General features: G+C 43.1%; 5 protein-coding genes across 8 annotated transcripts; 3 read left to right on the forward strand and 2 right to left on the reverse strand.

Moving 5' to 3' along the window:
• Positions 1 to 2,795: 2,795 nt before the first annotated feature.
• LOC116785396 lies at positions 2,796 to 19,782 on the forward strand. 2 transcript variants are annotated; one of them, XM_032684825.1, is made up of 22 exons: positions 2,800 to 5,548; positions 5,770 to 5,935; positions 6,411 to 6,552; positions 7,331 to 7,410; positions 8,033 to 8,136; positions 8,525 to 8,594; positions 9,118 to 9,233; positions 9,470 to 9,518; positions 10,040 to 10,155; positions 11,581 to 11,635; positions 12,164 to 12,264; positions 12,501 to 12,549; positions 13,071 to 13,186; positions 13,514 to 13,568; positions 14,094 to 14,194; positions 14,613 to 14,661; positions 15,183 to 15,298; positions 15,624 to 15,678; positions 16,425 to 16,434; positions 17,826 to 18,132; positions 19,110 to 19,161; positions 19,491 to 19,782. In XM_032684825.1, exons 2-20 carry the CDS (start codon positions 5,927 to 5,929, stop codon positions 17,909 to 17,911), a joined length of 1,479 nt encoding a protein of 492 aa, XP_032540716.1. In that variant the 5' UTR covers positions 2,800 to 5,548; positions 5,770 to 5,926; the 3' UTR covers positions 17,912 to 18,132; positions 19,110 to 19,161; positions 19,491 to 19,782. The 2 variants fall into 2 exon arrangements, with proteins under 2 accessions (XP_032540717.1, XP_032540716.1); XM_032684826.1 differs by lacking the exons at positions 13,514 to 13,568; positions 14,094 to 14,194; positions 15,624 to 15,678; ... (2 more) ...; positions 19,110 to 19,161; positions 19,491 to 19,782 and having other exon boundaries at positions 2,796 to 5,548; positions 13,071 to 13,420; positions 14,514 to 14,661; positions 15,183 to 15,256.
• A 24,526-nt stretch (positions 19,783 to 44,308) lies between these two features.
• On the forward strand, positions 44,309 to 48,837 carry SPP1 (secreted phosphoprotein 1). The gene is made up of 7 exons (XM_032684829.1): positions 44,309 to 44,531; positions 45,800 to 45,866; positions 45,967 to 46,017; positions 46,888 to 46,992; positions 47,143 to 47,187; positions 47,455 to 47,709; positions 48,172 to 48,837. Exons 2-7 carry the CDS (start codon positions 45,813 to 45,815, stop codon positions 48,574 to 48,576), a joined length of 915 nt encoding a protein of 304 aa, XP_032540720.1. The 5' UTR covers positions 44,309 to 44,531; positions 45,800 to 45,812; the 3' UTR covers positions 48,577 to 48,837.
• A 510-nt stretch (positions 48,838 to 49,347) lies between these two features.
• Positions 49,348 to 75,527, forward strand: PKD2 (polycystin 2, transient receptor potential cation channel). The gene is made up of 15 exons (XM_032684830.1): positions 49,348 to 49,644; positions 56,548 to 56,661; positions 59,006 to 59,139; positions 59,496 to 59,746; positions 60,453 to 60,677; positions 61,208 to 61,436; positions 63,268 to 63,438; positions 64,564 to 64,745; positions 65,710 to 65,830; positions 68,248 to 68,346; positions 69,211 to 69,332; positions 69,931 to 70,048; positions 70,305 to 70,468; positions 71,265 to 71,412; positions 72,358 to 75,527. Exons 1-15 carry the CDS (start codon positions 49,446 to 49,448, stop codon positions 72,589 to 72,591), a joined length of 2,511 nt encoding a protein of 836 aa, XP_032540721.1. The 5' UTR covers positions 49,348 to 49,445; the 3' UTR covers positions 72,592 to 75,527.
• An 11,553-nt stretch (positions 75,528 to 87,080) lies between these two features.
• On the reverse strand, positions 87,081 to 102,968 carry ABCG2 (ATP binding cassette subfamily G member 2 (Junior blood group)). Of its 3 annotated transcripts, none has more exons than XM_032686879.1 (16): positions 102,834 to 102,968; positions 102,281 to 102,493; positions 100,884 to 100,943; positions 100,306 to 100,420; positions 99,025 to 99,177; positions 98,451 to 98,608; positions 97,937 to 98,088; positions 97,393 to 97,497; positions 95,709 to 95,956; positions 93,211 to 93,293; positions 92,116 to 92,205; positions 91,410 to 91,534; positions 90,112 to 90,266; positions 89,123 to 89,212; positions 88,317 to 88,414; positions 87,081 to 87,831 (listed from the first exon to the last, which is right to left on the reverse strand). In XM_032686879.1, the coding sequence occupies exons 2-16, from the start codon at positions 102,484 to 102,486 to the stop codon at positions 87,681 to 87,683; spliced, it is 1,989 nt and encodes a 662-aa protein (XP_032542770.1). In that variant the 5' UTR covers positions 102,487 to 102,493; positions 102,834 to 102,968; the 3' UTR covers positions 87,081 to 87,680. The 3 variants fall into 3 exon arrangements, with proteins under 3 accessions (XP_032542770.1, XP_032542768.1, XP_032542769.1); XM_032686877.1 differs by having other exon boundaries at positions 95,709 to 95,959; XM_032686878.1 differs by lacking the exon at positions 102,834 to 102,968 and adding an exon at positions 102,655 to 102,674 and having other exon boundaries at positions 95,709 to 95,959.
• An 11,788-nt stretch (positions 102,969 to 114,756) lies between these two features.
• LOC116785819 (placenta-specific gene 8 protein-like) lies at positions 114,757 to 116,301 on the reverse strand. Its single transcript, XM_032685851.1, has 3 exons — positions 116,157 to 116,301; positions 115,793 to 115,917; positions 114,757 to 114,864 (listed from the first exon to the last, which is right to left on the reverse strand). The coding sequence occupies exons 1-3, from the start codon at positions 116,260 to 116,262 to the stop codon at positions 114,757 to 114,759; spliced, it is 339 nt and encodes a 112-aa protein (XP_032541742.1). The 5' UTR covers positions 116,263 to 116,301.
• Positions 116,302 to 118,737: the final 2,436 nt, after the last annotated feature.

The following is a 118,737-nucleotide window of genomic DNA, read 5'->3' on the forward strand; positions in this document are numbered from 1 at the left end:
CTACAGCTCATGGTCTCCAGCAGAAAGGATCAAAAATTGCATGTGCCCACTCTGCTCCCACCAGGGCACCAGGCCCTGGTGCCCCCAGGGGAGCCAGCCCAGGTAGCCTGGTGGCAGGCTGCAGGGACATGGAGATCGAGGCAGTCTGTGGCAGGGGTTTGCCTGAAGCTTCCCAGGTTCAGGGCAGCATCCAGAAGACCTCCAAAGGCTCAGGGACCCTCTGTGCTGGCCCATCTGGCTCACAGGGCTGCTGATAAACTGGGCTGGGTGACTCACCCCCGGAATTGCCACAGTGCATCACACCCCTAGTCTGATGGGCTATGGCAATGTTCTGGGAAGCTCAGGCTCAGCAGGATTGCCTGGCATATGAAGAGGGTGGGTTTGGGGTCTTACCACTGGCAGGGCTGGAACTGGTGGGTTTGCAGCCCCATGGGGACCCCGGCGTAGTGCCCAGTCACCTCCATCATCAGTCCACACGATTAAGCAATATCCCTAAGCAAGGACTGGGCACCATCTAGTGGAATAAAAAGCCTATTGGTGGGAATGTTTTGTGCCTGTTGAATGATGCCCAGCTCTGCCTGATGGGCATTGCTGCTCTCTTGCCCCATTGCTTCCCTGAGCTCCCAGGGAGACCTGCCTGAATGGCATGGTCAAGCATAAAACAGGCTAGTTCAGGTATAAATGGCATACAGTTATAAACCAGCATTACCTCCTCGCACAGTTACTGTTAAAGCACCTGGAATTTCTGTGCCTGAATTTCTGGCTCTACACCCGGGGGCACACAGCATTTTGGCATGCTCACCCTGGACCCTCTCCTCACCACCACCAAGGTGCCTGGCTCTGCTCTTCCAAACTCACCTGCCAAATAGCACAAGTGGCCACTGAACAGAAAAAACTGTGAGTTTCCCAGGGAAAAGGTTTTCCTGGAGTATTGGATCAAAATGGAGAGTGAAGAGTGATAAGTACTTTCTGTGGGTACAGAGCAAAAAAGATATTGTCCCTAAAAATCCCAGCTACTCTTACAAATGCTAATTGTAGGGGTGTGGCCAGGTGAGTATGGGTGGTTGTTTATTCACTTAAATGTCATGCTTAGAGAAGAAACATCCATTATTGTGTGCTATCTCTGCTTTCTGGAGCCTAAAAGCCCTCACACATGAGGTGCTGAGGGTTTTCTTCAGCACCTGTGGCAGTGAAAACCCCTCAGATTTTGCAAAAGTGGATTTCTGTTAACGTTGGTTTTGCACGTGTGCCAGCACATGCAGCAGTACTAGAAAAAGCAGGTGCTGGATGAAAAAGGCATCAGGTCTCCCGTGAGTCAAGTGAGCCAGATGATCTGTGACCCCTGCTTGGGGATTGCCACAGCAGGCCAGCTGGGTAAGGCTCAGGTCGGGTCCTTTGCCCAAAGCACACACAGATGCACAGCTTTTCCAGTGATGTATCTCGAAGCAGCATCGTCATTGAGGAAACCTGCTGAACTCAGCCTCTGGGTATTAAACCCCTCGAGGAAGCCTTCTTACCTCTTCCAGGGTTGTGATCTCCTCCTGCCCAATTTCACTATCATGCTACTGCTTCAGACCAATGAAGTTGCAAAGAACTGCTAAAATGCTTCTTAAAAGAAGTCTAAAAAACAATTATGAGCTTTGAGGAACCATTTGAAGGGGTAAGCATCAGTCCAAATGGCATCTTTTACAGGTTTAGAATCTGGGTACTGCAAACAGGGTATTGGGCACCAACCTTTAGCACTGAGCTTAAAAAGGAGTTTTGAACTGTATGTTTTTAGGTACAGAGCTCGACACTGACTGTGCAGAGCAGGCCAAGTGGTGCCCATCACCAGTAACTCTGCTCGTGCACAGATACTTTCGTGGCTGTGCAGGGACAGCGGGGGCAGCCCGGAGAGACACAAGTCCCCCTTATAACACCATGTTTTTTCAGAAGAGGGCAAAAGCAGACTGCCTGGCAGAGCAGCTGAAAGCAGTACCTCTCAAAAGAAGAGGAACACGGCCATAGAAGAATAATGATTTTTCCCCTCACCTCCTGTAGTTACTCAGTGCCATCATCCTGTGCCAAGGAGCAGGGACTGAGATGGACTGAAATACCACTCAGACCTCAGCAAACCCCTCCTCCCAGTGCTCAGCCTTCCTGCTAAGCTGACAGCCAAACCTGGGCAACTGGAGGGGCCCTGAGCACATCCAGATTTTTGGAGGATGGAAGATGCTCCAAAGCCTCCATCCTTTGCCAAGAGAAGCACTTAGTGCCATTGAGAAGGGTGCAAATCAGTCCCAGCAATAAGAAACCTACCCGAGATTTTCTTCTGCAGAACAAGCCACTCACTACTGCCTCCCATCAAGGGCTTCAAAAATGTTTTTACTTAATTTAAACTGTCTCAATATGTATTTCTCTAATAGACCATCCACCAGCACTTCCCCGTGAAGAGACTGGGAAATGTATTCTGAGGTCACAACCATTGCTATAGTCAAGCAAAGGCACAATTTGACACATGAATTGCAATACAATTCTCAGTGGGACTAGTAAAAATTATTGTAAGTCAATATTATCATCTTTTTGTGGCTTCTTTTGGTAATCTTTGTCTATTTCCCTGCATCCTTATGGTGGATTTAGAAGGACTGCTATACAGGGTTGCTTTCCTGTGCTGAGCTGTGTGGGAAGCCAAGTGTCACACTCCCTCTCATCAATAACCCAGCAGCCCTCTTTCACTTGGGTCCCCCTGGCAGCAAAACCAACTTGCCCACGGGCAGGCCCTTGTGGGCAAACACAGCCGTGGTCATGGGGATGAAGGACCGAGCTAGTTGCTGGACCTCTGCTGCCTTGTGGAGTCCAGTTGTTTGTCCACCCACAGCTCAAAATCATTTCTGTTATTAGTGACTCAAAGAGTGAGAAGCAGTACCAACCCAGCTGGGGTGGCAAGTGGGTTTTCTCATGTCATTGTACATTTTCTTTTCATCAGTGATCACTCTGCAGCAGGCTATGTCTGTATATGACATCTTATACTACATTCACCCTTCTTAAATTATTTTATGACCCTTGCTCTGATCTCCAGGGTACCCCTGATTTGGGAGAGTACAGAGCTGAAAACCTCTGGCCAGTGAACCATGCATTTCTCACTTATGAGTTGCTTTCTCCTGACAAAAAATGGTGGCAAACCATAGCCATCAGTGAAAATCCCAATGCTGTTTTTCCGGGGTGATTAATATAGAAGCCAGCTCAATCTGGGTTTAGTTTACACTGTTGGCTATAATTAACCTTTTATTTTTGGAAGTTAATAGATGTAAACTTCTTCCTTCATGAAATGGAAAGGCAAGGGGTATTTCAGAGGTCTTACACCTTGCTTTAAAGCTGGTCCACATGGAAGGAGACAGAACAGGTATGTGGCCTTTTCATTTTTTGTGGGATGCACAGAGAAGGGACAAGAGATTTCCCTCCCTTCCACCACTGAGTGATGAGTATTTTCAATAGTGGCTTCAGTTAAAAAGTGTTGGGTCTTACAATAAACATTTTTTCAGCCCCCTGCTATGATCATTAGCAGCATTGAGGAACATCAAGCCTGATAGCCTTCAAATGTTCAACTTATTAAAAGCTACCCCTCCTTTTCCTCAGTGCTCTCTCCTCCCTTACCCCTAATAACACATTCCTGCTAAAAGCCATCCAGTCCCACCCTGAAATACAAGTGGTGCTGGTTCCACTCAGCCAACCTCAGCTGCACCTGGAGTGTGAGTGGACAGGGTCCCTGCCTTAATACATGGGATGTTTCATACTCCAGTAAATCCAGTTTAAACACTCTTGCTTTCCAAAAATCTTGGATCCAAAGGGCAGAGGCTTAGATAAAAAAAAAAATCCTAAAGGAGATTTAATGTTTGATATACAAATGTTAAGATGCTAGAGCAATTCCAAATATATATTTAATATATGAATAATTAAGTACCTCAAACCAGCAACAAATATGAGGAATGAAGGATGTGAATATGATGACTGAAATGAGTTTCCTTCAATTCCCAGACACAGGACTGAGAAAAATGGGGGAGTCATCCCCAACCATCCTTAAACTCTCAACATTTTGACCTAAAAGCAACAGTTGTAATAACAGAGAAATTTTTGTAAGAAATGAACCTCCTCACATAGAGCATGATCTGAAAATATCCTTATGCTATCTGCAGTGTTGGATAAATTGCCACCATCCTCCCCACACCCGAGAGTGCCCATGGGATTGGAAGCTGAGGAGCATCCCGCATCCAGCAGGGCTGAGACAGGGTTGCTGCCACTCTCAAGAGCTCCAGCCAACCCCTTTGAATGCAGGTCCAGTGGCAGACTGGCTAGAAGGAAAATGGAATTTTAATTTCACTTTTTTTCCTGTGTCACCTTTCATAGCAGAGCAGGGCCTTGGGGGAGGAGGTGCTGTCCCCAGAAGTAGAGCAAACCTCCTCCTAACCCTGTTGTGAAATGCTCAGCAGAGGAACAGTTGAACACCTGAAAACTTTGAAAACCTCAAGACTTTAGAGACTTGAAATAAGGATCTAAATTGTTAGATTTTCACCAGTTTGGGGGGGGGGGGAGGGAAGTTTGGTGTCATTTTAATTGCTTTTAATTAGGGTTAAATTTAAAACGAGTCTTTTCAACAACAGAGTAATAAACACGGAGGAAGAAGGTTAAGAAACGGTTTAATTTTCTCACGGGGGAGGGGAGGTTTTGGTGGGGTTTCTTTAGCCACCGAAAGGCTGCAGCGTTACTCGGGCCGCAGGCGGAGGGGGGTGGACGTGTCTCTCTGCTCTGCCCTCGTGAGGCCTCGCCCGGAGGCTGCGCCCGGCTCCGACCCGGCACAAGCAGGATGTGCCCGCCGGGGCGGCACGAAGGGGCAAGGAAACAGCGGGCACAAAGATGCTCAGAGGGCCGGAGCACCTCTCCTATGGAGCCAGGCTGGGAGAGCCGGGGATGTCCAGCCTGGAGAGGAACGGGCTCCGGGGGAGGCCTCACTGCGGCCCTCCAGTGGCTGAAGAGGCCTATAGCAAAGGCAGAGAGCGATTTCTTCACATGGGCAGTGAGTGAGACGAAAAGGGGGAACGGTTTTAAACCAGAAGAGGGAAGATTTAGATTAGATGTTAGGAAGAGCTGTGAGGGTGTCGAGACACTGGAACAGGCTGCCCAGAGAAGCTGTGGATGCCCCATCCCTGGAAGGCACTATTCCAGGCCAGGCTAGATGGGGCCCTGAGCACCCTGATCTAGTGGATGGTGTCCCTATCCTTGGTCGGGGAGTTACAACCAGATCATCTTTAAGGTCCCTTCCAAACCAAAGCATTCTGGGCCTCCACGAGGGTGCAAGGAGGACACCGGCTACCGGACCATGGAATGTTACCAAACGGTTGCCAAGTGGGCACCTGCACGGAGGGGTCAGGAGCCCAACACTCCATCGACAGTTGGCAGTTGGCGGATTCTCTGCTGGGAAGCAGCTGCAGAGCCTCTGTCTTCTCTGTCCCAGGTGGGAACAGAAGGCGATTTGCTGATAATTTTCAAGAAAAATTCTCAACTACCTGTACAGGTGAGTGTAGATGATCTCTGAAAATGTTTCTGATGATGTGGGGCTGTTCTGGGCTTCAGGTCCAGCTGCAGGTGTCTGGGACTCAAGTACCAGACGCGTAGATTTCCCCTCTAGCTTTGGGCAGAAACTTGTGACTCGTGAAAGGGAATCTTAGAGTATGTGTGGGTATTTAAGAGAACAGGCATTCCAGATAGGTAATCTCCTCTCTTCTTTTCTGATAGGTTTGGAAGAACATTGTTCTCTGATTCCTAGAAATCGGGACTTTGTAGACTGTTCTACCTAAGGAATATAAGGGATCGATTGCTCTAACTTCCCTGAAATTCCTTTTTCGGTGCTTGTCCCACTGACTTTTCCGGTGGTTTTAGATCACAAAACACCATGAGCACAGTAAGTACTTTACTACTCAATGCAAATCTGATTTCTGAAACATATTTTCTGGGGTACTTCTAGAAAGGATTTCAAGAGTTCTTAGCGAGTGCACGGGAAGATAAGCCTGTTAAAACTTAACGTAACTTCATGTTCTGGGATACTGAAGATTTTGAATCTTTCGGGGTGCTAGCAATAGCTCAGAAATGTTTACAGTGTGAGCAACAACCTGATAGAACTGTGAACTAGTCTTCTTATTTGCAAGCCACTGGGATAGGCTTTTTCCTGGTGAGGCAACTGGTAAGAGATCAGGGGTGATGTCTTTTCCTTGATGCAGTGGGCTCAGGTAGGAATGAACCAGAGCACCATTCGACGTGTATTCCAGCCTTTGTGGAGTTGTTTTCTGTATCCTCGTGTACTTTCACTGGTGTTGTAAAAATGAGGGCCCCGTTAATATTACTCCCACACAAAATGCTAAGGCTTTGTTCTCTCTTAGAATCGGCGAAAGCGCCGTGGAGGAGCCGTTAATTCCGGACAAGCTTCGAAACGAAGCAGGCTGCTGGCTTCTGGTGCAGGTGAAGCTTCAGCAGCAGAGCCAATAGACCTCGAAGAAAGTCCTGTGCTTTCTTTTGATCTTGGTAAGAACAGAAACTGCTTCTAGAGGTTTGGCATACAACTGAACATATGCTTTTGCCAGTTTCTAGGCCCTTTACTGGGAAGGAAGGGAAACATGGGAGTTTAGGAAGTGCCTAGTACGGCATCTCTAAACAACAAGCCTTCTCACAACCATTTGGGTTTGTTACTGAGCTGTGATACATTTTCCACTAAAATGAGAGAGATTCCATGCTCTCATTTGAAAGAGAATGAGAGAGAATTTCCACTAAAATGAGGGAGATGAACTGTGTAGCAAAGGTCCTCAAGTGCTGCTCAGACATCTGAATGAACTCCGATGAGCTGGGAGGTGCAACAGCTGCCACTACAGAGGGTGGCAAACTAAGTATGAAATCTCTGAAGCTGGAAGAAGATAAGGAAAAGCTAGCTGTGCCCCATCCCTCAGGGGAACATGTACAGCATGATGCTGTAAAATTAGGATACCCTCTATGATTCTGGTTTTGCTTTGGGTTTTGTTTTGGGGTTTTTTTCTGTCTGATAAACATTACCCTATGTTAGATGAATCATCTCTTGGTGTGTACCTCCCACAAGATATTGTTATCCAACAGAACTGTGTGAGGAGTTCAGCTGCTGCTCCTCTTGCGCTGCCACCTGTGAAAAAACAGGGCTGGTAATGGTCTCTGTGGACTGTTGAGGGCAAAGCTTGAGTAAAATTTTGGCCACATTCCTGAAGAGAAGAGACCCAAGGCACAATTGAATCTACCTCAGCCTGTTCCACAGTGACAGCTCATTTCTTTTTTTCAGCTGTTGACGAAATCATAGATCTCACAGACGAATCTGCTGAGCCTGAAGTCATTGATCTAACTGGTGATGATTCTGTTGTAGTAAGTAATGAATGGCACACTTCTGTCCATCTTGCAGTCAAATTAGTTTTCTCTTCTGCTCCTGGGCCTATCTTCTGGCATCTAGGTAGCCTGACCTCCAGGGTTGAAACACAGCTCTGATTTACCACTTTAGACAGAGTTACCAGTCAAATGCACCTGTGAACACATTAGCACCTCCAAGTATCCCTTGTAGTGAAAAAGTAACTTAAAAGAGCCTGTTGCTCCAGAACTTGGGCACAACATTTACCAGTCATTGGTAATGTATCAGAAGGAGATGCAATTTAAAAGTGAAGTTATTCTAGAGATACTCATCATACAGGCCAGTGATTTAAAGAATAAGAAAAGGAGAGGACAGGAAGACTTTGACTTCTCAAATATTAAGTGTTTACCAGCAACATCCATTTAAGGTACTCCTGGTCACTGAGGTGTTCATCTAACATGAAGTGTTTATGGCTATCACTAATGAATTTGCCTCTTTGGGGCAGAAAGAGGGAAAGAAACACCTCCAGCCTAAATCCAATTAGGGAACTGAAAGAGGGAAGCTACATGGGGAGCTACATGTGGTAGGGGAGAAGGGGCTAAATGTGGTCCCTAAGCTGCCTCCATTTCGACCCCATTGCAGCAGTGGGAGCAGAACCAGGAGCACCCACTTGTTTCCAGTGCAGCAGATAATTCAGTTGTGCTACTGGTGAATGATGATGAAGAGGAACCAAGAGATAATGATGGGTATGTGACAGATAAAGTAACTTTCTAAAGTCTAATTTCTGACATAGGGTAGAAAGAGGTTTTTGCCAAGGCTTTGAGTTCTGCTTGATTCTATGTGAAAACTTCAGACCTGGAATATAGTGGCCTGTCTATTTTTAAAAGCCCATCCAAAAAAACGATAAAATCCAGCAGAAACATCTTTTATCTCATTAAAGAATTAAGGAATGGATCTTACACTGTGGCTTGAGACACACTGAAATGCTTGAAGTACATAAAAGCTCTTGAAATGATTGTGTTGCTGGGCTGGGATGTAGCTAGATCAGAATAAGGGGATGTTTTAATTTCTGACACTTTATGTGTTGGTAACCCTCCATGCACAGTGAAATTAATGGCTGCATATTCTTTCAAGTTCTCTTCTCTCTAGCACACAGCCAGCAGTTACTGTAAGCTCTCCTATTTGGATAGAGGACAACTCACAGGTAAGGATGCACATGTGGTTATCCCTTCAGCTTTATGGGAGGGCAAAGAGGACAGAGGGGGATCTGCACAGCTCAGCTGGCTGATGTGGGGTGCTACAGGCAGCTGGCTTGAGCACAGACCTTGCTTTGCAGCTCCAACTAGCACCTCCCTCCAAGTCACTTCTCACTGGTGTACACACAGGGTGTACACACCCTTGCCAAGATGGCACTGGCAGATCTGTGGGTTCCTTATTATTCTGGCAGATACTGACTGATTGCACATACTCCAAGTCCTATTTGCCTGGTGCCAATGCAGCATCAAACTTGAATTCTTTACTCCAAGCCCTCTCGTGGCTTCCTTTCTTCAGCAGCTGTTCATGTAATACGAGTATTTACATATATCACCCTTGAGTTTGACTGTTTAGGGCAGAAAGAGGGAAAGAAACACCTCCAGCCTAAATCCAGTTACGGAACTGAAAGAGGGGAGCAGGGAGGAGAGGCTAAAAGTAGTTCCTAAGCTGCCTCCATTTCAACCCCATTGCAGCAGTGGGAGCAGAACCAGCAGCACCCAGCTGGAAACCCACTTGTTTCCAGTGCAGCAGATAATTCAATTGTGCTACTGACAAGTGATGATGAAGAGGAACCAAGAGATAATGATGGGTATGTGACAGATAAAGTAACTTTCTAAAAGTCCAATTTCTGACACAGGGTAGAAAGAGGTTTTTGCCAAGGCTTTGAGTTCTGCTTGATTCTGTGTAAAACTCCAGACCTGGGATGTAGTGGCCTGTCTGGAAGAGAACTAACTAAAAAAAAAAATATTTGTGTATCACTAACAACTGATGAGTGGTGCAATTAACAGCTGAATTTTTTTCTTGCTCTCTTCACTCTACCACAAGGCCCATTGCTACCCTTACAAATGTGCTGTACCAGGATTGCTTCCTAGGGGTAAGAATCCACATGTTGCCACCTTTTCATTTTCTGTGGGAGTGGGAATGGAGCAGGGGAGGAGCTGCGTAACTCAGCTGGCTGACACGGGATGCTAGAGGCAGCTGGCTTGAAGCACAGACCTTGCTTTGAAGTTACAAGTAGCACATCCCTACAAGTCACTTCTCAGGGGTGCCTGTAGAGGGGGATCCCTCACCAAGATGGCACTGGAAGATCTGTGGGTTCCCGAGAATTATAGCAGTAATGGACTGAATGCTGACATCTGAGTCCTATTTGCCTGGCGCCAACGCAGCAGCCAGGCTTGAATGCTTTACTCCAAGCCCTCTCATGGCTTCCTTTCTTCAGCAGCTGTTCATGTAATACAAGTATTTACAGATATCACCCTTGAGTTTGACTGTTTAGGGCAGAAAGAGGGATAGAAACACCTCCAGCCTAAATCCCATTAGGGAACTGAAAGAGGGGAGCAGGGAGGAGAGGCTAAAGGTAGTTCCTAAGCTGCCTCCATTTCGACCCCATTGCAGCAGTGGGAGCAGAACCAGCAGCACCCAGCTGGAAACCCACTTGTTTCCAGTGCAGCAGATAATTCAATTGTGCTACTGACAAGTGATGATGAAGAGGAACCAAGAGAGAATGATGGGTATGTGACAGATGAAGTGTCTTTCTACAGTCTGATTTCTGACATAGGGTTGAAAGAGGGTTTTGCCCACAAAATCTGCTGCAAAATCCAGCAGAAACCTTTCTTCTCTGTTCGTGAAGTCATTAACAAATGGATCTTACACTGTGGCTTGAGACACACTGAAATGCTTGAAGTAAATAAAAGTTCTTGGAATGATTGTGTTGCTGGGCTGGGATGTAGCTAGATCAGAATAAGGGATGTTTTAATTTCTGGCACTTTATGTGTTGGTAATCCTCCATGCACAGTGAAATTAATGGCTGTGTGTCCTTTCTGGTTCTGTTCTTCTAGCACATGGCCAGCAGGTACTGTAAGCTCTCCAGTTTGGATAGAGGACAACTCACAGGTAAGGATCCACATGTTGTCATCCTTTCAGCTTTATGGGAGGGCAAACAGGACAGAGGGGGATCTGCACAGCTCAGCTGGCTGATGTGGGGTGCTACAGGCAGCTGGCTTGAGCACAGACCTTGCTTTGGAGCTCCAACTAGCACCTCCCTCCAAGTCACTTCTCACTGGTATACACACAGGGAGGAACCCTTGCCAAGATGGCACTGGCAGATCTGTGGGTTCCTTATTATTCTAGCAGATACTGACTGATTGCACATACTCCAAGTCCTATTAGCCTGGTGCCAATGCAGCATCAAACTTGAATTCTTTACCCCAAACCCCCTATTGTGGTTTCCCTTCTTCAGCAGCTGTTCATCTAACATGAAGTGTTTATGGCTATCACTGCTGAATTTGCCTCTTTGGGGCAGGAAAAGGAAAATATTTGGCTGCAGCCTACATCCAATTAGGGATCTGAAAGAGGGGAGCAGGGAGGAGGGGCTTCAGATGGTTCCTAAACTGCCTTTGTTTCTACCTTGTTCCATCAGTGGGAGCAGAACCAGGAGCACCCACTTGTTTCCAGTGCAGCAGATAATTCAGTTGTGCCATTGGTGAATGATGATGAAGAGGAACCAAGAGATAATGATGAGTATGTGACAGATAAAGTAACTTTCTAAAAGTCTAATTTCTGACATAGGGTAGAAAGAGGTTTTTGCCAAGGCTTTGAGTTCTGCTTGATTCTGTGTTAAAACTTCAGACCTGGGATGTAGTGGCCTGTCTGGAACAGAACTAACTAAAAAAAAAAAAACAAAACCTCACTAAAACTCAGAAGAAATCTTTCTTCTCTCTTCATGAAGTCATTAACAAATGGATCTTAAACTATGGCTTGAGACACACTGAAATGCTTGAAGTACATAAAAGCTCTTGAAATGATTGTGTTGCTGGGCTGGGATGTAGCTAGATCAGAATAAGGGATGTTTTGATTTCTGACACTTTATATGTTGGTAACCCTCCATGCACAGTGAAATTAATGGCTGTGTGTTCTTTCTGGTTCTGTTCTTCTAGCACACGGCCAGCAGTTACTGTAAGCTCTCCAGTTTGGATAGAGGACAACTCACAGGTAAGGATGCACATGTTGTCATACTTTCGGGTATATGGGAAGGTAAACAGGACAGAGGGGGATCTGCACAGCTCAGCTGGCTGATGTGGGGTGCTACAGGCAGCTGGCTTGAGCACAGACCTTGCTTTGGAGCTCCAACTAGCACCTCCCTCCAAGTCACTTCTCACTGGTGTACACACAGGGTGTACACACCCTTGCCAAGATGGCACTGGCAGATCTGTGGGTTCCTTATTATTCTAGCAGATACTGACTGATTGCACATACTCCAAGTCCTATTAGCCTGGTGCCAATGCAGCATCAAACTTGAATTCTTTACCCCAAACCCCTATTGTGGTTTCCTTTCTTCAGCAGCTGTTCATCTAACATGAAGTGTTTATGGCTATCACTGCTGAATTTGCCTCTTTGGGGCAGAAAAAAGAAAATATTTGGCTGCAGCTTACATCCAATTAGGGATCTGAAAGAGGGGAGCAGGGAGGAGGGGCTTCAGATGGTTCCTAAACTGCCTTTGTTTCTACCTTGTTCCATCAGTGGGAGCAGAACCAGGAGTACCCACTTGTTTCCAGTGCAGCAGATAATTCAGTTGTGCCACTGGTGAATGATGATGAAGAGGAACCAAGAGATAATGATGGGTATGTGACAGATAAAGTAACTTTCTAAAAGTCCAATTTCTGACACAGGGTAGAAAGAGGTTTTTGCCAAGGCTTTGAGTTCTGCTTGATTCTGTGTGAAACTCCAGACCTGGGATGTAGTGGCCTGTCTGGAAGAGAACTAACAAAAAAAAAAAATATTTGTGTATCACTAACCCCTGATGAGTGGTGTAATTAACAGCTGAATTTTTTTCTTGCTCTCTTCACTCTACCACAAGGCCCACTGCTACCCTTACAAATGTGCTGTACCAGGATTGCTTCCTAGGGGTAAGAATCCACATGTTGCCACCTTTTCATTTTCTGTGGGAGTGGGAATGGAGCAGGGGAGGAGCTGCGTAACTCAGCTGGCTGACACGGGATGCTAGAGGCAGCTGGCTTGAAGCACAGACCTTGCTTTGAAGTTACAAGTAGCACATCCCTACAAGTCACTTCTCAGGGGTGCCTGTAGAGGGGGATCCCTCACCAAGATGGCACTGGAAGATCTGTGGGTTCCCGAGAATTATAGCAGTAATGGACTGAATGCTGACATCTGAGTCCTATTTGCCTGGCGCCAACGCAGCAGCCAGGCTTGAATGCTTTACTCCAAGCCCTCTCATGGCTTCCTTTCTTCAGCAGCTGTTCATGTAATACAAGTATTTACAGATATCACCCTTGAGTTTGACTGTTTAGGGCAGAAAGAGGGATAGAAACACCTCCAGCCTAAATCCAATTAGGGAACTGAAAGAGGGGAGCAGGGAGGAGAGGCTAAAGGTAGTTCCTAAGCTGCCTCCATTTCGACCCCATTGCAGCAGTGGGAGCAGAACCAGCAGCACCCAGCTGGAAACCCACTTGTTTCCAGTGCAGCAGATAATTCAATTGTGCTACTGACAAGTGATGATGAAGAGGAACCAAGAGAGAATGATGGGTATGTGACAGATGAAGTGTCTTTCTACAGTCTGATTTCTGACATAGGGTTGAAAGAGGGTTTTGCCCACAAAATCTGCTGCAAAATCCAGCAGAAACCTTTCTTCTCTGTTCGTGAAGTCATTAACAAATGGATCTTACACTGTGGCTTGAGACACACTGAAATGCTTGAAGTAAATAAAAGTTCTTGGAATGATTGTGTTGCTGGGCTGGGATGTAGCTAGATCAGAATAAGGGATGTTTTAATTTCTGGCACTTTATGTGTTGGTAATCCTCCATGCACAGTGAAATTAATGGCTGTGTGTCCTTTCTGGTTCTGTTCTTCTAGCACATGGCTAGTAGGTACTGTTAGCTCTCCAGTTTGGATAGATGAATACTCAGAGGTAAGGATCCACATGTGGTTATCCCTTCAGCTTTATGGGAGGGCAAACAGGACAGAGGGGGATCTGCACAGCTCAGCTGGCTGATGTGGGGTGCTACAGGCAGCTGGCTTGAGCACAGACCTTGCTTTGGAGCTCCAACTAGCACCTCCCTCCAAGTCACTTCTCACTGGTATACACACAGGGAGGAACCCTTGCCAAGATGGCACTGGCAGATCTGTGGGTTCCTTATTATTCTAGCAGATACTGACTGATTGCACATACTCCAAGTCCTATTAGCCTGGTGCCAATGCAGCATCAAACTTGAATTCTTTACCCCAAACCCCTATTGTGGTTTCCTTTCTTCAGCAGCTGTTCATCTAACATGAAGTGTTTATGGCTATCACTGCTGAATTTGCCTCTTTGGGGCAGGAAAAGGAAAATATTTGGCTGCAGCCTACATCCAATTAGGGATCTGAAAGAGGGGAGCAGGGAGGAGGGGCTTCAGATGGTTCCTAAACTGCCTTTGTTTCTACCTTGTTCCATCAGTGGGAGCAGAACCAGGAGTACCCACTTGTTTCCAGTGCAGCAGATAATTCAGTTGTGCCACTGGTGAATGATGATGAAGAGGAACCAAGAGATAATGATGAGTATGTGACAGATAAAGTAACTTTCTAAAAGTCCAGTTTCCGACACAGGGTAGAAAGAGGTTTTTGCCAAGGCTTTGAGTTCTGCTTGATTCTGTGTGAAACTCCAGACCTGGGATGTAGTGGCCTGTCTGGAAGAGAACTAAGTAAAAAAAAATAAAACTCCAGTAAACGTCGGAAAAAAATCTTTCTTCTCTGTTCATGAAGTCATTAACAAATGGATCTTACACTGTGACTTGAGGCACACTGAAATGCTTGAAGTACATAAAAGTTCGTGGAATGATTGTGTTGCTGGGCTGGGATGTAGCTAGACCACAATAAGGGATGTTTTGATTTCTGACAATTTGTGTATCACTAACAACTGATGAGTGGTGCAATTAACAGCTGAATTTTTTTCTTGCTCTCTTCACTCTACCACAAGGCCCACTGCTACCCTTACAAATGTGCTGTACCAGGATTGCTTCCTAGGGGTAAGAATCCACATGTTGCCACCTTTTCATTTTCTGTGGGAGTGGGAATGGAGCAGGGGAGGAGCTGCGTAACTCAGCTGGCTGACACGGGATGCTAGAGGCAGCTGGCTTGAAGCACAGACCTTGCTTTGAAGTTACAAGTAGCACATCCCTACAAGTCACTTCTCAGGGGTGCCTGTAGAGGGGGATCCCTCACCAAGATGGCACTGGAAGATCTGTGGGTTCCCGAGAATTATAGCAGTAATGGACTGAATGCTGACATCTGAGTCCTATTTGCCTGGCGCCAACGCAGCAGCCAGGCTTGAATGCTTTACTCCAAGCCCTCTCGTGGCTTCCTTTCTTCAGCAGCTGTTCATGTAATACAAGTATTTACAGATATCACCCTTGAGTTTGACTGTTTAGGGCAGAAAGAGGGAAAGAAACACCTCCAGCCTAAATCCCATTAGGGAACTGAAAGAGGGGAGCAGGGAGGAGAGGCTAAAGGTAGTTCCTAAGCTGCCTCCATTTCGACCCCATTGCAGCAGTGGGAGCAGAACCAGCAGCACCCAGCTGGAAACCCACTTGTTTCCAGTGCAGCAGATAATTCAATTGTGCTACTGACAAGTGATGATGAAGAGGAACCAAGAGAGAATGATGGGTATGTGACAGATGAAGTGTCTTTCTACAGTCTGATTTCTGACATAGGGTTGAAAGAGGGTTTTGCCCACAAAATCTGCTGCAAAATCCAGCAGAAACCTTTCTTCTCTGTTCGTGAAGTCATTAACAAATGGATCTTACACTGTGGCTTGAGACACACTGAAATGCTTGAAGTAAATAAAAGTTCTTAGAATGATTGTGTTGCTGGGCTGGGATGTAGCTAGATCAGAGAAGGGGATGTTTTAATTCTGACATTTATATGTTGGTAACCCTCCATGCACAGTGAAATTAATGGCTGTGTGTCCTTTCTGGTTCTGTTCTTCTAGCACATGGCCAGCAGTTACTGTAAGCTCTCCAGTTTGGATAGAGGACAACTCACAGGTAAGGATCCACATGTTGTCATCCTTTCAGCTTTATGGGAGGGCAAACAGGACAGAGGGGGATCTGCACAGCTCAGCTGGCTGATGTGGGGTGCTACAGGCAGCTGGCTTGAGCACAGACCTTGCTTTGGAGCTCCAACTAGCACCTCCCTCCAAGTCACTTCTCACTGGTATACACACAGGGAGGAACCCTTGCCAAGATGGCACTGGCAGATCTGTGGGTTCCTTATTATTCTAGCAGATACTGACTGATTGCACATACTCCAAGTCCTATTAGCCTGGTGCCAATGCAGCATCAAACTTGAATTCTTTACCCCAAACCCCCTATTGTGGTTTCCTTTCTTCAGCAGCTGTTCATCTAACATGAAGTGTTTATGGCTATCACTGCTGAATTTTCCTATTTGGTAGAGAAAGAGGGAAAGTTACACCTCTGGGTCAAATACAATTAGAGATCTGAAACAGAGGAGGTGGCAGAAGGGTGTTCAGATGTTTTTAAGCTGTCTCTGATTTTACCCCATTCCATCAGTGGGAGCAGAACTATCAGCACCCTCTTGCTTGTTTTCAGGGCAACAGCTAACTGACTATTACTTTGAATGTTCTTAACCAAAATAAGTCTATAACCTACCATTATTTGCCTGTTCTGTCATAACTGCTTCACTGAGCTGGTGTTAGTATAGAATACCAGGCATGCACACCAGATTCTAATTGTATTTTCTTTTCTCTCCCTTCCCATATGCCTTGGTGAAGCTTCTTGAAGGTGAGTTGACTTTTTCCAGTTGCAAATGGAATTGTCCTAAATGTAATCATTATTTTTTATTTGTCTTTTCCAACAATCTCTAGTACCAGGGATTGAAACTGCATTTAGCAGAAGGCAAAGGACAGTGCTAAAGCCTCTGGCCAATGTCTTAGAGAATGGATCCCATCTGTGTCTGCTAGCTTCTATCAGACACAGTGGAACACCCCTGCAACAGAAGTTGTAGCTGAATACTCTTGCAGGAGAGAACTTTAATTTGGTGACATTTTCTGTAATTTTAATTGATTAGTGCTTGATTATTGTTACATGGACACTGGAGTTGCAGAGATCATTGTTGCATGCGGTTTCTGAGAATTAAAAAGCGAACAGCAGGTCTTGATCCTTCAGATGTTACAGACTAGGCCACTAAAAATTGATCTCCTTTGAACTTGGGTGATAAAACTCCATTTTCAAGTTACCTTAACTGAGGAGGGAGATGATGGCAATTTCTAGGGAGACACTGCTTCAAGTCTTTTTATAATTTCCAAGGACTGTACTTAATAAGACTCGTTTGATAGAAAGTGCCTTTGGGTGGGGAGGTTTCATTTAACACAGACAAAAAGAGGGCAACAGTTTAGCACCATACAGCAACAAGGAAGCACAGCAGCTCCAGAATGTACAGTTTTAGATTTAAGCATTTCTTCCATCCCTTCTGAAACTTTCGGAACAAAGCACTCTGTGTTTTGCCAAGCCTTTTTCTTGTGTATGTGCTACGTCACCATGCTCCTTGGAAACTTCACTGCAGTCCTCTCTCCCCTATCACACAGCAATTGTTGCCATTCCTTACCACAGGATCACAGCAGACCGTATTAGTAAGAATAGTGTGAGGGACCTTCCCTTTACAGGGCAGATTTATTCACAGGTAGTGTATCTCAGTGGACACTGAGAATCTCTCAGGTCACGTTTTACCTGTTCGTAGGGTGATTATAGCAAATGTTTTGTTTCCGTAGCAGAATAGTCTCAATGTGTGGAAGGGTTCAGCCTTAATATTTAGGAAACTACTTTGTTTGAGATTGCTTGTAACCCAGCTGAATAGTGTCCATTTCAAATAGGAGCCATTACAAACTATTTATAATAACATGTTTGAAGGAAGTAAATACTATTTTGTCATGGTAGAGATAGTTAAGATTGTGTAATGTATTGTAGTATTTATATTTGTACAGTCATTGTAATATATAACCCTTTCCCCCCATTTTGAGTCTTGTGTGGTGTCTGGAAAACCCATCTCACACTGGGTTGAGATGAGGGAGGGGGGGCTTGGACTAGAGAACTGGATTTTGGGGATCTCGAACCATGACAGTTCCAGGGAAAAAGAGAGTACATGAAGATCTGACTTAGCAAAAATTAACTTACAGGGTATGAACAACAAAGAAGAACATCTTACGCCAAGAAGCCAGCAACTGTTGGACAAGCCCCGTACTGCCCAGTTATGATGATATGAAACAGCAGATGAGATGTGACTGACGTAAGAATCTGAAGTGACTGACGTAGAGTCTGAAGTGACTGACGTAGAATCTGAAGTGACTGACAGAGAGTCTGCAGTGACTGACGTAGAATCTGAAGTGATGACATAGAATCTGAAGTGATTGACGAAGAGTTTGCAGCGGCTGATGTAGAGCCTGAAGTACGGAGATCATTGGACGACGAAACTGTGAATTCAGAGTACGTACGCCTCATAACCTACCAAAGAGTGATTTTTGCTTCTTTGAAGCCTTCACTTTACTTATTTCCCTCTTTCAATGAGGATTGCATCCTGTGCTGCATGATGATGAAATGGTAATGTTTGCACTTTGGGAGAAAAAGGCAGCCCAAGGCAGATGAGCAACTTTCCATACAACCTTAAAGACGAGTTTGGGGGTATGGCAAGAAAGGGTGATTAGTCACAGGCTCTTGCTCATAATGTGTTGCATTTACTTTTCATGTTAGCCTCTAGTAGTGATCTTGGATATGGAAATATTTTCATTAGTGTGGATGGTTTGGCATCACAAGACTGGCAGGCAGCAGCCAGGCAAATTCTATGCAAGTGTTAATAAAGCTGGTATGCTTTGAACCTTTGAGATTACTGAAAGGCAACATAATAGAGAACTTAATACAAAAAAAGAATATTTTTTCCTTCAGTCTTAAGCTTCTCTGTTACAGAATGTGCCTTCCTGCTGGAAGAGCTCAGAGCTGCAGAACATTGACCAGAGGGTTCTTCCTGAGGCTGGAGCTTGCCAGAGCCATCTGCAGTGTTACTCTGTAGTGTCAGACCTCATTCCATTCTAGAATGAATACTTTCCAGAGGACAGCTTGATGCTTTGGTTGCAAAGCTGTTATTGATGACCTATTGGAGATAAATGCTTGCCATATATAGACCTTCCCAGTGCTAGAGATGCTGTTACTTCAAATCCTAGAGCAGGGTGGCTGACTTCATCTTTCTCCCAGTGAAAAACAAGACCACTGTTCCTTTAGGACAGGGAGATCTGAACTCTTCATTACATGCAAGCAAACCGAGAGAGTTAAAGACATGCAGGGTTCTTCAAAAGAAAATGCGTCGTGGCTACTCAGTGCAGTCAGATAGTTATGTGACATTTTATATATGAGTAACCCTCGATGCCCAGTGGTATAATGGCTGCTCTTTCTGGGTCTGTTCTCTATAGGGAATGGCAACCAGCGTAAGGTGGCCCGATTTGCATGGATTATTATTCACGGGTAAGGATCCACATGTTGTCATCCTTTCAGCTTTGTGGGAGGGGTAACGGGGCAGAGGGGGAGCTGTGCAATGTTTATTTGCTGACTATTGTGGGGTGCTATGGGCAGCTGGCTTGAAGCCCAGACCTTGTTGTGAAGTTCCACAAGTCACTTCTTGGTGGTGCATGTAGAGGGAGAAACCCTTGCCAAGATGGCCCTGGCAGATCTGGGGGTTCCTATTCTAGTAATGACTGATTCCAGATATTCCAAGTCCTATTCTTCTGGTGCCAGTAGAGCAGCAAACTCGAATCCTTGCCTCCCAACACATGTTGTGGTTTCCTTTCTTCCAGATTATACGAAGTGACCGACACGTTGTGTCAACCCAGTGTGGCCATCTCTTCTGCAGTCGGTGCATCGCTGTTGCCCTTGAGAATTCCAGAGCTTGTCCAGCCTGCAGAACAGAACTCCCTCCCAGAGACTATCACCCCATTTATTCTGAGTACTTCTGTTTCTCAGGACAGACTCAGATGGATTTTGGGGGATAGGTGGCAGAAAGATTTTTTCTTCATGTACATAGTTCTTGTTGTATACAGTTCCATTTTTCATGAGTTTAATTATAAATAAACTATTAATTTACTTAAATATAGTCAAGTTTGTCTGCTCGTCTATGTTGGACTCTGCTGGTAGACAGAGACTTCTTTTAACAGGTGGAAATAAAATTCTTGGTTTGATCAGTCAGAAGCACTCGTTCTTTTCATCACACTGTAGTTTTTGATTTTGGGGGAAAAATGCTAAAGGCATAAGCTTTGTAGTTCTTGGGGTAGTGTGTGTCGTATGGTAAAAGGAAACGGGCAGTGCTTGGGGTGTGAGGGCTTCTGTTTCTCAGGAAAGACTCAGCTGAATGTTTTGGTGAAAATGTCCTGATTTCAGTACTTTGAGGATTGAAAGAGCAGCAGATTGTGCACACATCCAAAGAAAAATATTTTCTTTGAGAATATAGCTGTGTAAACTGCTGTGTTCAACATTTAGCCTGCAAAATATGTCTTTACCTGTGAGGTAAAGACATAAAGCAACCGCTGGGGAGCGCATCACCACCATGATCACTACCATCACTATCATCATCACCATCACCATTTACCTTTCCCACTCTAAAACCCAATTGTCTGCAGAGGGAACAAGGAGCCAGCAGCAGCTCCTAGACCCTGGCTGCTGACGTGGTCTGGCAGCAGGTGTCCGTATCAGTGACAGGGAGATACACTGGACATCACCAGCCAGTGCTGATGGCATGTACCTGTCCAGATTTTAGGAGAAAGCATCCTGCTGAGCACACGAGTTGTTTCTCTAACTGCCTGCAGGCCTAAGCAAGACCTACACTTCCCAAGCTCTGGTTTCAGTGCTTGCAAACATCTCCATCTGCCAGCTGAAGGTGGTACTTCACAGCTCAGGGGCTGTTGCTGCTGAAACATCCTACCCTGCATGTGAGTCTTCCACAAGGGCTCGTCCTGCATTTCCCCTTGAAAAATTCAATTTCATCAGTGGAGTTTTCAGATCCCAGGGATGGAAACCTCAGGGAAAAATAAACTGTCACGGACTTCAGGTGCCATTACCTACCCAACCACCACTGGATGTGGCACACTAAGGGTTGACTTAAGGGCATTTGCAATCAGAATGCCAAATTCCTTGCTGCTTGGAGAGGAATAAAAAATAAAGACAGTTGCATGGTTACACTGACATTTCTGGTCTATGTGGATTGAAAATAAAGTTTGCTGCAAGTTGTCATATCTGAAAAGCACTGCTTCCTTCTGTAAAGGAACTTTTTAATAGGTATTTTAGGATAGGAATTCTTTAGTCCTCTATGCATTTTATGGATTTATAGGTTGCATATTTGGGAAGATGTACTTTTACTTCTTCCAACAAATCTCACACAAGTTTCAGTTCAAACCTCTGCTTTGATTTTTGTTTGCTTGTTTTACACCTGCTCCATCAGCAGCCAACGGGCCTTTGCCAAACCTGTTAAACCAAACGTAAAGCTGATATGAACAGGATTCCACCTACAGAGGGGGGGGCTGGCAACCAAGACAGAACACATCTCTAGGCTGAGAAATGCATATATTACCTTCTCAGTAACCATCCTGTTTTCACAAGACAGCAAAAAAATTTTTTTCTTTTCAAGTGAAAGTCCAGCCAACAGTCTAGAAAAAACCCCCAAACAAAAAGCAAACAAACAAACAACAACCCCTTCCCCAAACCAAACCCAAACCAAAAAAACCCCCAAAACCACACCCATGAGACAGCTGTGGTGGAAATACAGGTTAAGAGCTACTCCACAGAGCACTTTCCCCAGGGAAATGACATAAGGAAAAAGCCCCCCAAAGCCCCACCAAGAATCAGTGGGTTGGAGTCAAGACACCAAACTGCCTTAAGAAAGGAGAGCAAAAGCTGAGAGTATTATGGTTTAGGTTGGCATGTTATTGTCAATACAAATAGTTGTAACCTAGCTCATTTCACATCTGTGTTAGGAGGTAGCTGTGATAAAATGGATGATGCAACATTTTGTCAAGCCCAGTTGTTTTTGGGAAGATTATCTGCATGGCAGTAAATTTATAAATGTGATGTGGGACCTATATTCTCTCCTCAGCACCTTTTTGTCTCCAGGCTCATTTTAGGCAGGGAAAGCAGTTCCAGATTTCCAGCTAACCAGCCCAGGATTATCTCATGCCCAGTAGCCTTTTTATGCATATGAAGTGACTGGGGCTAATTTTCTTAGTTCTGTGTCGGATATTTTGTGTAGTTTCATAGTATTGCTTAACACAACAGACATAATCAAGAAAATTAACATGATTGAGAGCCCAGACCTGGTATGCTGTAGGCTCACCTGTCAGAGGTTTGGGGTCATCATTTTTAGATGCTGACAGGGACGTGTTTTTCCCACGCAAGTGCACAGAGATTGTCAAAGACCACTTCTATTAGCCGCCTCGAAAGAGAGGGAGGATTTGCTCCAGAAGTTTTCAGTATTTCTCTGGCACTTTGCTATGAAGTGCTGGAAATTGCAGGTCAGTTTAGCTAAACACAGACCAGTTTTGATTAATATGAGAGATGAATGCAAATGGCATGGGAGCAGCCCACTGACGGGGCAGTGATGCTCAGAGGTGGCGAGAGGCAGTTTTGGAGGGTGATGCAACAAGTTTGTCTGGCAAATATTTCTGGTAAGGCAGCTGCTGGCAAATAGTTTCTGATAAGCCAGAAACACCATACAGTGGTGAACAATCAAAAAATAAAAATTAAAGGGGAGAAGTTAACATTATCCCAATATTAGCCTCTAAAAAGATGACCAGCAGTTACAACTTCTCATGGTTTCCTGTGCAGCCCAAGGACGCAGCAACCCCACTGACTTTTTCAGCGTCAGGATTTCTCCTCCTTATACTTTGGGTTTAATTTAAGATCTGTGTAGAGATAGAAAACTGAGCATGTGGGCATCACACCTGACCCAGTCCTGCTCTGTCAAAACAGATTGTTGTCAGCAAAGCCACAAGGAGAAAGGCAGGGGTGTGTTTTCCAGATGCTGTAACCTGCTGCCCTGGAGCCACAGGTTAGAGGGCTTTGACCCCTTGCACAAACAGTGCAAATCAATGTTGGTGGGGTTTTGGGAAATGGTTATTAATGTTCATGCTGTTTCCCCTCTTAAAGAACACAGAATTGTTTTTAGAAAATTGAGGACTTTCACCTGCCTTGCATTGTGACTTGTGCCCTGCTGAAGTAGAATTAAACTCTCTCTTCTTCTGGAGGTCAGGGACGTTTACAGTTTATAGTTTTTGTGAAACTGTAAAAAGCTAGCAGAGGCTTCAGTATGCAACTCCAGGTACTAATATCAAGTTCCCCAGCCTTTAGAGAAAATTCTCCTCTTTGGACCGTTTATGCCACCACTTTCCTCCCCTTGGTAGTCTTCACAGTCCTGGGACCATTCCAGTTCAAAACTTGGAAGTGCTGCCAAGGAATTCAGGGGGTGCTGACCCTGTTTAAAGCAGTGCTGTGGCCTGTGGACCATGGAGTGCAGGGCAGCTGTGTGAAGTTGCAAAGTCCCTGGAAAGGTGTTTTCTTCTATAGTGACCACTGATGTCCCCCAGGAGAGATGATGGGGGTACCCTCTGGGAGGAAAAGCACAGCACAGGTTGTAGCAGCACGCTCTGTGTAAGTGGAAATACAGCAGCTCAAAATTTGTCTTACAAGTTTATCAGTGATGACCTCAGCAAAGAGAGTCACCTGATCATTGATAAGCTCAATTTAGGAAGGTCTGCTGGTTTTAGTGTTGAAGAGTGCTCAGACCAGCTTGACCAAACTATCTGACCCCACCACAAGGACATGCAAGACAGAGGCTCCCTAACTAAGACTGGGAGCAGCAAGGATGTGCAGGCCCTGATACAAAACTGAGAGTCAGAGTGTCAAGCAGAAGAAACTAATGAGTGGCTAACACCTTTGTCAGCAACAAAACATATTTTGCTGAGTAAGGTGACAACATATAATCTAAAAAAATTACATATGACTGACAGTCAATCACTTTATACTATAAAGCCCAGACTTTTTAACGGTAGGGTCTCCTAACAAACCCCTTCTCCGAATGTGTGTGGAGATTTCTCCCTTGAGTGGGAACGCCCCTCAAGGTTAGTCCTCGAGACTGAGCAAAAGAGATTTGCCCCTGGTCATTGCTATGAATGAGTAACACCAACCTCTACTTAGTAATTGTTTTGCTAGCTTTAATATAATTACTTCAATTGTTTTATTACAATTACTTCAATATTGCTTGAAAAATCGTGCGCTATACTAATAGTTATAGCTATCCATCCATATTGTGTGGTAAGTATTCTGACAAAACTCCTTTTTTCTATCGTTATCATTATTGTAACCCATTTCATAAATCACTCCTTTTATTTGTATAAATATATTTGGTTTGCCATCCTTAATCCTGCAGGACAAAGTTGTATAAAGGTAGATGTAAACCACTGAAAAGTCTAGGGCTAAGACTGGATCCAGGTGCATGTAGGCTCCTCTCTGAGAAGGAGTTTAGAAAGCAATGGGGTTCTTTCCCCACTTCGTAACTCAGTGGGAGGGCTTCTCTAATAGTACACTTTATCTAATAAACTTCGTCTGAAGCTCCCACTCTGCCTGTGACAGAGGTGCTGAAAACCCACCGTTGTCTCAGGTATCTCAGGGCCCACAGCAGCTGTGGTCAAGCCCTTGACACCTGCGTTTCACCTCTTGGAAGATGGGCTGGAGAAGCCTGCTTACTGCAGGTCCTGCACACATGGCTTGCTTTACACCTCCTCCCATCAGAAACTTGATCCAGGGACAATTTCTGGGCATGAAAGTACACGTTTAAGGAGGGATGGCAGTCGGACTTGGCTTGCTTTGTAAATAAACACCGGGGGTGTGTAATGCGATAGCACGTATACTTGGCTCCAGCTGGGCTGTTTCTCTATAGTGTGTTGTTTTGGTGTTCTGGACCAGAAATCTGTAGGTTTGTTTTTGTACCAGTGACTCAACCACTAAACTGCTTAACCTTCTCCACAGTCAGTGTCTCGGAAAGCCAAACACAAGCAATTCAGACTGCATGAAAACATGAGCTGCAGACTGGCCTGAAAGCCAAAAGAAAACTATAATTTACTGGAAGGGAAGGTCCTCTTTAAATTTACAGAAAAGAGCATATATAGAAATCTAACAAAAGCATGTAATGATTGTCTGGCAGGGACCAGGGAATGCTGCTGCAAGAAGTGGTGATGTGGATCAGCCATCAGATGTTAAACACAGTTTGTCTTGGTCAGGTCATAATCCCACGTCCTTGATGAGGAGCATCTCTTCTTACTACTAAACTGCAGAGATGCAGCGAGAAAAGCAAAGCTCAACTCGAATTGAAATTGAACAGAAATGTCAAAAACTGCAAGAAAGGGTTCTACAGATACATAAACAACAGGAAGAGAAAGAAGGAAAATATTGGCCCACTCTTAAAAAGGAGAGGTGAATTAGTCACCAGCAATGCTGAAAAGACAGAGATTCTCAACACCTCCATCTTTACCAGAACTGCTGGGCTCCAGGCCTCAGGAACAACAAACCAGGTTGATGCAGACACAGACACATCAGTGTCAGTGGAGGAAGAGTTGTTGTGTGCCCTATTAAGGAGCTTGACCCCTACAGATCGATATTCACCTGAGAGTGTTAAGAGAACTGGATGACGATGTTGAGAGGCAGCTCTCCTTGTTATGGAGATCAGGGGACATCCCAGAAGGCTGGAAGAAGGCTAATGTCACCTCATCTACAAAATGGAGTGACATTCTTTGGGTGTCCTGCTCAGGGCCAGGAGTTGGACTCAATGATCCTGATGGGTTCCTTCCAACTCAGCATATTCTATGATTCTTAGAGGAGGATCCAGGAAGTTATAGGCTCATCAGTTGTACTTCACTCCCTGTGAAAGTTATGGAATGAATCCTTCTGGGAGTTATCACAAATAAAATGAAGCACATAATTGGTAAAAGCTAGCACTAATTCACCAGGGGCAATTCGTGCTTGACAAACCTGATCTCCTTTTATAGTAAAGGAACCAGCTCAGTCAATGTGGGGGAAGTGGTGGGCATTGTCTACCTGGATTTCTCCAGAGCATTCGATACCATTTCCCACAGCCTCCTCCTGGAGAAACGGATGAGTTACACTCTAGACAAGTGGACTGTGCAGGGGGTGAGGAAGTGACTGAGAGGCAGCACCCAGAGGGTGGTGGCAAATAGCTCCTTTTCAAACTGGTAGCCTGTCACAAGGTGCTTCCCCAAGAGCTGTGCAAAAATGAGGTGATGCTCCAGAACAGGCAGGGGAGCAGGATGGGGGAGTGCTGGCATGTGTGCAAAACACTTTGGGAGAAATGGACAAAATAGTTTCAGTTGGCAGGTATTTCAGTGGAGTCCTGATGACAGCGTACACTGCACATGTGGGGACACCATTAGGTAAGCTATGAAAATTCAGAGCACTGCACGAGCACCAAGATTTGTGCCATAAATGGCAGTTAAGTTTGCACTTTTTTATGCAGATCACACCAAGGTTTAAGGCAGGGCTTGCAAGCTGATTTCCTGAGGATAACATATTAATTAAGTGATCAGGCTCATGAAAGCAGAGTTGATGCAGGATATAGACACTGGCAAACCTGCCCCAGCAGGGACCATTGCCACAGACTTGTGCAGAAGGCTGTATAGTGCTGGCAGGGACAAGGAGGCTCAGGGCCACGCTCTTTCCCTCTGCTTAAGCTTTGCCTCTGACTAACCAGCTCTGCCTTAAAGAAGAGTATTCCTCTTTCATATTTTGCTTTCTCTCACCCTTTTCCAGCTCAGTTTCCTCAGCTACCTGTGCTTCAAGCCTTCTCCTCTGCCAGCCTTCTGGCTTTTCTGCTCTATTGGCATTTTTCCCCTTAGTCCTTTTTTTTCCACTGCTGTTTCTCCTGCCTTGCCTTTCCCGCTATGTATTTCCACTCCGGTGTTTCATTTTTTCCTGATCTGCCCTCTATCAGTGCTCACCTCCTCTGCTCCAAGCTGAGTAAATTGGTGCTAACTCCTTGCTCTCACTGCCCAAAATTCCCACCCAAATGAGGTCAAGGGATTCCTTAATGAAATTCCTTGTATATCAGTTTTGTGGAATAGTCTCCTATTCAGTGTATCTGGTTCTTTTATGCTTCCAAACTTCATTTTCTTCTTTTTGAAATGAACCAAACCAGAAGTGAAAGGAAGATGTTGCCAGGAAGGCTGTGGGGAAACATCAAGAGACCCAGTGCTGCCATGACCTGACAGATCTCCTCAGTCTCATTTGCTACCTGGAAAAATCTTTGTCTTTATTCCTGTGTATTATTAATTCATCTGAATCACGGTCATTAACGCAAAGGAATGGTTGTGAAATGGTCCCCTGTCAAAAGTGAATAAATGTTATACTGGTGATAAGAAAGTTGGATGTTGAAGATCTGTAGGTTAGTTTGCACAGGTCCTGTCTCCACTTAGCAGGAGGAACCTCGTAGTGCAGCTAGGGAGGGACAGGTTCCCTGGGTTTCCTATGCACAAAGGTTAAGGTATTCTGGATGTAAATCACTAACAGATAGGTATGTCAGCCTCCAAGCTAATTGCCTGAAGCAAGGTTGCTTGAGGTGAGTCACAGTCAGATGATGATTTTGTCCCCTGGTTCGGACCCAGTGACTGCTGCTGCCTCCCAGCTCTCCTGGGCTTCCTTTGGTCACTGGAAAGCAGCTCTGACACATGTCCAGGGGCAAAATGGGACTTTCTGTGCAAGAACTGGGGAACAGCTGCTGCTCTCAGCACTTCCCAGCAATGAGTAAGTGCTCCTGGAAATGAATGAGTGCCAGGAAATTCTTGCCTTTCTCCTTGGGAAAAAGTGATCTCTGACCGCCCTGGGTGCCCTCTCCCTGAGTCATCAACTGGGGCTATGGGGGGTACTAAGTGTGTTTAAGGTGAGATGCTATGATACACAAGGTCTAACATGTTCTTACCCTCTCCCAGCAGCAGAGGATGTCTCCACTCTCTGTTGCCACCCTGCACACCCTCTCTCTGTATGCTTCCTCCTGCATCCATATTGTCCTGCCTGCCCTGACCAGTGTGTCCTACAAAAGGGGCTTTGTGGACGTGTGTGCGCTCAAGGGAGGTAGTTAAGTTTTAGTTTCCTGTTCGCTGAGCCAGGAGTAAGATTTTAACAGGGACTGTGCTATACCAGAACTGTTTTGCTGTTGCTTAACTAGTGCTACCTGGCTCTGGGCCACTTAAAACAAAAAGCCAGACCCCAGAAAAGAGCAGAGCATCGCTATAGTCACTGGAAAAACACAACTGGGCCTTTTCTCCATGCAACTCAAACAGTGCCCAGGCCTGAGGATGCAGAGCTATAGAAACCTCCCCCGAGTTGGTAGGTGGAGGTGTTTGTTGGGGTGTGGGCTTGTGTTTCTCCACATGGGGATGTGGAGGGGAATTGGGGGGGCATCTGTGTCATCCGGCAGAGTTTTGTGGTGAGGGAAAAGATTTCACCCTCTCTGCACTGGCTGCTGCATCCACTTCCAGGATGACAAAATCAGGGCACTGATGCCCCAGGGACTGAGGTCTGTGGCCAGACACTGTCCTGGGTCGTGCTCTCTGGGCAGCCTGCTCTGGCACACCTAATGGAAGCGGAAGGTACCAGCTGGGTTTGGCAGCAGCAAGCTGTGCACCACACTTACTCCCTGAAAATCCTGTTTGTTTAAAGGCATGAATGCAGTCTGGGAGTTCATGACTAACTAGGAAAATGAGATTAAGTTAACAAGGTATGCATTAGGACACCAGTGAGATCAAATCTCTGGATTTTTAATGACAGCAATAAAATACTTCAGCCTCATGGTACAAAAGCCTTAGCAGTAGCTGATGTTAGACTTGGTTTCTCTCTTGTTCAAAGACCATGCTGTCAGGGATGAAGTGACTAGTACACAGCTTCATGTCAGGGCCTTATCCAGGACACTGTATTGGGGAAAGGAAGGGGACTCCTTCCTAGGGATGGTGGACTCAGGAGACAGAGGAGTGCAGGGTTCTGTCATGGACTTACTCTATCAGGCTGCTTTCAAAACAGCTGTTCTGCTTCTCAGGGTTTGCAAAAGATTTCCAGTAGCCATGAGGAACATGGAAAAGGTTTTTAAGGGCTCAGAGATGTAAGGGGTCTAAGGGCACAGGTCAAAAGCTAACCTCTTCAAGGGTAGATAAAGCCCTGAGATGTAATCAGCTCAGTGTGGGACAGGTGACAGCCCAAGTACCTAGAGCAGCTACTGTGATGTGCCTTCTGGACATGTGAAACAGCTGGCAAAAAAAGAGGTATTTTGCTTGTTTTCCTTCTCTTTGATGCTCCACTGTTGCTAACCAATCCCTTGGTGTGACTTGTATCAGAGGGGCAATGATGATGTTGTTTCTTACTCTTTCTACACATAGAGTCTGTATTTCCAGAGCCTGCCACAGGCTCTGACCCTTTGTAAGGGCCAGTGACCTGTCAGCATGCCAGGCATGAGGGGAAGGTTTTGTTAAGGTATGTAGCATGGCTCACTCCATTTACCTTCCCTTCTTGCAGAAATCATAAAGGAATTAGTTTGCAGTGTATGCAGCAAAGTGCTGGTAGAATTCAATTCAGTTCATTCACAAGTACTTACTGATAGCTACTTGTGTTCTTCTAACACTTGGATACTCAGTGTTTGTGTCCTTGAGAGAGACTTTTGCTTGGGGTTGTTCTTGCCTTGTAATAGTGAGCTGTCATTAAAGATCCCCAGGAAGGCAAAGCTTGTACTGGAGAGATGTTCTCCAGTGACTGGTGTGAGCATCTTCCACTTTTTTTGAAGAGTAGAGCACTGCTCAGCCCGGAGCCTGCTCTCATTATGGTGAGAAACAGTGAACTTTAATACCCTTTGCTGCAGGGATTGATGCTGATGTGAAAGACAGAACATGATTCATAAATCACCAGGCTGGCATTGGAAAGCTGCTGGAAAATCCCAGCTTAACAGCTGTACCTGTTACCGAAACAAAGCAGTCTGTCACAGCTTTGAGTTTGTGTTTGAAACACAAAGGGGCAATTTGGACCTCAGCTCCTTCTGACAGCCACACTGATTCTCCAAAGCCTGCAGATGTAACAGGTGTTTGGTCTGAGAGATGTGTACCTTCAACAGGCTTCAAGCAAACAGAGCCCATGGATGGGGGTCCACGAGGCACATGCACGCAGTGGTTGGCTTAAACCACCTCCCTGTGAGCTGGTTGGCTCAGTGATTGGCCTGACAAATTCTCTGTGCCTTTCCCCGATTGTTTTTCCTTAGGAAACCCCTTTTTCTACATCCTGACTGGTCATGGGGAGAAGCACTCCTGATTGTGACCCCACAGCAATCCCAGTAATCACTGTCAGTACCAGGTCAATGCTAAATCCATGCTATGCCAAGCACCCTCATCCTCCTTGAACCTGCTTGCCTGCATTATCCACTTGCCCAGACAAGGACCACCTAGGCCACCACGACCCTGGGTGTTAATGGATTCATCCTCTGCTGTCAGCACCCTGCTTGAGCCAGTGCAAAATGCAGCAGGACCTGGAAGCCTTGCCAAGTACTGGGGCTGGCTTAGGATTTGGTGCCTCATGCGTGAGGCTAAGGAAGTGACTTACAGGCTTGTGATTAGATTTTCCTTGCAGGTTTGTGCTGGCAGACAAGAGTGAAATGTGTCTGGTGCCTCAGGCTGTGCACAGCTCACTGGCACTTGCCCAGTCACCGGTGGCCAGAATATGAGGGGGTAAGAGGGCATCTGCGTACAGCAGCAGCCCCCTGATGGTGTTTCAGGACTGTAGGGCTGTGCATTGGCTGTAACAGTCTCAGCATCTCTGTCCCTGACATCTGCTCCTGATGCAAGGCTAGACCTGTCACAGGCTTCACAAACAGAGCAAGAAGAGTAATCCAGTACTAAATGCTTGCTGCAAGTGTCAAGTCTCTGGGAAAATCCTTGCTGAGCCATAGCTGTCAATGTTGTGTTGTTACAGAGTAAGTCACCAGACTGAATGGGCTAAGACATTGTGAAGGGGACACCTTTCAGATACCTGAAAGGTATCTGATTTTGTCAAGTGGCCTTGAAATCAAAATATTTAATCTTATTTCCAACTTCCCTTCTTAATAAACACCTTCCTGGGATACCTTCTGACAGGTATCTAGATATCTTCTGATACCTAGAAAATTAATTTTAAAAATAAATGCTATGTACATATACTACTTGTATGGGTGCTGCTATAGCCTTCTAACTCAGAATTATAGAATGGTTTGGGTTGGAAGAAACTTTAAAGATCATCTAGTTCAAACCTTCTGCTATAGGCAACGACACTGATCACCAGACCAGGTTGCTCAAAGCCCCATCCAATTCGACCTTGAATGCTTCCAGGGATGGGGTTTCCACAATTTCTCTGGGCAACCTGTGCCAGTGCCTCACCACCCTCACAGTAAAGAATTTCTTCCTAATATCCAATCTAAATCTGCCCTCTTTCAGTATAAAGCCATTCCCTCTTTTCCTCACAGTCTCCCTGTCCCTGTCTCCACTCTCTGTAGGCTTCCTTTTTGTGTTTTAGTTTGCCTAGGAGCACCCTGTTCATCCATGCAGACCACTTGGCATCTTTGCCTGACTACTTCTTTCTTGGGATGCATCACTCCTGAGCTTAGAGGAGGTCATTCTTGAATATTAACCAGCTTTCTTGGGCCCCTCTTCCCTCCAGGGCTATATCCCATGGTATTCTACCTAGCAGATCCCCAAAGAGGCCGAAGATTGCTCTCTTAAAGTCCAGGGTAGTGAGTTTGCTGTGCACTCTCCTCATTGCCCTAAAGATTTGGAACTCCCCCTGCCTCATGGTCACTGTAACCAAGGCTGCCCTTGAGCTTCACATTCTCCACCAGCCCCTTCTTGTTGGTGAGAACAAGATCCAGCATAGCACTTCTTCTCGTTAGCTCCTCTATCACTTGGAGAAGGAAGTTATCAATGCATTCTAAGAACTTCCTGGATTGCTTGTCTGTCTCTGACAGATATGGGGGGTTGTTGAAGTCCCTCATAATGACCAGGGCTTGTTAATGTGAGGTAGGTCTTATAGGGACTTCATCCACTTTGTCTTCCTGGTCAAGCAGCCTGTTGCAGACCCCCATTATGTCACCTGTTTCTGCTCTCCCTTTAATCCTGACCCATAAGCTCTTGGTCAGCTCATCCATCCCCAGGAAGAGCTCCATGCACTCCAGCTGATCACTGATGTAGAGGGGAACACCTCCTTCCCATCTCCCCTGCCTGTCCTTCCTAAAAAGCCTGTATTCTTCCTTCCAATACTCCACTCACAGGAGCAGTCCCACCAAGCCTCTGCAATGCCAATAATATCATAGTCCTGTTGGCATGTACATCTCTAACTCCTCTTGTTTATTCCTCCTATTATATGTCTTGACTGTTGGGAGGAGCACCATTTTATGCCCCTAGGTTGCTTTGCCACCTCCCTGGCAGTGACAGTCTGGCTGCTGCTCGTCACATTTCTCACCAAGATATGCAGGTCTGCCTGGAACCCCTGGGCCCTGACAGCACAGAGGGACAGCCAGACAGACTCTGCAGAGATAGGAGAGGGCACAGCAATGCACTGCTATGTCCAAGTGCGAGGGGAGAGCAGACCTCAGGCAAACGGGTATTGCTCCCATGTGGCTCCTGCCAGACCAGCCTTGGTTCTCTTCACTACACAGGATGTGAGAAGTTTGCTTGTGTGATATTGTTGCCTGATTTTGCCCGGTGATTTATTCAGCCATGTCGCTTGTGCTGCAGTGTCTGGTCATATGGATGGAGGCCAGAGTATTTACTTGCATATTCCTGCAGTGAATAAAGAAGATAAGGTAGAAAGTGGCTGATGTTTTTCAAGGTTTCTAGCTCAGAAAGACTTATAGTAATGACTGTTTGAGCCCAGATACCAACAAGTTCATAAAGTGAATGCCTACTTACACTAGTGAGGCTTTTCACTGACAGAATGTAGTTTCTCATTTATGTTTAATGGTTGACCTTGTCTGGAGAGCAGGGGAAAGCAAACCATTTGTTATTTCAGTCCTCTGTTTCCATCTTGGATTATATGTTTTGCGTGTGAGGACATGTTGCAGGGAATTACCCATCTGTGTAAAGTGACCTCCAGCCAGGAGGTGCCTCACCAGTGCTTTCCTAGGCTGCAGCCCTACAGCCACATTGTGCCACACTCCATTTCTCTCAACAGCTCCTGGGGCTCAGCAGGTTTCAGTGCTTTGCCACCCAAAGAGCAATTGTGAATACACAGCGAAATGTGAAAAAGGCCCCATGTTTGGTCAAGTTCTTAGGAAGTTAGGAAATGCTTTTGCAGCAGAAAGTTTGAGTGATTTCTTTGACTTTTAAAGAATATTCCACATCTGTATGAGTTCTGTATGAGAAAGTATATAGCATCATAGAATGGTTTGGGTTGGAAGGGACCTTAAAGATCATCTAGTTCCAACCCCCTGCCATGGATAGGGATACATTCTGCTAGACCAGGTTGCTCAGGGCCCCATCCAACCTGGCCTTGAACACTTCCAGGGATGCGGCATTCATAACTTCTCTGGGCAACATGTGCAAGAGCCTCACCAACTCACAGTAAAGAATTTCTCCCTAATATCCAATCTAAACCTGCCCTCTGTCAGTTTAAAACCATTCCCCCTTGTCCTATCACTACTACATTTCGTAAACAATTCCTCTCCAGATTTCTTGTAGGCTCCCTTTGCGTAATGGAAGGCAGCAGGTTTGTCAGAATAGAGGATTTTTAAGGTAAGTTTTAATATAATTTGAGATTAGCCCAGGCTTTGCCATGTCACACAGGACTGACACAAAGCAAGTGCATGTTCTGGCATATGTTCAGCCTTTGGAAAACTGCATTTAGAGACTGGGGGAAACAAGTTGCTTTCGGTGAGCTAACCGTCATTATAGGTTATGGCAGCCCTTCCCAGACCACTGGCTTAAACAGGAAGGGAGGGAGACGTCTGCCCTGCCTTCAGTTTGACAAACCAACCTCGTCACAGTATTTTGCTGCACAAACCATCGCCCAAAATAACTCCATGCTCGTGTGTCAGTTTGTATTTGCCATTATAATTACATTTCACAGAAGAAACATTTTTCTTGTGCTTTCCTAGAACGGCTGCAGGGAGATCGGTATGTTGAAATAAAAACCCAAACAAATAAACCAATAGCTGTTTTCATTGGAAAGCCTAATTTCCGTCCTGCTGCTTATTAAAGTAGGGCCTATGTTGAGGACGAGATTTTCTGGAGAGTAAGAGCTGAACAACCTGCACAAAGAATTGTACTGAGAAAGAAAAATGGACAGATGTTGTCACTAGTCACTTCCAGAACTACTTTCTAGCTTTTTTAATGCCTGTGTGTTTTCTAATCCATTTTTCCATCAGTGGTTCAGCTACTTTGACCATCTTTCAGAGTTGATCACTGGGAGGAAAAATCTTATTTCCAGAAAGCCAGGAGGTGTGCACAGAGCCTAACTGAGCTGGGGAAACTCCTGTTTCCCTAGAAGTTACAGATAGGTTTGCCATACAATAAAGCAGACTTTTTGGCCAGCAAAGTCTGAAACTGAAGCAGGGTGACAAGCCAGCGCTCTGGAGAGGCTTTCCTAGCTGGGAGCATAAGGGTGCTGGAAAAACCTCACCAGCGCTGCCATCAGGGTTATCTCAGTTAAAATCAGAATCTGAGTTGTAAATACCAGTACTGGAAGGGCTGGAATAGAACTGATAATTGTGAGCTAGGCTGCTATGTTTATACATGGCTGAATTGTATAAATACCCAGAATAATCTCTTGCCCATAAAAAACAATGAGAAAGCCAAAGCCTGTGCATACTTTAATTTTTAGAGTTACAAATGGGTGGTGTAGCTAGTGTCCATCAATGTGACTTTATGGAAAATAGCTTTAATACAGAATAACCCCAGTTCAGGAGGAATAATGGTATTTGGCCAAATGCAAGCTGATAAGCTCAGTAGTATCTGAAGTTTGTCCTCCAGCCTGATTTGTGCAGTGGGACAGAGTAAAAGATGGTCCGTTTTAGCTTTAAAAATCCACAAATCCTCACTTGTCTGGTGTGTATCATCTGTACACTGAGGTGATTGACTCTTCTAGTCTGTCTGTATTACAAGTTCAGGCCTGGTAGAGTTGTTAGTTTTCCAGGAAAGATCTCCTGGGTATCGACCTGGTCCCCCTGGATAGCCCAAGCAGCTGTTCCAACATGTAAGGAGGGAGCACAGAGGCTTGCTTTCGCCCCTGTTAATTGCTAAGCAGGGATGGAATAAGGAAGAAAAGCAACCCGAGCAGACAGGCTAATTGTCAGCAGGCCATATGGTGGTGAAAGGGCAGAAGCCCTGCTGTTTTAAGCTTCAACTTGCAGCATCTGTGTAGCCCACGTAAATAAAAAAAAGCTGCCCTCTTTCCCAGGCCCCAATGTGCAGTCTTGTGTATGTGCACACATAGCTGTTTTCTACTGAAATCTATGGAGAGGACTTCCTGTTAAAGAAAGATATTTAAAACCTACCAGGGAATGCAATTACTTCGCCAGGTTAATTTATTTTCTTTACTATTTTGCTTCTGTATTTTTCCTTGATTTCCATGGCAATAATGATGGGAAAACAATGTGTTAGAAGAAATGCTAGCATAATTGGAGTTCAGAGTGAGTTTTTAGTATCTCTTAGGCATCTGTGCCTTGTCTCATTTGTGAGCAGTATCAAGCCAGGAGATGATAAAGAAAATGAGCAAATTATTATTGCATCAACACTTAGAGTTGCCTCCTTTTTAAAAAAATATTTCCAATAGTCTTTACCCAATAACTGGACCTGATAAGTGTATAATCGCTAAGAGAAAGCTTGGGTCCATACAGTAGCTTTGCAAGATCAGAGCTATAATGAATGTTAACTTTGCTGAAAATTATTATAGTCACATGCTATAACATCAGTGTGGTAAGTGCAGGTACGGTAGACATGAATATAAATGAAAGGCTTCTTAAAAAAATTCTTTCTATGATAGTTGACATTTCTTATTATTTTGATGGTACTGGTTTTTTACTTATAATTGGAAAATCTACATTACTTCTATCATCTTAAGACCTCCTGACAAGCCAGTGAGCATGCCTTGTAACTTGCCTGTAAAGCAGCAGTGTTATATCCCAGCAATGACGCTCCTTGCACTGCCCAAAAGAGAGCCATGGTTAACACTCAGCACACCTCCTGTCGCTCTTGCCCTGAGACTTGGTCCTGTACTTCCTCTTGTAGAAATCTGTGTCAAATGGGACTGAAGCTGTGTCACACTGCTTGCTGTCATGACAGCAGCTTCCTAGAAAATAGGTAGATGAATGAATCAGCTTATCTGAAAGACTGGAAGATATACATAAAAATGCCCAGTGCATCAGCCTGGCTTCTTTGCCTGGAGCAGAGGTGAAAAAGACACCAATGACTGTGGATATTTATTGAAATTAAGCCCTCCTCTTTCTGTTCTGACATAATCCTGAAACAGGGGACTAGGACTAATCTCACTAGGACTTGCCGTGGTCCAGCACTCTCTTTTGCTGTTAATTTTTAAGGGGGTTTTGTGTTACTTCCATCAGACTCAGAACTCCAGAATTTAATTTGATCCTGAAAGTGGAATTTACAATATTAAGTGTAGGCACATATGTATGTCAATATACATGTGCATCTGTATGTGTGTGTATCGCTGTGACTGAGCCAAAGTAAATGCAGAAAGCCTGCTCTGATCAGATTTTCAGCCCGGGATGGAACTACGCCTTAAATGTTCAGTCAGTAGAATTCAAGCCACCCTGTGCATGGAAGCAAACACTGCAGTGTCTCACTGTACCAAAGCCTGTCCTGGGGCAAGTTAGCTTCTTTTTGCAAAAGGTAAATATAGAAGATCCCATTCTGCAGAAGTGATTTATTGATGCAGCTTTCCTGGCTGAATGCTGACCTGCAGCCAGCTCTGGTTTTCATTTTAGCCACTGCACTAATCCTTTTCCCTGGTTTAGCACACCCAAGGAGCCTGGATAATGTAGCTATGTCAATATACAACTATAAGGGTAGAGCAGAAGTAGGACGTGTCAAGGATGGGAATATCCTGCAGGGCTCAGGTAAACTGATTCCTGTGGGATGTGACTGCGTCAGTGCCAATGAAGGTACAAGTGCCAGAGTTCCTACAGTGCTTTCTTCAGGGACTGGGTGCCATGATAAATGCTTTTCAGCCCTGCTGAGGGCACAGAGTTATCTGTTGACAACCTGCCTCCTTAGATCTGCATTTTCCAACCTGGCTCAGCCCACAGGTCTCTGCCCTGTTACTGCCCTTGCTGCCTGAGGTGAGACCAACACAGCTCCAACACACACTCAAGCTTCCTCATTTTGTGTAATCAATTGCTTAGATGAGATCTAGTCTGTGTTTCAACATCAGCTATTTTGGGTATAGCAGATCAAGTTTCTCCATACAGAACGGATGTTGCTTCCCAAAATTGCTTGTCATCCTCTGTATTCACATTTTCCATGGGTGAGGAGAAGTCATTTGACTTCTTTGTGATAAACAAGACTCAGTGAGCAAAACAGCAGTGCTGGCTTGTTATTTATTGGCTGGTAACGTTCTTGCTAATGCAAAGAGCCCTCATCCTGCATATGCTCAAGACTTAGTTGCCCTGTCAGCTGCCCCTTCTTACGGTTTGCTTTAGAGCCTGCTGATTAACCCAGTTTCTCAGGCTTTCCTTTCCTGTAGTTAATGTATAGCTGCAGTTTGCTTCCTGCTTTGCATCCATATGCCAACCACAGGTTGCCATTTTTCTGCCAAATTTATAGCTACACGCTCAACCAATAATCTGTCTAGATAGCCAGTATGAATTATGTGCAAAATGTTATTTCCTAAATCTGGATGTGATTATCTCTCAACTGTGTATTTCCAAAAGGGCAGCTCCCTTCCAAAGAGAGCTGGTAAGCAAAGGAGGGATAGCAGGGACTTGCCAAAGTGTTTATGCTGCTGTGCTCCTGTACCTAGCAGGCTGTCTGTCCTCCTGGCTGCCCAAGCTCAGCGTGCTTCTGTGCAGTTCCCTTTTATCACAGGCTGCTGGGCTGCTGGTCCTCGGTGCTGAGCAGGGTCAGAGACTGGCTGGTCCAGAACATCACAAATTGGGGGATTAAGGGTACCTGTCCTGCATACATGAGCTGACAATTCAGCAGATAACACACTGGTACTGTCCAAAATGAAATATTTTTGCATGCCAGTCCTGCTAAAAGGGAGGCCGAGAAAGAAAAGAAAACCGACTGAACATGGAGGGGGAGATACCTTTCTAATGAAAAAAAACCTTTTTACTTTTTCTCAGACACTTGTATTATGCATCATGTAATTATTCAGTATATCAATTTACCCTATTTACTTTAAAAATTTATACATTTAAGCAAACATCCCCTTTGACTTGCTGATGGTAATACCTGTCAGGTGTGAGTTAAACTACTTCCCATTTCATAAATAAACTCTTCAAGTTTAAAAAATTTTAATATGCAAAACACAAGGAGAATTTCTGGGTCTGACTGATGTTCCATTGGCACATTTGTTGCTTGTTGTACAAGAGGTGTCTACCCCAATGCTAATTAAATGAAGTACACTGACATGCAGGAGATGTCCTGGCTTTCCAAGCCAGAGCCAAAATGATTATTGCTGCAATGAAGCATAGTTCCTGCAGAGCTCCTGCTTGGATAGGCTTAGAGGGAAAACAGCCTCATCACCTCCAAGCCTGAGCAAGCTGTGAGGAATTTGTCCATGACTCAGTCGAGAGAGCAGAGGCCTTGACCCTAGCCTGTTGATTTTTGGTTTCCCCACAAAATCAAATCAGCTTCTTGGCCAAACTATTTCCTCCCCAAGTCCAGTCCCTAACTCTTTAATTTCCCTTCATCAGGCCCACAGATGGGTTTTTCCTCCCACTCTACCAGCAGGGACTCTACACCCTGGTGCACAGTGCCTGGGACATGTTTGCTTTCACACTGACTCAGTTCTGCATCCGTCTCACCTCAGACCACAATGGCTTTAGACTGAGAGTTAAGAAAACTGCTCACAACAAAACCTGAAGCCACGTGAAATCTGAAAGGTTTCTGGTACATAGCCAAGCCTGTGTCTGTGGTCAGGTTTGTTGACAGGTCACAACCCATGCTAGCAGTCCTGCACTGCTTGTACAGCCTACGCTTCACCTTCCCAAGACTTTCTGGAGGTAGAAAAGTCAGGGCAGGCTGCAGAAAAGATGCTTTGTATACAGATAACCACAGATATGCAGGGAGGAATCCTGTGTTGCGTAATGCCCGGCACCTCTCCAAATTATCTGTTTTGCACTGGCCTCTTCCAGGAGACACTCAGAAAGTGTGTCTTGCGAAAGGTTTGTCTCTGGGATTGGTAACAACCTTTCCTGGACTCTCTGCTCCTTGTGCTGTGATCCTTGTGTGGCTGTTTGTGGAAACATGACATGGGCTTAACATGGTATATGTGGAATGCAAAATCAAGGCTGCTGTGTAACAAGGATTCCCAGGACACGATTAGGACTCTGTCATGCTCATCTCAGTTATACACAGAAGTAGTGTACAGGTGACTGCAGAGGAGCTGGCCCATCATCTTCCCTGTCTGACTCTTCTCTGTCATGCTGTAATCTGTTCTGTTTCTTGCAGTGAAGGGGTGACTCTGTGCTTTACCAGAAGAGCTTAGTGAAGATACGAGCAGAGGGGTGTGCAAAATCATTCCTGTGGTGCCCTGCCAAAAGTCCCTGCACTAGGGAGAACAGGCATCTTGTGATTTTCCACCAGTTTCACAATGCAGAGCAAGAAGATGCTGTTCTTTCCATACCCATTCTGCATATTCAGATGTTTCCATTAGTGTCCTTTGTCAGCGTGAGGAGAAAATTTTGCAGTAGGATAGGAAACAGAAAACTGAGTAGAGGGAAGAGGGAAACAATTTGTCACAGTTTTTGCAAAGCTTGTCTAAAAAGCAATCTTTTGTAAAGCTGTTTCCTACCATCAAATTACGGTCAGCACTAACACTGGGAGCCTTGAGCTGGTAAACTTTCCTACAAGCATATAGAGGATTTAGGCACATACACCTTGCATGCTTTCCTTCATCCTGGAGCGTTATCTCTGCAGCAGTGTTCAGCTTCAGAGACAACAGATTGAGCTCAGCTCCCATTGAGATGGGAAAATCTCATCCCCCTGTTCTCAAAAAATTGCTTTTCTAGGGTTATATACATTAAAAAATGGCACAGTTATGAAAACATGATGTACACCATATATTCTTTCTCTAGTTTTGTTTCTAATAGTAGTTCAGACTATTACTGTGTTTATTATTTTCCAGTTGAAACAAATGTTATTCTTTTTCTGTCAATTCAGAGCTGCAGCACAGCCACAAACCCAGCACTGAAATATCTGGTGTTTTGCTCTTCACACTGGTCACTCTGATGACCTGAAAGTAACCTAATGTTTTTGTGCTGGTTTAATTCCTGCTGCTACACTGACTTCTGTATTAAAACACATGAATTTCAACAGGAAAGAAAAAAGATCTCAGAAAATTGTGTTTTCTATTGGCTGTAACAGTCAAGGGAGGAAACTTTAGTAGGACCCATTCTAGCAAGTTACAGACAGCTGAACTGTATTTATGCTGTAGCAGGAGCAGCCACTTGCCTCTGTGAAAGCTGGGATCTGACTGGGGATGTTCAGCCTCCAGGATTTGTGGGCCACAGCTGTATGGCAGTTTCTCAAATATTACTTTTTTTTCCACTTTCCAAAGCTGTTACTAGAACAGCATTTGAAAATGTGAGCAGGTAGCAACTAGTCTCAGAAATCAGAGACAAGTGAGTGGGCTCTCTTTACGGAGAGGGAGTTAAGGACAGACCAAAAGACTGTGCTGTGTGTCAGACACCAGCACTTTCTAACATGCTGTCAGCTTATAGTGGAGTTGTTTCCCAGAAAGCCTCTGTTCTGTCCTAATAAATGACCTACTGCAGCTCTAGCTCAGTGTCATGCCTAGTTCTGCAACTCCTCCAGGAACCGCTAGAGTTGGCTCTGGGAAACTGAGGTACTATAAATCCTTTTATTGCTCTAAGTGGTGCAAAGCAAAAGATACACAGTTGTGCTGCAAACCATGTGTTACTGAGGTGTCCTGCTCACACACGTAAGGAGCAAATCGCTGTTGCAATTTCTTTATCAAACAGATCTGACACCCATATATATCCCTTCTGCACACCAAGTACTCTCCTAGGCCTGGACACAAAGACTGTGGTGGTCTGTGTAGTCTATTTAAGAGGCAGAAGGGGTTTTTTTGAGGTCTATCAACTGCTGAATGTAAGTTTTTCACCACTTTTTAAGCCTTTATTGGGACAATGTAAGGGCTTTGGGGGATATATTATATTGGCTGACACGCTGAGTTTCCAAGGAGAATTTTATGGTAGCAATGCAAGAAAGTTTTAGTTTTCATCTGTCTTTCACAGAAACCCATGTTTACTATGTCTGCTTTTCTTTGGGATATTCTAGTTGTAAAACAGTACTTGATAACATTCTTAATGCTACCGAAGAAATTAACCTCTCTCTCTCAGTCTTAGTCTTTGCCATCTAGATGCTGCTGCTCTGGTCTACCTCTAGACATGTTTTTTGATAAACAAAACTAAACAAAAGCCAGCTACGCTGAAAGACTGAGCATTACAGGTCACTGCAGGCAGGCTGGAATTTCCCACGCCAGCCAGAGATATCTCTGGGCATCGCGCTGATGTCTTGGCTCAGGATCTTAGGTAGGTGTTGGAGGTTGCAGAGGGAGGCACTGATACTGCTTCTGGACAACATGAAAGAGCAGCCTAACCACATGTTTCCAACACTGCCCAAGATGGAAGAATTTGTGGTCAAAAGCTTTGTTTGGCAGGATAGACAAGTAGAAAATGTCACCTACATGGAACAAATCACAGCCTGTCACAGTCATGCTCCACACAGACCCTGACAGCTCTTGAAAGCTGAAATCATGTGCCCTCCCACCTGTACAAATTCAAGCAAGTTGCTTCTGCTGTGCCACCAGCAGCCAAGCATTCCCTCTAGAATTAGGCATTTCAATGTGGGAAGTGAAAATGGTGAAAGTTCCCCGCTTTTTCCTTATCTCTGACAGGATATGAAGCATTACCCCCTACCAAGGTAAAGGATTTCTCAGCTAGACAAAATGATTTACAGGACGAAAAACCACACAATGACGGGCATGAAACAAGTGCTAAATTTACTACAGCTCTGTACTGGCTAACCTTGCATAAATGAAGACATTTAGTAATAACTGTCGCTTCACATCCTGCTTCTGGATTACTGCAAAACATCAATGTTGTTCCTTACTTCTTACAAAATCAACCATATAGCTTTGGCAGCATATTCAAAAACAGTCATCTCTCAGCACACTGGAAATATCATTTGTTTGCCAGAAACTGCTCCCTGGGGGTCACATAGTGTCTCTGCTGGGAGTCAAGTGTTCCAGGTACTTGCAAAACATTTGCCTTGAAAAGCCACAGTGACAACTGACTTGTACAGAAAGGTCTTTAACAAACTGCAAGAAGACTGTGTTTCTAATGGCTCCATCAGCACCACTGATAACTGCTGCTGAACTTGATGGAATAGGTTGTTTACATGTCTTGACATAATATAAAGTCTGATAGACAGTAATATGCCATTCTGCAGATTGCAAGAGCTGGTTTTGGCCAGAAAACAGCTCTAGAGGATCTTTCAGCATATGTTGTTTTTCAGTTCTGCATCTCTTGATGAATGGTTTGTAGGGAAAGTAGGTTTTTAAGGCTTAAAATTTGATCCGGGGTGTGGACAGGAGAGCAGGACCCAGCACACCCAGTTCCACATTCATCTGTGTGAGCCACCAAGCTTCACTCTGTCTCAGTTTCTTGCTCTGTCCGATGGAAGTAGTTTATTACTGATGGACTGGTGTTTGGGATCAAAGGTATTCGGCTGCCTAAGGGCCTGAATTGGGGTTCCTTGGAGACAACAACAGTGCCTTTCTAAAGCTGTACTAGTAACTAAGTAATAGTATCAGCTACTACATTATGCTCAACCCAAAACTTCCAAAGAGCACCCACTCACAGCTTGAGTCTTGTATCTGCATTCAAGAGCTTCAATAAACTAACTGGCTTCCAGGAGCACTGAGCTCCAGCTATGATGGAGGATGGTAAAGCTGGCTAAATCTGCAAAAGATCATGCTGCTGAAATCCCAGTTACTGAAGGCTTCTTTTGGTTGAAAAGTCTTTCCTGAGTTAGTATATAATAATGGTCACATAGCTCCAAAAACAAAAGCCAGGATAGTCCTCATTCACATGGATCCTTACATGCAGAACTACTAATGATATACCATATACTATCTTTTTATCCCATTCTCCTTCTAGGATATTAGAAGGTTCTATTAAGTAAACTAAGTTGAACTTCCAGCTGTTGCTGACCTCAGCTCAAAAATATAATTAGCTAGGTCTGTGTGATCATGTGATGGGCAGGTGCTGTGCTAACTTGGGTATGTTTCTCACGATGTTTCTAAACATGCCACGGTGTTAATAAGCACAGGATAACTGGTAACATGGGCTGGTACAACAAGGTGTCTGTTGTCTGCTTGACTAAGGACACAGCAAACATTAGCTGGGTATCAGAGACGAGGAGAAAGATAACTGCTTTGAAACAGTTATAAATATTCTGCCTTCTGAAAGGGCTGTTTGGGATGTTTCCCTGTGTTTGAATGACACCTCATTGCCATTTTAAGGAAACACCAAATGGAAGAGGGTCTCAGAGCCTTACAGCACATCCCAGCTGATGCAGAGTCTGCCCAAGGCTATGGCTGTCCAAGTGAGGCAATGCCAGAATACATGTCACCCATCAGCAGGGCCAATGCCCTGCTCCATAGCAGACATGGAATTTCATACCATGATGAAATCAATCCCTTGATTTCCAATGCTAATCATGGCACTTCTCAAACTGGAGCTATAGCTGCTTTCCCCCTCCTTTTTTTTTTTTTTTTTTTTTTTAGGTTGACCAAACCGTCTAAGAAAGGAGCAAGAAGGGACACAAAGGAACAGAAGTGAGAATTTCTCAAAATCAAATCTTTTATAATTAGACTATCACTGGCTCTTCTATATCTTTACAAACAAGTTTCTGGATGTAGAATGCCTATTGAGACAACTAATATTATTAACTTTTTTTTACCCAGGTCAGACCAAAAAACACAAAAGGCAATATTCTGCCCCATATTTGCAATTCCCATTGCACCATGTATGCCCTGGAGAGCAAATCTACAACTTTGTGAAAGCATTAACACCTTTTTGGTTAATTTTATGTTCAGATTTCTTTCTTCCTGCTCACATTACATATTCCTACTCCCTACAGAGCAGGGCACAAAAGGTTTCTGGGAAACTGGGCTCTGCCTTTTAACAAAAGGAGGACAGATGTGCCCCGAAGCCCTCCTACACGATACCAACTGCTGTGCATTCAACAGACCTGCTGGTTAATGATCTTGCCCATAAGTAATGTTTTAACCATAGAGTAGTTTTTGTTTGCTTCAAAAGCCACAAAGCCAAAGAGGAAGTGTAGGAGAATGTGGGCAGGACGGTGGCCAGGAGCCTCATGACCTCATCTTTTTCCGCCACATGGGGATTGGTGGCTGTGCTTGGGACAGGGTTTAAATTCCTGAAGGTCAGAGATGTCAGGCAGTCAGGGGACAAGGGGAGAAAGCCAGAGCTTCTGGGAGCCAACTGACTTGAGCTGCTGCTGGGATCACTAGGAGTGCTCTTGCTGCAGCTGACTCCTCCATCATCAGAGAAGGTAATTTTTTTGCTTTTTCTACCTGACATGTGCTAATCTGTCTGCAGCTTTAGTCAAGCTGCAATGTCAACATTGAGCAGGAGATCTTTGAAAATTGCTTCACTGGGCAGGGACATTTGATGTTTCTCTGTGGAAAAAGGTGGGTTTTTATAGGAGCAAGGTTGCTTTAGCAATGCAAGGTATTATACATAATGACAATTTTAAACCTGCGTGCTTATAGATGTCAGGAGGAGGTTACTGAAAACTCTGCCACTGAATCATGTGCTGGAAACTCAAAGCTGGTGCTTGAACACAAAAAGCTTTCTCCCTCATGTAACCACTGCCTGGCAGTGTCCTTGTTTTTTCTGGCAGGCTCACAGTTTGTGCTGCACTATCCTGAATGGATGGGACACTCATCCTTCTCTGTGTAACTTGAAATTGCAATACCTCTAGTAGAGTGTCCTGTCTCAGGGCCAGCCTTACTAATGCATTTTAAATATGTCCTAAGTAGCCTTTTTTTCCTGCTATGATTTACCAAAGTTTTAAATGACTCTTGTTCATCAGTGAATTGGTTTAATTTCTCAGGGATGTTCTGTATCCTGGGAACTGGCCTGTAAGCACCAAAATTTACTGTAGCTCAGCACTCTCCTAATTTCAGCAGGAATTAGTCATTTATTAAATTGTTAAAACTGCAATGTAAGCACATATTTCACGTTATGTCTTGTTGGAAACACAGGTTATTTTGTTCAGACTTCTGGAGGGGGAAATAAAGGTCTATCAATAAAAGCAGTTTATGTTCATAGAAACTGACTTTACTCAGAAACTCAAGTTAATAACCCTGAAAACTAGTTTTAAAATAACTGACAAGAGAATCCAAGCTGAGTTGGCTTTATGCTGTCTCTTCTGAAAAAAAATACGTTAAATGAATGAAGATAAACCAAAGCTGATATTTGTAACACTTTGTCTATCACAAAGCTTTTCCTTTGTCTGTGCAAGTCATTAGGTGACAGGATTCAGTTCACCTTCTCAATGTGAAAAGGTGAGTGCACTCTCACCACTGCTCAGCTCTTCTCAGAGCCTCTTAAAAATTATTGTAGCTTTTGAGTAGCTAAGTCATGACAAACCAGCTGGGTGTGCGGTGGTGATGAAGGACAAAAGAAAAAAATTAGTAAGGATCCATAGCAGGGAGCTGTTCTCAGCACAGTGAAGTACACTGGGAAAAAGGAAAAGCCTATGGCATTTTTGTAGCACTTTGCCTTGTTGACTCACTGTTCCAAAATATTTTCTAGGTAAAACATCACAATGAAGGTGGCAGTTCTGTGTTTATGCCTTATCAGCATCACTGCTGCATGGCCAGTGAGTAAATCATAAATGTGGATCACCAATCACTTGTATTATTTTCTTTGCACCTTAGTGACAAATACTGATAAATGCCTTTTTCTTTTCTCCCTTCAAGGTGAGTAAATCCAAGCAGCATGCCATTTCTGCCAGCTCCGAAGAAAAATATGTAAGCTCCTTTTGTCTTTCTATTAATTATCTTTAATAAATACTTTTTGATTATTTTTTTTTGTTTCCTCTAATACATATTTCCTGGTACTTGTTTTATGATTGTAGATGCTTGCAGGGCATGTCCTCACCTGGCTGTTAGGAGCCAGTTTCATGGACTTTTTCCTGTGTCTGGTGTCCTGGTTGAGGACTTTCATTAGTTCTATCTCTGGACCAGCACTGCAAACCTTTTGTCTTAACGAAAAATGTGTTAGTTGTCAGTTAAAAAGAGAAAGGACTATAGCATGGCACAACTACTACAGCCCACATTTGTTAGTGTGGATCAGATGACAATATTTGGTGTTGGAAGAGCGCTTTAATCCAATTCCCATGATTTTTTGGAGTGATGTAAGTGAACTGTTTAATTTTGTATACAGCTATTTGATTTATACTCCGCTGCCAGCTGCTACCCATGTAAAATCAATTCTGTGCTCTGAGAATCAGCTACTGCTCTTAGTTTAGAGCCTTCATGATGAGGGAGACAAATTACCCTTGGGAAAAGGACCGAGAATTAGCAGAAACAATGATTGTTAGATATAACTCCAAATTCCACTCAACAAAAACAAGCTGGAGAAACTGACCTGAAATTCCTCAGGCTCTGCCAATGGGAGAGGCACATCTTCTGTATTGTATTGTTTGGCTATAATGTTCATCATGGCTTGTTTCTCAGTCCTCTTCCTACTGCAGTGAATAGCTGAGGGCACATCCTGTGCAAAAGGAGTACGTATTGCAGATGCCACCTCTGCCTGAAAACAGAGGTTGTGATGCAGGTAGCTTTGCCTAATCCTTTGTGGATTAACCTCCATCTCCCCCCCTTTATTGTCTCTCAAAGGACCCCAGAGGCCATCAATTGCACAGATATCACCACGACCGTGTGAATTCTCAGTCTTGGGAGAGTCAGCAGCACCCACAGACTGACCTGGCATCACCTCAGCAGGTATGGGCAGCTAGCTGGAAGAGAAAGAGAGTATCTTTCCATGACAAGATGTACAAGTTAGGATTAAGTGCTTAAAGAATAGTCAACATGCTGATCAGCTTTACTGTACATACTTTTTCAAACTAATAGGGAGTTTTATGTTGCTTTCAGACCCTTTACTCTTCAGAAGAAAGCGTGGATGTCCCAGTGGAACCGGTAAGTGTTCTGAATGACACAATGTCAGTCAAGTGCTGCAGGGCAGCCAGTGTGTAGCAACAATCGTTTTCCTCATTCAAGTGCAGTTCTTGCAGTGGCATCTCTCCCTAAAGAGCATCTCCTCCTTAGGCAGGGTGAGGTGAATTCAAAGAAATGCCTGCACATAGCTCCCCACCGCTGCATAAGCCCTGGGCTAGCAGGACAGATACTAGTCTGCACATCTCACATCTGTGTTCATTTGCCTGATGCATAATAAACGTTTTCCAGCACTTTCCTGATGTGTCAAGCAAAAGCCACGAAGATGTGAATGACAACGACGATGATGATAATGATTCCAATGACACGGATGAATCCGATGAGGTTGTCACGGGTTTCCCCACAGACATTCCAGTAACTGTACCATTCCCCCCATTCCCTTTCACCCGGGGAGACAACGCCGGCAGAGGCGACAGCGTGGCCTACAGGATGAGGGCAAAGGCCGCGCTGGTGAAGTCTATCAAACTCCGCAAAGCTGCAAAAAAGGTAAACGGCACTGAGCAGTGGTTTTTGGTTCCATGTTTTTGGAAATGGGTAGTGAACCTGAAGAGGGACATGTCTTTTTATGGGAGTCAGCTTTGAGAAGAATCGGTGAGGGGAAAGTAGGCATGAGCGAAGGAATCTATTTTCCCTTGTCTGGATACCCCAAATCAGGGGGTGTTGATGGTGCCAAGGCAAGAGTGTAGCCTGCTGCTGCAAGATATGCACTACTACTACTGCAATCATGTACTCACGCACATGAAATCTGAGGACAGGATCAAACGTTAGTTTCTCATAATGTGAAGGGTTCATGTGACTCCATAAAAGTCAGTGTTTCCAGGCAGAGATGTATCATGCAAGCTTTGAGTGTCCCCTCAGCCTAAGCAGCTTTAGTGCAGTAGGGCAGCACTTGTTGATAGATAAATTTCCCAGGAGTAACAGTGGCTCTTGTTTTGCTCTCTAACACAGGTCATATATGATGCCACTGTGGAAGATGAGAGCGACCTGGATGCAGACAGCCAGCAAACAGGGTTCTCCCGGGAGGATTCTGCTTCCCGCCGCTCCCTGGAGAAGCATGCCATCAGTGTGGAATGGTCTGACAAGAGCCACGGGCAGGACAGCAGCGAGCTGGACAGCAATCAGCCTGACCGGAGCATGGAAAACGACAGCCGGCAGAAATTCGACAGCCATGAGGCAGAAGGCGATGACAGCAAGTCTGCTGTCAGAGGGGACAGCCTCCCGAGTGTGGAAAGCAAGGAAAGCCAGGTCCGCGTTTCAGCTGAGGTCTCTGAAGATAACAGCAACCAAAAACTCGAGAGTGCTGAGGATTCTCAAGACCGCCACAGCATAGAAAATAACGAAGTCACCCTTTAAAAAGGGAGGCAAAAGTAACGTTCCCCTTCTTTTTCAATCCCTGGCTAATGGCAGCGGGGTGTAGCTTCATTTCAGGTCACCGTTCGCTAATGTAGTTCACGTGGTGACTTCTCGGGTTCGGGGCGGTCCATGACCCGGTGGCCTCCCCGGGCCACTAGCAGAGGCTGCGGGACGCACGGGGCGAGGGTCGCGCCGCTCTCTGCGCTGCCGGGCGGTGTCTTGCTCTGTAACGGGACTTAAATAAAACCACAAAACCCTGTACCTGCGGGCTGCGTTACTGTTTGATGGATCGGGGCCGGGCGTGGGTAGCTTTAATACCTCTCCTTAAAACGATGTGAAACCGCTGCTCCCACCAAATTTAAGGAGTAAAACCGCTTCGTGGGGCCTCCTCCCGTTCTCACCGAGGGTGAGCGGCGACCGAGACTCACCCCCGGCCAGCCCCTGCCCCACTCCGCACGGGCGGTCCGGGTCTGCCCGCCGCACGGCTCGCCTGGGCGCTTCCAGCCTTGGAGAGGGGAGGGAAGGGTGGGAGGAGTGCAGGAGGAGGAGGAGGGCGGGAAGGAGGTCCCGGCCGCCGCTCCCGCCGGGAGCCAGGGCGACTACATCTCCCTCCGTACTCCGGGCTTTCCGCCGGAGGGCGGGGAAGGGGCGGCAGCGGCGGGCCGATGGCGGGCGGCGGCGGCGGCGGTTGCCGGCGCGGGCGGGAGCAGCTGGAGCTGGAGCGGCTGGGCGAGGCGGCGCGGGCCGGCTCCTGCCCGCCGTCGCCGCCGCTCTCCGCCTGCTCGCGGCAGGCCTGGAGCCGGGACAACCCGGGCTTCGAGCCCGAGGAGGACGGGGCGGCGGCGGCGGCGGCGGGACCGGTGCTGGAGATGGACGTGGAGTGGGGCAGCCGCGCGGCCGGCGCCGCGTCGTCGCTGGGCAGCGGTGCCGGGGGCGGCGGGCGGCGGGCGCGGCGCGGCCCCGCGGGGCGCGGCGGGGCCGAGGGGCCGGGCCGCCTCCCGGGGCCGCCCGACGGCGCCGCGCCCCGGAGAGTGGCCTGGGCCAAGCGCCTGGCACGGAGGCTGCGAGGTGAGGAAGAGCAGCTGCCCCAGCCCCGCACCCCTGCGCCCTGACCCCCGCTCCCGGCCCCGCGCGGCGCCTGTGCCGCTTCCTGCCGGCTGGCGCTCGGAGGAGCGCTTAGGAGTTGTTTGCAGTCCCTTTTGCCTGTTGTCCACCCACCCCTTTACTCCCTGCCCTCTTTTCCCTCTGTCCGTGTTCTTTTCCCATCGGTCCTTATGCCTCTCTCTTAGTGCACATCCATGTTCTGATCCCCTTCCCGGTTATGCCCCCCAGCACACGCAAATGCACCCGCCCCTCTCTCCTTTCTTTACCCTGTCGTGTTTAGACCTCTCTGCGTGCCAGCTCTTCCTCCTGGCTGCTTTTTGTGAAAGACATTTCCTCACAGGAGAGGTTTAGGTTGGATGTAAGGAGGAATCCCGATTAGACATTGGAATGGGCTGCCCAGGGAGGGATTGGAGTCACCGTCCCTGGAGGTGTTTAAAAAAAGACTGGACGTGGCACTTAGTGCTGTGGTCTGGTTGACATGGTGGTGTTAAGTGATAGGTTGGATTTGATGGTCTCAGAGGTCTTTTCCAACCTAGTTGATTCTGTGATAGTTTCTGGATGTATGTGGCTTTCTGACCCAACGCCAGGTCTTGGGAGAGTTGGAGCAGAATGCTCGTCATCCTCTCTTTTTCAGCTTCCCTTGTCCTATAGAAGAGGTGTTTAGGATGGAATAGGATGCTTGGCATGGGTTTGTTGGGAGGGTGTTTGATTGACTTTTGCTTTTCACAGTGCCTCGAAACTGCCCTCAATAGTCCAGAGCTGCCTGTTGATGCACAGCTGGGACCAGGGACATAGCTTGAAGTAAAACCAGGCGCACATTGAATGAGCATTTGAGGTGTTGTTCTAAGCTTACTGCATTAACTCTGCACTGAGCTGGCCTTGTACAGGGTTGATTTGACATAGCAGAGAAAATGGTGGATGGGGAGTTCTTTGGATTCAAGGTTGTGGGAACACATTGAAAACCCCCCCTTCCTTTTCAGAGAAGCTTAAAATGTCAGCATCAAACTGAGAACTTTAAACATAGGATTTGTTTAAGTGCCAGACAAGATCTTTATAGTTACAAAGCTGCAGGAAAAGTAAACCCTATTTAGAAAATAGTTCTTTCTTCTAAAATGTGGACTTTCTGAAGTGGTAAATAGTATTGTTACTGGCTGGCACAGCATCAGCAGATCTATCAAAACAAACTTGATTTTAAGCAAAGATTTGTAAATTAGGCTACTGTATATCCTATATGCCTTCTCTTTGATTTTTGTGTGCATTCAAAGATCATTTGCTATAATGATTTCTTTGGCTTCAGCTGTACTGCACCAAAACAAATCCCTCTTGAACATTGCAGTATCTTAGATGCAAGTTAGACTTGCAGAGATTATGGAATAGAGCATGTTTTCAGTAGATTTTACTTGGACAATATTCAATGACTCAAGTTACTTCATAATAAGAGATCAGAATGACTGGGAAAAATACCATTAGTGATTGCATTATGTGTGAACTGGCACCACTGCATTTTGGAGCCTTCAGTGGTGTGTTTCCTTTAGTCTGTCACTGAGATATGTAATTGCCTGGGAAAGGAACTGCTTCACATGGAGAAAGTAAAGTCTTCTTATAAAAATTCTTATCTAAGTAGACTATTCACATGCTCCCTTCATATTGGTTTTTGCCAAGAAGGAACCTGCTGTTTATGTCTTTAACTTTGGTGAAAACCAGCAGTGTTTGTACATGAGGTGAGTGAGACTGAGTTAGTAATGACCTGGCATGAGTTGCTACTGTTGGTTCTCTGTCATGATTTGTGCAGTAATACTCAAAACAGATTACACACACTGGGACTGAGTTTGGTGCTGATTTCTGAGCCCTTTTGAACCTGAAGGCAGAGCTTAATAACATGTCACTTGTGTAAAGTTAGAGTATTTGCAGATGGAAAGAAAGTCTATCAGACAGACAGACTCACTGCAATGAGCTACTGTTCGAAGGCTTGGTGAAATGATTTGTTAAATCATCTGTTTATCTGCATCTACAGCTTAGGGTTGTTTATGAGTGGAGGAAGAATGTTTATTTTTAGTATGTTGTGTTTAGCAGTTGGGGTTTGTTTGTTTGTTTGTTTTTAAGCATATATATATATATTCATCTTGTTCAACTGAGCAAACAGCAGAGCCAAGAACTGACTATTGGTGAAGCTATGTGCTGTGCTGGGCAGAATGAGTGCAGCTGAGCCTTCAGTGGCATCGGCATCAAGCAGATGTTGGCAGAGATGTTCTTGCCCTGCTCTGATAGATGGATCCTCTGCCTCCTGCCTAAAAGCAATATATCTCTGGCTAGAATGACCAGTTTGGAAGCTGATGTGTGTTTGTAGCTTGAACTTCTAATTTCTGCCTCCAGGCTAAGAGGTGAGGACCACTTTTGGCATGGTAGTATTGTGCATCCTTTTGACTGGCAATCTCTTCTCCATTGGGCATTGGCCAGTTAATCAGGTGTATGTTGTGTGGGGAATGGTTGCAAAGTTACACATTCTTGCAGTGCAAGAAGCCATTATCTCTAATGGCCATGGATCAGCTGCCTCTTGCAGTTTGAGACAGTCATTGTACGCTGGTGGTATTCTATTTTTAGCTGTAAAATGAAAAAATTTGGACTCCTGTTGTAGGAGTGTTTGAAGTGTATTTATAACAGAGTGGTTATTATCCACAGTTTCTTTTGATTTCAGACCTGGCTCTGTAGGCAAGTGTAGCTAAAGTTACTGTAGAAGACAGATGCATTTCTGGCTCTTTCATGAGAATGTTGCTATAAATTCATGGGCACAGTAAATGTCTGAGTGTGACTTTGGTGCTGCGAAGGCACTGTAGGGTGCCATACTTGCCTGTGGCATAGGTAGCACCTTCTCTGAAAATGTGGTCACTGTGCTACGCAGTGAAAGGGCTGATTTCAAGCCTGACATTATTATAGGACACTGGAAGGATGACTGAGGTTTTAGTATGGGAAAGAGCACTCCATAGTTCTTTTGACATTCCATGGATAACCATGAGGATCTTTGAAGACTGGATAATGGTATACTCAGTTTTATTTCAAGATGGCTAGAGGAAAGTAGCATAGATTTATTTAATGAAATTCCATCTCACTAGGCAGAACTCAACAAGAGGGATTAATCCTTTGGATATCACAAGTAATAGTACTACCATGGCTAAACAAGTTGTCACTCTTTACTGAAGGATATTCAGTGACAGGTTACACTTTACTTGCTGTCAATAAGAAAAATGCAGAGAGGATTTAAGATAATGGGATTTTGGTAATTGCAACTGTTGGGAAAACTGTAGCAGGAGTCACTAAGTGAATAGAAAGTCAGCGATTTCAGACTACCAGTATTTTAGGTTCTTCTCTGTGGATTCTTTTCAGATTTTAACAAGAGTCTCTGTGAAGTGACTTTAGTCCTTCTAGTTTTGCAGATCTCTTCAGCAGACATCCCAGATGCTGAGAGGAGAGGAGGGGCTGACTATATAGCTCTATTAAGGAGAAAGTTATCAAAAGTTTTGATGGGTAAAAACAAGGTCTGTTTCCAGAGCCAGGCTGGAAAGGTAATCTAGCCTCCCCTGCAGAGCTGTACTTGATTACCCAGAGCTGCCATGTCTTAATGTGTGTCAATACTGGCTATGTTGGGCGTTTCTTGAAAGGTTTTCTTAGTTCTCATTCAATGAAGGTATCAAATATCTGTCCCAGTCACTCATGGATTGTTACTTTCCTGAAGAATGCATCATGACATGTTTACTGCAGGCTCTGTATCTTACTAGGGAGTGTGAGCTAAGGATTGTGAGACTGTGTTTTGTTGTTGTTTTCAGACAAAGCATCTTTGTCTGAGGGTGACTTTCCTTCCCTTCCCTCAGTCTCATTCTTTCCTCAGAATTTCTGGGCAGTCAGGTTAGTTAGTGACATGTATCTTGGCTTGAGCTCCTTCAGAACTTAGGACTGTTACATAAATCTGAATTACTTTATATGCTTCTGTACCTTATAAACTTGGCTTTATGATTATAAAGGCATATGTGTTTATGTAAGTACATATGCATTATATATATTACATGTGTGCATTATATATATTACATATATGTATGCATGTGTATATAAAACATTATATATGTGCGTAAACAGAAAAATTTCAATTTCCTGTGTAACAAACTAGACTTCTTACTGTAAGATGAAATTTCATCTATTTTATTATCATTACTTTTTGGCAACTCTTCAGAGTTTATATACTCTTCAGGTAAACCATTTGAGATACAGAATGAGAGATTGTTAGTTGCAGATTTGTTTGATAAATGAATTACATCGATTCTGTCAAAAAGTTGATAAACTGTAAATTTATATAAGGAAACAAAATGTTCTTGGTGCTTGCAGCAGATTGTCAACTTAAATCCAGCACTGCTTACCTCCACTATTTTTGATGCATCTAAATCAGTATTCTCATAAGGCAAAAAGGAGAATAATATATATGTTGTAAAAATGTAACAGCTAATGAAAGCTTCAAGCTGGCTGATGGGCAAATTCAGAGTTCATTTAACACAAAGATCATCATATGATCTCTGGTGTGGTTTGGTTGGGTTTTTTTCTTCACATGTAACTTTCTGTCAGTCTTTGCTGACTTGACTACTAACAGTAGTCTAATATGACAGAGTTTGAGTTTGCAAGCTTTCTGCTTCTGCTCACCACATTTCTTATTGGTGAGTAATGTACTGACAGCCAGGACTTGGCTTTCTCGCCAGTTTAGCTCACTGGCTGTTCCAGCCTTTTCCTTCTCTCATCCGTAATGTTTTCCTGCCTCTATTATGAGGGTTGCTAGTGCAACGTAGTCCTGTGTTAGAGGCCGAGTTTGTGGAGTTCTTTATTATTAGTAACTCTGTAAGTGTTCCTGGATTTGTGTTTGTGTTTTCAAGAATGACCTAATGGGGAGGATTTGGCATTCTGTGTAGTAAAGTTGCAGTCTTTATATGTAACTTTTCAAACTTGGCTTTAAAGAACAGCTTTGAAAAAGCTCTCTTATTTTGGGGCTCACACTAGTGAAGGTTATAAGTTACTAATTAAGGAATGTGAACAGAGATTAATTCTAAGACTGTTAGTGCTCGCTGTGCCTATGCAAGAGAATTTTACTTGTTTACCTCACAACATAAAAGTGTGGTAGCTGAAAGGCTTCTTTCTTTTTTTCTTTTTTTCGTTTAGAAACACCTAACTTTTTTTTTTGAATAAACCTCATATTTGCAGGTCGAGGGAAGAGCTTCTTATTCCCATCTCTTTGTTAGCAAACAAAGGTCTGCCGCAGGCAGATTAGCCCTTTGTCTTGGTTTTACAGCAGTGGTTGCAGATCGACTGAACTCTTGCTTCATTGACAGCTTTATAATGTGTTTTGGCTATCCCTTGTTGCTGTTCCATTTGACTTCAAATTACTGTGGTATGTTTGATGGATTCAAGATTTTTTCCTAGGGAGTTTGAGGTTACTTCATTTCCATCTACTGAGAAGTAAGGGGTGTTTTGAAAGGTTGACTGTTTAAAGCACCTGAAAAGGATGGAAGTTTAGTGTGGTTCTGTAAGAGTGAATTTTTATACGCTTTCTCTCTCACCATAAATTAAAGTCAAATTGCCTTGCTTTATTTAGGCTTCAATGAAGAGAAGTTCCCTGAAGGTAGCAGTTCTGATCTGAGCATCAACAGCTGTTTCCACCTTTTTTTTTCTGTTCTGTATTAGGCATAGGAAATAAGTATAGTGGTTACTGTGTTTTTGTTTTAAGATGGTTGTTTCTTTTAGGGACTCCATTTAAAAGTTCCTTTTACTTTTCAGTTACCCTTTAGGAAGGAACCTATCAATAGCTTCTCTTACAGTGTCTACTTGAGAATGTCAAGTATGATATGAAGTGAGTGGCAGGCGGAAACAGTTCAGCTAACACTGTTGCTCAATTTGACAGCTTAGATGGGAGTTGCTCATTTAGGCAGCTTCTAGTGTTTAAATGATAACTCTTTGTTGTGCAGGGAAAGAAACTGTGTAGAAATGCTCACCAAGATCCTTGCTGTGTCTCTGTTGAACATGCCTTGCCTATCTGAGAGAGGAAGGTTATGATTTGGGTGTTTTTAAAAATATGTTTGATTCATGTATCCTCCTTTCACGTGGAAAGTTAGTTAAGACTACTCATAAAGGTTTGATAATGAGCATGCATTTTCACAGAATCACAGAATATGCTGAGTTGGAAGGGACCCACAAGGATCATTGAGTCCAACTCCTGGCCCTGCCCAGGACCATCCCCAAGAGTCACATCATGTGCCTGAGAGTATCATCCAAATGCTTCTTGAGTTCTGTCAGGCTTGGTGCTGTGATGACTGCCCGGGATCCAACAGTGCTTTTCATGTAAAAAAAACCCCAAACAACCAAAACCAAACCAAACAAAAAACTAAACAAAACCCCCAAAACAAACAAACACAAACCGCAAAACCAAAACAAAACAAAAAAAAAGAAAACGAAGAAACCCCACACCCAAAACACTACACTTCCATTTCTTGAAGGATGGCTATATCTGTGTGTGTCTTTATATCCTTGTATCCATTTTCATGCCATGTGGTCCTAAGTGAGAGCACTTCTGGCAAATCTTCTGCAGATTCTGTTAGAGTTCTGCTGAGCTGTTCCTAAATTATTGTGGTATCTCATGAATAGCTAATACTGACTGCCTCAGGCCCCATTCGGTCTATGAAAGAAATTGTTCTTACTTAAACTTACATCAGTTTAAAATCCATAGAAGAACCTGTAGTAGACGTGACAAAGGTTAAGCTTTCAAAAGCACTTATTATGTCGCTTGTGTGTCAAATATCAGACGTCTGGGCACATCATTATATATGTTTTCCTTTTAAGGTCTGTGGGGGACAAGGCTCATGGAAGAAAGCAACACCAGCAGAGAGCGATATCTGAAAAGTGTTTTACGGGAGTTGATTACTTACATGATTTTCCTTGTGGTCTTGTGTGTCTGTAAGTACCATTCAGCACTAATGCATCCAGTTCTGTACTGTCTCCTTGCTGTCTGTGATTCCGGAATGAAGGTTGTTTGATGTAGGAGGAGAATTAATGAGCAGATGTCAAGGCAGATATTTGGAATCAAGTATTTCTGTGCATGGGTTGTTGCTTGAAATTGAAAACACTACAACTTTCTGTGCCTTAACAAGTTTGGAATCTTTAAGAAGGATGATAATATTCTTTGGTTTTAGAGAGCATTTTTTTATTGTAGTACCATATTGCAGTGTAATGCTATGCATTTTGAAGTCACTGAATGGAACTGATAAATATGAAGAGGAGAACGTAGTCATCTAGGGCAAATCATTAGATTAAATCACCAAGTTTCAAATTCATCACCAAGCTTATGTTCAGATCATTCTAAGAATAACATTTCTTTCTAAGTAGCTGGAAAGGCAGAGATAATGCTGGCAACTTAGAAATATCTGATAATCTGTATTTGCGTGATATTGGATGTTTCAGTACTCGGGTGTATATGGATCACAGCTGGAGACTTCTGTGATTTAAGTGTGTCATTTGTTTTGTTGTCTTGATACCATATGAAGTATCATAACATTCTAGAACACAGAACAGAGTAAAATTCAATCTACAATGCAAGAAAGAACCCAGTATAGAGTTATGAAATAGATGTTTTATTCGGTTGCTAGGGAGAACAACAGCAAAGTCTGTATGCGTTGAGTTAGTGCGTCTTTGGAAAGCTGATATGTTTCAGTTCTCCAGGTTTTAGTGTGGGCAGTTCTGCTCTAAATGGGTGAGATGTCAGTGACAGTTAGGTTGTTTATGATCAGTTGTAATACAAGAAGGTGATGAGGGAATCTTGGAGCAGAAAAGCAGATGCAAAACTACAATGGCAGACTGACTCTGAGAGCAGGTCTGCCCTACTTGAATGTAGTAGAAGTACTGAAAGCCTCAAACTTTATACCATTGACAAAACTGTTTTGGTGTTGTACTGCAAACCTGTTTATATACTAAATATCATGGGTTTTCTTCCTCCATTAGTCCATTAAGAATGCTTAGTGCAGGTTTATGAAGTAATGTAAGACTGCTTGAGGCTGACATGCTGTGCCACCAAGAGAGGTGTAGCGTTAAAATGAAATTGGTTTCAGTGGGAGAAGTTTGACTTATAACAGGCTTTTAACAGTTTGTTTTGCTACAGGAAAAGATTTTTTGGAAACAGAATAAAGGAAAAATGTAGTGTGTTAAATATCTAGAGATATTGCTAACTCATTAGTATTTTTTAAGTGCTATCCTTTTTATTTTACACATAAGCAATAACTATAGGACAGTCTGGTCTGTCTGGTCTGTGGCTTGGCATGCTCTAGGAGAGAGCTTTCCAGTGCAGGCTAAATTCTGTGGGTATTTCTTGTTCCCTTGTGTTTTTGAGAGTACATATTTAGAGAGAATCCAGGTATTGCACAGTCATGTGATAGATTCCATGTGCCACAGCAGAACTCCATTAAAAATAGTTCTTATTCTGTGGTTGCTAAAGAAAACATTTGCTAAAGAAAACATTTTATAAAATTGTCAATACTGACGGCGATTATTCATTTTAGGCCTAATCTTTCAGACTCCTCTGAATTTTAGCCTTAAAATGGTTATAAGTATTTATAGGCAGTAACCATATCCACACCAGAGACTATTCTCTCAAGCCATCTTGGCTTTGTACATCATTTTATAATTTATACTCTGTGGTCCTCATCCAAATGCTTGGCCCAGTGGGAGGAAAAGAAGTAACACGCGGTCATTTATTTCCTGTGCGGAGTTTCTCTTAAAAGGACTGCACATCTGGGGTGGAGGTTCACTACCTAACCATAAGCTGCCAGTGTCATTCCCAGGGCCCTGCAATATCCTGATTGACTGTCATTAGCTGCTCAGCCAGGGCATAGTTCTCCTGAGGGCTTTGTGCCATCCACACCGGTTCTCTGTGCATGCCTTGGATAGCACAAGTCACCTAAAAAGGTAGTAGCTGCTTCTCTTCAGGCTGCTGAATCATGTCTATGTTTTTCTTGAGGTTAGCTTTTGTAGAAGTATTAACAATAGAATGAGGTGTGGGAAGGAGAAGAGAGTATTTTAAACTGATCAATCATTCTATCTTCCCTGCTTTTTGTATTTCAGTAACAGTTGACAGATGGTGCTTGATGTGGATTTTGTTTTGGTTTGAAGCTCATGAATTCCAGTACAAAATATGTACAAATACAGTCTGATGTATTCAAAGCAGAACAAAATACCTTTTTTTGTTCTTTTTCTTTTCTTCTCTTTCTCTCATTCCTTTATCTCTCACTTCTTACCGAATCTTTTGCAGTGACTTATGGGACAGTGAGTTCCAGTATGTACTATTATACAAGGGTTATGTCGCAGCTCTTCCTGGAAACACCTGTATCAAAAACAGAGAGAACTGATTTCAAAACTTTGTCCACCATGGATGACTTCTGGAAGGTAATCTAAACCCGAGTTTTTATCTCTCTCTTGTTGTGGTTTGCTTGTCCTGTCATGGCCTCTAAATTTAACTGCAGGATCTTATTTTCTAACATGGTAGGGTTTGTGCAAGAAGATCTATGTGCACAATGTCAAGGCTGTGGAACAAATTAGGCCTTTGATATGTAAAAGTTTAGAACCCAGGTCATGCTGGTGGGGCAGGGTGGGGCAAGGTGGTGGAATGTCTTTGGAGGACAGGTAAACTAAGGCCTTCTGTCAGTAAAGTTATCAACTGCAATTCTAACACCTCCATGGAATGAAGACCTATAAAAACAATGCTGACAATGTGCCAAATAAAATTCTGTCGTCCTCCACAGTTCACAGAAGGCCCTTTGCTTGATGGTCTTTACTGGGAGATGTGGTACAACAACAAAACCATGGCAGAAAACAAAAGCTTCATTTATTATGAGAACCTGCTCCTTGGGGTGCCTCGCATTCGTCAGCTGAAAGTCAGAAATGGTTCGTGCTCAATACCTGAAGATTTAAAGGATGAAATCAAAGACTGCTATGATGTCTATTCTGTAGCTAATGAGGATACTGCTCCTTTTGGACTTCGAAATGGAACCGCGTACGTAGTATTCCTGTAGACACAGACTTTATTCCTTATTTCCTGACCTGGCTTATGCTGAATTACACACTAAGTCACTTGGCAGAGGCAACTTTGCATTTGCTTTTGTATGTTCTGTCTGTAATGCCAGGTAAATACAGAGCAACTGCCAGTTCTGCTCTTGGAGAAACCTTCCAGATTTGGAGAGGACTGTGCTCCTGATCCCACTGAGTTCAGGAGCTGTCCCTGTGCCATCAGTAGCTGCTGTGCATGGGAGACATGCTGCATTCTGAGCGCAGCACTGCAGACCTCACCTGTTCTGGTATCACAGATTGTGTTGCTGCAGTGGGTTTCAGCAAGTTGTCTTCCCTGGCTAAAAACAGGAATAACACTGCCCCTCTTGGAGGATGATTTGTGAGTTGAACTGTAAAAGGTTTTGGAGGTGGAATGTAACTATGTAAATGCAAGTTTCTTTGTTTCCCTGAGGACAGGGTGGGTTTCGTAATTAATATACTTGTGACACATCTTTTTATCTTAATTTTATTGTATTTGTCAAAAGAACTTTTCTTTCTCCGGGGTACATCAAAACTTTTAACTAGCACCTCTTAAAACAGCTTTAAGTAACTGATGCAGGGTTTTTGGTCAGGTTTTGTTGGTTTCTATTTTGTTAATTTTAAGTTGAAGGTGGGAAGACCAACGTGTTCTGCTTCACTTACTTTTGAACTAGTTGGACATATACCAATGAGAAGGATTTGAATGGGAGCAGCCACTGGGGCTTGATTGCCACATACAGCGGGGCTGGTTATTACCAAGACCTCTCGAGGACCAGAGAAGTGACAGCTCTGCAGATTGCTAGCCTTAAGAAGAACCTGTGGCTGGACAGAGGGACCAGAGCAGCTTTCATTGATTTCTCCGTGTACAATGCAAACATCAACCTGTTCTGCGTCGTCAGGTATGAACAGAACCACAGCAGCATAGACTTGGAGTTTTCTTGTGATTGCTTTGTTTTAGGATGTGGGTGAGCATATGTTTTGTATAAAGGAGGCAGACGACTGCATTGACGTGCCTCCCTGTCACAGAAGTGAGACTCCACGTGGTGTCTGCACTCACTATCTGGAGGCAGTCCTGACTTTCCTGATGCCACTGCGGTTTGGGTGCAGTTTGCAGGCGACTTCTCTAGTGAGTTGGCTTAGTCAAGTAAATACATGGGTATACTGCATCAGTCTTTAGACACCATGAAACAGATAGAAATGAAAACAAATCTCTCTGTTTTCTCACTGTTCCTAAAAAGCTTTGGGTTTTACTCAAAATTGAGCATGGTCATGTTTACACCTTTTGCGTGGTGTCTTTTCTGAATCATATGTGATCTTGTTTCCATTATTTAAATAGTTATATAAATAAAACCAAGTATCTTTTAGTAGCGCTTTTCATCAACTCTGTGTATATTTAAGTATTTTCTTCTTTGCCTTTCTTTAAATACAGGTTGTTGGTGGAGTTTCCAGCAACTGGAGGCCTTGTTACGTCTTGGCAGTTTCAGCCAGTGAGGCTGATTCATTACATCTCCACTTTTGATTTTTTCCTGGCAGCCTGTGAAATGGCATTTTGTCTTTTTGTTCTTTATTATATGGTGGAAGAGATCTTAGAAATTCACATTCACAGACTGCGCTACTTCAGAAGTCTTTGGAATTGCCTTGATATCCTTATCATTGTGGTAAGTGACCTTTATAATAAGGCTGAACTTGCTTTCTAAAATGCACTTTTTGGAAGACACTGGTGACTCGGTATTCCTATTGTGGCTTTAAGGGATAGGACCGTCTTTAGGAATGACACTTACAGACTATTAGGCTGCTCAGTCTGAATAAGATTTTTTTAGTCTGTGTTGTAATGTTGGTGTGTTTTGCAAATTCAGTTGTTCTGTCTTCAGTGGTTTCAACCTTTGCGTCCTGGTGCAAAGTTAGAGTGTTTGTCCATTGTGCTTTTCAGGATTTGTCTGTAGAGGCATAGCCATTATCAGAGGTAACAAACTTGCCCTCTGTTCTATGTATCTGATACAGACTAATGCACTGGCTTTCAAGTAAGAAAATCATCCACTTTTAAGTAGTGATTTGCATTTTGAGGAATGGGACTGGGATTTGAATGTGTTTTTGCAAAGAACCACAAAGAGATTTGTTGTGGTGTTAAATACTCACCAGCTAATACCAAGTTTGAAGAAGTGTCTCAAACTTGTAGAGTGCTAGCAGCTGTCAGGGCTGCTTTCTTGGTTAAGTGGACGGTGTTGTACATCAGTAATTCTTGGTGTAGCAGAAAATCTGAGTTTTGGATTTAAAGCTACATAATATAATTCTCTCTGGACTCATGTCAAGCTGTTCTTATCAAAAGTATACAAAGCCAGAAGTGCTGAAATAGTTCCAGTCCCACACTCATTTTGTATCTTCAGGCTTGGATAAATCAAAGGTTTCAAGTCTTGAATTTAGTATCTGTAATCCAGAGAAATCATACTTGCATCACAGTGCTTTTTAAATTTCGGAGGATGTTTACATGAAGTGTGTGCTGTTTGTTATACTTAATGGTGGGAACAGGAATAAGAGCTTGGCTGTTACAGTCAGTGAAGAGTGTTCAGGTGTGAGTGTAAAATTCATTCACACAAAGGGTCAAAATTCTACGTTTATACCTTGCCTGAGGGGCATTAAAAATTTTAGAATTATGTACCCATGACACTGCTTACATGGTGAAGTGTTCACTTACACTATTGAACGGCACATTTGCAGAGGTCAAAGCAAGAACCTTGCCTGTACGGTGGAACTGCAGCTTCTCTGCTCTAGCTTGTTCTGGGCAATACTGGGCAGTCTGTACTCTGGAGAAACTGTAGTGCCTTTTTGGCTACTTCTGTCTTTCTGCTCTTTACTCTTGTCGCTTTTGTGGTTTTGAATTGTCGTATTTCCTTCCTTATATTTTTCTTCTCTGTGACAGCTTCACTTTTCTGAGACTGCCAGGTGTCACTCTCATCTTGTCCTTCAACTCTGGCAAGGAAATGACTTCCAAATCTTCTGACTCCCAGACTACTTATCTGTAGTCCAGGACTATAATGATTTTCTTGTGAAATGCATTTCCTGATATGTCCAGAAATTGTAGTTTGGATCCCATGTCAAACAGCAGCTACTGGGCTGGTAAATTACTCCTGAGTGAAACCTGGCCCCTCCAGCTACCTGGCTCTAAGCACTAGTGGGATTGGTGATCAGAGGGGTTGACCCTGAAGGACTCTGAGAAGTTTATATAAGTGATTTTTTTGTTTTGTGTTCCCTAGGCTCTGTGCAATCTCTTTTCTGTTTGAAACTTTATAGTCAGGACACCTTGAAAACAGTATTGTTTGCTTTTACTCAAAGCTCACTTTATGGTATAAATGTGCTATAAATAACATAAAGTTATGTATAAATAATATGAAGTTCCTCATATCCTAATATTTTCTGACGTATGTGGCTAAAACAAGTTGGTTTGAACTCCTAATCACCTTTTGTAAATTTGTACATTTCTTTTGCACTCAGCTCTCTGTGGTAGCTGTAGGAATTAGCATTTACAGGACATCAACTGTTGATATGCTCCTGAAGAAGCTGCTGGAAGATCAGAACTCATTCCCCAATTTTGAACCTTTGGCATATTGGCAAATGCAGTTCAACAACATTACTGCAGTCACCGTGTTTTTTGTCTGGATTAAGGTAACTCTAACACACACATCCTTATTCTAATGTTAGAATGTGAGCAGTATTATGAGTTTCTCATGATACATTATTTGAGTTTTAGTTGTGTTTCTCCCAAAATTGGTCATGCAAGAAAGTCAGAACACAGGGGTAACTTCTTGCAGATGAAAAGCAAGGTTGTAATTTGCCACAGGTTTAGTCAGCTCTTGTTAAAATCTGGAAGATATAGTCAGTGCTAGTGTTTTGTCAGCAAGCACAGGAAATGTTTTTATTATTCGTCGATTGCTAAGTCGGTAATTCTTACTGGGTACTGCCTTATCCTAGCCTGGTTAAACCATGCCCGTATTATTTATTCCAAACTTCTGAATCATTAGAAGAGTTGGTAAAGCTAATCCAATTAATTTGAAAACTTGATATATATATTGCTTTAGTTAAAAGTAACTTCTCCTTTCCAGTGGTGCTTCTTTTCTTGCCTATACTCATTTTCTGCCCTCTATATGTATAAAGTTGCAGAGGAACGTTTAGTTAATAAACTAACAGGAGAAATGTGAGATAAATAATAAGTGAATTTCAACTCCGATGCTTAGATTCATCAAGCAAGTTAGCTAATCTCTTACTGTTTCATAAGAAAAAGTTACATCTAATTTTTGCATCATGGTTAAGAAATAAAGTGGGTCATTATAAGACGTAGTGGTAAACTGCAGAGTAACAGAATAATGCAGTTTGGAGGGGATCTTGGGAAGTCTCTACTTCAGCCACCTGCTTGGAGCAAATCAAAGCTGTGAGATCTGCTTTTGTTGTATTTTACTACTTCATATCTAGCCATCTTCATTGAAGATAAAGATGGATAAACAGGCTTTTGTAAATGTTTTGGTAATGCTGTTCTGAAGCCAGGGTGCCAAATAGAGAAATGAAAAAAAACCCCACACCCAAACAAGAAGTCTGCCTTCTCAAACAATTTTCCACAGGTTTCAAGCCTCAGTGTTTTTAGGAAGTGATGTATTTCTAAATGTAAATTAACTGACTTTGTCTCCAAGCATATCCAATAAGACATCTGGTGTAAAAGGCAGGAGAGCAATTGTGTTGAGAAATTGTCTTCCTTGTCTTCACAGGTTTTTCTTGTGTTTTTTTTTGTTTTAACAGCTTTTCAAATTTGTTAACTTCAACAGAACGATGAGTCAGTTATCCACTACCATGTCTCGCTGTGTCAAAGATGTCATTGGCTTTGCTATTATGTTTTTCATTATTTTCTTAGCGTATGCTCAGTTGGCCTATCTTGTCTTTGGCACTCAAATTGATGACTTCAGCACTTTCCAGGATTGCATGTAAGTACCGGTGTAAAAAATGCAAAGAATTTCCCAGTACATTGGTAAATGGATCTGCTCACCTTATCTAAGTAGATAGCTGCAGACATATCACTGTTGATGTAGCCCAGTAGCAAATGCATTTTTTTATGATTTTTAGCTCAGAAAACGTTTTTGCTGTGAGATTAAAAATATGCTGTCAGATAATAGTCAGATCAGTGAGCTAAAAATTGCAGATTTTCATTGGTGGAAATGACATGGTTTTTACAGCAATTGGTCACATTCCCAGAGAAAGCAGTGACTCCGTGTTCAGCAGTTACATGCTTACAGAAATGTTGGGTGCATAATAAGGCTGTGCTCCTGAATAGTGTTTGTAGTTGGTTGACTCAAATGGAGTCTGTCTTAGCTAACCAGAACATTTGTCAGCATCTGCTGGAATGTAGGAGAGTGACAGGACTTAACATAAGGTTGTTAATAATTTTTTCCTTTATTGATTTTCTACAACATAACCTGATTGTAGCTGAGGCAATTAACAGGTTGTTCAGTAACCAATTCCCCCTGCCCCCTAATAGAGAAGTGGAGGAACTTAAGCTGGTTCTGCTGTAAAATGCCAAGCCTCTTCCAGCCTTGGCACTGTCCAGACAGCTTTAGAGGGAGAAGGTTGGGGCTGCAATGGGGAGATGGTAGTGGGTCTTAAGGCTCCATAATGGTAATCATTGGTTTGCTCTGCTTCCTGTTGCCCCCAAGCAACTGAAAAGCAGAGGTAACCACGTTGGTTTTGTTCTGTGTGGCATCTGACCATGAGTTTGGTTGTACCTAGAGATGGACTTGAGAACTGGTTATTGCAGTGCCTGGTAAAGTACTAGAGTAGTGCAGGCCTCTCTGCAGCCCATCAGTCAGACTGTTAGAAAAAAATAGTTTGAGTATCCTTTCATAACTCCAAAAATGTTTTCTTCAACTCCTGGATGTGTTTTGTTTTTTTAAGATTTACTCAGTTCCGCATCATTTTGGGAGACTTCAACTTCACAGAGGTTGAAGAAGCTAATCGAATTTTGGGACCAATTTATTTCACTACATTTGTGTTCTTTATGTTCTTCATTCTTTTGGTATGTACACTTTGTTTATGCTGGGTGGGCAGGTGGCTATTTTTGTGTTGCTTTTTCTTTGATTCCCACTGCTACTTGTGCCTTTTTCTGATAATGATGAGTGTGTGGCCCATGTAGGGACCTGAATTTTACATGGCTGGTTACACACTCTTTCATTTTTTGCTTCATTTAAAATAGATTTGCATTGTATGTTTGTTGTCATTCCCATGTAGTGCTCCATGCTGTGAGTTTTGTTTTGTTTTTTTTTTTAATTATTATTATGAAGAATTTTATTTCTAAAATCTGAATAGTGCCTGGTTGGCATACGCAGCAAACCTGTATCTTTTGTTGAAAAGTACCTGTAGTAGCTGTACAGGCTCTTGGTTCATAAATGTGTGACTGGCTGTGTTTACAGCAGCCTGGTTCACAGATTTTCTGCTAGAAGAGCCTAGTTCATCAGCAGTGCAGCAGGTTTCAGAAATCCAGGTTTGCCTCTCTTCTATCTTCTTTTACTTCTCAAGGGCAGAGTAGCCCCTGTCTTTCTCCCTTTCCCAATGCAGATTACCTGTACACTTTTCAAAGAGCATTATAAGAAGCTCAGCTTACCTGAGGGGCAGCATGTAGGCATTACTGACAAATCAGTGAGTGTATTGTTAGTGACTACTCATCTTTTGTATACTCTGTTAATACTAGTATTGAATCCATATTACAGTTTTACTGATAATTTACATAACAAAATGGAGGGAAGAGACCTCTCTCTTAGAAACCTAGGATACCAATAAATTAATTTTTTTATGTCAATACAACTGGAGAGCTCTGGTATCTTTTACCTGGATGTACTTTTCAGTTAGTTTGGTACTAACAACATATAGTAATTTTATTTCTTATGATAGGACCAGATGGAAGCCGTTATCTGAGCAAGCAGGAAGCTTCAGATCATTCCCCAAACTGTGTGTGTTTTGGTGATTTGATAAAGCGTCAAGTATTAGAGCAGAATTTTACTAACCTTACATCAGTCCTGTATAATCATAACTTTCAGAGTTATTTAATGACCCTTGGACTTAATGAAGCATTCTATTATTATTATTATTATTATTTGAGATGAGGAATGGCATTCAGGTTTAATTTGTGGGAAAAGACTTCATCCTGGATGTTTGCTACTAAGGAAGCAGAGAATTGTAAGTGTTCAGTGAGACGGACCAGTAGCCAGTAGAAAAATAACATGGGTCTCTCTGGCCAAAGAAGCAAATGAGGCAGGTTTTGTGTTTACTTTTTAGTGCCTCACAGATTCCAGAGGAACAGCGTCTTAAGTGTCCAGCAAGGGAAAGAAATATTTTTTTCTAAGAGGCAGCAGAACTGTGAAGTCACAGCAGGTTATCCAAAATACTGTCTATAATTTGTGTGCTTATTAATATCTGTACAGCCTCTCGTTTGGCTTGGAGCGATATGTTATTGTCAGCCCCTGGAGACCAGTCTGAGACACTGAGTTAGGGAAGATGGATAGAAAGTGTCGATTCTTAATGTTGGGCAGCTGAAAGCAAAATAGTCAGTAGTCAAGTTACCTCTTACTTCTCTGGTGTTGGGCAAGAATGCATGAAGAATACAGCACTGGAAGGTTGTTCTAAAGCGTGTTTTTTCAGTCCATGAGGAAACAGAGGTTTAACACAGCCTTTCTGTATGAGAGTGGCACATTGAACATACCAGTAAATTTAATAGTTCTTCTTGAACATGAATGTACAACTTGCAGCTCAGTGATGTTTACTCCATGTCCATTAGGAACCTTTCAGTAATGACAGCATGGCTCAAGTCAGTTATATGCTTGCTACAGGGGTAGTGAGGCCAGTATTTTCTCTTTTCTCTGAACGAGCAACCAAGCTCTTTTCAGAGTTGATGCCATACATGCCATGTGTCATGTCTGATTTTAAGCTTTTCGGTTTTTATCTTTAGTGTGAAATGCAAACAGAGCTGTAACTAGAAAAGAACCTTTTGTTTGTGCTGTTTATTACAGGATGAGTAGTTAACTTGATTCCTCGGGCATTTTTGTTGCCAGCTGTGTTGCCTTTATTGATTCATAGTTGTTACCCGTGTAAGTTTGGCCTTGCCAAGTAAAGGGCCAAACATACATATAACATTAAACAGGCTTGGTTTATTGCCTTTGCTGTGTGTAGGTGTGAAGCCTCTCTGGAAATTAATTCTTCAGTTATATTAATAACTGTCTTGATTAAAAGTTCTTGTACTTCAGCACACGTTGTATTTCGATGTCAGGCTCTTGATGTTAGTGCTTTTTAAACAGCCTACCATTTTCTCCTGGACTTTTAAAAAAAAAATCATATATAGGTCTGCACATGTATAAAAAAATGATATATAAGTCATAGGAGCAGTAGGGCTCAGACTTGTTGAAATTTCAAATTGGGCTTTTTGATTTCTCTTGTGAACAGAACATGTTTTTGGCCATTATCAATGATACATACTCTGAAGTCAAGTCGGACATGGCACAACAGAAGGCAGAAATGGAACTGTCTGACCTTATCAGAAAGGTAAAAGTAATGTTTTGTTTGTTTGATGTCTTATTCCTCACATCTGAACTTATTTCATAAAACGCTACATAAACTGTACAAAGTAAAACTGGCAGCAGCTGATGAAAATACACATCTTTTAAAATAAATGAATCTGAGCTGAGTGTAAATTAACTGAATAAAAACTTCCCATCACAGTGTATTTTAGTCATCTGAGACTTTGCTTAGAATGATCAGCCTACTGAATATGACATAGGATTTTTCTGTCTAGACACATACATAAATATTGAACCGATGAAGTTAAACTGATATTTGGTACGATCACAGAATTGAGATTTACTCCATTTCAGGCAATAAGATGAAGCAAATCTTGACTAATGTGCTGGGAGCTCCCAGAAGCAGCTGTCAGTAAGGTTGTTAAATATAAAGTTGTAAGCCTGACCTAAATCCTAGTTGAGGAAAAACATGTGCACATGTTCTAATAACAGAGCAGTGAAAAGTGCTACTGGTTTTGGATGAGGATTCTTTTAAAAGTCATTCTTAAAACTGAAGAATGAGAGATAAGCAAAATGACTGCAGCAGGTTGTACCTTCCAGCGTTGTTTAAAACTGTCAGTAGCTGCCAAAGGTATCTTTGTGGGACAAAATACTCCATTCCTACTCAGTAATTGAATTGCAAATTGAATGATGAAAGCCTTAGCTCTGACTGCAAAGGTATTTAAATGCTGAAATAAAAGATGGATAAATTGGAGGAAGAGACAAATTCTTGCAGGACTTTTGGAACACACTGAGTGATAGTATAGCTGATTTTTGTAATCAAAAAAATTATTAGAAATCAAATCTTAACATTTCATGACAAACACTAAAATTTCACTTTCTCTTTTAGGGCTACAACAAAGCCATGATCAAACTTAAACTGAAGAAGACTACTGTTGATGACATTTCAGAAAGTCTGAGACAAGGTGGAGGAAAACTAAATTTTGATGAACTCCGGCAAGATTTAAAAGGGTAAGGGAGTTCTTACTGCTTGTCTTGAGTAGTATTCCCAGAGATATGTGATCTTAAGATTTTGATGTTATTTTTCTTCAGCTTCTGTGGTGTGGCAAGACTACACTAATAAAGACATATGGCCCCTGCAGTCTGCACTGTCACTGGTGTTGCTGCATTGGGGCAGCATCCCACATTAGAGAAAGGATTTGGAGCTCTAGGGCCCAACCTCTTTGAATTTCTGTGTTGTGGGGGAAAAGGTTCTGAGGAAGCAGAGATTTAAGACCTTTGAGGAAATAGTAATGTTTCTGTCAGACCACTGAAGAAGTTTGTGAACAGGCAGGAGTCCAGGGAAAGGTAACAAATCAAGGAGGTATGGAAGGGATACTTGGGAAGAAGCAGGGTGCAGTATAGGGGAGATTAGTGCTATAAACTAATGAAAGGTGAGAAACGAAGGGTTTTTTTATCCGTGTTGTGAATTTGTAGGCAATGCTGGGATCAGTCATGTCTTTGTCTTGGAGATGAAAGTCTGTCTGAAATGAACTGTTTTCTAATACTAAAGATTCTTTCAGCATCTGAAAAATGGAAAGTAAGGGAACTGCTTTTACTGCCTTTTCAGGAAGGGGCACACAGATGCAGAGATTGAAGCAATATTTACCAAATATGACCAGGATGGGGACCAGGAATTGACAGAGCATGAACATCAGCAGATGAGAGATGACCTGGAAAAAGAGAGGGTGAGCTCAGCATTAGGACTGCTGTGCCACCAGCACTGTCTGCCAGTCTGCTCCTCGTGCTGGTTTGCTGCCTCAGAAGAATCCTCTTGTTACCCTTCACATTTTCTGTCATCCCTGGCTGTCTGAGCAGCACTGTGAAAAGGCACAGGGGAGCTGATGGAGGGCAACAGGTCTTTGACCTTGTCACCACCATCCCCCATGTACAGGTGAAAGTTTTTACATCTTCTCTCTCTCTCTGGCATGTGTTTTCACAAAGGAGGATTTGGACCTGGATAGGAGCTCTCTGCCACGTCCTCTGAGCAGCCGCAGCTTCCCCCGGAGCTTGGATGACTCCGAGGAGGATGAGGATGAAGACAGTGGACACAGCTCCAGGAGAAGGGGCAGCAGCTCTAGTGGGGTCTCCTATGAGGAATTCCAAGTGTAAGTTTATCCTTCTGAGGGTGACAAATCTGCATGGTGGATTTTGGGTTTTGGTTTTTTTTCCTTGTGGGTTTTCTCCTTTCCGATATATAGTATTCTTTCCTGTAACTCTGAGTATTAAATTATTAATAAAAACAAGTGTTATGTTTTTATGGTGCAGAAGTTGCACCTTTTAGTAGCTTTCAAATAATATCTGAACTGGAAGTGCTTTAGAGAGCCTCGTGGGAATTGGTCAGAAAATGAAAAATTAGAATAAACAAATTAAAAAAAAACCCAAACAGCAAAACCCCCATGTCCTTAAAACCTGATCATTGAAAAGACAGATAAAATGGTCATGTCACAATAATGCCAGAAGACTTTTCTGGTTTTTTAAGTAGTAAAAACTCGAGGTTTTTCTAGGTTCAGTGAGAACTTCAGCTGTTGTTTCTAATAAGATTAAATTACTTGTGACCGTGTATTTCGTCTGAAATGATAGATCTCCATATGAATTAATTATAATGATACTAGATGAGTAAAGAACTATGTAACTGGAATGAAAAAATTTTTATGATGATGCCCTAAAAGCAATGAAAACAGAAAGATGTACTTTTTTTTTCCATGTGCTTTTACCCCTGTTCTGTCTTCATGCTCTAGTTTACGTTGTGCCTCCTGGACAGTAGGACTCATTTGTGGGAAGTCAGATGGGCTCTTGAATAAAAACGGTGTCTCATCCTTATCTGCTCTGTGTGTTGACATGCTAGAACGATGCTGACTGGGAAATGTCAGAGTCACTGAAGCTCCCACTTGTTGCCCTCAGACTCATGAGGCGGGTCGATCGCATGGAGCATTCCATCGGCAGCATTGTTTCCAAAATCGATGCGGTGATTGTGAAGCTCGAGGCAATGGAGAGAGCCAAGATAAAGAGGAGGGATGTGTTGGGAAGACTGTTAGATGGAGTGACAGAGGTAAGGAACCCACTCTCTCCAGTCTGGTCACAACCTGCATGGCTTCCTTGCTGTTAGCACTTCTTCCTAATGCTTGGCTGGGGAGGGAGGATTGAAGGACTGTTGGAAAAGGTGAGGTGGGGGATTTGGCAGTGGCCAAGTGATTCCACTTGTGTGTTAGGAAAACATGAAATTTAAAACATTAAATTTTGAGGGCATGATCCAAGGTTCAGTTATGACAACCTGTCTTATAGCAGGCCTGTGTCACCATTTAAACCCATGATATTCAGTAGTTGCTGAAGTTCATCCCTTAGTGTCTGTTAGCATTAATACAATTTTATGAACTGTTGGAGTCTTGGGGATCCAGCCCAACAGGCCCTGCCTGTTCTTATTCTCCCATGTTGCTTCTGGGATTGTGTGTGGCAGGGGGAAGCAGCTCATTTCTGCCGCCAGGGTTACCTGACTTCTATTGCTTCCTCTTTCACCTTCTTTTTCTTGGGGGCCTTTTGGAAGTGGACAGTGGGAAAAACGTGTTATTTCTGTGGATGCTAAAATCTGTCGGCTTCCTGATGGGAGCAAGAACACACAGAATAGGGCTGTCAGGAAGTGGGTGTTATCAGGAGGACTGTCTTGGTGGGTTATGTAGGTCAGACTTGCAATTGCCCTGTCACAGATATAGTGATCCTGGGTGTTACTCGTTCTTGAGGTGGGGCTTCTTCATGGGTGTGCTCTTCTCAGTATATTTTACATTTCTGGAGATGGATTTAAATACAAAAAGTGTAATACAAATTGTGCTTTCCTAAGCGAAGGTATTACATCACTGGAAATAAAACGATTTACTATGGTAGCTGTGTTTCTCCAGTGGCCTGTGGAAGTACTTGAGTGGTGTAAGAATTTCCTATTGGATTTTGCTTAGACTGCAGTTTGGAAGCTGCGCTTCCAGCTTGTGTCTTTTAATGTGTTTAGGATGAAAGACTGGGCCGTGACAATGACATCCACAGGGAACAAATGGAGCGACTTGTGCGAGAGGAGCTGGAGCGCTGGGAGTCGGATGATACTGCATCCCAAATGAGCCATCGATTGGGAACACCACTTGGACTGAATGGCCAGCCTCGTTCGAGGAACTCTCGGCCATCTTCTTCCCAGTCAGATGGTATTGATGGGGGAGGAGGAAATGGGGGGAACAACATCCACATGTAGGATTAACTTCGTCGGTGATTGCAAATGTTTCAGGTCAGTATTCAGCCAGCAAATACACTACACTGTTTCCCAGCATGAGGTGATCATTCCGATCAGACCACTAAGGACAAGTTTCACTGGTGGGCAAAAGTAAATATTCTCTTCATAAGTCATTTTCAGACCTATGTAAGCCATGTGTCATGTTTGGGTTACCGGCAGTGAGACTGTCAGCCATGGAAACAAAAACGCAGGAAACAGAATGGATATCAGGTGTGACAAAATCTACTGGGACAGAAATTTGATTCCATACATGTATTATGGGGAGTACTTTCATGAGGGCTGCAAGCATCAGACAAAATAACGTTCTGTGGGCAGCACTCTAAAATGAAAGGCTATGAGTCTTCTGCTTTCCCTTGGAAAATATGATTTTTCAATTATTTTAAAAGCAAATTTTAAAAGAAGATGGCATCAGTTTATTTTCTGATTCCTTATAACAGCTGACAGTTTTCAAAGAGAGAAAACAGCAATTTTTTTTTTTTTTATTTGAGTTGCTATCTGATTTTGAGAGTATTCTTGATGTACCAGCATTTTACCTAACATTTTCCTGTTTCTGAGAAGTACTACATTTCTTTAAGAAGAAGAAAGTGCACTTAGTTTGTACAAGTGTAAATTACGTAATTCTGTAGTAGAAACTGAATGCATTGTAATTAGCATTTCAGAAGTAATATTTGAGAGCTGCCTCTTCACACCCAACTAACATAATAATTTTCAGCTGTGTTGCAAAGTGTCCATTTTTTAATGCCATGTTTTCATGATTTAAGTGTTCCTGGGATAAATATTGCAGAGGTTCTAGGGCAAATATGGCTACTTTGCAGAAAATATATTATTTACAAGCACACAAAATTCAAAAACACTAATTTTTCTGTGGGTGTGGGAAGGGGGCAGAGAAGTTGCTAACAGCTGGGAAAATCTGATCTTGTGCCATGTGAAGTTCTAATAACATCTCAACTCTGCAATCTGTATTTAGATTTAACGGAAGCGCTTGTAAAATTATTAGGTACATTTCTACATATGCTTTTCTGCTGAGGTGCAACACGATTCCTTTGGGAAAGATGCTTGTAGTATAATCACGGATTTTTAGTATTTCATTTCCTCTGTTTCTTGTGTCATAGAAGCTTTGTTTTTGAAATTGAAATTATGTTGGTTTCCTATAGAGAGCTTTATAGAAATATAGAAAGCAGTGTTTGGAGTTTTGCCTAGCAACATGTTTCCATACATCGAATGCTGGTTTAGGAGGGAGGTTGTCAGTGGTGCTTTTTTCCTGAAGATGGCAGTTGTCTTGTGTTTAAAGACTTAGAGTTGGTGAGAAGGATAATGGGAAGCTACACAATCAATTGCATCTTAGCTATTAGTAGGGTATATAGGGGAAAAAATGCCTATTTAACAAAGTATAAGTAGCACATATTATGCTACCTTGGTGCCTTTTGTTTCAAAAAGCAGTTGTTGCCCGGGTTTAGCTCCTCATTCTTGTGGGAGCACTGCTTAGGCAAAGCTTACATGATCCATATATTCTGCACTGGCTGGATGTGCAGTGACTCAGACTGCCTTTCTTCTAACCAGAGAATTTGCTAAAACTGAATAGACTTCATGCCTTTCCCTTTTTTGAGTTTATGAGAAACCATATGCACAGAAACATAATTAATGGAAGGCGAACAGGAGGAAATTCAGTGTGGATTGGAATTTCATAGTAGCCTTTTGTAGAGAACAGAATTATGTGGGAAAACAGGTTGTGATTATTGTGAAGTGTTTTTTTTTCTTTCTGTGGGTTATTTTGTCTTGTACTAGGAAGAAATTCATACTGTTCCACAAGAGTTCCCATCAGTTTGCCAAAACAGCACAGTGGGTAGGGCATATGTGTGGAACGAAGACACTCGGACTAAGCTCTGTCTTCCCTTGATTGATCAAATCTTTGGACCATAGAAACCTTTCTGAGAAAACTTTTCAGTGTTGAAGTGGCATTTCTGACTTCAAACAAACAAACCAAAAAGAAGCACTAGCTGTACGCATGGCCACCTGGTGTGCAAGGAAAATACCAAAGCAATTTAAACATACGGAGGCTTATCTTTATATACATATCCAAAATGTGTAGTGTATTGGTATGTGATGTGATTTGCAGCTTAAACTTTGAGGCACACTGACCAATTGCATGTGTGTAATATGTAATTGGTGTTGGGTTTCTAGGGTCAAGGGTCTAAATGCTATGATAGTATTTAAAAATCAATGACTCTGGCCAAATGCCTCAACTTGAATTGTCCAGCAATCAGCTGGGATCTTATTAGGGGTACCCTGTGTTGAGGTTTGTGTCTGTGGCCTGTCAGTCATGTGGCATGCAGAGGTTTATGGCAGCAGGGACTGAGGAGTGTGCAGAAGTGATCCAGTGGTTATTTTTTGGTGAGGCAGGGCCTTCCTGGGGGAAAAGAAAGCGCACTTAGACCCGTCAGTATGGTTTTGCATGGGCTTCCTGTAAAAATGTATCTTTCAAAATGTAAATTCATCTTTTATTTGTACTATATGTTTTATTATGAAAATGTCTGCATTCATAGCTTTATTTGTTGAGGTGTATTTCTGTAACGTGTCGTTACTTAATAACAAACTTCATCTTGAAGTGCAATAAGTTCTCATGGGGTACCCCTGTGTGTTGACAGTGGGCCTTGCAGTAAGTGCATTGCCACTTGAAAAGTGTTACAAATATTTTTTAATACATCTTTCAGTTTTAGATTATAATATCATTTGTTAGTTATTAGAGCAGTAAGATTTTTGCATAGTAATATACAGTGTTTGATCTTATTAGGAAGCTGTTAATTATGCAATTCTTCTACAATGAGCAAAAATGGATTGATCTGTAAAACTGAGCACTTTACTTCCTAATAAACACTTTATATTCTCTATAAACCAAACATTGTGCCCTTCACTTGGTTTGTTTATAATGGGACATGAGGAATCCTACATTTTATTTGTATTACTTTTATCTCATACCTTTATTGTCAGATTACCTAATAATGTAAAAAGGGAGTACAGGGTGATGATGGACAAGAGAATGGGGCTGATCCTGCTGTTTCATTGCCCAAACAGTACTTTTTTTTTTTAATGCTTCATTTCACATTTGTGTTTCTGCAAATGCACAGCTGTTTTCTGCTATTTCAGGTAGCAGCTCTGACTGCTGGTAACCGTCTCTTCATTACTTCACAGTAACTGTGTAAGCTAACTCTTTTTTTTCTCTATTCCCCTTTATTTTTCCCCTTGTTTCAGGGAATTCTGCAGTATCTGGAGGGTTTGAATAGTGCTTGGTAAATCCAAGGTCACATGCCCATAGTTCTCTCTGGACTGCTGTCCTGCCAGCTTTAAAATATACTGTATTAATGAAAACTGGATGCTTTATGTAAATCAGTCTCAATCTTTAATGAAATACATACTGTATTTAGTCAGTCATACAGCCTTTAGTCAGTGCACTGTAAAAGTCACAGTTTGTGTGTGGTAAGTGGTGTGAGAAATAGTCTCCAGATAAAATAATTTTTCCAAATTAGAATTTATTATATAGTAGAAGCAAGCAGCACTGGGTGGACAGACGGAATCTGGTTCCTAAATCTGCCACCCCGATATGGGATATGAGGTCAGTACTTACTTCAGACATCTTATACATATTCATTACATACATGCATATACATTTTACATCACTACTCCAGGTATTCAACATATGTTTTCTTTTACAGCCAAGACTAATTTGTTATCTCTACAACAAGTTATAAATCCATACATTTCTCGACAAAGAGGCCCCAGCATTCTGTTGATTGATTTAGTTCGGATATAACTCATGTCCAGGGTAATAGGGAGGGTGAAATTAAGTTTTACAATCTGTTTGTTTCTCTTCTTTCCTGAGGTTACACTAACCCATTTGTTTCCCATTTGTCTTTTTTATCAACATGAATTATCATCTGTGTTTATCACAGTGGGAACCTTTTTTTTATTGAATACTGTGTGTATGCTACAGCGTCGGTGACTTCTTAAGATTTCTTCAGGAAGTACAGTTTGAGATGCTTGTTTGGAATAAGAGCAACATAATTCTTCCATGTCCCACAAGCATCACTTGGATGCCTTGTATAGTTACTCTTCTCCCGTAAATCTAAATAAGAAAAAACACCCGAGGAAAAGGGGAAAAAATTAACATTATGATAAAGGTGTGCAAAACAATTGTCGCATGCATAAGAAGGACTTCCAGGTTTTAAGTGCTGATCATGCAAAATAGGTGCAGAAAAGTGGAGAGACAGCTTAATGGTTCAGGTGGCAGACTGACATTCAAAAGAGTTGTCTGTCTTTTATAAAAATGTGGTACCTCACACTGATGCCTTAACACACACACAGCTAGTTCCAGCTTGTTTCAAAGGAGTGTTACAAACATGCTGCATAGGTGTCAGTAATGCTAAAACAGCAGTGGGATCACAAGCACGTTTTATTTGGATTCGAGATTCTGGCAGCTCTTCTGCTTTGCTTGTACTCCACAGAATACTCATGGAGACTGAAAATCCCAGGAGGCAAAAAACAGGCCTGATTGAAGGAAGCAAACTTATGCCTTCTGTAACAGTCCTGAACTGGGAAATGTGTGGAAGCAGGTTTACTGCAGCCAGATGTTCAGGTATTTTGAGGAGGCCTACCAGCAGTGGGATGCTAGGAGGAGAGCACATTTTTTGAGATCTGGGGAGTGTACTGAGTTTGCGTGGCCAACAAAATGTTATTAGTAATAGATGCAATATATTGCCGAAGGACTGATCATGACAATTTGCATCAGCCATAGTTTTACTGGTGGCATTTTGACAGAAATTTAGTTCAGTAAATTCCTTCATTTGCAAAGTCTTGAAAGGAGTTAAAGATTAGCAGATACTCACGGGGGTCAAAATGGTCATTAAAAATCTATTCATACAAATCTATTCATATGAAACTCCTACAAAGCTAGAATTTGTTTAACTCCTGTTCAGATTTTGAGACTTCTACTTTCAAAAAAAAAACTCCTTCCAGTGAGAAGAATTAGGCTTTATTTGCAGGGAAGTCATATTTAAGGTACTTTCAAAATACACTGAACAGTGCTCTGACTGCCAGAAATGCCTGTGTGTGCTGCACAGGCTGCTGCTTTCCGCTATTACATGGAGAGTGGTGTGATGTAAAATCCGAAAAAATGCTCAAAAGAAAAGAATGCTCCTTTCAGGCTAAACAGTTCATTCCAAAGTCCAAAGTAAGCACACTTCTGTTCTGTTAGCAGCTTTTCCTGCAGCCGAGGAGGATGTTGTAAGATGCTAAGCCAGGTAAATGACAACAGAAGAAACTCTTTAGCAAGAATTCCTGTCCCAATATGACCCATTGCATCATAGTAATGCATATCAAGGACCAAGATGGATTTACTGAGGCATGGCTCTAGAAACTCGAACACAGATAATTTGCCTAAAATTTGTGGTATCTCTCCCTGGTTTTCTAAACAGGCATTTTCTCTTTCAGAAAAATGATTGCTTTGTCACTGTGACCCCCAGAAAGCAGGGAAGGAATCCTTGCATGAGTCTTGCATTTCTCCTGGTAGGAAATTTCCATTTCTCTCAGTGTTCCTGTGATGCTAGAACTGTGTAATAAAGGCCAGCTCTGTTTCCTGGCTTAGTCATTTGAAACAGTTAAGTGAGGAAACAGATTTAACAAGGGTTTTAACTGTCTTAACTGGCTGTTATTTCATTCCCAGCAAGCAAAAGGAGGGAGATGTGGGCTGGGAAAGGAAAAGCATTTATGTTACATTCAGGAGACTTCTTTTTTTATTATTTTTTTTGTGGTGCAGAGAGGTGAATATAAGCTTGGTCTGACAGAGGAGAACTCATTAAAAAAAGGGAGGGAAATATTTGGATTGAAGGAAGTTGTTTTTATCTGTAAGAACCATAATCAGACAGATTATTTAGCAAATAGAAGTGTGTCAAATGGAAGACCCAGGGTAGCAACTACAGGAGTCTTTGTTGGCACTGCTGTTATTTACATTATCAGATTGTACTCTCTCCTCCTGAGCTCTACCTTTTGTGTAAAAGCTAAACACAAAGTGAGCTATTGCACTTTACTGAATGTTTGTGAAAATAGCCTTTTTCAAAAATAAATGGTGTTCTCTCTTGGAAGATTATTTGTGTAAAGTGTGCAGAAAACCTGGCATTATTAGGCTGTAGCAAGGAATACTGAAATTTTTCATCCTGGAAATAAAAAATTGAATACTTGTGATGTTTATCAGCATCCCAGAAAAAAAATTTGTGAACAGAAAATACGTGACTATAAATCCATAGCAGGGATTGTTTGGAGAGATTTGACTCACCTTGAACTGATGCTAGTGTTTGTCCAGAAACAATTTTTGTCACATTACTTGCAGTGCCTGTCATCCAGAGCAGCATATTACATCCTAAGCACTTGACTCTGTGCCCACTGGGTCAATGGAAAAGTAATCAGAAGGCAGGTGGCTATTTCGTAATACTGGAGAGTGAGGGAGTAATTGCAGTGTTGTGTTTTTTGAAGAAACAGAATGCCTAAAATACTGGCAAGGCACTTTCTTGAGAATGAAATGGTGTGCTTAGACAGCATGACTCAAAACCTTAGGGCAGCAAAGATTTTTTCTCTTGAAATATGGAGGAAATACATGAAAATGGAGAAGTGTTGTTTACTTAAAGCTGCCCTTGAACCTATCCATCAGCTTCCACATATAAAGAAACTGTTGTTTTGAGCTCTAACTATTTAGTCCCTGTGAAAACAAGAGATAGACATACATTATTTAAATTTTTTTGTGATGCTGCTATTCTGCTTTCTTTCTTTCTTCTCTTTATTATTTTTATTGGCTGTTAACTTCAAGTGTCCACCTGACATAAACTCTTTGTTGCTTTTATGTTTTGGGTTTTTTTAAATCTTTCCTCTGTGCTGAAACAATCTCCTAAATTGCAAATCTTTTTATTGATTTATTCTCTGGCCTAGTAGGATGCTGCTCTACAAGTACATTTCTCAATGCCTCCTGGAAAGCCTAAATTCAACAAATCTCTTTCCTCACAGGTAGTGAGTATATGGCCTACAAGGTTCTTACTGTATCTCCACAGCACAGAAGTCAAGAAAGACGATGACATTTCTTGTGCAGCCCAGAGCATCCAGCCAGTGTAGCGGCTTCATCAGCAAAACATGTAAGTCCAGGGCAAGAACTATTGAGTCATCCAGGCACTTGTTAAATCTTTGCTTGAAGCAACAATTTATGAAGCCCAGGGACGCTATGAAAAATAGGTCACCATTCCTGAGTCAGTGTAACTTATGGACCTTTTAGACGTGTCATTCGAAAAGTCATTAGCCTTTATCATGTAGTTGTCCAACCACATGTAAATGTGTGACAGAATCAGTGAAATAACTCGCTAACATCTGTTTTGAAAATAAGGCAGCAATTTGAAAAATGAAATTTACTTTCTATACTGTCTAGCCTTCCGCTTCCTTCAACAAAAGGAATTCAAGTTGCCCCATCAGCAGGCTTGCTAACCTGTTTCAAATTCCACTGAAATAATTCCTTATTCCAGAAGAATTGCTCCAACAGTTAATATTATTGATGATTAAATATTTTTAGCTACAGAGAAGAAGCAAAACCAGTAAAAATTGGATACCATTGATTTCAGTTTTGTCAGTAGCCTTCTGCATATTAAAAGCTCTCAATTAATACAGATTCCTCCTAGGCCTGCCACCAGCATTTAGGTTACTTTTTACTTTTTTCCTCTTCTTAATAAATAAACATAGAGCTTTTTCAGGTTTTTCTAAACTATGGCATTCAGAACCTGTGTAAGTTTTAAATAGTCTTCCTAGGACTTCAGTTGGATAATGTACTAGCTGTATGTAGCCAGTTTGGTATCTGTTCTTGCTTGTTATGTAGGAATAACATTAGGTGCTTGCTGCTAACAAATTTTATGACTATGTGGTTGCAACAGCTGATCAAACAGATGAAAAAGTTGTAATTTAGGCAATGAACAAAGAGCAAGTCAGAAATGTGTACCTCAGATAACACACACAGGTATTTGGGAGAAAAATACTTCCCTCTATACCCCTGGATTGCTGAGGAGGAACAAGGGTTATTAAAAACATAAACGCCCTGTTATTTAGCAATGCTGTGCTATTAATTACAGCAAATGGAGCATTCATTACAGAGAACAAGCAATTACTTTCAGTTACTGGCACTGAAAATATAAAAACCTTAGTTTCAGTACTGAAAGCAATAAAAGATTATTGTAATCATAAAGCTTCCTTCAAACTAATTGATTCAAATGAGTTTTAATAACTCTTTAGGAAGTAACAACCTTCAGCTTGTGATTTATTTTAATTATTTTAAAGTAGTTCAGATGGAGGATGTAAAAGAAAAATTGAATGGCTTGACATAAAACCTAAATATAAGTCTTTTAAACTTTCTGGGAGTCCAGATTAAATCACTTGATGTTAAATTGTAAGCAAACTGAAACAGGAATTTTCATACATGAAAACACATTTTCATTTGAGTTAGTGATATAATCAGAATCATTAAATTCTGTACATCACACTTTTTAAACGCTAAATGCAAATGACAAAAGTCTTAGGAAAACAATGGTATCAGGCAGTTCTGTCATCTTTAAGCCTGAGCATTGAATGAATCTTAACACTATAAACTACTTGATCCATGGTACCTTATTGCTAAGATCCTGCCGAAAAGAGCAAATGTCAGGGATAATTTGGCTCCTAAGCCAATTGCAGTGGAAAGCAGGGATCATTTCAAGACCAATTTGGAGCAGATTAATGAAAAAAAGTCTTAATGGGCCGTGTACCACTAAAAGAATGCTGGTCAAATCCATCCCTAATGAGGGTGGGGAGATAGAAAAGATTGTGAGAAACAAGTCAGGACCATTAACCTTGGGGTATTAAGGAGATCCTTGAGAGCCTAATTCTTGTCACAAGGTCAAGCTTTTACAAAGCAATTATTAAGGATCTCCATAGTATCAACATACAGACACACACACATATATCAAAGCCTTTTAACCTTAGGGATTCTGAATTTATTTCCCTTCTCCTAATCACTTTTCCTCCCCCCTGCTTTCCTTGTTTGTAGAGGTACATGTTGGTGTTCCTATAGAGCTGATGTGCCTAGTGGCTTGTGCAAGCAATCTGATTGTACTTGTCAGTCCCAAACAAAAGGGGAGAAACAGATATATAATAGAATCATAGTCCCTTGGGTTAGAAGGGTCTTCAAAATATCATCTAGTTCCAACCCCCTTGCTGTAGGCAGGGACATCTCTCACCTGAATATGTAAAGTAGAATTCTGGATATAAAGAGAAAAGTAAAATCTTCATTTCAAGCCTATGCTGTGACAGACAAGTCCCACATCACTACTACTGTAATTTCTGCTCTTGCAACTGAGGTACAGAATTGTACAAATCTCATTGTGGAGTTGCAGAGCTCAGATTACAGATTGACTGCACTGTGCTGCTGTCAGTTCATTAGTGTGTGGGCATTCTCATTAAAATCACTGGGAGCAAATGAGCTAAGCAGTGATGCACTTGGGAGTAGCAGAGCTTGTCCTCTCATTGAGCTGCATAGGAACTCTTCCTGGGCAGTCACTCTGGGATTTGCTCTGGTCTCATGGGTCACTTCCATGAAAATTAAATCATAGTGACAGTATGTTAACTTCTCTGCAGAGTGAAAAACAGAACTAGGTATTGGACAGTGCAAGAAGAAATATTTGCTTTAGGTAAGTACATTCTTATAGATGGCCAACTGCTGAAATGAGTAGAAGTTTAGGAGTTTCATGGTAAATATTACCTGTGCAGTACTGTGTGAAAATCTGTTCAAAAAGTGAGTGGTTTAGCTTAATTTGATTGTTTCCTTTCTCAGAAATCACTGCTTTGTACTAAAATCTATTTTATTGTCAGATTGGAACACAGTCTATTATAACTCTTTAAAAATGTTGAAATGTTAAGGACCAGCTACAACTGTCTGGGCTGTAGAGTTCTACAGTTTTAAATCTGCGAGGATGTTGGTTTTTGTCTCCAAAGGCAGCTTCTCTAATGTACTTTCATTTCTTTGTAGTACCATGACCTGGAGTATTCTTTCTGTTGATTTCTTTGGAATAACCCCATTGCTGTTATCTTCTCACTGTTTCCTTCTGCTTAAAAAGGACAAATGTGTAAGTAAATTAAAGGTACAAAACACTTTCTGCCAATTTTTGTGCTCTGAAGCTCTCATTTGCCCCAGCAGCACTATATCTTACCAACAAAGCAATACCATAATTAGCGATTAGATCAACGTGAATCCTGAAGTCATGTATACCAAAATGTTAAGTTTAGAACAAATGTGAGCTGCCCAAAAGCTTAGATCATTTTGTTTACTTATAAGCAACATCCCAGCTCTGAATGTTCTGGAAAGATAAAATCTGAATTGAAATCAAAGATCAATCAAATCTGTAAATACAAACACAGCTAAAAAAGTTGAAGTTTTATAATCAGAATTTTACCAGCAAGAATGATGGCTCATTGTCAGAAGTACATGTTTCAGCATCCAACCACAGATTCTAGATAATAACATAAATTCACTAGAAAACAGTCACAGTGGAAGATTGTACTCCTGAAAGCTCTGTTCTCTTTCTTGATTCACTTTTCTGGAGCCTTCTGCACAAAGGAAACCATCAAAGGAGAAATTCATACCAGGGCAATTACATGAGACAGAGGCTTAAATGAGACAGGAATAAGGAATTCATAAAGCCACGTTACCTTCTCAGTGGTTTGTGATTGTTGAAACTGTCAAGGAAGCTGCATGGATAAGAAATGCTTTTGACATCATCACTGATGATGTTGGACATAGTTGGTAGAATGAACACTGTGATTCAGCTTTCAGAAATTCATCAAAGGACTCCCTATGTTCAGGATGCACAGAAGTTTCCCCGAGCTCTTTAGGAGGATAAAATACAGTATTATGTTGCAGTCTTAGCAGCTCTGACCAAACAGCCAAGCCTTATTGTACCTGCAAGTACTCATCAATGCAAGCTGTGAAAGAGTGAATATCTGCTTCAGTTTAATGATTCAAATCTTGAATTAGTCATCCTGTTTTAATATACTAAAATGTTGGGCAGTATTTGCAGTGGATTACTGGAATGGCAAGGGGAAGACTTTTTTAAAATTTTAAACAAAAATATTAAAGTTTGAAAGAGAATACTAATACAGAGTGTCAAAAAATTCAAATCTCAAATGCAAATTTTTTTCCTGTTTTCATGAGAAAGATAGCAGAAGCTACATCCTGGAAGGCTTTTAAATGCTTTCAAACATAAAGGAGAGGTGAAATCTTAAAAAATAATTCTGTAGCTGGTCTCATCTGTTTATGTACAACCCCTGCCTGCTGTGGCAGCTTGTTTACTGTTGTCTGTGTAAATCTCATACAGATTTTTAGATGTATCCTGTAAATTTACAGTAAAACTAAGCTAGCCTCAGAAATTTTTAACAAAATATTCTTATCATTCTGTTGGAAGTAAGACTGCCATCTTGCAAATAATATATGGTTGCTTATTCTGAAGCTGTGAATCTTTGCTTTACAGGAACCACTATGTCACGTGCATTTTTCAGTGCCACAGCAGTTGAGTCTTCAGTAATAATATCCAGAAAAAAGTCAGGATTGTTATATATTCATTTTGTTAACTTGAATGTCTGCCCATTCTGATATACCTAAAATGCAAATCTGTCAAGACCTAATAAAAAGCCTGAATACTTGTCATGGTTTGAGATACCCCAAAATCTAATTCTCTGGCTCCATTCCCCCTCTCACATCTCAACCTAATGTGAGATGGGTTTTTCTAGACAAAACACAACTAGATTCAGAATGGGGGAAAGGGAATATATTTTTTGATGTGGGAGGGGGAATGGAGCCAGAGAATTAGATTTTGGGGTATCTCAAACCATGACAATACTGCATAACTATGATTTCATTCATATTTGATTCTATTTGTTAGTTATATGCATAGAAGTACATAAGGTCAGGCTTATAGTTCAGCCATATCAATGTAAAAGTAGAGAATCTGTCTGTTAGTATAGTTTAAGGTGACCGTTTCCTGATAATCTAGGAAGAAGAATAGATTTTTATTTTCAGCAGCAACTTAAGTTATTTTACCAAAGTATAAATTTACAGCAAACTATTTTGTCATGCAAGAGTTGGGTACAGATATTTTAAAATTTAACAGGGTCATAACCTATTTTCTGAAAACTGAGTACACTCAAATAACCAAATTCAGAAATATTAATGATCAAGCAAGTTTTTTTCTTCAGTGTTTTAGGGATCTTTGTAATATTGAGAATCTCATATGTGATTCTATTTGTACATTGTGTTCTTAAATTGACATGCATCTTTTCCCTAAAATTCAGGTCTATGTCAACACCCTTCTGTACAAAAATCCCCTTCTAAGGTAACCTGGAAATTGAAAATTTAACTTAGAGTGTGCTATTGTGTCTGTGAATCTGTAATTTTATCTTCATTGCACTATTTCATCTTTCCAGTTCGTTTCCTGGATGCTTATGCAGAGTTGTGACAAAGCTGAATAAAAAAAGGTCTGAAACATGTTTTTTAAAATACCTACTTGATATTTATTAAAATATCAACTTTTTTTGGCAATAGCAAATGCTACTCCTCAACTTTGTAGCAGATGTTACGGAAATTAGCAGTAGCTTCTGCAGAAACCCTGAGTCTGACTACAAAAAACAGACTGTGAGATTCTGAGTTCCCAGCTTCAGTTGGAGCAAGGACTCCACTGCAAGGATGTATCTCTGTCAAGAGGGTAAAATTCCTTTATATTTGCAATGCTGTTCTACAGCTGTCTGTTTCCTCCCATGCAGTTCAACTGTAAGTGATTGATTAAAATGTTATTTCCACAAGCCCCGTGTCACTTGTTTCAAAACTCACATAGGAATATTCTGGAACACAGCTACAGGTTATAAGTGTATGAACCTTAATTCTACAGCACTCATTGCAAGGGTTGCAAAGGGAAGCTGGAGAACAATGTAGGTTCTTTCCTATTCTCCTTCACCCTCACTTCTCTGCCTCATGTCATTGTCCTAGGTCTGCACCACTGCTTCCAAACCAAGTACTTCTGCCAGGAGAGCACACCCTCCTTCTGCTTCTTTGATTCTGTCACTCTACCTTGGATAATTTTTGTAACAGACGTAGAAATGTAACCATCCTCGAAGGCATCATGTAAGAGAAGGCAGAGAGGCCTGGCAGAGAGACCTAGACAAGTTAAGAGGGCTGGGCAATCACCAACTATGGAAAATTTAACAAAGACAAGTGCCAGATTCTGTACTGGGGAATGAGAAGCTGGAGAGCAGCGCTGCGGAAGGAGACCTGGGTGGCCTGGTCAAAGCCAAGTTGGACATCAGTCAGCAGTGCCCTGGCAGCCAGGAGAGCCAGCCATGTCGTGGGGGGCATCAGGCAAAGCATCGCCAGCCAGTCGAGGGAGGGGATTGTCCTGATCTGCTCTGCACTGGGGCGGTTTCAAGCCCTGTGTCCTTTGAGTCCTTTCAATGTGGAGCTTGAGTCCTGTGTGCAATTTTGGGAGCCACAATGTAAGAAGGATATAAACCTATTAGAGAGTGTCCAAAGGAGGAACACGAAGATGGTGAAGAGTCTAAAGGGGAAGCCACACAAGGGGTGGCTGAGGGCACTTGGTCTGTTCAGCCTGGAGAAGGGGAGCCTGAGGGGAGACATCATTGTGGTCTACACCTGCCGCACAAGGGGAAGTGGAGGAGCAGGAACTGCTCTCTTCTCTCTGCTGACCAGTGACAGGACCTGAGGGAACAGCATGAGTCTGTGTCAGGGGAGGTTCAGGTTGGATATTAGAAAATGTTTCTTCACCCAGAGGGTGGCTGGGCACTGGAACAGGCTCCCTAAGGAAATGTGTTTGAACCACAGTGTCAGGCCCCTGGTGTGATTCTCAGGGATGGTCCTGTGCAAGGCCAGGAGTTGGACTCAATAATTCTTGTTGAGTCCCTTCCAACTCGGTATATTGTATGACTGTAAGTCTCTTAGAGCAATAAGGTTCTGTAAGTTTGTTTTGTATGACCTGCACAAACCAGGGCAAAGATTACCAGTAACAGCTCAAGAAAGAGCTATAAAGTTGTCTTTATCCATTTTAACACATTTACTATGCATAACTCTGTATATAAAGTCCTCCAAATAAAGGAGATGAGCTAGCACTGCTGCACATGGCCAGGGAAAAGCTGGCCTGCCAGGAAAGGATTGCTGCAATCTGTGGACCTCTAAAAATGCGGTATCATCCTGTTCAGTCATGTACTTGAAATTGGTCACTATAAAAAAGACTAAGAGCTCATGATAGCAGCAATAACGGGACAGTGAAGATGACTTGCAGTTACACGGAAGAAATGCAAATTTCAGGACAAGGACTATGTGAACTGGCAGAGTAAGCAATTCACAGTCACCTTTATTTAAAAAAACAGTGCTTCTACCACTCCAGTGTGGTAAGAAAGACTTCATAGCATCAATCAAGTACACTCCAAAACAGTAATGATTCCCAAATGGAAAAGGGTATGAGATGTGCACGGGGTTGGAGAGGATTTTGTTGCTGTCTCACATAGACTGGGAGCACATAAGCAATTGAGACTGCACTGGTGTCCCGATAAGCATCACTTTGCACTGGATTTCTTGCCAGTGAAGGTAGGTGCTAATTAAAGTAAGCAACCTTTTTTTTTTTCAGGTTAAGCCACTAAATGTTAATTTTAGTGTTTAACAAGTTCACAGCTAGAAGATGCAGAAAGACTGAATAGTCTCTTGAGGAAATCAATAGTTAATTTTTTTATGGCAGGGAGGACTGAGTCTTGCTAGATATTTCAGCAAAGTACATTAATAGTAAGTATTTAATATAACATACAAGGATGGCATTCACATTATTGACTTGTGTCATCATAAAAGTACAAAGGAAGGCCTCTTAAAAAAAATAATCGAGTCAGTTGCACAGTCAGTTTCATCAAACTCCTGAAGAGTGGAAATTGCATCTTTTCTTCTGGTTTTAAGAGAACTTCTTCATGAAGTGCAGTTTCAGGTACGCGATGGTGAAGAATATTAGTGACATGCAGGCAAGTGCCAGGTGGTTCTGCCACAGGCCCCAGGTACTTGCATCGATGCCTTGACTTTTCAGGTAGTCTTCTCCAGTACATGACCTGCAGATAAACACACATGCATTTATAAACTTTGTCAGTTTGAAGTACCTAGGAAGATCCCTAGAAGCTGCAGCATGATTTCATGTGTATAGCAGGTCAGGCAAACACCAGCTCTGTTACTGTTTTATTTTCTATTTGTAAATTTGTTTGTCTTGTAGCTCCAGTTTCCTATAGGAAGCTGCAATGGATTTTGTGAGGTTGTAAAATTGTAGTGTGCGTGAATGTCTTTCAGTAAATGCAGTTTGAAGAAAAGGGAAGAAGCATGATGTCAGATATTTCTAGTCTTATAAATACTAAATATGACAACAGGCAGAATGCATGTTCTATGCAAGCAGAATGCAAAAACCCAGTCAAAACTTCATTTTCTCTCAAAAACTCACAGATTCTGCTGGTCATCAGTGTGTATCTCTGATAGTCAGACTAATATTTTAGGACTTCTGAAGTTACTCATGGTGGGATTTGTTTCAATGAATCAAAATACTTACATCTGGCCGATTTGTGGATAGCTATTGTTGCTGCTTAAAACTGTGGTGTTAATGCTGCCGCAGAAGTTCAGACCCTTCAATTCATTGATTTCTAAAGCCTTTTAAAATAAAGGAAACAATGACAGCAGAAATCAGTAGGCAAAGGAATGATACATTATCAAGATGAGATATAATGCAATTAAAATTTATTCTAAAAATGTGATGGTATCACTACTATGTTGGCCAAATTTCTATTTTTTAAGGTGAGCAGCACGGTTCTTTTAAGAAAGGAATGTATGCAGCCCAGACCCTGCTAAGCATGCACAACAGCAGGCTTTACCACCTCCCCCAGGCTAGACTATTTCTGCAGGGGCATAGTAAAGCCCAAATTTCTCTGCAAAACATCACCCTAGCTATATTCTCAGAAATTAGGAAAAAAGCTTTAGCTTGACAAGTTTTTGTCAAGATGGAAAAGAGAGAGTGATGGAAAAGAGAAGAATTTAATTTCTTTTTTTATAGTGATAACATTGTTCTTTACTTTGTATCGTTTTTGTCCAGCTGCATTGCACTGGGTGTAGTTGTTCAGTTGCTCCCTCATATGAGGTGTTTCTAGATTACAGAACCGAGCTCTTCTAGACAGCAGTGGGCGCTGGTTGATGAGAAGCTTTTCTTGTTTCAAGATCCTGCACTACATTCCGAGGTTGCTGTACTTAATTAGTTTCCTTTTGCTCATTGGACCATGAAGTTTGAAGTTTTCTTTATCACGAAAGATACTCCTTTCTATCAAACCTTTTCCAAGTCTGCACACAGGAAAATACAACACTTACTGTCATTCCATATCGAGGGATGCTGAAGTATTTGAGCCAGGAGAGCCAGGGCAGGACACTTGTGACATTGACCAGCAACCCAGAGAAAAGCTAGAGACAAGAATTACAAAAAAGCCACAACAACAAAAAAAAGCAAATTACAAATTACATGCTGTTATCATGTGTTCTTCTCTAGCTCTTGACTCTGCTTCTTCAGATATAAATGAGTGGGAAAGCCTTTCTAAAGAAAAAAAAAATGTTCCAGTGGAAGAACAAGGGAGAGGGAAGGAATCAGTTGTGTTACCCAGCTTTGAGCCATAGCCCCAGGTCCTTCTCCCGAAATAGATTAACAGGGAATGCTTTTACCCTGTGCATTAAAACCCTCTGCTTCCTGGCAGGGGGTCCCACATGGGCTTGCATGAACTGTCTGCTGCCCCTCAGGTGTGCACCGGTTTTTGCCTCTGTGCCCTGAGTCTGAGGCAATGTGAATGTTGTCTGTGAGTTCGGGGCTGCCTCATTGTTTATGGTGCCTGTCTCCCAGCTGGAGCTGTTTGTGTGTTGTCTGGTGGGCTCTGCAGCTGAGAAGCACAGCTGGAGTAGTGGTCTCAGAGAGCAGGAGGCTGCAGGTCATGTTCTCAGCCAGACACACTTGTCTTTCGCAAAGCTAAGGGCGAAAGAAAAAAATGTAGCTATAGGTGGCTTTTCTCCTTTCAAGGCAGTTTGCTGGTTGCCAGAGCCACACCGAAGAGGGCAGAGGAGCCACTCTCCCACCCCCTCACACCCAAACCCCCAGCCCCCCCCCCCCATTCTTGTTTGTTCAAAGGATGAATCAGAATATTCAACCCCACAGCATCAGAATACTCAAATCAGACAAATCAGGATATGCAACATGCTCGACCCCAACAGTCTTTTTGCAGAATTCAGCTGAACTCTGTGCTAGTAGGATTTCTACATTTCAGCATTTCTAGGATTTCAGGATTCAGTCTAGAAAACTGAATAATGCTACTCACAATCATAAAAACAAATGTGATAGTCATGAGTAGGTTTGCTACAGCGACCACGCTCTGTCCTGCTGCAATGGCTAGTGCCATAGAAGTGGCTGTGTAGGACACCATCATAAGGGTAAACATCATTGTAAAGAAGGCTTCTACTGTTGGTTTCAAACCTTAAAGATCAGAACAAGAAGGGTTTCAGTATGATCCTGCCAAAAGCTGTACCATAAGCTGAACACTATCCTGAATTCCATAGTGTGTACTACCTACAGACTACACTTTGTCTGACAGCGTGGGCTACATCACCAAGACCCGAGACTGCCGTGGTGCTTGTGACAGCCCATGTGTATGCCCTGACAGTGGAGGACAGGAGGAATAACTAGTAACACTAGAGATGGCAGAATGGGTAGGAGTTAAAAGTATTGTACTCCCCACATCCAAAGTGATGGCTTCACTGTGGCTTCAAGTTGTCTATCGAAGGAGAAATTTCTAGTGCAATTCCATGAGCAGCAGTTGTACAGCATTTCACTGGTTTCCAGCAGAGAGCTCTCCTAAAGGACCTAGTAGACTTATGGTGACTGTGGATTTGATAGCAAGATCTATCTCACTCCAGTTTCACAGTCCTAGAGCCTCTTGGTGATGCAGCCTTTTTTCCTATTCCTTGGGGAAAAAATCTCAGACCAAAGCACACTGTGATTATTTTTAAGTCTTGCTTGTACTTTCAGGCTTTTGGGACATCCCAAAAGGATGTCATCATCTGAAACCTTACTCTAGGAAAATGGTCTGCTGTGGACATATTTTGAGGAAAACATTCAATGTGTTCTACAGTTGTAAAAGCTGGTGCCAGCAACTTTCAAAGTCTGCTCACTAACCAGAAGGCATCTCACCAAAAATAACAATTTGACACTAATTCACACAATATTAAGATCTTAAACTAAAAATTTTTCTTTTAGATGCTCTTGCAGGGATTGGAAAAGTATCTTGTAATAGTCATCAGACGTTTAAGATGGCCATAGATGAAAAGGAATAGAACAAACCTATGCAATAATGGTCACGTCATGCTTCCTTCTAGGGACAGGGGACATGAGATGTCACAGATTCTGTGTTGAATGCTTAAGTCTTTTAAAGTGTTTCTTTTCTGTAGAAAACCACATGGTGTGCTAAAAGCAACTGGCAGTAACCACTGCCATGCCAATGTAGTGCTTTACCCTACATAAATATGTATGTGTACATACACATCTATAAAACACATGTTCCACGTTGATTTACTGAGGGGGGTTGGGAGTTGCAGCGTGACTGTAGGAGACCATACTTGCCTAACATGAAGTAAACTATACAGGTGAAGATGATGCTTGGTAGAGTCCTTATGGGTATTAAATCAGCCATTAGCTTTGCGATGAAATACGCAGATATTCTGTAGTACCCACTGATATATTCATGTCTGGAACACAGAGATGTGTACAACATATGACAAATGTAAATCACTAAAAATCAGTATGGTTATTTAGACAAATGAATTCTAGCTCAAACTGGAAAAAAATCTTTCACAATTAGGTTGTAATGCAAATGTCCAGTAAGCCAGACACTGAACGTGGATACTTGAGCATATGGTTTTTAGTAAATATATATTGTGCTATCAAAACAAAAAGGGTAAAGTTTAAATAATTTTCATTTTTTATACAGTGTAATATGCATAGCTTTAAAGAATCCAGTTCAATAGTATTTACTGCCCTCACTAGCAAGTCACAAACTTATTAATCAATACCAAAATTGAATATTCAGGGAGTTTTTTTTTCCTACTCTGTCAGTAATTTTAAACTCAGCTATTTGTGATCACAGCTACTGTTTGGGGGATTTCCAGACAACTCACAGGATAAAAGAGCACATTTGCAATGAGCACTATCAGTGAAATAATTTGAAAACTCTCCACTTGGTGTACATAAATGACAATTAGCCACAGTAGGGCAGACAAACTTGCTTTATAACAGTAGTACCTGATAACCTTTTGTGTGCTTTACTTACAGAAATATCTTTTTTTCCTCAACGAAGAGTTCAACAGCTGAGATGCTGCTGAAACACTGGTTGGTGGTCAGAAAGAACATTGCACCCACTCTACAAAAAGCAAAACAGCAAGCTATTATTAAAAATGTGATGTAAATGTAGTGTTTCCACTCCTGTGCACGTAAATCCAACTGTAGCGCCTGAAGTTTAGCAGTCTGTGACCTCTCATCCCAAATTCCACAGGAGAAAGCTTGGCTACAAGTCTGAGTCTGTAACAAGCCTGAATTACAATGGTACAGTTAGTATTTGCTTTTGGCATGCAAGAATAGTAAGTTCTTTGATGCAGTTTTTTTATATAATTTCCTGACACATTAAAAGTTCTCAGATTGTGAGACATTTGTCTGATGGCAAACTATGAGGAACTGAGGAAGCAACACGAGAAATAGTTTTCACTTTTTCCACTGAAATTTAAGGCACTTCATACCCAATTTGAAACTGGGCCATTTTTAGGTAAATGCCATGTATGTAGTGTTTCAGGACTAACAGCCTAGAAGTTTCATAGTTGCAAAATCATGTGTCAGGTCATGTATATACAGCTGTCAAAATGATACATAGACCAGAATAATTTGAAAATCTAGCTTTAGGTGCACCTTCTGACTTACTGCTGGTAAATTCAAGTGTGTGTATATAGAAACAGACACAAGATTAAAGCTTTCGTTTCCTAGGTTTATGTAGCCAAGTCTGCATATTTTAATCTTTATTCTTTTCATCTTGGAAAAATCTTTGTAGAAAATAAGTTGAAGTGCCGCCATGCTGAATTAAACCTTTTTAATATGATGTCTGCTCTTCAGCATTTCTAGCAGCCTGACTGGCACTAAAAAGTGTCATCCTACAGAAGCATCATCACTCATTTCATTTAGACTGCTTGTCCAGCTTCCAGCATGGCAGGGCAGAGCTGCATCCCCCTCTCAGTTCTGCAGGGACCAAGGAACATCCTCACTTCGGAGTCACTAACACAGGCTTGGCCTTACTTACTGATTTGAAGGGAAGCATTTGCTTTAAAGAGGTAGAGCTTTAAATCAAATTTTTGAACATCCATTACTCAAACTGACTAACCTGTTCTGTAGTCCAGTGGAGTCCTCTGTAAGTCCAAAGAAAATGGCACCTACAACCAGTCCCAGAAAAGCTGTAACACACACCTAAATGGAAAAAAAAAGAGAAGAAGAGGAAAAGTATCCTTCTCATTGCTTCAAAACTTCAGTAGTTTTTTTTTAAATATGTAGCAGGTGAGTGCGGATTGACAAGAAGTATTTTCAGAAAGGACAAAAGCTGCCCAAGCTGGGAAGGGGGTCGATGGGGTGTTAGCAACCTGCAGCTCTGCAGTACTGTGAGTCTCGAGCCATTACATCCCCCGAGAGGTGTCTGAGACACAGCAACTCCCCAGTGCCACCTGCTCGTGGCAGTGGCCAGCTGCTGCTGCCTCATGTGGTCAAGGCAGTGGGACAGTGAGACAGGAGGGACAGTATGGAAGCTTTAGCTGCTGCTCACTCTGCCATGGTGATACTGGCAGGAGGCACAATCCTGCAGTGATATCATGGCTTTTCTGTGACCTCCTGTGGGGCCAGATCTTGAGGATCTGCTCCACGAATGCTGGGAGGATGCTAATACTAGCAATGGGAGGAGGAGGAGGATAGCAGAGGCTTGGTGGAGCAGGTTAGAAAGAGGGATCCCCAGCATCACATGGACCTCACCCAAACTCCTTTCCCCAAGCACTGTTTCAGCCATTCTTAGATGGTGTGATTAAATTAATTAAGTTGATTGCAACATTTCTCCTCTTTTGTTACTGATAATCTCCACCATTCATTCTCCTTTGGACAGAAAGTGACTCCCCATCTGCTGTCAGTGACAAGGGTCACTTCAGTTCCAGGGTTGACCAGTGCACTGCTTCTGTGGGGATTTCTCTGCAGCCATCTCAAGGCTACTTTGAGCTGGGCAATCAGTCTTTCCTGACTGCCAGGCTGAGGATGACATTTTATTTTCATGCCCCACAACGTCTAATTGCTGGGCTCTATCACACATCTTATTCTTGAGACTTTTTTTAACAAGATACTACGATTGGGCTGTAGATGTGCTGATATTTGCAGTCTGTAACACAATTTAAATAGCAAAGATAAGACTTGGCTCAGGGATGAAGACTGAAGTGTGTGCATCACACTTTTAAAACGCTAAACGCAAATGACAAAAATCACAGGAAAACTGATGGTATCAGGCAGTTCTGTCATCTTTAAGCCCAAGCAATGCATGAGTCTTAACACCATAAACCCCTTGATCCATGGTACCCGATCACTAAGATCCTGCCGAAAGGAGCAAATGTCAGGGATAATTCAGGTCCTAAGCCAATTGCAGTGGAAAGCAGGGATCATTTCAAGACTAATTTGGAGCAGATTAATGAAAAAAAGGCTTAACAGGCCGTGTACCACTAAAAGAATGCTGGTCAAATCCACCCCTAATGAGGGTGGGGAGATAGAAAAGATTGTGAGAAACAAGTCAGGACCATTAACCTTGGGGTATTAAGGAGATCCTTGAGAGCCTAATTCTTGTCACAAGGTCAAGCTTTTACAAAGCAATTATTAAGGATCTCTATAGTATCAACATACAGATACACACACATATATCAAAGCCTTTTAACCTTGGGGATTCTGGACTCATTTCCCCTCCACACTGGCCATTTTTTCCACTCATTATAAAAGTCATGATGAAAATAATTTATACCCCTGGATCCAGACCAATTTTTCTGTTCTCTCCTCTAGAATTGCTGAGAATTGTGAGTTTTGCTGCTGCTGTGACTGCAGTTTGGCCCATGAATTACAGGATTCCTGAGGATTAGTCATTCTGCAGCCAGACATTCTTTATTTCTGAAGGCAATGTACAGCTTTGAAGAAGTCAACACTTTTGGTGTTGATTCTCCTGAAAAAGCAGCACTAACAGGGCCAGTCATGTAGAACATGCTTATCTTTCATGGTGGGTGTTAGACCACATTGTGGGTCCTCATCACATCTTATCCAGAAGACATCACTGCCAATATGGACAGCCAAATGACCAAACAGCACGCACATTACAAGACTGTGAAAATATTTTTGCGCTTGAGCCAACTGCCAGCACTTCATTTTGTACTGAAGGTTAATTAGGTACGCTAGTGTAGTCTGTTAACTTTTCCTGGCAGGAGAGAAGATTGGAGGCCAAACCCCACAGTGCCAAGCCTGGACAATTAGAGTCAAGTTTGAAGAATATTCATGAGCAAATACAAGAAACTACTTGGGACATAATGTGCTCCTGGCCAGGAGCAGCAGAATACCCTACTAGAAAAGATCTTGCCTCCTAAAGTCTTTCAGTAGTCCAAAATTAATTACTGAACAGTCCTGCATGCTTCTCATTTGGGAGCATTGAGGACACCTTCTAGGGAATCAGATTCCCAGACCTTGAACACACTTTCTTCAGATGCTTTCTACAGTCAAAATATCAAGAGGCAAAACTATCCCAGTGACTCATCTAATAATACAGGAGTCAAATAAATTCAACATATACCACAAAACAACAGATACAAATAGCGTTACCTGAGCTATGGAAGCTTGAGGGTTTCGTATCATATTTTTAAACGTGCGCCTGGACACCCATTTCAGCTGATGAAGGAAGGAATTGGCATATGTGATTTGTCGGAAAACTGATTTGGTTTTCTTTTTATTTCCCAAAGAAATATTCTCTAATTGTGCTTTTGTTTCTTGGTAGTAGGTAGAGCTGGAGTATTTTTCTGCGAAGTGCTCAGCCAAGGTTTTATCATATTCAGTGCGTTCTTCAGTGCTCTCTGCTGAAAAGATTAAAAAAAAACATGACCGTGCCTGTAAGGGATGGGAAGGTTGTTTAGGAGTTAGGCCAGGGAAGTTTTGTTGGGATGGGAGAGTTACTAATGAACCAGAAGAATTAATATGCACATGTAGTTTCAGTGATTCATTGCCCTCATAGCATGCAGTTCAAAAGAGTTTGTGTAAGACCAAACCTCTGTGCTTGTCTGTGCAACCTGACCACAGGCAGCAGCTTCACAGCAGACTCACTAGGAAAACCCTTGTCTGCTCATGAAGCTTCAGCATGACAGCAATATAGCTTTTAATCAAAAAATGACTTTAACACCCGCTTCTCACCCCTCAAGGTTTCTGTAAATGTTTCACAGATCTGATGAGATAACCCTAGACTTTCCAGACTTTTAAATCCAGGTAATCCTGAATGTGTCTACTTTAGTCATGAAGAAATTTCAGCTGGACCTCCATTTTTTCTCAACTATAGTCCAATATGCTTTTTCCAACAACATCTATTACCAGGTATAATATTTTTCAGATCCTGAAAAATGCATTTTGTAAAACAGTTGCTTTTTTGGTAAAGATATAGTGAAACTGTGTGTTTGAGTACATAGTATATTCACAACTTCATGTCCCTTTTCAGTCCTGGGAAAAGAGAGTATGCTATTAATGAGTGGCAGCAGAAAAGGATGAAAAAGCATGCTACTGAACATAGGCAAGATCTGATTTTTCAGTTTGGGGATAATTTCTGCCTTACCACAACTTCAGGGAAGCATCAAGTGAACGCTGGTCCCCTATCTCTACGCCCTCTTCCCACCTGGCTCAGAGGAAGGAAAACAGTAATTTCCTAACAGATTAACCATTCCATTGGGTAAAAAATACAAGTCATAATTGCATCAAATTATGTCCCTAACTGGTTTATCATCTCTGCTTCTGGAGGACTTCAGTTGGTTTGCCTTGAAGATGAAAGCTCTTTCTCTGTGTTGAGAGTTACCGAAATAGTTTCTTATACTCCCAGACATTAAAATTTCAATACAGGAAAATATTCTTGCACCTTTAACATCTCATTATTTGAATGTGACACAAAAGCATGCAGGTCAGTTTATGGATAGCAGTGACAAATTACTAAATACCTATTTATGAGAGGCAAACTATTCTTGCATAGGCAGGAATGTTTTAAATAGTAGAGCTGCATGTGACTTTGGTACTTATTGTAGGTTGTGCTAATTATTTTCCACACATAAACAAAAAGGATTTAGGAATTGAGTGTTTGTGGGGTTTTTTCCTTTAAAGCAACATGGATCAGCAGTGCATGACACTTATGCATACAAACAGCCATACCCTGTACAACAAAGCTATTGGTTGGTTGACACCTGTGAACGTTGTGTTGGACACCTCCTGGCAAAATACATGTTGTGATAATTTGACTCAGCTCTGCATTTCATACCTGTGTTAATCTCATCAATCTTGTTCATTGCCACAGCGGTGGAGTCTCCATTGATGACGTCCAGGAAAAAGTCAGCGGGGTTGTTGTACGGCTCGCACTGGTACCCTGTGGGACAGCAGTACAAGCCCTGAGTGATGGTTGTGTGACTGGACAAAGGTTGTCAAGAACACGGCTACATGTTGTGCCCACTGAGCAGCATGTACCATGGGCAGGGCAGGATTCAAAAGGTCTGTGCTTTCCCAAGGGATGAATGGCACTGCCAGGCAGCTCCATCAGTGAAAGCAAGGTGACAGCTGGCAATGTGCCTTCCCAGCCCTAGCGTGGGCTTTGTCTAGTTAAGATGCACCCAGGAACAGTTCATTAGAGGTCAGCCCTATCATCCAAACCTACATGTGGGTTAAGAGGAGAAACTCCCAGAGAAATGCTTAGCCTATTAAAACCCTGGGCTTGCTAATACATGCTGTGGCCAACTCTGACCCACAGCTACTGGCATTTTATTCAAGTTAGCATACACTAAGGGTGTTGCTGCAAAAGTTGTGCTCACCAAGGGACTGGAAGTACCCAATGGCATGCTGGGCTGGCCCATGGTACAGCACTCTCCCTGCAGCCAGCAGCGTCAAGTTGTCAAATAGTCGGAATATGGAGTACCGAGGCTGGTGGATGGAGAAGATTATTGTTTTTCCTTGTTTTGACATCCTGAATGTGAAGAACAACACAGGTGTTAGCTTCATAAGTCAATTCAGCCTTTAGATAAAAGAATTCAAAAGTTCAGTTAAGCCTTGGTGAAGTTTGATTAACCTGTCATGCCAGAGAGGGGAGGAAGAAGGAAAAAAAAAAGAGAAAGAAAATATTCAAATCATATTCATAGTCTCCATATGAGAAAAGAATTCTCACTTTGGAGAGAGAGAATTCACACAGACTTTTTCCTACCCCCTTTGCAGTCTTGGCTCGCTGCTAAACAATTACATGTCTGATTTCCCTATTTCCTCATTCTAACTGTAATTTAAGTAAAATACGACTCAAGTGTAGCAGAGAGGAGTGTTGAAAAAGGCCATCACCTTTTCAGTAGCAGTAGAACAGCATTAGCAGTGCTGGCATCAAGTCCAGTAGTTGGCTCATCCAAAAACAAGATGGCAGGATCCGTGATGAGCTCCATCCCAATATTGGTCCTTTTCCGCTCTCCTCCGGACACCCCACGAGTGAACTGGGTGCCAACCTGCCACAAAACAAGAAACTTGTCTCATTTGGCCTGATGACAAATCCTTGAGTGAACAGCATTCTACCCACACAGCACTATTTGGGAAGAGTTGTAAGAAATTTTGGCCCTACTCTCTGGAACAGATGTAAATGTTATCTCACACGTAGGTTATTTATTAATGTTAGTACTACTTGAGGTGTTCTCTTTTTCTCCAAACACAGACTACCTTTCCCTTTCCCTGCAATGTAGTAGCACAGGGCAGCATCAGTGCAGTCTGTACAGATCCCCATAGAGAAATGTTATTAATTATTGTATTACTGAAAGAGACTGTTGAAATTAGCCTTTTTTTAATCTGCCATGTTGAGCCATTTGGCTCATTAAATAAATCACTTAATATTTACTCATGATTTAAGCACCATATTTACATGCCTTACCTTGGAATCTGCCACTTTGCTCAAACCCAGTTCCTTGATAATCTGATTCACTCGTTCTTTTTTTTCCTGTTCCTTCACTGACTTTGGCAAGCGAAGTGCTGCTGAGAACGTCAGATTTTCTCTTACAGTCAGGGTTCCCATCACCACATCATCCTTCATTAAAAAAAAAAAAAAAAGATACTCAGTGGTTGCTTAGAAATTTCTATTTGTTCCTCCAAGAACTGCATTTATCTATGTTTTGTGCTGTTCTTGCATGCACAGGGACAGTAGCAATGGCCAGAGCATGTGATAAGGTGCATCTTCAATGCCTGTCATAGCAGTGTTGATTCCATGCACATAATTTTATTTGACTCAATTCATAAAGCAACACAATATAGGAACATCCTTCATCATGCATGATACCAAAATCCATAAATAGCAAAGCAACTAAAAACTATCCTTTTTGTCTTCTTACCTTATGCAGTTCTTTGGAGGTGTTGAGGGAGAGAGTGAAGGGCTGAAGGGACCTAAGGAGCAGCTACATCACAGTGTGTTTGTTAAGGCAGCCCCAGCCCACTACAGGTGAGAGCAGGGAGAAAAGAAGGAAGAAAAACACAGGTTGTGTCCATGTGGGTGAAGGTGAAGGGTGAAGGTGTTCCATACTTGTTTCAGCAAAGGAGGAAGGAGGGTAGGTTTTTTAGATATTATCTGCTTGTCTCTTGCAAAGGGAATCTGTTAGATGTGGGAGTTCAGAGTGATGTGTGTTTTGAGATACCCCCTTTCTGTAACATGCTGACCACGCTTTTATAATTTTTCCAGGTGCACCTCTTACAGGCCTTGATAGACTTACAAGCCCGCTGCTGAGCATGAGGAGTGGGGAGGGGAAAAATGAAAAGAGGCATGTGGTTTTCCTTCTTTTGTCCATCTTCCCAGCCCACCCTGGAAGAACAAAGGTTTTCTCAGAACGGGAGTTAGTGACATTGTCACTGGGCAAGTGGAGGTGCCAGGTGCATATTACCAGAAAACATCATACTTGGAAAATACTCCATGCATATTCATGGCCTACAGCTGTTCCCCCAAATGGAGAACAAGAAGGGATCCAGATCCAAAGCGTCTGCTCCCACAGGCTGTAAAGCATTAATGAAAGCAACTCAAATACAAAGCACAGTATTTTTCCCAACAAGGGTAGATGTGTGGAGAGTTGCTACAGCAACAGCCCTGCTTCTTGGATCAAGGCAAGGTACCTGGAACACAGCAGCAACTTTTTACAATAGAATCCATACAGTGATAAAAATTGCCTACCTGTACTACGTACCCGGAGGTACATTTAAAGTTGGCAGGCTGAGGAGCTCCATTGATCAAAATGTCACCAGAAAGCCCATGGGGATCCTTCCTTGCAGCCAAAATGTCAAGTAGCCTAGAGGAAAAGTTAGTTACTTTGTCAGATGAGCATGCAGGAGGTAAAGATCTCTGAATCACAAGCCCAGTTCATGGAACAAACAGCTACATAAAAGCATACCACGTTAAACATTTGCAATTTAGAAAATCCCAAGCAACTTTGAAGGACTGAGTTTCTTTTGTCCTGGTTTCCTGAGGAAATGAGATCTGTGCAATTTTATGTCCATTTTTTCAAGAATTTGAGCTTTGCTTAGAATGATGCATAAAGTTTGTGTTATCAGTAAAGTCTGGACTAAAGCTGAATTTCATCTTTGTCATATAACCTGTCTTTTTTGAATTCAAGTATTTCTCAGAAACAGGTGAGATTTGCACAGACCTAAAATAAAAGCACGATCTTTCTCTGAAAGATCTGCTAAATATGTGCAGATATATATAATTTTCTCTTTGGTGTAATCTCTGTGTAGGACAAAGGGGGCACTTACGAAGATTTACCACTGCCAGTGGGTCCCAAAATTGCATTCAGTCCAGGTCTCATGATGCCACTGTAAGACAAAACAGATTTATGAAATAAATAGAGTGCATTTACCTCTTTTACTGTTTCAAGTGGTAGGTTGTGTAACTTATCTGTACAACTACCTTCAGCATCCCACTAATTTTGCAATTAATGAAGCTACCTGATCACTAGCAAGATTTATGATCAGTCAAACTCCACTTTAATTTTTATTCCTAATTCAAGAAGAACTAGTCTTCATATAATGAAGACAATACAGAAACATGAGTAAAATGTAAAAAAATCTGTACATATATTTTTATCCCATGGATCTCCGCAGGTGAAGCACACACTTGCTTTAACCATATTCAGTTCTAAAGGTATTATTCTCTTTAACAGAGAGAATAATGGTCCCTGTAGACAGAACATACTAGGGATTTGTCTGTACTTAAACTGCAGTTGACAGTTTCTCTGTATCTGACATTAAGCCACATGAAACTCAAAAGCCAGATAGAAAATGTTCCAAATGACCAATGTCAGTCAACAGTTACCACAAGTATGGTTCTTGAGGAAGTTAGGAAAGACTTTAAGAGCTCATGTTTAGGAGATGTGGAAATTGCACGGACAAAGAGCAGAATAGACAGAGCTACACAAAATGGTGAATATTTATGATAGAAATTGAAGTTAGGGAGCTGAAAGTCACAGGTGACTTGGAATGGCATATTGTATAAGCACTTGCCACTTAGTTTAACTACTGAACTGTGAATGGGCAAACTTTATGCATCGATTATTGAACAAAGGCCATAATGACACAATTCCTTTACTACAGTACTGCTCAATGTTGAGGGAAAAAAACCTAACAACTCAACAAAAAAACCACCAAAAACCCAGAAAACTATGCATCTCTTTAAAATTAACATAACCCTCGCTTATATTACTGTCTTACACATTATAAGTTAAACTCCCCAAGATTAACCTTTCCAAAGGCCACCTTAGGGTAGGAGACACAACCATCGAGGACAGGCTGTTGGTATCTCGGTTAAACACTACAGCCCAGTGGGAGAACTGCCAAGTACTGCAGAATGATCAGAGCTGGCTGGTGTGGCCCTGTGCTGATAGCAGCCAGGAGGGCTGTACCCCTAGGGCCCAGGGAAATGATGCCCAGCAGCATGAACTTTCTGACATACAGGCTCAGCACTAGAGACTGAGGACCACTGGAGCCTAGCAGGAAGCTTAAGCACAGCTGATAGCAAACACGAACACATAATTTTTCTAAATCTTGGTCAAATATTGTATATTGTGCTTAATGGCTCGGTGATGTGAGTGGACTCAGCTGTCCAGACAGAAATAAAACATACACGCACTCTAAAGAGATATTTAAATACATACTTGACATCTCTCAAAACTTCTTTAGTGGCTGTTTTTCGACAGCACAGGAACCCAGTCTTCATCTTCACACGGTAGCAGATGTTGTGGAAAGTGAGCACGCTCCCTGCCCTACCAGCTAAGTCTGGCGAGGACGGCCTTCTGCTGGGGATGCCATTTGTATTCGAGTCTGACATCTGAATGCACAGGTGCGGCTGGTCTTCTGCCATCCTTCCTCTGGAAATGGAAAAACAGGTAGGGTAAGATTTGACTAGGTATGGAGAGGAAAGATGCATCTTTTGGGTCCACTGTTTGACACTGAACCTATGGTGGGCCTTGCAGATGCCCATCTAGATCTCTCTCTTTTGGATAACAGTTTGGGTCCTGTGGGGTCAGACCTTGATATGACATGGAGCTGATAAGGAGCTGGGTCTGCCCTATTGCTTCACACTTCACACAGTGTTAGGGTGGTAGAACAGTCTCCCTCCATCCTGATGGTCTGTTGTGGTGGCTTGACCTTGCCTGGCCACCAGATGCCCATCGAGCTGCCCTCTCAGGTGAATGTCTGCTCAGGCACCTGGACCACCCTCTCCCACTCTTTCCTCACCGTCCTTGGTGTCTGTACAGCTGTTTCTCTTGTATTTTCCAGCATCAATGACGTGCTCAGCTTTGCCAGCAGTGGGTCCGCTGGCACCAGCTGGAGGTGGCCGTGTCTGGCAAAGGGCAACCCCATGTTCTTTCTCACAGAGGCCTCCCCCTACAATACCCTCCCTGCGGCAGCACCTGGCCACAGGCACCAGCTGTGTCTGTTCTCCAGATATGAGGAAGTAGGAACGTCTCACAGTGGCACTAGCACAACATTATACCCTTTCTGGAGGGCTGCCCCTGGCAGAAAGGCCTGTACTTAAACTGCACCCTTGTTGGAAACCACAACAGGTGACTCACCAAAAGATCTGCTTGAAATTACTGAGGTCCAAAAGGACCTGGTCTTCTGCCCCTCCTCTTTTTGAATGTGCTTAGTCAGCCCATTAGGTACTCTTTAAAAGGGATAGTCTGAAAGTAAAGACATACTTCCCACCTCTAGTGCTCCAGTGCAATGTTAACAAAATCTAAAAATTGGTGCATTATTTTTTTAATCAAAATAATTTTGCCAAGGCTATAGGAACATGGGAGCTGACACTGCCGCCAAGTGATTACAAGTAATTATCTTCCTTGGATTTGATTTCCACATGAAATCTAGAAAGTAGGTGTGGGATTATTAAAGTTATCTCACCTCCCTTGTCAGCTGGGCTCCTGCCTGTGAGCCATCCATGTGCATCGTGGGGCATCCCTGGCTGTCCCCGTGCATGCAGACCTTTGTCCCCTTTGTGCTTCCTAATTAGCACAGCGTCATTCAGGTGAGAGGTAGGATCTGGCCTCTCTTCATATATCATGTTGACTCATCAGAGTCTAATTACTTTAATTGCCACTATAGGAAATGTTAGTAATGCACTAGTTAATGGGAATTGAGAGGGTAGATAAGCAGCTAGGAGCTCTGGAACGATCAGTCCTGTACCTCAGCATAGTTACACTGCTTACAGCAAGAAAGAAGGCAAATCATGAGACCATTTCAGACATGCTGAATGAATTTGAGAGCAGTTAATAAAAAAACAGCTGTTTAATCTAACAGAGACATACAGTCACATAACAAACCAAGCCCTTATCTTGTCAGTTTGCTAAGGTTGCTTGGCAGACAGCTGAACTCAGCTGAACTCTCCTTTGTGGCTATCAACACAGAGAACCCACTGGAAGCCCTACATTCAGCAGGAGGCCTATCTGCACATAAAGGCTGGTTCATCTGTCTTCCAGTGATGCTACCCCAAATCTAGCCCAAGCTTGCCTCTTCTGAGAAAGCCACAGTTTGCTCTGCTGGTCTTAATGTTTTAGTAACCAGTCATCTTGGCCCAGTGCAAAGAAACTATGTTCCAAATATTATAATGGCACTAGCTTTAATTTAAGCTAAAATGGATTTTGAGTAAATTGAACATCAATTAAATGTGTAACAATTAAAGTCGAGAGGCCTTTTACTGCCTGCACTCTACTTGTGCCAGAGAAGACTCACCTACCTGCAGGAGGGCAGCTAATTTCATAAGGCTATTTATAGAGTAGTTTCTGGGCTAATCTGGCTGGACATCGATCACTGCCATTTGAAAGGATGCTTTCTAAGGTAACTTAGATGCTTTCTAAGGTAACTTAGAGATGTGTGTTCAGAACTGCAGTGGAAACTTTTCACTTAAAGGCTCACCACGTGCTGAGCAGATGTTTGCTGAGCAAGGTGACAATCTCAGAGACAATAACACAGGTAGATATTCCAAAGTCCCTTAGACTGCTGGATAACCAGGCAGCACAATGAGAGTGCAGAATTCTTCAGGAGACAAGGTGACTCTGACCTTGATATATCACTGTATCTATAAGGTATCTCGATCAGTATGTTGCTTGATCACATTTTTTTCTCAGCTTTACTTATGTAATGTTATGAACAAACGGGGAAGAGTAAGGTGGAGTCTGACTTCAAGCATTATTAATAGAATAGTTAAATTCTTCTTTGTTTTATTTGGTTTTGTTGAGGTTTTTTCTGAAGACCAGCACAAAAGCCTAGCTCAGCATCTGCACTGAAATTTCAGAAATGCTTTTTAGAAAACAAACTTTTCTTTTAAGAATTAAACAGATTCAATCATCCAGACTGAACTAGACAGGCAGACAGCAAGCACAGAATCAGAAACTGTCCTCATAAATACACGATCACACTACTTTCACAGTGTCATTCTTAAGAACAGAGAGTTTGTCAAAGTCAAATTTCATTTACCAATCAAGTTATGATGAGATTGTACACATCCTTGCAAAGATGTGTGGAGAAGCTATACAAATAAAATACCTATGAGAAGAATCACACCTGTCCATAGCAGACAGCCCCCAAATGGCTATTTAATAAAACTGTCAGTGGGAAACTTCCAGCTGAGGAAGACCCAAGCCCACTGATTGCCCAAATCAGCCAGAGAAAAACAGTGTGTTTTGCTGTTGTCCCTTGGGAAGCCATTGGCTGCTGGCAGCTCTGAGAAGAGGCTGGATTCAGGTCTTGCTGGACCTCTGGTGTAAACTGGCACAGCCTTTCGTGCCTGCAGTGTGCTTGTGCTACTTGGAGGGACAGGGTGGGGTGCTGTAAGGGGAACATCTGGGAGGTAGATTTACCAAAGTAAACCAAATCTATTTCAGATGTCAGGTTAATACTGAAAATAGCATTTTACACTTCCAGAGCTTCTAGAAGTTGTTGCAGAAAGAAATTGCAGAATACTCATTCTCTTAAAGCTTGAGTGGTTACTTATGCTGTGTGAAACCTGTGTCAGCCGCTCTCTTCTCAAAGGTGCATAACCATTGCAAGGTCTCCATCACAGCAGCTCCTGGGGATGGCAGAGTGAGAGAGCTCTAGACATGCTGGTGGGAAGGGGCCTGGGGAAGCCCCCTAACCCAGCTTCTCCCTCCGAGCCAGACTGTCACCAACACATGATCGGATCAGCTGTGGCTTTGCCTGGGTGATTTGTGAAAACCTGTGAATGGTGATCCGGATCTCAGCTAACAGTGTACTCAAAGAAGATGAAGTGCTAACAGCAGAAATTATGCCCATGTGCTAAAATTAGGCATTTGATTTGCTTTTATTTTTTGGAAACCTGTTTTTCTCTGTGGGGTGAGGAGTTGCAGTGACATAACCAGTTTGGTATTTTACAAACCAACCTTTCCATTTCTAATCTAGCAATAAACTTCACCAGAAGAATACAGGGGCATGCCCCTTTACAGCTGATATAATTGTCAGCTGTTTGCAATTGCTCCTTAGGAATGGAATTTTTTAAATATTGCAATTTTTAATTGTTTAAAAAATAATGCATTGTGTTTAATATGACATACGGTCATTAAATATTTTAGTCACAGGATGTGCAGGAAAAAGAAATAATCATGATGACTGTTAATCAAATCAATTTCTATGCAAACTAAAATTCTCTGAATGAAGTTTCCTAGATTTCATTGCCAATGTCTTACAAATATTTACTTTAGATCAGAAATGAGCATAGATTCAATGACAATATGTACTGCCTGCTGTATTCAGAAATATTTGTTAATATGATAATGTGTTTCATATCCTTATCATATCAACCCTGGGTATAATGCATTTTTTCATCAGCAAAATAAAAAATTTATGAATAGTTCTAAAATATTTTCATATTTGCCACTGATTTTAACATAATTTCAGTTCAAGCCTAATAGAAAATACTTTTCTTCAGAGATACTTAGTCTCAGAAAATTTTGTCAGGAGACAAAGCACGGGATCTAGAGATTTAACCTTTTATTAATGGCAAAATGAAACTAATTTAAAATTACCACAAAACCTCTTTCCCCATTGTTTTCATGCACAGAAAACGAAACTCTCAGTACAGTCACTTTCCTGTGTGTTCTTCTGAGACTTGTAAAGTACAGTCTCATTTTTCCTATATACACAGGGGACACTAAACAAAAACATCGACCAATAACAAAATGTACTAGAAAGTTCCATTGACTTAAACCCACTTGAACCACAACAATACCATAGCTGGAGTCTTTCAAACAATTCCAGTAAACCTATTTGTATGCCTTAAGATATATTGTCTATATAAAAGCCAAGTAACATTCATTCCTGCCAGTCTGCCTGCAAAGCTTTTGGCACGGGAGTGATTTGCAGTACAAATAGGAAAAAAAAACAATTCTAAAAAAAAATACTGTAGGAGGGATACTAAAATTATGAACAGCAAAATTCAGAAGTGCATTTTTTAAAATGCAGGCAGTTATTCAAAGTATTTTATCTATATAGAGAATAAGCATTGAAATTACTTAGAGGAAGAGTTTTAGAGACACATGCACCTTTCAGCAGAGTTTTCTAAAGCTACCTCAAATCCTTTTTAAAAATAGTCCCTTTTCCTTTTTTCTGGATACTTGAACATGCCAGAGATGCCAGATGAACATTTAAGTATGCTATTATTTCTCTCATTTGAAATGGGTACAAAGTTTGGTTTTGCACCCTGCAAGCTAAAACAGTACAATATGTGCATTTTGGACTTTGGATACATATAAATTCACAGAAGTTGTAATTATACCTTTTTTTCCTCTTTAATTGCATGCGTTTACAGTAGCGTAGACTGGCCAGAGAATGGATGTGGGGATGCAAAGAGGGCAGCACAGCCTAGTACAGCCAGCCCAGGACCACAGAAGTCCTCAGGAACACGTGTAGGAAATTAAAACCATTTGAGTAAATAAGGATAATGCGATTCAGGCAATCTGTAAGTTAATTGCCAACCGACTTTCTAGGGATTTGTAACCTACCTTCCATGAAAAGAGCCCTGTGTGTTCACTGGGGACCGAGCAAGCAGCGCACTGTGCGTGCAGGCATTTGCAGGCGCGCTGTCGGCAGCGCGTTAATATGCATGAGGGGACCCCGACTATGGCAGTTCCTGCAAAATATTCTATCCTTTCACCTTTTTCCTGGTTTTAGTTTAAGCCTTGGAGCTTTCCACCACCCCCCATCTATAAAACATGTTTTCATTGATTTCTTCTCTTCTCAATTAAAATCCCCTGAAACGCTGGGAGAAGGTAAGCGAGCGTTTCACTGTGTTTTCCTTGGCTGCTGGAGGAAAACAACTGCTGAATATAATTCCATAGCGATGGCAGTGTAAGCAATTTGTGGGCGAGGAAGCAAACCACTACACCGAACTAAATCTATCTCAATAAAAGGGCTGAACTGCTGCTACGGACTCACTTACCAGCAGCAGGTCTGGGTCAGTGCTGCAGGGCTGCTGAGGAGGCGGCAGAAGCGGTGGAAGGGACACAGGATCCAGGGAAGAGACGAGCGTGGTGTATAGGAGCGCAGCCCCGACGGTTTGCTCGGCTTGCTCAGCTTGCACAGCAGGGCAGTCCCGCCCGTGTCATCACATCTGCTGCAGAACAGCTGGGAGCTCTGAGCTGGGATCCCCGCGCTCCGTCACCCCGGGGAGTCTCCACCCTCTCCCTGCACGCTGGGGAAGCCAGAGGGCTCTGTCGGGAGGGCAGGGCCAAGGACGAACCTCAATTTCACCTTTCCTTCTTTCAGCTGAACAAGTCGTAAGCTGCGGCACAGCACTTCGTCGGAAGCTGGCCAAACCCAGCTGTGTCGGTAGCGCTGACATTTGAATGAAGTAAAGCATCTCCACCTGCCCGAGGCTTGCAGCCGCGGCCGGGGCTGGCAGAGCTGCCAGGGCGCGATGAATGCCAGCGTGGAATGTCGGAAAAGGCTCAGCTAGCTGCGAGGCCTTCTCCCCCAGTGTCCTGTGGAGGTATACTATGTTTTCCTTCAGTTCCATATGCCTGCAATAGTGCAAAGGCTTTTCTGAGCCCATCAGAGCGGGGTTTTCACAGGGTATGTGAGCGTGTCATTGATGTCATTGTGGAAGGAACCAAAGCTGAGGCAGCCTCTGTTATACAAGGTAGGGGCACCGGTCCCCAGGTGAGGCTACTGGGCAGCGCAGGCCACAGCTTTCCAGGAGCTGTGCTAACATTTGGAGCAGTATCGGTGACACACCACTTCTCCCATGTGCTCCCTGACACAGTTTTGCTTTCCAGGACAGTGGTAGCCCAATAACCCCAAAGATGAGGTTGTCCAGGCTCTGGGGGATGCTGAAGGAATCCCTTCCATGCAGTTGGCCAGTGTCCCAGGTACCATCCCACACGAGGGCTCTGCCAGCGCTTTGACAGGAGCGTGAGCTCATGCAGTCACAATCATTCTTCTTGGCAGACAATGCAGAAGAGTACCAGTTACAGATGGTTTCCACTTAAAATCATTACTTTTATGCTCTCTTTTTCCTAGTGATACTCATCACTATTTAGTGAACACCAAGGCAGCCTGTAAAAGCTATCCTGGACAGAACACCATGACACATTTAGCTGGCTGAAGCTCTGGATAGGTAAGCATTTCATTGTTCAGGAATCATGCTCCCAGGATCTTTCCTTTGTCAATAATTTAATAATAATTAACCCTGTACTCAAGACTTGCATAAGACTTATAAGCATGCCAGCAGCTAGTGAAGACCATTGCATAGTCCCAGTAGCATTTGAGAAGGTGCACATGTGACCAAAGAGATGCAGAAACATTGTTATCTCATTCAGGGAGCATATCTACAGCCTGGCCCGGAAACCTCAGCAGACCATTCATAGTATCAGATTTGGGCTATTCCCAGGCAACTTGGAGCAGGACTCAAAGGTATACTAAGTTTGCCAACAATACTAAATTGAGAGGAGCTGTTGACTGCTTCAAACACAGAGAGGCCCTGCAGAGACACCTTGATAAATCAGAGGGCTGGGCAATCAGAAACTGCCTGAAGTTCAACAAAGACAAGTGCTGGATTCTGCACCTTGGACAGGGCAACCCTGGATATGCAGACAGACCGGGGAGCGAGAGGCTGAAGAGCAGCACTGTGGAAAGGGCCCTGGGGGTTCTGGTTAAGGCCAAGCTGGATATCAGTCAGTAGTGCCCTGGCAGCCAGGAGAGCCAACCATGTCCTGGGGGGCATCAGGCAAAGCATCACCAGCTGGTTGAGGGAGGGGATTGTCCTACTCTGTTCTGCACTGGGGTGACCTCATCTCAAACACTGTGCCAGTTTTGGGTGCCACAATATAGGAAAGATATTAGCCATTAGACAGTGTCCAAAGGAAGGCAGCAAGGATGGTGAAGGACTTAGAGGAGAAGCGGTATGAGGAATGGCTGAGGGCACTTGGTCTGTTCATCCTGGAGAAGAGAAGACTGAGGGGAGACCTCATCAGGGTCTGCCAGTTCCTCACGAGTGGAAGCAGAGGGAGAGGCACCAATCTCTCCCCTTTTGTGACAAGTGACAGGACTCAAGGAAAGGGTATATGAAGCTATGTCATATTAGGTTGGATATTAGGTTGGATATTAGGAAAAGATTCTTCACCCAGAAGGTGGTTGGGCACTGGAACAGGGTCCTCAGGGAAGTGGTCACAACACCAAGCCTGAGAGAGTTCAAGAATTGTTTGGACGATGCTCTCAGGTACATGGCTGTGATTCCTGGGGTTGTCCTGTGCAAGGTCAGGAGCTGGACTTCAATGATTCTTATGGGTCCCTTCCAACTCAGGATATTCTGTGATTCTCTGAGTCAGAAAAAAACAAAGCATTTGCACAGGATGCAGTGAGAGGCAACTGTTGCTCTCAGCATTACTGGCACTCATGCTGAAACAAAACAAACAACAAAAAAGGAGATGAAAAACTATAGTTGCTTTGTTCGCACAGATATTTGCTCTACAGTTAAAACCAAATATGATTTGGGATTTTTTTTAATTGTGGGCACAGGTATCCTTGAGGTCACTTCTGAGTGAGTCAATTCACAGTTGTTCCTGTCTTCAGACATGGAGTAGACTGTCTGAAGGAAAGCCCCAGCTAATGCTTGCATTGGAGTCTGAAACAGTGAGTGACAGGAATTCAGCATGTCTTTCTGCAGTTGTGGGAGGTGGCCAGGACTTATTTAATTTCACTGGGAAGTTTTCACTCTTAGACATGTTTACTAGTGAGGCTGAAGGGACTGTGTTATCAACCCTGCTACCTACTGAGAATTGAATGATCTTGTGTAAAGATAATACAGAGCTACCTAGGTTCAAATTAGTAATAAAGGAGATGCAGTATAGGAACATGACTCCTCCGTGATAAGACTACAGATTTCATTGGAGAGAGACAGTGCAAACTTTGGCATCTCATCAGCTTTGCTACTAGAGGGTTCCCAGGGGGATCAGGTGAACCCAGTGTTCATGTCCTGCTGCAGGGCTCGAAACCTGTACCCTCAGAAGTGAGTGCAAAACTCAGTAATAAATTCTACTCTAACAAATTATTTTCTATCTTACTGTCTCCAAGGCCATGCTTGCCCCAGGTGCATATTTGTCAGACAAGAATGCATGACAAGTGTTCATAAATTTTTCCTCATCTATCTTCAGACTAATCTATGGTGTATCACAAAATTACTTGTTAGTAACTAATTAAACATGTTCAACCTTTCACACTTCTGTTTTATGCTTGCTCAGATGTGTGGCACACCCATATCACACAGCTGACCTTTGGTCAGTTCACAATATAACATCCCTGAGATGTTATACACATAATAAGAAAGCTATCTCCTTATCAGACAATGCTTCCAAATAGCTTGCATGTGCTGTTTAAATATTAAATCTGGCAGAAGGTCACCACCAGATGCCCATTAACTGAGACAGAAGCTGGCACCTGTGCAGCTGCCACACCTGCCTTCTTTGTTTAGAGATGAACAAGGCTGTGCACCTTCACCCCAGCTCTGGGAGGCAATGTTTAAAAACATAATAAAAATTTATTAGAAAGAGGAGAAAATAGCAAGTCTTATTTGAGTAATTGTCATTGAAAGACCTGAAGTAAACCTTGAGGAAGGCCTGTGGAGGTTGAATCTAATGTTGCTCAATATGATGCTCACCAGGAATTTTCCTGAGGTGCAGACCAGGCTGGCACGGTACTGTACAGTACTTCCAGCTTGGCATCAGATGCAAATCTCTCAGGAGTCCTTTTGGTCTGTCCCATTAGCCCTAAAAATAACATGACGGTCCTCTACCCTGTAAGGCTTAACACTCCCACATCGAAATATTTCAACCATGCCCCAGAAAGTACCAGTTAAATCACCAAGATGTTAACATCACACATTTTACTTGAGTGGCAGGTTTCCCAGCAGGTTTTCCTGCTGCATAGAGTGAGCTGCATTTCAGCCCTCCTGAACTTAGGCTTAGAGCTATACTCCTCTGCAACCCTGCTTTGTCTTACAGGTGTCTTGCCTCTATCTTTCTTTTTAGGCTGAAGCCTGGCTCATTTAAAAATTAACATACCCAGGAAAGATCTAAGAGCTCTCTGTTTCCTATCAGTGAACACAACGGTCCCTAGGGCTGCTACCACCAGCTCCTTCTAACAACAGCTCTCTGTGTCCACTGTCGTACTTTCCTTCCCAGCTCTCTGATTTCTTTGAGACAGCAAGTCCCAGGGAGGGAGTTGAAGCACCACAGTGGCAAGCACCCACTGTGAAATGTCCTGAACACAAATACGTAGAAGGGCAAAGAAAACTTGATAGATACCCTCAGAGTTTTTACATCCATTCATTGCTGTTCTGATATGTACAAGGGACTGACACGTTTTCCTTCTCACTGTTAAATTGCTGTTAAATTCTGCCTGGGCAGAAATGTGTTCTCCTGAGGGTATTGCTTGTGGGCAAACAGCAGCAGCAGGGCATTACTGAAGAACACTTTCTCCTTCGTAGGCTGGATGTCTCTCATCCTTCTTCCCTGATGCCCTCTAGTGACTGACACACTGCTCTACTGGCTCACGGAGGACTCCTAAAACACATTGCTGCTTAGGGGCCAGGCCCGGAGGAAGAAAAGAGGTATCATCGAGTTTAGCCATTAGTAACAGTGTGGGATATGAAATTAGGTGGTCTGGTTTACTTTCCTGTTCTTCATGTAGGCAGCAGCACCACTGCTCTGCCCCAGATGAAACAAAAATAAAGCAATGGCAGAAGTGCTTCTTGAAAATGTAGAGAACCACTCTGGAAAAGTAGGAAGGCTGTTTCAGGAGGGGCTTGCATTAGCTGTACTTTTACCACCACCCAGCACATTAACGCTCACGCTGCATTAGCCTTGAATTAAGAGTGTGCCTGATCTGCTGCTCGGGGTCATGCCCTTTTATACTCTCTGGTAAACGACCTCTGCTCTCTGACTCACAGACCAGACTCCAGTTTAGGTGCTGCTCTGTGCAATTGCAGCTCCCTTGCTGCAGGCTGCCTACCTGCTGCTGCTCCTGCCGGGCTTCTGCTGCCCACCCTCACCTTTCCCCACCCCAGTATTCCCCAGGCCCAGAGCCCCAGTGGGACACGCCGCGTTTGGGAGACGTTTTCAGGGAAGGGCAGTTTGTTTCCAGGCTCCTGTGCTGCCCTAACCCATATTCTGCTGGAAGTGCAGTGCCTTTCCATCATTAACCCTGAACATCAGCAAGAGCTGATTGTAACTACACTGGGTGACACAGGTGATGCCTCAAGGGACATCTACAAAATTGTAACGCGCTGTGCTGGGATGAGGCGGCAGCCTGGTCTTTTTTCTCCCCTCCCTCTCCGCTTTCCTGACCTTTGCCTCTCTTAGGCTGAAAACCCATTTTCTGTATGGCCCGGGATCATCCATAAGACTGTTTGGGCCATCTGGGGTTTAGGCAGCTGGGAGTGCCACCACACACACCCACCCCACAGCATGGACAGAGCCACTGCCTGCCCTTTAAAAGTTTTGTGGTGAAGGTGAAGGCAGAGAAGGGACAAAAAATTCTCACACTTTCCTTAAAAAGTGAAGCTGGGGAATATTTGCAGGGATTGAAAATCCTTTAGCGTTTCTCTAGTGATGGAGAGAGGGTGGATGCAACCTCTACCTCCTGGACAGGAGTGCAGGGCTAACAGCCCAGTGCAGGCAGATGGACTCTAAAAGGTCATGCAGGAAGGTAACAGGGTTTGACCATGGACAGGCCATGGCCAACCCATGACCCAACCAGGATTTTAATTGCAGGTGGGTGGGAATTCATGCTCAGGGTCCGTCGGGGAGCGTGTCTCTGCAACACAGGAGGTGGGCTGGTGCCAAGCAGCCCCAATCCCCATGCTTTTATATTCAGAAAGGTGGGACTGGACAGCAGCCCTGGACAGCCACCCAGGCCACCATAGCAGGGGCAACTCAGCACTGGGTGGCCTGCAGTTGTCACTTGTCTGCGGGAAGCCCCAGCTCTACCCTGTAGTCATAGTCACTTGTCCAGCTTCTACAACTTGAATGAGCAACACTGACTCCTCCCATCTATTATATATCCTTTCTAAAAGCTGATTGAATAACAAAATACTAGTGAAAATCTTTCTCTGCAGCAGGCAAGGGAAATCTCAGCTGCACCAGGGGCTGCTGAGGTGGATGGAGCGGGAGAAGGGCAGGTCCCCTCAGGTGGTACAAGAGTGACATAGACAGAGGTAGGAAGACAAACTCAAAACTTTATTGCTGGTGTTACTCAGGGAAGGGGAAATCAACTAGAATCAAGGCAAGCCCCACACGGAGCATTTCCCAACAGCCAGGCCAGTGGCAACTCCTGCCAGCAGCTCCACAGGATGCAGCGTGGATCCATCTGCAATGGATAGGAGGTGAGTGTCAGGGAAAAGGGCTGTGCTTCACCACACACTGTGTGTCCCCCACTCCTTCCCCTCTCCACCCTGCATGAGGTTCCCAGCAACATCCTGCTGTAGGACAGGTCACTTTTGTCACATGCCCATGGCCATTTCCCCACTGCAGCAACCCTGTGTTGGTAGGAGACACTCTGGGAAGCCTTCTGGCCATGTGTGATGGTAGCTTTATAAACCAGCAACAGAACCAGCACTCCCAGCTTACCAGAATATGCCCTGCTCCTTCCTGCGGTTGATGTCTCTCTTCATTTGGCAAACGGAGCACACAGGGCACCACAGGGTGATACAGAAGTCAGAGCAAATGGACCCCTGTTAGGAAGAAATTAGTTAGGGACAGAGGCTTCCCAAAAGCCATGTTCCAGCCAAGGAAATGTTAATCCCATTCCAGGTCGTGTGCCCTTTGTTTCTTGGCTGGCTGCAGCATCCTGGGTAGCAGACACTGAAGCCCAGGGCTGGTGAACCCCTGGCACTATGGAAAGGAAGAAGAGAGTCCTTTGTGCAGTTTGCAGATTGCTACTTACCCTTTGGCTTCAGAGGTTCACACTGGGGACAAAAATGCACACAGAAAGAGACAATTTGGGCAACGTGAACTTGGGCCCACGTGATTTGCACTTGGCATGGCACCAGTCCACCCCCTGCAGGATGTGAACCCTTCACATATGTACTGTCCACCTTTCTCCCAAATCTGATTACAGATCCTTACCTATATAACCAATTTCATCTATTCTTTAATCTGCTCACAATTATCTCTAATCTCACCCATCTTTCAAAGATCAAAGGAGGAAGCAGCAGCCCAGGCTCTGCAAGCCACTGTGGTCAGCAGCAGCTGAAGGCAGGACACGTGCCTCCAGTGAAGGAGCTGGGAAGGGGCTGTGTCCAATTTATGTGTGTTGTTGGATACCAGCCCAGGGATCAGCTCAACTGAGGATATCCCAACTCCTGTTCCGTGCTCTGGCATCATGCAGGATATGGAAGGGAAAACAATGCGGAGGGGAAAGCACTGCTGCCCTGTGCTCATCCCCCATAGAATCATCAAATAAACCGGGTTGGAAAAGACCTCCCAGATCATCAAGCCCAACCCTTGATCCAACATCGCTGTGGTTACTAGACCATGGCCCCAAGTGCCACATCCAGTCTCATCTTAAAAACCTCCAGGGACAGTGAATCCACCACCTCCCTGGGGAGCACCTCGCCTTTCAGCCTCGCAGCAGGGTGAGGGGGCAGGTTACCCACTGACCGGGATGTTGTATCTGGTGCGGTAGAGGGTCCTCATGGCCACGCTGGTCCCACACAGGAAGCACTCGTTCATGTCCCCAGCCACCTGGTACCCCAGGCAAGGGTAGCAGAAGCTTCCACAGAGACCTGTGGGACAGTGACATATGGGCTTGGCTGAGGGGTTCAAAGACCGAGGAAAGGGGGAAAGGCCAACCAGGAATGTGGTCATGGGAACTGTGACTCTTGACCTCAGGCAAGAGCTTCTCTGCTGCTGGTACCCACAAAAGTAGGGTTTGCAGAAGGGGCAATGCTGCAGAAGGAGCAGGGAGAACACCAGAAACACATCATGAACCAACAGCAGGAATGAGGAGTATATATGTACTCACACACGCCGCAGTCGGAGCAGCAGTCCATCAGCCCAGTCTGCCACCTGCCTGGCTGTTGGGCACTTGTAAACTGGGGCTGGATCACAACCACATTTTGAGAGTCCATTGCCAGCACAGTGTTAGGTCCCTCCGGGCAGCTTGTGGTCTGGAAAGAAAAGCCATGAGGGAAAGATGCTGCAGGTGTTTCTGAAGTGGGTGTCTTGCTCAGGCTACTGCATTCAAAGAGAGGGCAACACAGGTCTCAGGGGGATTTCCACTGCCAGGGTACTGCCACCCCCACCACAAAGTGGGGGGCACAGCACTGCCAGGAGCTGCCGCCGCCCTCTGAAGCAAAGCCCTCCCCAAAGCCAGCCTCCCACCAAAGGCAGCAGCACCTCATCCCCTGCCTGTGCAAGTAAATTGCTTCTGTGAAGGCAGAAGTCCTTTTGCTTCAGAACTGCAGTGCTTCAACCTTCAATCCTGTCTTCTCATCTCCAGTTCATCTTCCATTATTATCTGCTTAAAATGTTTTGGGTTGGGTATTTTGTTGTTGTTATGATCACAGTCTCCCAGGGCTTAGTTCTAGCTTCCCCAGGCTCTCAGGAGTTGTTCCATGATCATCTCAGTCTATTTGCCTCCCCCTCTCCCTCCTTTCTTCACCTGCTTTCTTAGTGGGCTTCAAGGCAGTGGGTTTTCCTTGTTTCTTTCCATCATTCTTAGCCCAGTCACCAGTTCTTATCCCTCCTCCACTTGACTGATTGTGCCAATGCATCATCCTCCTCTTCCTCAGTCCCCTAGGGTCCCCATAGCCCCTATAGAGGATACTCCCACAGGAAGTCCCGTGCAGACACATCCCCTGCCCTATGCCCAAGCTCAGCACCACTCTGTTAAGCAGCACGGGGCTGAGGTGCAAAGGCTCCCATGTCTTACAGCTATGAGAGCTTTCTCCCACTCCCAGCACACACTGTACATCCTCAGCAAAGAAACTATCAGCGAGAAAACAGCCTGAGCTTTGGACCCTGTAACTGCGAGCTGCTGCTTCTTGCCTGGGAAGAGTCCCAAGGCAGCACCTCAGGGAGGTCCTGTCCAGTGGCCACATCCTCGCACAGCGCTTAGGCATTTCTGCGACAGTCACTGTGGATGTCTAACAAAGCATCTCCAGGCAGTTCAGGTCCTGCTTGCCCCTGCTCACCTTTGGCACATTTGTCCTGCTTGCACAGGCAGCACTCCCTGTCTGGGTGATGTGTGGGGGTGCCCACCAAGCAGCACTCCCTGCCCTACCCCTGTGTGACAGGGGAGCGCCTGAGTTTCAGGATGCTGAGAGGAGCAAAAGAAAAACAGCGGAAGCATTTAAGTTTTGAAGAAAAGGATGATGGCATTAAATTCTGCCAAATTCTGTAAATTCTGTTAAAATGCTATAAGGAGAAATGGGATTGTTTTCATATCAGAGTTGCACATTTACACAGAAGTTAAGTATTAAACACCAGAAATATGGTGGAACAAATATTTTACTATGCCCAGCACTCAGATGATGCCATTGAGTACATGGTACCCACATCAGAGAGACATAGGCTGTTGCATTGCATTTTTACTGACTGTTGCCAGTAGGTGGCTGTCAGGGTTGACGGTGGGTCTGTTAGCTCTCTGGGAGAAGATATTGACCTGGGAAATTTACGGATGTATCCTTGAGATAGGAGAGGTATGTACGCAGCCCTAACAAAAATAAGATAGCTGTGGAGTGCTTAGATTTGGTCCTGTGAGAACTTCAATTTTAGCCTTGAGCTTTGCCAAAAATATCACTAACAAATAATAGCCAATTAAAATACAGTTACTTGCTAACCTTCTAAAACTGCTGCTTGCTACTAATATGGGATATAAAAAGGCTCATGAGAAATAATAAAGAGACTGGTACTTTGCTCGGTACTAGACTGTTCGTGTTTTTCTTTACTTTCAATCACCACAACAATAACAGGTGGCAAAGGGGTTGATGGCTCTGCCAGCAGCTCCTATGGTTCCCCACCCTTTTACAGACTGTCCCAGACACATCCCTGCTGTCAGACACAGCCTGTTGCTGGAGGGTGAACACTTGTTCCTGGCAGTTAAAGGAAGAGGAAAAAAATTATTGAATTATGCTGTAAGAGGGAAGAAAGCTGGAAAAAAGTCTCCACGTGGTTCGCCTTTTGACTTTTTGCAGCCTTCTGCAGGCAGTGGAAGTGTGGCTTGGCTGTTCCTATCCGAGATACTGGCACCTGCTCCCATTTGGTGATGAGTGGCCTGGAAAGGGCAAAGCGACAGCTGGTGGGAGTGTCTCAGTCACTGTCACACTGGGGGTTAAAGATCAGGCTGTTTCCTGCTACTGAACAAGGCTATTGAGCCGTAAAAATGCTGTTGTGCCCTCTCTGGGGCAAGTCACCCCACTGCTTGCAAGGAGCGACCTTTGGAGCAAGCTCAGGCAACCCCAGCAACCATGGGTGCAGCAGGGGCCACTGCACCCACCATCCCTCACCAGACACCTCCTGGCCCTGCCCTGGCCAGCCAGCCCTGCTTGTTCATGCACGAGATCCCAAGTAATTCCCACCACTTCTGCAGCCAGTGTGACACC

This window comes from Chiroxiphia lanceolata, chromosome 4 (assembly GCF_009829145.1).
Source record: "Chiroxiphia lanceolata isolate bChiLan1 chromosome 4, bChiLan1.pri, whole genome shotgun sequence".
NCBI classification, from domain to species: Eukaryota; Metazoa; Chordata; class Aves; order Passeriformes; family Pipridae; genus Chiroxiphia; species Chiroxiphia lanceolata.

What these genes read in the sequence shown, in the direction of transcription:
- SPP1 (XM_032684829.1), top strand. Translation starts at nt 45,813, where the DNA reads ATGAAGGTGGCAGTTCTGTGTTTATGCCTTATCAGCATCACTGCTGCA. An exon ending in CCAGCTCCGAAGAAAAATAT is followed by an intron (nt 46,018 to 46,887) that starts GTAAGCTCCTTT and finishes TGTCTCTCAAAG; the next exon opens with GACCCCAGAGGCCATCAATT. An exon ending in TGGATGTCCCAGTGGAACCG is followed by an intron (nt 47,188 to 47,454) that starts GTAAGTGTTCTG and finishes AACGTTTTCCAG; the next exon opens with CACTTTCCTGATGTGTCAAG.
- ABCG2 (XM_032686877.1), bottom strand. Translation starts at nt 102,486, where the DNA reads ATGGCAGAAGACCAGCCGCACCTGTGCATTCAGATGTCAGACTCGAAT. An exon ending in GATTGATGAGATTAACACAG is followed by an intron (nt 95,960 to 97,392) that starts GTATGAAATGCA and finishes TAATCTTTTCAG; the next exon opens with CAGAGAGCACTGAAGAACGC. An exon ending in TCCACTGGACTACAGAACAG is followed by an intron (nt 92,206 to 93,210) that starts GTTAGTCAGTTT and finishes TGCTTTTTGTAG; the next exon opens with AGTGGGTGCAATGTTCTTTC.
- LOC116785819 (XM_032685851.1), bottom strand. Translation starts at nt 116,262, where the DNA reads ATGGACTCTCAAAATGTGGTTGTGATCCAGCCCCAGTTTACAAGTGCC. An exon ending in CTGCTCCGACTGCGGCGTGT is followed by an intron (nt 115,918 to 116,156) that starts GTGAGTACATAT and finishes ACTGTCCCACAG; the next exon opens with GTCTCTGTGGAAGCTTCTGC. An exon ending in GCACCAGATACAACATCCCG is followed by an intron (nt 114,865 to 115,792) that starts GTCAGTGGGTAA and finishes TCTTCCTAACAG; the next exon opens with GGGTCCATTTGCTCTGACTT.
- PKD2 (XM_032684830.1), top strand. Translation starts at nt 49,446, where the DNA reads ATGGACGTGGAGTGGGGCAGCCGCGCGGCCGGCGCCGCGTCGTCGCTG. An exon ending in CCTTGTGGTCTTGTGTGTCT is followed by an intron (nt 56,662 to 59,005) that starts GTAAGTACCATT and finishes AATCTTTTGCAG; the next exon opens with TGACTTATGGGACAGTGAGT. An exon ending in GGACTTCGAAATGGAACCGC is followed by an intron (nt 59,747 to 60,452) that starts GTACGTAGTATT and finishes CTTTTGAACTAG; the next exon opens with TTGGACATATACCAATGAGA.
- LOC116785396 (XM_032684825.1), top strand. An exon ending in GGATAGAGGACAACTCACAG is followed by an intron (nt 8,595 to 9,117) that starts GTAAGGATGCAC and finishes ACCCCATTGCAG; the next exon opens with CAGTGGGAGCAGAACCAGCA. An exon ending in GGATAGATGAATACTCAGAG is followed by an intron (nt 13,569 to 14,093) that starts GTAAGGATCCAC and finishes TTGTTCCATCAG; the next exon opens with TGGGAGCAGAACCAGGAGTA.